Source organism: Neomonachus schauinslandi, chromosome 6, assembly GCF_002201575.2.
Source record: "Neomonachus schauinslandi chromosome 6, ASM220157v2, whole genome shotgun sequence".
Taxonomy (NCBI): domain Eukaryota; kingdom Metazoa; phylum Chordata; class Mammalia; order Carnivora; family Phocidae; genus Neomonachus; species Neomonachus schauinslandi.
In genome coordinates, this window is record NC_058408.1 from 56,801,257 (window position 1) to 56,945,435 (window position 144,179).

The 144,179-nt window shown below is 41.5% G+C and overlaps 1 protein-coding gene and 1 long non-coding RNA gene across 2 annotated transcripts; one reads left to right on the forward strand and one right to left on the reverse strand.

Annotated features, from left to right (window-relative positions):
- The first annotated feature begins 32,111 nt into the window (after window positions 1–32,111).
- LOC123325088 lies at window positions 32,112–85,123 on the forward strand. Its single transcript, XR_006540223.1, has 2 exons — window positions 32,112–32,219; window positions 84,836–85,123. It is a non-coding gene; the product is annotated as an uncharacterized LOC123325088 (long non-coding RNA).
- On the reverse strand, window positions 84,935–108,005 carry ATP1B1 (ATPase Na+/K+ transporting subunit beta 1). The gene is made up of 6 exons (XM_021682826.1): window positions 107,377–108,005; window positions 102,786–102,914; window positions 92,286–92,441; window positions 90,105–90,289; window positions 87,473–87,553; window positions 84,935–86,387 (listed from the first exon to the last, which is right to left on the reverse strand). Exons 1-6 carry the CDS (start codon window positions 107,471–107,473, stop codon window positions 86,124–86,126), a joined length of 912 nt encoding a protein of 303 aa, XP_021538501.1. The 5' UTR covers window positions 107,474–108,005; the 3' UTR covers window positions 84,935–86,123.
- Window positions 108,006–144,179: the final 36,174 nt, after the last annotated feature.

Sequence of the window (144,179 nt, forward strand, 5' to 3'; positions counted from 1 at the left end):
GATTGTGCTTTAACTGAGCCCTGCAGCATAACTGGCAAAAGAGAAATTAAGAGTAATGTGAATATAGTTGTTAGAATATTTCAAGGTAGGATTCTTAACAGCAAACTTAGCTTATTTGGATGACAGCAACAATAACAAAATGCCATCCATGTATCATACATGATTTTCTTGCAGAAATCCAAATTGGTACTTAGTCATATCAATTATTTGTGCTTAGTAGCACTGGTGCTTGCCTGTCTCATCTAAAGGAGGCCTGTCCTGCTCTGCCCCCTGCCATTTACAGAGGCAACACCTTATCCCACCTACCCTATTTTGTTTTACTTGTTTCTTTTTTTTTTTTAAAGATTTTATTTATTTATTTGAGAGAGAGAGAATGAGAGAGAGCACATGAGAGGGGGGAGGGTCAGAGGGAGAAGCAGACTCCCTGCCGAGCAGGGAGCCCGATGCGGGACTTGATCCAGGGACTCCAGGATCATGACCTGAGCCGAAGGCAGTCGCTTAACCAACTGAGCCACCCAGGCGCCCATACTTGTTTCTGTGATAAGTGTTAGCTTCTACACACCGCATCATTTAACTGTTGAACACATTTATTGTTTTTGTTTTCTCCCACTAGCGTGTAAACTCCAGGAAGGAAAGGATTTTTTATTTTTTCACTAATATATTCAGAAATGTATCTTATTTAAATTAATTAGATTTCCATTTTGTATTGCTTAAATGCACATCTCCTGTGCTATTTATTATGGCGGCCGTATTCGGTCACTGACCCAGAGGCTTTGTGCTCCTTTCCTCTAATTCTCAGTGCCCTTCAAGGTAGATTATCTGGTGCCCACTTTACAGATGAAGAATGAAGTCAAGGCTCAGAGAGGTTTTTAAAAATCTTTTCTTGGGGCGCCTGGGTGGCTCATTCCCACTCCCCCGCTTGTGTTCCCTCTCTTGCTGTGTCTCTCTCTGTCAAATAAGTAAATAAAATCTTTAAAAAGAAAAGTTGAAGCTAGGATTGGAACACTGTTCTTCTTGGTTCCATTTTGAATTTTTTTAGTGATTCAAAATCTCAACAGTATTATTTATTCAAATCATAATTGTATATAATGCAAGAAACATACTTTGAATGCCCACAAAGCACATAAGACTATAATTCTCCTGTTGGGCATTCTCTGGTCTCTTCACTCTGGTTGCTGTCTGTGATAATAGTACCAATAAATATTTTGAAGATGAGAGTAAATGGCATTTTAGACATAGGTCTCAAAAGATTAGTTATATGGCATTCCAGCTCATTTCAATAACCCATCATGAAACTGTCACCCATGGAATATGAACTTTTTTAAAGACACTTGGCTGTGTGACTTTTTGGATTGGCATGTTTCCTGACTCTCCTCCTAGTGTTTTGAATTTTGTTTTCCCGCAAGGTTTTTGGCTTTACTTGCTCTGGCCTTAGCATCTTCTATTATGGCTGAGTACTCTGTCCCCCTCCCTACTCCCACCCCTAGCTTCTTGTCCCTGGCCTTTTATTCTATAGGGGCCAACTTGGTCCCCACAGGGATTGGAAACTCTTGATGACTATCTTTTTTCTTCCACAATGGCCCTTTTCCTTTTCCTTTTTGTTTTTGTTTTTTTTTTTTGGGGGGGGGGTGTCTGTGTGTACTTTTGACATTTAATTGGTTTTCATTTTCTCATTCCTTCTATCAGCAGTGTTTGCTTCACCTTTTTCCAGTACGTTTATCTGAATGATTTTTCACAAAAAGTTTTTCCTTTCAGTCTCTTCTTTCTCTCTCATTTATTTTCATTTTTATTAAAAGTATTATATCGTGATTAACATAACATAATAAAATAAAATTAAAAAAAAATCCTCCCTCATGATTTTTTTTACTTCTCCTTGACTGCATTAACTATTTTCTAACAAATGACTCTTTAAGATCTCTTAGCTTAATATTCTACCTCTTTTTTTTCTTTCACATTTTCCTTGTATTCATAGAGGAATTCATTTGTTCTGAATATCTTCAAAGATAACCATATTCCAATCAGACATGTCCTCATCACAGTCAGAAGGAGGGGCTCGAGTTTCCCCAAAGCAGTGCACACTGGGGATGGGACACAGCCACCAGCTGGAGCTGCTAGCATTTTAAAATCCCAAGAGGTGGCAGCATGTGCCAGGCCTTATCTCCCTAATGCACGTGGGCTACTTGTCAGTTTCAAATGTCAGCCCCTAGTGGTATTACTTAAAGACAGTATGCTTTGTGTTGAGATAGAAAGAAAATATTTTTAAGCCTTCTTGGGACCCTGGGAAATTACCATTTTTGAACAAGAAATAGCCTGCCACCTTACCAGTCTATCAAAAGGTACAGGCCACTGACACCAGAGCCAGGTTTGAGCCCAGGATCAGTTACAGTTGGTATGAATAGTACTGAGCCACAGTGTTCTCAGGATGTTGTTAGTAAGGCATTTTATTTATATCTCAGTGAGACAGTCCTACCACTTGCAAGGCCAAAGAGAGGGACTTTGGGGGCCCATAAACATAACCATGCAGGCAAGTGCCACTCTTTCACCTTTGTATATTGATTTTTGATTGGTGACACTAGATAGCGAAACAGTAATTATTGCTCCTCTGTAGTAAGTACAGGCATGATTCTTTTGAAAAGACTTAATTAAAATATAATGAAAATGTTAACTCACAGTACAAATAATTTAGGAATTGACTGTTGTTAAAAGAATTCTGTACTTTCAGTAGCGCTTTGAAAAAGAGGTTTCCCCAGTATAGAGGTTCCTCAAGAAGTTAGAAATAGAGTTACCCTATGACCCAGCAATTGCACTACTAGGTATTTACCCCAAAGATACAAAGATGCAAAGGGGCACCTGCACCCCAATATTTATAGCAGCAATATCCATAATAGCCAAACTATGGAAAGAGCTGTGATGGATGAATGGATAAAGAAGATGTGGTGTACACACACACACACACACACACACACACACACACACACACACACACACTGGAATATTACTCTGCCATCAGAAAGGATGAAATCCTACCATTTACATCTGACGTGGATGGAACTGGAAGGTATTATGTTGAGCAAACTAAGTCAGTAAGAGAAAGACAATTATATGGTTTCACTCATATGAGGAATATGAGAAACAATGTAGAGGATCATAGAGGAAAGGAGGGCAAACTGGGAAAAATCAGAGAGGGAGAGAAACCATGAGAGACTCTTAACTATAGGAAACAAACTGAGGGTTGCTGGGGGGTGGGGTAGGGGGATGGGGTAACTGGGTGATGGGCATTAAGGGAGAGCATGTGATGTGATGAGCACTGGGTGTTATATGCAACTGATGAATTATTGAACTCTCACCTGAAACTAATGATGTACTATTTGTTGGCTAATTGAATTTAAATAAAAAACAAAAACAAAAAAGAGGTTTCCCTACATTTTAAGTTAAGCCTAAATTTAACACATTTATTGTGAAAAGTGAAATACATGTAAATGGGTAAAACAGCCTGCCCTACCTCCCAGAAGGCTGTATATTTCAGAATGATGCATGTGATCTCTTACAGTGCCTTACTCCATTATCTTTCTGAAGCTCTGCTACCTGATCACAATGTTATTTTCAAGATACTGTAACTAAGTTGTTCAGACTCAATAGTTCCTCCTGACCCTACTCATTCCTCAGAGCTCCGGGGATGAGGAATTTACAAAACTGCTACAGAGTACATTTACGCAAAGGAAAGTTGAGGATACCATACTCTCCTCTTTCCTCCAAGCATAGTCCTTCCTGTAAGACGCCACTGACTGCCCCAACTTCAAGTGACTTTTGCCTTCGTTTAAACAATTATACCATTGTCTACACTTACCATCTATCACTTGGCATATGCTCCGTGTATAGTTTATCTTTGATTAATGTTCCTCACCTCCTGGTGTAGATACTCAGAGGATCTGTGTTACACCTTGTTGGTGTCTCCAAAACCAGAAAAATGCTCTAACACAGTGCTTCTTCAGCCTCCTTAGGAAACCCCTGGGATCTTGTTGAATTGCGGATTAGGAGTCAGTCAGCCTAAGGTGGGGGCCTGAAAGTCTACCTTGCTGACAGACTCTCAGGTGGTGGCATACAGCTGGTCTACAGGCCACACCTCCAGCGCCATGTCTCTGGCAGACTTTCAGCAGATGCCTGTTGGTGATGCTGTTTGTTTAAAAAAAGGACAAAAGGGGCGCCTGGGTGGCTCAGTCCTTAAGCGTCTGCCTTAGGCTCAGGTCATGGTCCCAGCGTCCTGGGATCGAGCCCCGCATCAGGCTCCCTGCTTGGCAGGAAGCCTGCTTCTCCCTCTCCCACTCCCCCTGCTTGTGCTCCCTTTCTCGCTGTGTTTCTCTCTGTTAAATAAATAAAATCTTTAAAAAAAAAAAAAAAGGATGAAAGATTTAAATTTTGTTAAATGCTTCATTTGTCTGCAATATGAAAACAGCAGTAAGAAATGAACATAGATTTAAGTCAATTTCTGTGAATAACTGAAGATGTGGGTTGTCTTTTTCTTCTTTTTTTCCTGATTTGTCTATCTGATCTATAGTAATGGGTTTAACTTATCCATTTTAATAGATATTAGACTGAATGAGATTATATATGAATAGCTTCTATTCTGGCTTCACTAGATTTGGGCTCTAAAGCAAAAAGCCTTTATGATACATTTACAATCATCTGAGTTATCCATTCTTTTCCTAACTTTTGCTCTTATTCAAAACATCTAGCTTTGAGGAACATAGGTGCAGTTTCTCCGATAAACTCAAATTCTGCGGGTATCACATTTCAGGGTCAAGAATTATGCATATACTTACTATAAACCCTATCAAATCTTTCCTTCCTTTTTTTTTAAATGGAATTCAAAAGTGGTACATTAAGAACAAGCAATGAATCTGAGTCTCAGGACTTTAGTGGCAACCAAGAACCCCATGTGCCGATTGCAGAGTGCATTGTTGATCCCCCTTGTTTCCCCAAATTGGTAACTCATTAACGGTAATCTAGGAGATTGTGCTTCAGGCTTTGATTGCCAGTATTAAAGTATGCAAATGGGACTCATTTTTCTGGTTATTTTGGTAGAAACAGTCTACTTCCTTCCTGTGAAATGTTAAGTACCAAATGTCATTTGGTGTGAGTCTACCTAGCCTACAATTGTTGTATGTTGCCTCTCTCCCTAGTAAATGTACTTCCATAACATAGTTATTAAGAGCTGCATAGTATTCCAGCATATGATTAGTGAACCATTCCACTACTGTTGATATTTTAAAATTTTTTATGTCTATTGCAAGGAGCACTGGGTGTTACACGCAAACAGTGACTCTTGGAACACTGCATCAAAAACTAACGAAGTACTGTATCATGACTAACATCACCTAACATTAACTAATCAACTAACTAACTAACTAACTAAATAAATAAATAAATGTTTTATGTCAAAGACATTGCCAAGACCAGATTTATAAATTTTTGCTCAAGCTTTTTATTATTACCTTAGAATAAATTCTTACAGGTGAAATTGCTGGGGCAAAAGATAAAGGTGTTCGTTTGTAATTTGTGTTGTGCTTTCTAAACTGCAATCGTAGTTTAACAGACTTCGACTTTAACAATTACATAGTTTCCTTTGTAAAATATTCTGTCTGAATAGCAAGATTTATGTTGGTTTCTGAAGTGCATGAATATACAAAAGAGTTATGTAACATCTGGAAACTAATTAACCTGAGGAGGTAGTCACAGTAGGCAATACAATGAGCAGCATTTATCAACTTGACTCACCAGCATACACTGCTCGTTCTGTTATGGTCTTATCACATTGGAGATAGTGGGTTGTACACACAATAAAACAAGTCACACATGAATTTTAACTGAGAATGGCTATTTCCCAATTTGCCTTTTAATTTTTTTCCCTTCTGCAGAGAATTTTATTTGGTAAAACACTATGTATACTCTGAGTCAAGACAACCAAGAAGAAAATAAGAAAAAGCTGGTTAACTGTTTCTATTAATGTAAGGAGTACTTGGATGAGCAAATCTTGGCAGTCTGTTAATTTGTTATATTGCAAAACTAGCTTTTTATCATGTTTTAGAAGCAGAATTAAATATATAAATGATTATATTTTAAAAGTGGCTGAATTAGATGAGCCTATGTATCACAGCACCGATTTAAATATAGGACTCCTTTTGATATAGCTTATTAAATAAATGACTGTACAAGTATTTTCTGAGTTTAAGTACTTTTATAAAAGAAAATAAATCTGGGGGTTCCGGGGTAGCTCAGTTGGTTAATCCTCCAACTCTTGATTTTGGCTCAGGTCATGATCTTGGGGTCATGAGATTGAGCCCTGAGTCAGGCTCCTCGCTCAGTGGGGAGTCTACTTGAGATTCTCTTCCCTCTCTCTCTGCCCCTCCCCCTGCTCACACTCGCTGAATGAATGAATGAATGAATGAATGATTAAATAAAATCTTTACAAAATAAATCTTCACAAGGGAAGATATTTAGCACCTAAAATGGCACATTTATTTTTAAACAATCATTTTTAAGAGTACGTGCAACAAAAATTCTGCAGTTACATATCACTATAACAGTTAAAATATAAATATATATAATTATATTATAAGTTAACAATGTGTATATTTTTAAAAGCTTATAACATTGCCATTAATAGTCATTTATTTATATTAAATTTCTTTTTTAAAATTTTTTAATTTTTTTATTATGCAATGTTAATCACCATACATTACATTATTAGTTTTTGATGTACTGTTCCATGATTCATTATTTGTGTATAACACCCAGTGCTCCATGCAGAACATGCCCTCTTTAATACCCACCACCAGGCTAACTCATCCTCCTACACCCCTCCCCTCTAGAATCCTCTGTTTTTCAGAGTCCATCGTCTCTCATGGTTCATCTCTCCCTCCAATTTCCCCCCCTTCATTCTTCCCTTCCTGCTCTCTTCTTCTTTTTTTTTTTTAACATATAATGTATTATTTGTTTCAGAGGTACAGATCTATGATTCAACAGTCTTGCACAATTCACAGCGCTCACCATAGCACATACCCTCCCCAATGTCTATCACCCAGCCGCCCCATCCCTCCCATCCCCCACCACTCCAGCAACAGACATGTATCATATGACCTCACTGATATGAGGAATTATTAAATTTCTTTTTTAGAATTTAAAGCAATTTAGAAACATTTATGCAACATAATAAGATAAATCAAGTGAACGAGGAAATCAGGACAGGGAGCAAATGAGACTAGAAGTGAGAAAACATGTGCCATGAAGTCCTATATTTTTATTACAGGGAGGCCACGGTGTGGCCCTTAGCCTTAGGGATCCACAGAATCAGATTATATGACTGGCGGTGTCCCTGAGATAAACTAATTGCTCACGAAAAAATCTAACTTTTTCTGATACCTAAGAGGAAAGTCGTTTGTGGATTCCCAAAGAAGGCACTAAGAGATCTAGCACTCACTGTTTTCAGTAGCAACAAGTTTCATAGGCTGTTCTTTGTAAGAAGCTGATGATACCATCCTAGTGGGTGACAGTTTTATGAGAAATCATAATGATTCGATCCCACATCTTGTTGCAGTATCGGGCTAGAGTTCTAAAAGAAAAAAAATGTGTTGTTTGTATTTCCTTAAAGCAGTCCTTTATACATACTGTTCTAAGTCAGTGCTTTGGTAATATTGAGTGGCAGTAAGTTCAAGGTTAAACTTCTTGGAAAACAACTAAAATGTGTTTATTCTGTGTCCCAATGCAAGTACAGACTGGTGTGCTCCCTTAGCCACGCCACATGTACTTGTGGCGATTGAAGAGAATAACACGGATGTTCACTTGAATGGATGGAAACTCTTAATGACTTGGGCCCAGGAGGTACCCATAGGCAGGACCTGGATTCATCTCCAGATATTTGTTACACAGAAATTATTTGAACAGTCAAGGTACTAAAGTTCTATAGCATAGATCATAACTGTATAGTTTTAGCCTGAAATGTTTTTTTCTTTAATAAAAAAAAAGGTGTGATCAGATGCTTATCCCTGCCTAAAATAGAACACACACATTAAAACAAAGCAAAACAAAAACTCTCAGTAAATTACCTAAAGAATATTTGTCTTTGAATCTTGTTTTGTTTGTTTTTCTGGTGTAGTCTCCAAGATGAACTGATTACAAAATGTACCTTCAGGTGTTAGTATGAATTAACTCATTATATAGGGAATCAATAAAATCTCTGAAATAAGTAAGAAGTATATTGCACATATCCAAATTTACAGAGCCATAAAATATTCAGATTCTCAGCCTGTGGGTTCCCAAGGAAGCCTCTCCAAAGAGCTGCCACATGGTCCCTAGAGCCTGGCTTTCTGTCTGTGCTGCCATTGTGTTATTTGTACAAGTCTCAGATTCTGCTTCATCTCCTGGTAAAAGCAACTGCTAGAGAAGTGGTCACAACTCTTTCTTTAGTAGAAAGTTTCTAATTGTATTGAGACTCTTCCAGTTTAAATTCTGGTTGGTGTCTTATCTGCATTGCCTAGGCTGCTTCTTCACCCCTTTTGAAATTCAGTCTGTTTGGTATATTTTTATGTTTAACATATTTTTAGGAATACACTTATTTCACAAATCATGATATATAATTTTTGAATATTAAAAAACTAAAATGTCCCGAGAAGATTCAAACTTAAACATCTCATATTAAGTTCCTACCTGTGTGAGATGTACTGAATACTCTGAGGGGTACTAAAATGAATAAGGCACAGTCCCCATTTCCAATGGATGTATTCTCTCCAGGAGGACACATTCACAATTGAGTTTTTGCATTCTCAATAAATATTAAACGAACACCTCTTATGTGCTAGGCACTGTTCTTGGCTTCAAGATTCAGCAGAGAACAGGACAGATCTGATCAATACTCTTTTCTTTTCATTTTTCTTTTCTTTTTTAATTTTATTTTATTATGTTAGTCACCATACAATACATCATTAGTTTTTGATGTAGTGATCCAAGCTTCAGTGTTTTCGTATAACACCCAGTGCTCCATGAAGTACGTGCCCTCTCCCTCCGATTTTCCCCCCCCTTCATTTTTCCCTTCCTTCTCCTAATGTCCTCCATGCTATTCCTTATGTTCCACAAATAAGTGAAACCACATGATAGTTGACTTTCCTCTGCTTGACTTATTTCACTTAGCATAATCTCCTCCAGTCCCATCGATGTTGATGTAAAAGTTGGGTATTCATCCTTTCTGATGGCTGAGTAATATTCCATTGTATATATGGACCACATCTTCTTTATCCATTCGTCTGTTGAAGGGCATCTCAGCTCTTTCCAGTTTGGCTATTGCAGACATTGCTGCTATGAACTTTGGGATGCATATGGCCCTTCTTTTCACTACATCTGTGTTTCTGGGGTAAATACCCAGTAGTACAATTGCTGGGTCATAGGGTAACTCTCTTTTTAATTTTTTGAGGCACCTCCACACTGTTTTCCAAAGTGTCTGTACCCACTTGCATTCCCACCAACAGTGTAAGAGGGTTGCCCTTTCTCCACAACCTCTCCAACATTTGTTGTTTCTTGCCTTGTCAATTTTTGCCATTCTACCTGGTGTAAGGTGGTATCTCAGTGTGGTTTTGATTTGAATTTCCCTGATGGCTAATGATGATGAACATTTTTTCATGTGTCTGTTAGCCATTTGTATGTCTTCTTTGGAGAAGTATCTTTTCATATCTTCTGCCCACTTTTTGACTTGATTATTTGTTTTTTGGGTGTTGAGTTTGAGAAGTTCTTTATAGATCTTGGATACCAGCTCTTTATCTGTAGTGTCATTTGCAAATATCTTCTCTCATTCTGTGGGTTGCCTCTTTGTTTTGTTGACCGTTTCCTTTGCTGTGCAGAAGATTTTTATCTTGATGAAGTCCCAAAAGTTCATTTTTGCTTTTGTTTCACTAGCCTTTGGAGATGTATCTTGAAAGAAGTTGCTGTGGCTGATGTCAGAGAGGTTACTGCCTATGTTCTCCTCTAGGATTTGGATGAATTCCTGTCTCACATTGAGGTCTTTCATCCATTTTGAGTTTATCTTTGTGTATGGTGTAAGAGAATGGTTGAGTTTCATTCTTCTGTATATAGCTGTCCAATTTTCCCAGCACCATTTATTGAAGAGACTGTCTTTTTTCCATTGCATATTTTTTCCTGCTTTGTCAAAGATTATTTGACCATAGAGTTGAGGGTCCCTATCTGGGGTCTCTATTCTGTTCCACTGGTCTATATGTCTGCTTTTGTGCCAGTACCATGCTGTCTTGGTGATCACAGCTTTCTAATATAACTTGAAATCAGGCAACGTGATGCCCCCAGCTTTGTTTTTCTTTTTCAACATTTCCTTGCCGATTCAGGATCTTTTCTGATTCCATACAAATTTTAGAATTGTTTTTTCCAGCACTTTGGAAAATGCCATTGGTATTTTGATCAGGATGGCATTGAAGGTATAGATGCTCTGGGCAACGTCAACTATTTTAACAATGTTTATTCTTCTGATCCATGAGCATGGAATGTTTTTCCATCTTTGTGTGTCTTCTTCAATTTCTTTCATGAGCATTCTGTAGTTCCTAGAGTATAGATCCTTTACCTCTTTGGTTAGGTTTATTCCAAGGTATCTTATGGCTTTTGGTGCTATTATGAATGGAATCGATTCTCTAATTTCTCTTTCTACAGTTGCATTGTTAGTGTATAAGAAAGCAACTGATCTCTGTGCATTGATTTTGTATCCTGCCACATTACTGAATGGCTGTATGAGTTCAAGTAATTTGGGGGTGCAGTCTTTTGGGTTTTCCACATAAAGTATCATGTCATCTGTGAAGAGAGAGAGTTTGACTTTTTCTTTGCCAATTTGAATACCTTTTATTTCTTTTTGTTGTCTGATTGCTGTTGCTAGGACTTCTAGTCCTATGTTGAACAGTAGTGGCGAGAGTGGGCATCCTTGACGTGTTCTTGATCTTAAGGGAAAGGCTCTCAGCTTTTCCCCATTGAGAATGATACTCGCTGTAGGTTTTTCATAGATGGATTTTATGAACGTGAGGAATGTTCCCTCTATCCCTATACTCTGAAGAGTTTTAATGAGGAAAGGATGCTGTACTTTGTCAAATGCTTTTTCTACATCAATTGAGAGGACCATATGGTTCTTCTCTCTCCTCTTATTAATGTGCTCTGTCACATTGATTGATTTGCAAATGTTGAACCACCGTTGCATCCCGGGGATAAATCCCACTTGTTCGTGGTGGATGATCCTTTTAATGTATTGTTGGATCCTATTAGCTAGCATTTTGTTGAGGATTTTGCAATCCATATTCATCAGGGATATCGGTCTGAAATTCTCCTTTTTGATGGGTCTTTGCCTGGTTTGGGGATTAAGGTAATTCTGGCCTCTCAGAATGAGTCTGGAAGCTCTCCTTCTGTTTCTATTTTTTGAAACAGCTTCCGGATAATAAGTATTATTTCTTCTTTGAATGTTTGGTAGAATTCTCCAGGGAATCCATCAGGCCCTGGACTCTTGTTCTTTGGGAGGTTTTTGATCACTGCTTCAATCTCGTTACTGGTTGTTGGCCTATTCAGGTTGTCTATTTCTTCCTGTTTCAGTCTTGGGAGTTTATAGGTTTCCAGGAAGGCATCCATTTCTTCCAGGTTGCTTAATTTATTGGCATATAGTTGTTGATAATAATTTCTAATAATTGTTTCTATTTCCTTGGTGTTGGTTGTGATCTCTCCCCTTTCATTCATAATTTTATTAATTTGTGTCCTTTCTCTTTTTTTTTTTGGATAAGTCTGGCCAGTGCTTTATTGATTTTATTAATTCTTTCAAAGAACCAGCTTCTAGTTTCATTGATCTGATCTACTGTGTTTCTGGTTTCTAATTCATTGATCTCTGCTCTAATCTTAATTATTTCTCTTCTAATGCCTGGCTTAGGCATTATTTGTTGCTTTTTCTCTAGTCCTAAGGGGGAAATACATAGACATCCAAGCCTCCATCAAAAAAATAGAAAAATCCTGAATTCACCAACTTTACACCTTTTTCTTCTTTTAATTCGAGTACAATTAACACACAGTGTTATATTAGTTTCAGTTGTATAGTATAATGATTCAACAATTCTGTACATTTCTCAGTGCTCATCAAGGTTAGTGTACTCTTAATCCTCTTTATCTATTTTCCCCATCTCCCCATCCACCTTCCCTCTGGTAACCACTGGTTTGTATTCTATATTTAAGAGTCTGGTTTTTTGTTTCTCTCTATATATTTTTGTTTATTCACTTGATTTGTTTCTTAAATTTCACATATGAGTGAAATCATATGGTATTTGTCTTTCTCTGACTGATGTATATCACGTAGCATTATACCCTCTGGGTCCATCTATGTTGTCGCAAATGGCAAGCTCTCATTCCTTTTTATGGCTGCATAATATCCCATTGTATATATACACCACATCTTCCTTATCCATTCATCTGTCAATGGACACTTAGGTTGTTTTCCATGTCTTGGCTATTGTATCTAGTGTGCAGTAAACATAAGGGTGCATATATCTTTTCAAATTAGTATTTTTGTTTCTTTGGGTAAATATCCAGTAGTGGAATTATTGGGTCATATAGCATTTCCATTTTTAATTTTTTGGGGAACCTCCATAGTGTTTTCCACAGTGGCTGCGCCAGTGTACACTCCCACCAACAACATATGAGGGTTCATTTTTCTCCAAATCCTTGCCAACACTTGTTATTTTTTCTTTTTCATTCTGGCCATTCTGGCAGGTGTGATATCTTACTGTGGTTTTGAATTGCATTTCCCTGATGATGAGTGATGTGGAGCATCTTTTCATGTATCTGTTAGACATCTATATGTCTTCTTTGGAAAAATGTCTATTCAGGTCCTTTGCCCAGTTTTTAATTGGATTGTCTGTTTTTTGGTGTTGAATTGTATATATTATATATTTGGGGTACTAACCCCTTATCAGATACATAATTTACAAATATCTTTGCCCATTTAGTAGGTAGCCTTTTCATATTGTTGGTTTCCCTTGCTGTGCAAAAGCTTTTTATTTTGACATAGTGTCAATAGTTTATTTTTATTTTTGTTTCTCATGCCTTAGGAGACATATCTAGAAAAATGTTGTTATGACCAATGTCAGAGAAATTACTGCCTGTGTTCTCTTCTAGGGTTTTTATGGTTTCAGGTCTCACCTGTAGGTCTTTAATACATTTTGAATTTATTTTTGAGTAGGGTGTTAGAAAGTGGTCCAGTTTCACTCTTTTACATGTAGCTGTCCAGTTTTCTAAACACCATTTATTAAAGATACTGTTTTTTTTCTCATTGTATATTCTTGCCTGATTTGTCATAGATTAACTGGCCATATAAACATGGGTTTATTTCTGGGCTCTCTGTTCCATTGATCTGTGCCTATTTTTGTGCCAGTACCATACTGTTTTGATGACTACAGCTTTCTACTGTATCTTGAAGTCTGGAATTCTAATTTGTTCTGGTTCTGTGAAAAATGCTATTGGCATTTTTATGGGGATTGCATGGAATCTGTAGATTGCTTTGGGTAGTATGGACATTTTAACAATATTAGTTCTAATCCATTATCATGGAATATCTTTCCATTTGTGTCATCTTCAATTTCTTTCATCAGTGTTTTATAGTTTTCAAAGTATAGGTCTTTCATCTCCACAGTTAAGTATATTTGAAGATATTTTATTCTTTCTGGTGTGATTGTAAATGGAATTGTTTTCTTAATTTCTCTTTCTCCTACTTTATTATTAGTGTATAGAAACACTACCAATTTCTGAGTATTAATTTTGAATTCATACATTACTTCTAGTTTTTTGGTGGAGTCTTTTGGAGTTTATATGTACAATATTATATCTGCAAATAGTGCTGATCAATACTCTTACAGAGAGACAGCCAACATAATTTCAGTTACAATACAAGTTATACTGTGTTAAGTGCCCTTTGTAGCACAGAGAGTTATTAACTCCAGCTGGGGATTAGGAAATACTTCATGGAGGGACTTTTCTTGTGGAGGCTTAGGGTTTCACTGACCAAAGAATAACAGGGAAAATATACTCCAAGGAATAGCATGAACAAGTTATGTTGAAATAAAAATACATTCCAAGTTCAGGGAAGAGTAAATAAATTATTGATAAACTTCTCCACCCCACTGTGTTTGACAGGCATGTTGAGTATCACAGAGAATAGACAGGACTCAATGCAAGTTGTATAAGAAGATACACTGTTAAGGCAAATATGTATGTCCTCTTTTATGTCCTGGGTCTATGAGCAATTTTGTTTTTCTCTTTCAGTAGCCTTTACCACTTCTAAATATTTTCTAAACCATAAATCATATAGATATGTATGAAGTGATGAGGCTAAAAGAATACCTCAGGGCAAAATTGAGAAGCACCTTGAATTACCATACCTTATAAGTTTGAACTTATGTTTTAAGGAGTGGGGAGCTACCAGAGGGTGATTGAGTTAGGGAAAAAGCCATCATGCTGGCTTCCCTTGCACCTTGCTAAACTAAGGGAGTAGCTGTGAAGAATGGAAAGAAGTTCACAGAACCAAGAAGAAACCTGCCCTGAGTACCCTTCCTTTTGTTCCCAGAGCACTTTGAATTATATCCTCAGGAGAGCTTTTGTCACATTGGGAGAGCTTTTACAGTGGTGTGTTATCAGCTTGCATCAGCTTGCAAGATCCAGTTGTTAGCATTACTTCCCAATTCAATGTTCTGTCATGGTGGGACTATTTACACCATGGAATTGGGCGAACAATACAGATCAGTTTGTTGTTTATTTTTTGACAGCCATTTGTTAAACAATTCCTAGAACATCACTATCTGTTTATTTACCTGACATCTTGTAAGACTTCTTAGAATAAAACTATCATGTGCAATTAAACCTTATTTCCTTATCTCCAGCATCAGTACCTCACATGTTATAGGTATCAATAAATACTCACTGAATAAATGGAGGGGGATATTAACAAATAAAATTAACAAATTAGGTATAGTGACCAACTTGTGTGTAATGACTGAAATTGTTAGAAATAGTTTTAAATTATCTTGCCTGAACATTTGGGAGGATAGTGATGCCACTAGGAACAAAAGGAGAGATATTGAGCTGGCGCCTGGAGGTTGCAGGGTATAGTGGAAGATAATTATTTGGGGACATGTGTTTGAGGTACTAGAAGACTAGGGTTGGAGATGCCGCATTCATTCTAATTACTGTCAAATGAACGTTTTGAAATTACTTTTCCTGTGGTTTTCTAAAATATTCAACTACGCAGATTAAAGTTCAGAGTTATCCTTTGTTAAGAAAAAAAATTATTTCATTCCAGCTGTACAGGAGAAAATCAGATTCCTGTAAGGTGTTCTGAACATTGCTTTGGCAGAGAAAAGCAGAGATCAGAGTCTGGAAAAGAATGAGGAAATGGAATGTTTTTTTCCAATGTAAATTTTGTGTTTCAAGATGATAGTTTACAATTCTGTTAGGAAGAGAAAGTGAATTTCAGGGGATTAAAGTTACCTCTTTGAATATAACTCCCGAAGAGAGGTTTTTCTTTTAAAAAGGCTATTACAGTTAAAGACTAAAGATGAGAAAAAAATTTTAAAAAATACCTTTTTTACAATACACACTTAGGGAAGGAAACAAGATGCTTCTGAGGGGAACAACTGTAATCTGACTTATCTAGGTAAAGGGATATTCTGATTTATCAAGTATTCTCATTCATAGAAAAATTTAGCATATTTTGTGCACAAATGTGTACTTGTAAAAAATATATAATCAAGAAAATAATGATGACATTGTAACTTTGGTGAACAGAGTTTATTATTTCCTTTTTAAGTGAGGATCTTGCCTCAAGTCCTATATAAGAATGTGACTTACTGCATTATAGAGTAATAGAGGAGTGTATGTGTTTTAGAAAGAGGTAATAGAGAAGTTCAAATAAGATGAAAGATGATTAACTGTAATGTGACCACTAAGTTTAGAATGAGTTGGTCCTTTCTACACTATGAATATTCACCAGAAGATTCAGTAGCGCTTTGGGGAATTTAGGTATGTCTTACTATCCCAACTGGAAAAGTCATTTATGAGTATGTGCTTATACGCCTAATGCCACTCTGGTGGACTGCTCACATCTTATTTCATATTCACCACATGGTGTTCTGTATCTGTGATGAAAGAGTAGTAGTATCCTCAATCAAGGTCACAAAGCAAGTCACTTTCAGAGCTACGGGATTAGTGCTTAGAGTTCTTGATTCTGTTCTCAAACAGGTGTGCCCTAATTTGAGAAAATCTGATACACAAAACCATCAACCCACAAAACAGATAAATTAAGTAGTGATTACTTTCATTTCAAAAGGATTTGCTTCAGGATTCCTTAAAATAAGCATGTCTCATGAGTGTAACATACCCAAAAGGGCCCACTGGATTATTAGTAACCAAGAGGTAATTTTTCTACCCTATTGTTAACCAGGTTAATGAAGTGTATATATTTGAGCATGTAGTCATTAAATTCATATATTCACTCCTGCACTAAATCATTACTACTGTTACTCAGTGAATCTTTCATGAGCATTCTCTGTGTGTTGTTTATACAAAAGTCATAGCCCTTGTCCTTAAGGCATTTACAGATGACAAGAGTGAATCAGATATCAAATAAATTTTTGACAGTGGAAGCAAGCTGGCCTGTTAGGAGACCACTGTGGTTTAAACAAGGTGAGAGGGTGAATTGTGGTGATAGGGGTAGACTCCTGGCAACTTTAAAGGGAATTGTAGCAGACATGGGGCACGTTAGGATATTAAGAGTTTGCCCAAAGTGGTTTATCTTTGGATACACTCTTTTTTCAGTGCTGGACAGGAAGTCTAAGACTGTAGAACCAGGTTATCCAGACGTATAAAAGGTGAAAACTGTCTGCATTGTCAACACAATAGGGGGTCGTGAGGTACATATGAAATATTATATCTTTTAAAAATGAAAACCACTATGTAAGTGCTTCATTATTAGCTATAATCTTAGGAGTTTATTTATAATATTATGAAGATGATGACTGTATCTACTGTTGAGTGCCTCCAATTTGGCCAGACACTATTAGACGTTTTATGGGCATTATCTCATTTAATTCAGTCCAGTATACTGAACCTAGACCTTTAAGGACACCAAGATATTTCCACTAACTTCTGAGATTTGTGTTGCTACTATAGGATAGATAATCTTAAATCTTATAAATTCTCTGTCCTATTTTATAATTGAAGCATACCTGTATATACTAAGGTGAGTTTGTTAGACCAGTGGAGCTATTGATTTCAAGGTCACCTCGCCTCGCTGTAGCTGCATCTAAGCCAGAAGCTGCTGCTGCCATCACCACTGACTGTCGCAGAATCTGGTGACTCACGCACTGAGTCCGGCCACCACAACTGCCTCTAAACACTCGTGGGTCCCACCTTGTCTGCCAGGATGGACTGTGTTCAGTTCTGCCTTCCAGATCTCATTGGAGGAACACAGTTTACATCAAGAACTCTAGTGTAAATGGTGTCTAGAGAATGTAATTTTTTTAGATTTCTAACCTCCATCTGGAAGGAGGATAGGATGAAGGGTTAAGAGAGCCGCTCTATAGAATCTACTTGATCTTATTTATGTTGCTTATTCTGAACCATTTGTTAGGAACGTGAACTTCTTGAGAAGAGGGAGAAAAACTTCTGAGCCAGAATATTCAGAGGGAATAGCATGTGTTTTCATGCTGGAGCCAGGAAAGAGCTTGGTGGCTCTGAAAACCGGAAGAGGTGGAAGTGACTAGATTATTTCAGGTGCGGGTGGAGAAGAAAGCAGGAATCAGATCCTGTAGGCCTTTCTAGAGCATGTTAAACATTTTAGATTTTCTGATAAGGAAAGCATCTTAGGTAGGGAGATGGTATGATTAAACTTATGTTGTATAGCCTCACTCTGACTGCTTTGTGGAGAATGTATTTATCGGGAGCACCAGGAAAAGTGAAATCTAAGAAATCAATAGTCTAGGCAAGAGAATATGGTGACAGTGTGGAGGAAAAGAGAAATAGACTGATGTGGACTATATTTCAACATTTTATTGACAGGACTTTATAATAAATTGGGCTCTAAAGGTGCCAGGAATGGGTCCCAGCTGTTTCATTGTTTTGTTCTTTTAGAGGAGTTTCTGAGTATTGAGCTGTGTTTCTTAGGAGAGTCAGGGAAGATTGTGTAGCAATTCTTTATTTTATCAGGATGGGGTAGACTGTGGGGAGCACTTCTTTTTGGGGGGGGAGATTGAGAATGCCTCTCAAGTTTCTCAGTAGTAATATGACTATACTTCAAAGGTTAAATCTCCTAAATGTAGCATTTGGGAAAAACAGAAAACAGGAAAGTGTTTACCAAAAAGTTATACCATTTTTCTTCTATACTGACATATATGTTCACAGACTTAATATAAATGAATCCTTGTGGGTGTTGCTAAACTATAAAGTAATTTACATAAAAGTGAGCAAAGAGATTTGCCCAACTATTTAAAAAGAGAATGAAGGGATCATCGTTTTTATTTTAAAATAACACCTGTGTCAGCCAGTGCCTCTTGTTGGCTAAAGTAGCAAACAGCTCATTAAGAGGAAATGATTACTATGGCACCTGGTCTATTGAAGCCTAGTGCAAAAGACAGGATTGAATTGTCTAAATGTTTCACCTGAAATCCCATTTAATGATCACCCTCTTCAGGTTCTATAAATTTACATTACATCTAATTTCTACTTAATGAAAAGTGAGATATGAAGCCTGTCAAGAGTTCACAAGCCAGGTGTTTTAATGATTCCTCATATTTAAGCAAATCATGTGGTCTCCAGAGCTAGTAAGATAAGTGTATTTACTGTGAATTCTCTGACAGTTCACTCAATGAGATTAATACATAAGTAGTTGAGTTTAATTTTGCAATTAATCTTTCTGAGTCCTGTGCGTAGGTTCTAGAAGGATCCTTAGACTTACAGAAAGTAGCCTTTGGTTCTCTTTTGTGGTTCCCTTTCCTACTCCCAATTCCTCCAGTATTCCATTACCTTGTTTTAGTTGTGAATTAGTCTGATATTGCTCATCTCCCAGGAATATAAAACTGTAACTGCACTAGTTAATGCAAAGTTTCGTGCAAATGGAAAAGCTCCTCGAGGGTCAGCTTCCGTGGGAGGTTTTTGAAGTACCAGAGGTGTCAAGGCAAGAATTCAGCATGTACTCTATAATATTACAGGACTCCTTGGCTAAAAGCATGAATATTTGCTGCTTTAATTATGGCAGTTGCTTATTTGGTCTTTAATATTAAGTTATCCTATTACCCTTGTTTTCTGTGAAATGAGGGCAATAATTATACCATTATATTCTGTTTTGCTTCACAGCTTTGTAGCTGACTGAAGCTATGCTAGTTCCTCTTTTAATATTTATCCTCTTGTCTGTATCGTTGCCGACATGGTTACCCTATAGTTTAGAGAAGACTTTTTCCTTTTACTTAGAATTTTTTTGAAATTAGACTAAAGACCAGGTATGATTATCCACAATGCACCACTCATTGCATGAATATACTCTATAGTTGATCATTAAGTTGTCTTTCTTAAAAGTTCTATAAAAAATCACTAAGTTTCGGGGGAGGAGCAAGATGGTGGAATAGGAGACCTAAATTTCGTCTGGTCCCAGGAATTCAGCTGGATAGGGATCAAACCATTCTGAACACCTACGAACTCAACAGGAGATCAAAGAAAAGAATAGCAGCAACTCTCTGAACAGAAAAACGACCACTTTCTGGAAGGTAGGACGTGTGGAGAAGTGAATCCAAGGTGATACTCGGGAGGATAGATGGTGGGGGAGGGGGCCTTTGTCAGCCGCTACTGGCAAGTGATAGAGCAGCGGAGCACAAAATTGGAACTTTTAGAAGTCTGCTCCGCTGAGGAACGTCGCTCCAGTGGCTAAGCGGGGGTGGAACCCTCGCTGGGACAGTGTGGTCTCAGGACCCCCAGGGCCACAGAAAGACTGGAGGTGCCTGAGTGCAGCAAAGCTCCCAGGTATCGGAGTGGGGAAGCCGGCTGCAGAGACGGAGCCAAGGCGCGGGCTCTCAGCTCCGGGTTGCCATAAACCGTGATCCGCGGCACAGTCGGGCCACTGCTCCTCTAGCAGGGACCCAACAAGCGGCAGATCCCGGGAAACTCCCCTTCCTCCCCTGGGAGGAGTGGCACGGGAGCGCACGGCAGGGATCTGTTGGGTTTGGAGACTCCACATGGGGTCGGGTGCCAGAGATAGAAACGCTTGGTCACAGGCCGGGTGAGCACGGAGTGCGGCCGGAGACTGGGGAGACGGGAGTGACTGGTGGCTTTTCTCTGGGGGCTCACTGAGGAGTGGGGCCCCGAGTTCTCGGCTCCTCTGGGCAGAGATTGGGAGCCTGCCATTTTCACTCTCATCCTCCAAAGCTGTACCAAAAGCTTGCAGGGAACAAAAGCTCCCGAGAGCAAACCGGAGCAGATTACTTAGCCCGACTGGGCAAGGGCGGGGCAATTCTGCCTCCAGCAGAGACATTTGGGAACCACGGCAACAGGTCCCTCCCCCAGAAGATCAGCAAGAACAGCCGGCCAAGACCAAGTTTACCGATTAATGAGAAGAGCGGAACTCCAGCGCTAGGGGAATACTGCACATAGAATTCATGGCTTTTTTCCCCCTGATTCTTTAGTCTTTCAAAGTTAATTTTTTTTAACTTTCTTTTTTTTTTCTTTTTTTGAATTTTTTCTTTTTCCCTTTTTCCACCAACATCTTATCAATCCCTTTTTTAAAAAATCTTTTTTATTTTTCATTTTTAGAGCCATATTCTATCCCTTCATAGTAGTTAACCCTATTTTTGGTACATATATATAAGTTGTTCTCTCTTTAAAATTTTGGGATACAGTTTCTTCTAACAGACCAAAATATACTCTAAATCTCTAGTGGATGGCTTTGTTCTAGTCTCCTGCCTGATCACATTCTCTCCTTTTTTTTTTTTAAATCCTCTTCTTTCTTTTTTTAACCAACTTCTTATCTTATCAATTCCTCTTAGAAATCTTTTATAATTTTCATCTTTACAGTCATATTCCATCCCTTCATCATATTAACCCTTATTTTTGTATATATATATAAGTGTTTCTTTCTTTAAAATTTGGGAAGCACTTTCTTCTAACAGGCCAAAATACGCCCAAAATCTAGTGTGTGGCACTGATCTATGTACCAGCCTGATCATATTTGATCATATTCTGTTTTTTTGTTTGTTTTTGTTTGTTTTTATCTTTTCCTTTTTCTTTTTCTTTTTTCTTTCTTTTTCTTTCTTTTCCCCCGGTTTCAGGTCTCTTCTGATTTGTTTAGTGTATATTTTCTGGGGATGTTGTTACCCTGTTAGCATTTTGTTCTCTCATTCATCTGTTTTCTTCTGGACAAAATGACAAGATGGAAAAAATCACCTCAAAAAAAAGAACAAGAGGCAGTACCGACTGCCAGGGACCTAATCAATACAGACATGAGTAAGATGTTGGAACTAGAGTTCAGAATGATGATTTTAAAGATACTAGCTGGGCTTGAAAAAAGCATGGAAGATATTAGAGAAACCCTTTCTGGAGAAATAAAAGAACTAAAATCTAACCAAGTCGAAATGAAAAAGGCTATTAATGAGGTGCAATCAAAAATGGAGGCTCTAACTGCCAGCATAAATGAGGCAGAGAGAGAATTAATGATATAGAAGACCAAATGTTGGAAAATAAAGAAGCTGAGAAAAAGAGAGATAAACAACTACTAGATCATGAGGGCAGAATTCGAGAGATAAGTAATACCATAAGATGAAACAATATTAGAATAATTGGGATACCAGAAGAAGAACAAAGACGGAGAGGGGCAGAAGGTATATTGGAGCAAATTATAGCAGAGAACTTCCTTAATTTGGGGAAGGAAACAGGCATCAAAATCCAGGAGGCACAGAGAACCCCTCTCAAAATCAGTACAAATAGGTCAACACCCCGACATCTAATGGTAAAACTTATGTGTCTCAGAGACAAAGAGAAAATCCTGAAAGCAGCTCAGGAGAAGAGATATGTAACCTACAATGGTAGAAACACTAGATTGGCAACAGACCTATCCACAGAGACCTGGCTGGCCAGAAAGGACTGGCAGGATATATTCAGAGCACTAAATGAGAAAAATATGTAGCCAAGAATACTATATCCAGCTAGGCTGTCACTGAAAATAGAAGGAGAGATAAAAAGCTTCCAGGACAAACAAAAACTAAAGGAATTTGCAAACACGAACCCAGCCCCAACAGAAATATTGAAAGGGGTCCTCTAAGCAAAGACAGAGCCTAAAAGCAACATAGACCAGAAAGGAACACAGACAGTGTACAGTAACAGTCACCTTACAGGCAATACAATGGCACTAAATTCCTATCTTTCAATAGTTACCCTGAATGTAAATGGGCTCAATGCCCCAATCAAAAGACACAGGCTATCAGACTGGATTAAAAAACAAGACCCATCGATATGCTGTCTGCAAGAGACTCATTTTCGACCCAAAGACAGCCCCAGATTGAAAGTGAGGGGGTGGAAAACCATTTACCATGCTAATGGACACCAAAAGAAAGCTGGGGTGGCAGTCCTTCTATCAGACAAATTAGGTTTTAAACCAAAGACTGTAATAAGAGATGAGGAAGGACACTATATCCTACCTAAAGGGTCTATCCAACAAGAAGATCTAACAATTGTAAATATCTATGCTCCTACCATGGGAGCAGCCAGTTATATAAGGCAATTAATAACAAAAGCAAAGAAACACATCGACAACAATACAATAATAGTGGGGGACTTTAACACCCCCTTCACTGAAATGGACAGATCATCTAAGCAAAAGATCAACAAGGAAATAAAGACTTTAAATGACACACTGGACCAAATGGACTTCACGGATATATTCAGAACATTCCATCCCAGAGCAACAGAATTCACATTCTTCTCTAGTGCCCATGGAACATTCTCCAGAATAGATCACATCCTAGGTCACAAATCAGGTCTCAACTGGTACCAAAAGACTGGGATCATTCCCTGCCTATTTTCAGACCACAATGCTTTGAAACTAGAGCTCAATCACAAGACAAAAGTCAGAAAGAACTCAAATACATGGAGGCTAAAGAGCATCCTACTGAAGAATGAATGGGTCAACCAGGAAATTAAAGAAGAATTAAAAAAATACATGGAAACCAATGAAAATGAAAACACAGCTGTTCAAAATATTTGGGATGCAGCAAAGGCAGTCCTAAGAGGGAAGTATATAACAATAAAGCCTTTCTCAAGAAACAAAAGAAAGGTCTCAAATACACAACCTAATCCTACACCTAGAACAGCAAATAAAGCCTAAACCCAGCAGGAGAAGAGAATTAATAAAGATCAGAGCAGAAATCCATGAAATAGAAACCAAAAGAACAGTAGAACAGATCAACGAAACTAGGAGCTGGTTCTTTGAAAGAATTAACAAGATTGATAAACCCCTGGCCAGACTTATCAAAAAGAAAAGAGAAAGGACCCAAACAAATAAAATCATGAATGAAAGCGGAGCGATCACAACCAACACCAAAGAAATACAAACAATTATAAGAACATATTAGGAGCAACTGTATGCCAGCAAATTACATAATCTGGAAGAATTGGATGCATTCCTAGAGATGTATCAACTACCAAAACTGAACCAGGAAGAAATAGAAAACCTGAACAGACCTATAAACACTAGGGAAATTGAAGCAGTAATGAAAAATCTACCAACAAACAAGAGCCCAGGGCCAGATGGCTTCCCAGCAGAATTCTACCAAACATTTAAAGAATTAATACCTGTTCTTCTGAAACTGTTCCAAAAAATAAAAATGGAAGGAAAACTTCCAAACTCGTTTTACAAGGACACCATTACCTTGATCCCCAAACCAGACAAAGACCCCATCAAAAAGGAGAATTACAGACCAATATCCCTGATGAACATGGATGCAAAAATTCTCACCAAAATACTAGCCAATAGGATCCAACGGTACATTAAAAGGATTATTCACCACGACCAAGTGGGATTTATCCCTGGGCTGCAAGGTTGGTTCAACATCTGCAAATCAATCAATGTGATACAATACATTAATAAAAGAAAGAACAAGAACCGTATGATCCTCTCAATAGATGCAGAAAAAGCATTTGACAGGGTACAGCATCCTTTCTTGATCAAAACTCTTCAGAGTATAGGGATAGAGGGTACATACCTCAAGATCATAAAAGCCATCTATGAAAAACCCACAACGAATATCATTCTCAGTGGGTAAAAACTGAGAGCATTTCCCCTAAGGTCAGGAATGCGGCAGGGATGTCCACTGTCACCACTGCTATTCAACATAGTATTAGAAGTCCTAGCCACAGCAATCAGACAACAAAAAGAAATCAAAGGCATCCAAATCAGCAAAGAAGAAGTCAAACTCTCACTCTTTGCAGATGATATGATACTTTATGTGGAAAACCCAAAAGACTCCACCCCAGTACTGCTAGAACTCATACAGAAATTCAGTAAAGTGGCAGGATATAAAATCAATGCACAGAAATCAGTGGCATTCCTATATACCAACAGCAAGACAGAAGAAAGAGAAATTAAGGCATTGATCCCATTAACAATTTCACGCAAAACCATAAGATACCTAGGAATAAATCTAACCAAAGAGGCAAAGGATCTGTACTCAGAAAACTATAACTCATGAAAGAAATTGAGGAAAACACAAAGAAATGGAAAAACGTTCCATGTTCCTGGATTGGAAGAACAAATATTGTGAAGGTGTCAATGCTACCTAGAGCAATCTACACATTCAGTGCAATCCCCATCAAAATACCATCCACTTTTTTCAAAGAAATGGAACAAATAATCCTAAAATTTGTATGGAACCAGAAAAGACCCCGCATAGCCAGGGGAATGTTGAAAAAGAAAAGCAAAGCCGGCGGCATCACAATTCCGGACTTCCAGCTCTATTACAAAGCTGTCATCATCAAGACAGTATGGTACTGGCAGAAAAACAGACACATAGATCAATGGAACAGAATAGAGAGCCCAGAAATGGACCCTCAACTGTATGGTCAACTAATCTTCGACAAAGCAGGAAAGAATGTCCAATGGAACAAAGACAGTCTCTTCAACCAGTGGTGTTGGGAAAATTGGACAGCCACATGCAGAAGAATGAAACTGGACCATTTCCTTACACCACACATAAAAATAGACTCCAAATGGTTGAAAGACCTCAATGTGAGACAGGAGTCCATCAAAATCCTAAAGGAGAACACAGGCAGCAACCTCTTCGACCTCAGCCACAGCAACTTCTTCCTAGAAACATCACCAAAGGCAAGAGAAGCAAGGACAAAATTGAACTATTGGGACTTCATCAAGATAAAAAGCTTTTGCACAGCAAAAGAAACAGTCAACAAAACCAAAAGACAACCGGCAGAATGGGAGAAGATATTTGCAAATGACATATCAGATAAAGGGCTAGTATCCAAAATCTATAAAGAACTTATCAAACTCAACACCCAAAGAACAAATGATCCAATCAAGAAATGGGCAGAAGACATGAACAGACATTTTTCCAAAGAAGACATCCAAATGGCCAACAGACACATGAAAAAGTGCTCAACATCGCTTGGCATCAGGGAAATCCAAATCAAAACCTCAATGAGATACCACCTCACACCAGTCAGAATGACTAAAAATAACAAGTCAGGAAACGACAGATGTTTGCGGGTATGTGGAGAAAGAGGAGCCCTCCTACACTGTTGGTGGGAATGCAAGCTGGTGCAACCACTCTGGAAAACAGTATGGAGGTTCCTCAAAAACTTGAAAATAGAGCTACCATATGACCCAGCAATTGCACTACTGGGTATTTACCCCAAAGATACAAATGTACAGATCCATAGGGTTATGTGCACCCTGATTTTTATAGCAGCAATGTCCACAATAGCCAAACTATGGAAAGAGCCAAGATGTCCATCGACAGATGAATGGATAAAGATGATGTGGTGTATATATACAATGGAATATTATGCAGCCATCAAAAGGAATGAAAGCTTGCCATTTGCAATGACGTGGATGGAACTGGAGGGTATTATGCTGAGCGAAATAAGTCCATCAGAGAAAGACATGTATCATATGACCTCACTGATATAAGGAATTCTTAATCTCAGGAAACAAACTGAGGGTTGCTGGAGTCGTGGGGGGTGGGAGGGATGGGGTGTCTGGGTGATAGACATTAGGGAGGGTATGTGCTATGGTGAGCGCTGTGAATTGTGTAAGAATGTTGAATCACAGACCTGTACCTTTGAAACAAATAATACATTGTATGTTTAAAAAAAAGAAGAAGAAGAAGATAGCAGGAGGGGAAGAATGAAGGGGGGGAAATCGGAGGGAGAGATGAACCATGAGAGACTATGGACTCTGAAAAACAAACTGAGGGTTCTAGAGGGGAGGGGCGTGGGGGAATGGGTTAGCCTGGTGATGGGTATTAAAGAGGGCACGTTCTGCATGGAGCACTGGGTGTTATCCGTAAACAACGAATCATGGAACACTACTTCAAAAATTCATGATGTAATGTATGGTGATTAACATAATAATTAAAAAAAAAGGAGCTGACTAAAGATATAGCTCTTCACTTTGAATTGGACAGCAGTCAACAGACCGTGGAGCAGAATGACTGGCAAATGACCAATGCCTAGCTAAAGAGATAATGCAAAGTCTTCCAGAAAAGAGAAAAAAATTCATTATCTAAAAAGAATGGTAATCAGATTACAGTGTCTGCAACATCATATTTGTCGTATATGCTGTATATGCAGTTGGTGTGTGTGTGTGTTTTCATGGAAGTAGTAGAGGCTGTGGAGGGCCACTCAGATCCCTGTCTCACCTTCAGGACTGAAGTTCCCATTCCCCAGCTGTGTGTTGGCAGCTGACAGTAATTCAGTAAGTCTTACAGATACTGCCTTCTATTGAAGAAAGTCACCTTGCCCAAGGTCATGGCCCCTTCCTTGGAGTGGCCCATATCCAGTGATTTGTCAGTTTGGAGAGATCAAGGCCTCACCTGTTTGCTTCAATTCAGGATGACTGTGAAGGGTCATCGTAGCTCCAGAGCTCCCTGTAGGATTATCTGAGGCTGCTGTTGTTACTCATTGCCGTTCAACTTCTCCCTCTGCCCAATCCTGTATTCCTCACTTCCCCAGAAGTGTAGATCCTGAGGCTACTTCACGATCAACTTCCTGCACGCAGATGTGACAGTATTCTTTTCAGCTACCCTTGAGACACTGACTAAAATTGACTATGCAAAGAAAATCCCAACAAACTCCTTCAAGGGACGACCAAAGAGACCACATTCTCTCACCACAGTATGATATGATTAGACATTAACAATGACCCCCCCCAACCACCACCACCACCACCACCACCCACACCCACACCCACACCCACACACACACACACACACACACACACCCTCTTCAGAATTCAAGTGTGGTGCATATAGAGTCACTTACATGAGAGTAATATTTTAATGAAAATGGTGAATGCCAAATAAAGTAGGTACAGGGTAAGTTCTTATGAAACAGTACAGTCAAATGGAATCCTTTTCAAGTGTTTTCCTCCTAACTGAAATTATAAGAAAAGAAAAATAAGTACCCACCTTCATGATTTTACAAAGTATGTCTTACTTCACAGAATGCCAGCTTACCACCACGTGAATAGAGTAGGTGTGTAATATCAGGTGCTTAATTGTCAGGAAAATTAGGGGGAACAAATGAAAGTCATGAATTTAATATAGAGCCATCCTTATTCTCTAGTTTATCAAAATGTTTTTCTTAAGTAATACATTTATAACACATTTGATACAACCTTGTAAAGGAAAACTTAAGTAATTAAATAAATGCACACCTTTAAGATGTGCCAAAGGGATGGAATCACAGGTATGAATGCTGCTCAGCATTTTTGCACCAGAAGATGCAGCCGCCATAACTATTGGTGATTGCCATATCCGTAGAGCTGATCCACTCAGTACTTTGCCTCTCAGTCTGTGATCCTCCGTTCCTCAGTATTCTTGCCCTCCACGTGACCTTGGGCATGGTTACACCTTAAAACTGATCATTATAAATCACTGTAACCCCATTGTCAGGGAAGGTCATTGAACAGACATGACCACCAGTTGACCTAGTCGATCAGAGGCTCCTCACCCCCTCCCGTCCTTGGAACGTGGGTTCTGCTTGCCTTTCCCCCCAGTGGCTGCTCCAAGGACACAGCTTTGACATAATGATGCGGTGTTGAGAATACCTGCACAGTATACATGACTGAACCCAGTGAAGGCCTCTGTATAAACTTAGGATGTGGCTGGTGGTTGCAGGAATCCACTCACCTTGCTGCCACCCAAGTTCCCTTTGCTTATGAAAACTGCCACTACTAACCTCTTTCTTCAGTTTTTCTCTGCCCTCTGAGTACAATGGCCAGTTTCAGATTACACCTGGCAAATCCCCAGTTTTGCTAATCTGCCCCCCTTCTCCGCTCACTTCCAATAATTTCAAGTATCCTTTCTCTTAACTTTCCAGCTCATTTCTTCAAACACCAGTTTTAATAATCATTCCATCCCACTAGCTCTGATCCATTGATCTACCTTTTCAGTGCCTCTCACCGCTCTGCCCACCCCCAGGCTCTTGCTTTCTTACTCAGTTTAATTTTTGTTGCCCATCCTTATTATCACTCTCTTGCATACCCCTCAACTCCCTTACCCCTCTCTTGTTTTGTGGTTTTCTTTTAGTAAAGTCCCAACCCTCATTACATTCAACTTTCTACCAAAATCTCTGCCTGCATCCATGCAGCTGAGTGTGGCTACAGAAGAACACACAGCTATCCTGTATAATCTCCCTTTGCATTCATGACCACTAACCTCACCAATGAAGGGCCTCACAGGAGGGCCCTCAGTGCTGTCAGCAATCACATTTCACTTTCCTAGGTCATTCACTTTCCTGCTCTCTTAAAATGTGTTCATACCTTCTTTTCTCTCCTGACATCCCCCAAACCTCCTCTCCAGCCTTCCCCTCAGCTGATGACAATCTTGCTGCCCTTTTCACTGCATAATAGAATCAATCAAAGGAAAACTTCTGGAGGGAACTTTAGAAATGTTCCATATGTTGTTTAGGATGGTGATTACTGAGTCTATTTGACAAAATTCATGGGGCACTTAAAACCAATACATGTTACCTATGTAAGTTATATCTAAATCAAAATTAAAAATAAAGAAAGAACTTCCATAAGTTGTCACTGCATATACCCACTTCCTGCAGTGGGCTCTGTGTGTGGTCTTGATGCTGAGGATGAATGTTCCGTGCTCCTAGATAAGGCCAACTCCCCTACTCCTGCACTTAACTCCATCACTCCAGCAATTCTCCATTCTCCTTCCTGCTTCATCAGTGTTTCCCTTCACTGGATCATTCCTATCAGCATGTAAATGTGCCATTATTTCTCTCATTTTAAAAATAACACTGTCCTCCAGAGAAACCTCTCTCATTCCACTTCCCTCCATTTACTGCTCCATTTCTCTTCTCCTCTTTGCTGAAAAATTCCTCAAAATAGTTGCCTGTATTCACTTTTTCCAGTTCTTCTACTCCCATTCTCTCGTGAAACCACATCAACCTGTGTTTTGCTCATCACCGGGCCTCTGAAACCACTCTTGTCAAGGATATCCATGACTCTGTATTGATTAGATCCAGTGTTCAGTTCTTGGTCTTTACTCTATGTGACTTCTCAGCAACATTGAGCATTGTTGATGACTCTCTGTCCTTGACATTTTTCTTCACTGTCTTCTAGGAAAGGACCATCCTGGATTTCTTCTTACCTAGCTGGTCGCTCCTTCTCCATCTCCTTTGCTCATCATCTCTCCTTGTCTCCTTTATTTTCTTAAGATATGGTGCCCCTGTCTCTCATCTCACTGCCTTCACAATCTCATCCAGCTGATACCTTTAAATACCTTAAAAATGCTATGGGCCCCCAAATTGCTATTTGCAGTGTGGAAGACTCCTCTGATCCTAGATTCATACCCAACCATGTATTTGAAAACTTCATTTGGATATCTAATAGGATATCTAATAGGCAACTCAAACTTCATGCATTCAAACACCAAAATCTGGAGGACTTGCCCTGCCAGATGAAGACTTATTATAAAGTTATAATAATTAAGACAGTATAATATAGATGTACGAATAGACAAAACATCCAGTGGAACCAAACAGCAAACCAATAAACAGATTCATACCTACACAGAAATCTTATATATAACAGAGCTAATCACTAGAGATTGGTGGGGAAAGAGGGAAACTATTCAATAAATGGTGCTAGGGCAATTAAATATCCATGTGGGAAAAATGGAAATGGATATCCCCCTCACATTATAACCAAAAGTCAATTGTAGGTCAATCAAGAACTTCACGTGGAAGGCAAAACTTTAAACATTTTAGAAGACAATAGAGAAGAATATCCTTATGGTCTTGGAGTAGAGAATAATTCCTTCAGAAACAGCACAAATCATAAATGAGAAGACTGATAAATTTAATTTCATTAAAATTTAGTATTTCTGTTCATAAAAAAAATACTAAAGAAAACCCAAAGATAAGCTTCAGACTGGGAAACGATATTACATTGTGCAAAGTGACAAAAAATAGAATTCAGGATATAAAAATAATAATCAAAAAAGAATAACCCAGTAGGAAATGGATGGAAGAAGACAAGAATAAACATTTTACAAAAGTGGATGTATATGAAAGGACACTAACCTTCTTTAGTAATCAGGGAAATATGAACTAAGAACACAATGAGACACCATTTCACACCCACTAGAATAGCAAAATTAAAAAGTTAGCCAATATCAAATGTGGATTTTGATGTGGGTGGTGGGAATTCTTGTGCACTGATGGTTGAGGGCAAATTGTTATAACCGCTTAAGAAAATGGTTTGGCAGTACTTAGTAAAATTGAATATGTATGTGCCCTAATCCAGACGAAACTCTTGTATACATGCAGAATTGTGTGTGATTGTGTGTGTGTGTGTGTGTGTGTGTGTGTGTGTGTCAAAGCAAGGAGAGGAGAGAGAAAGGGGGAGAGTGAAGAAATTAGTTGAATGTCCATCAATAGGAAAATGGATAAAATATGCTCAATCACACATGGGATTTGTATAGTAATAAAAACAAATGAATTACTACTAAACACAACAACATGGACAAATCTGAAAAACAATGTTTTGAAAACTAAACAAAACAAAGGAATCTTCAAATAAAATTGAGAGTAACGGGTACCTCTGGGTAGAGGTAGGGGTGGGATAGAATAGAGTCAGGATGAAGTCTCACACAGGGGACTTCAAAGTTATTGTATTATTTTAATTCCACTGAATAGTGGGTACACAGGTATTTGTTCCTCTTTTAAAAATATTCATATATATTAAGTACCCTTTTAGTATGTATATGTCAAAGTTAAAATTGAAGTTTTGGAAATGTTTCATTTAGAATAAAAAAAAAAAGACTAATAAGTAGGCCATTAATACTCCCCCATCTTTAATTTTTTTAACTTCTTGTTTCTTTTACAGTTTTGAGTTATCTGTAACCATTGTTTCCTCTAATGTGAGCTAGTACTAAGCTGAAACAAATGGAATATTTTGAAAAATCTTTTGAAATCAGGGCGATCAAACTAGTTCATTTTTATATCAAGTCGTTAGGATACAAGTCTTTCACAGTAATGAACTGGGTTCCTATTTTATATGATTTTTCCATAATCTATTGATAAAAAAAGATATAATTATTGTTGCCCTCTGGACTTTACATCAGGCCACAGAAAAAGCCTTACGAGTGAACTGAAATGTTTCATTGCTCAAAGTTTTCATACATTCGTGCTATTTCCAGAAAAAAATCAGTGCCGTCACTGTATACATGTATTTCATAAACAGATAATTCAAGTGTTTCATGTAGCTGGTGTTTTTCTTGTTAACACTGAATGACTGACTATATGTGAATGTGCATTTATAGGAAATTGCCCGGCATTTACGCCCTGGAACCCTCAGAGCAGTCTTTGGTAAAACTAAGATCCAGAATGCTGTTCACTGTACTGATCTACCAGAGGATGGCCTATTAGAGGTAAGATAAAGAAAGGTTGACATCCTATTTATATTTCAAACTCATAATCTCAGCAATTCTGGTGCATAAGAAACCTTTTAATATTCTTGGATTATACTATTACTTGGCCATCTGAGGACTTCAGAGTGTAACTTTAAATGACCACGTTGTAGGATGCTGCATATAACTAGTCTTCAAAGAGTTAATTGGTTGGCATAGTTCTGTGTTTGGCATATTTCTGTGATTGGTGTATACATGCCAATATTTTAATGCATACATTTAAAAATAATTTTAAAAACAAAAAGCTATATTAAATAATGTGAAATTTGTTTTAAAAACAGGTAAAAATACCATTACCATAAGTTTCTAGTCATAATGATATGTCAATGAAATCAAGAAGTCCAATATGCAGTGTGATAACATTAAAAGTAATAGTTACCATTTACTGACTCTTTATATGCTGGGTTCTAGCGTGATAGATAAATGCTTTGTATAAAGTAATTTTTTTAATTTTATTTTGTTAATCACCATACATCATTAGTTTTTGATGTAGTGCCATGATTCATTGTTTGCATATAACACCCAGTGCTCCATTCAGTAGGTGCCCTTTTTAATACCCATCACAAGGTTAACCCATCCCTCCACCCCCCTTAATCTCTGGAGCAACTCTAATCGGTTGGTATTATGATGTCCATTTTTTTTCAGGAAAATAAATTGAGACTCAGAGGTATATAACATCCTCAAACCACTCATATAGGACAGAGCCATATTTTGACCTCTCATCTGTGTAATTAACATAAAACAGGAAACAATGAAAAAATTATAAGAAAATATTAGTGAAAATTAGTCTTGTTTGGATTTTTTTTTTTTTTAAGTAGGCTCCACATGCAGCATGGAGCCCAACACAGGGCTTAAACTCATGTCCCTGAGATCAAGACCTGAGCTGAGATCAAGAGTCAGACACTTAACCGACTGAGCCACCCAGGTGTCCCAGTCTGGTTTGGTTTTTAAAAAGTCATTTCTAGCCCCAAAGCATAGAAACTTTAAAGAAAAAATAGAAATTTTTAACTTTTTACAGTTTTTTAAATTGTATTTTAAATTTGTATGTCAAAAGAAACTAAACTGAAATGAATACACAATGATAAAATGATTATAGCTTAAACACAGAAAAATGATTGATATCCTCAATACATATTTGTTTTAGAGAGTATTATTTATGTTTTATGTCAAATTTATCAGTCGTTTTTTCTGCTTTTGAAGTCATACATAGAAAGGCCTCCCCCACATTTTGCTTTCATTTTCTTACATTGAAATATTCAGTCCACCTGGAATTTGACATATGGTGTGAGGTGTGGACTAGTCAGCTGTCACAACATCGTTAAATCCTCCCATGCTTTCATTGTTACTTCTCATTTATTAAATATTTGTCTACATCTGTGTCTGTTTCTGAACTTTCAATTTTATTCCATTGGTCTGTGCCAGCAAAATACTATTTTTATTATTGCACTTTATTTATACTTTGAAAAAGTTTTCTTGGTTTTCTCTTAAATTTATTCCTCCATGTAAACTTTATATGAGCTTACCAAGTTCTTTACCCCATCCCCACAGGATGCAAATGGGACCTTGACTAATGTTATAATATTTTTATAAATTACCATGGGACTGACATATCTATAACTGTGAGTTTCTGTCTGTGTATTTGGTATGCCTCTTCTTTTATGCAAGCAGTAGAGTCTTTTTTCATAGGGGTCTTGGACATAGTATATTAAATTTATTCCCATCAGTTTTTTATTTTGTTGCTTTAGAGAATTACTTTATTAACTCCATTAAAATTTTCTGCTATAAGCCAAGATGTTCATGTGATAAACATGCGATTACATGTTAAGGTAACCTTATCTAAACTATGCACCGTGGTACGAAATTTTCACATACTTGTGAAATATAAAATTGTAACAAATTTCATTTTTTAATTACCCAAAGTATTACGTTTGTTTAAAATTTTCACCTGTTTTATAAATATTCCATTTACTTTCTGATAGTTTAGGATCTATAGAGTAGGTTTGAATACAGACTATTGTTCAGTGAAACTGAAATATTAATTATGAAATTTATGCCCATTAAAAAATATTATCAAGGTATGCCCATGATTTTGCTTGTACAAACTGAAATGGATTATTACTGCCTGTAGTTTACAAAGCCATTTACTAAATGATTAAAATCTTTCTAACCTAACTTCACAGGAGATTTAATTGTAAGTTAATGACTGTGTGGTTTAGAGAATTAACCAAAAACCAGAAGTCAGCGCTCCAGCAGCCTCCTCTCATGTGGCTGGTGATTCATAAATTGATGTGACCTTGGATAAGTCACTCTTTCTTTCCATGCCTCACTTTTATCAGCAAAATAGAATAAAGATTTCTGATATAATCAAGGGATGTTCTTCCAGTTAGGGATTAACTGTTTGTGGATTGTTACATTGCTTTAAATGGTAAAGTATTATAAAAACACTAAGAAGCCAGAATAGTTATCTGTTCGGAGGTCTTCAAAGTGAAATTCAGAGTGACATAAAGACAAGCTTTCTGATCAGGGAAGCACTTTATGCTGCTACTCATTAAGGGAACATCCTGTAGATGTAGGGTGACCATAAAATGTATTGTCTAATCCAGGACCTTTCTGAAAGGCAGCTCCAATCAGACAAGATGCTAGGACAAAAGGCATAAACCAGAACTATCATTGGCACACTGGGATTATAGGCTCTCTCTCTTTTTTTTTTTTTAATATTTATTTATTTATTTGGCAGAGAGAGAGAGCCAGAGCGTACGCGTGCACATGCACACACTTCGGGGGAAGGGGGAGAAGGAGGGGGAGAGGGACAAGCAGTCTCCATGCTGACCATGAGGCTCTCTCTTTATATGGGAGCCAGGAAAATGGGAAAAGGTTACTTCTCCTTAATCCTTTCCTCATGTGATGTTTCTTGAGCTAAGTTTATTTGTGTCAGATCTTAGAAGGTATTCCAGTTCATATTTTGTCACCATCTATTTTATGTACTTATTCTTGTAGCAATGATTATAGTATGTATTACTTGCTGACATTGTGATAGGATTTCAGAATCACACGAGACATTTCCCCTATCCTCATTGAGCTCATAATAAGTTTCAGAGTTCAAGGATCTTAGCATGAAAATAGAATCTATTAGGAGCATTTGGATGCTCCTAATTGTGACATAGCCATTTTTGTGGATGTAGGAATAAATGACAGCATCTATGATATGAGACATTCTATGATGTTATTTCACTGGTAATGCTCCTGATTCTGATTGGTAGTAACTCTAAAGATCTTAAATTTGAGCTTTAAAGAAAGCATTAATGACAAAATATATAGCTAAACTAGTAATCAAAGAAATACTAGTTTTTTAATAAGGGCAAAGAATTTTTTTAAAATATCACTGTTCACTGCTGGTAAGGCTACAGTTAAACAGATACGCTCATATTGCTGGTAATAGCTACGTGGCAACAGGTATTGAAAGCCATGGGTTTTTTCCATTTGTTCCAGAATTCTACTTCTTAGACTCTAACCAAAGGAGCAGGTGACAGCAGGACTACAAAATAGAAAGTTATCTGCACAGATGTTCATTGAAGTAGTATTTGGGGTAATTAAAGTCAGAAATGACGTGCATGTCAAAGGTGTATCTGATGGTCCCTCCTCTGAGAAGACTTTCTTGCTACCTGTTGTCTGCATCAGAGTTCCTTCCATATGTGTGTTTGCCTAGCAATTTACTTCCCTCTAATACAGTAGTGTAGCCAAGAGCTGACATAGGTCTGCATGTGGGGCAAGTTACTCATTTCACCAAGCTAGGTTTCCTCATTCCATAAAATGAAGATAATAGCAGTGCCTGCCCTATCAGATAGCATAGTGCCGAGCACAGAGTAATTGCTCAACAAATGATAGCAATTATATTATTATTATTATTACAACCCATTGTCTTTTGCTTATACATATGTCCCCATAAGACTGAGTACTCATAGGGAAGAGAATCTGTCTTGCCCAGCATATAAAAGCTCCTCCACAAATCAGTTTTGAAGAATAAGAGGGAAGGTTTGGTGAAATAAATTATGGTTCATGTACTCCATACAAAAGTATGTAACTTTTTTTTTGAGGTTTTCAGCTTTTTATTTAGCATAGCATATCCAATATGATTCTTTTTCTCATTCTTAATATCAAAGTTTCAGAATCTCTCTTGTAATTGTAACAAAATACTTGTAACCTTTTTTAAAAATAATGATGATGGAGACCTCAGCAGTGGATTCCAGCCTTGGTTGCATATCGGAATCACCTAGACCATTTTTAAAATACTGATGCCCAGACCTATCCTTAGAGATTCTAATGATTTTTCTTTTGAAATAACTTCAAACTTACAGATAAGTTGCAAGTACAGTACAAAAAATTTTTTTTCATGAACATTTGGGATTAAGTTGCCAACATAATGCCCCATATCTCTGAGTACTTTAGTGTGTAGTTTTTAACATAAAAGGGCATTTTTCTACCTAACTACATTACGAGCATCCAAGTTAGGAAATTAACATTGATACGTTGCTGCCATTTAATTTTTAAACCCCATTCAAATATCACCCATTGTCTCAATAATGTGTTTTAGTAGCAAAAGAATCCAGGTCAGAATCACTCATTGCATTTAGTTCTTTGCTTAGTTTCTTTCAGGGTAGAGCTTTGCTCAGATTTTCCTTGACTTTCAGGACCTTGACACTTTTGACAGTAACAAGCAGAGATTCTAATATAACTGACCCATTTATTCATTTGCTCATCAAAAGATTTTCTGGATGGTTTCTTTGTGCATTTCTAACAAGATACTGACACATTGATTTTGCCGAACAGCATATATTGCTTATACAAAGAGTCTTTTATTGGCTCCCCATTGTCCATGAAGCTGTGTGACGCCTGTTTGATTTTATGACCCAACATTGTGTATGCCTCCCTTCTGCTCCACTTAGCCTGAGCTGCTGCTCACGAGCATCACTGATGATACTTCTTCCTCAGTTTTATTTTCTCCTTCCTTTATCTTTCCCAAAGCTTCTGTGCTGCTCATGTAGCTTCCGTAGTCAGTTCCCAGAACTGTTGTTTTCTGATTATCTTCACGAGAACAACCAACACTTTACATGTACTGAAATTGAAATTCTCCAAGCTACCAAATAAATATACAGTAGAAAATGTATGTTTGAATTTTGAATTCTGTTCGTCAAAATGATATATCAGTCATTCATTCAGATACTTACATTTTTTTAAATTAAAAACAGCACTGGGGACACAGCAGTAAACAGGATACATGCAGCCCTGACCTCATGGAGCTTACCTTTTAGGAGATAGCAATCATAGTCGTCGTTTTTTTAGAATCATGAAAATATGGATCTTTCCCCTGTTTTTGTTTTCCAAATATTCTGTAAATTGGTTATATCACTTTTGTGGTTATAAAATAAGAATTTTTACAGTCTATAAAATAGGGGCACCAGGGTGGCTCACTTGGTTGGGCATCAGTCTCTTGACTGATCAGGTCATGATTCTCAGGGTTGTGACATCTAGCCCGGCCTTGGGCTCCACACTCAGCTCCTCGAGATTCTCTCTCGCCCTCTCCCTCCACCCCTCCCCACCCCCACACATGCTCTCTCTCCCTCTCTCTCTCTAAAATAAATGGATCTTTTAAAAAGTTTATAAAATATTTCATTGTAGATATAAATAGACAACCAAAACAAATCTGAAATTGGATATATAATTATTTCTGCATTGATTCTTGTTCTGGTGTACTCTGGAAAAAAATGAATCAAACATTAACCAGAAATAAACATAGGTATAGGAGTCAGATGACTGGACAGGCCTGGATTTTTTGGCTGTGGTTAGTATGGGTCTCTGCATACACTGACACTCATAATTTATCTTTAGTTTTAGTTTGTATCTCAAAGGAAGAGTTGTGATTTTTACTAGTACATTGTCAAAGAGGGAACAACTTGTCCAAAGACAAGAGCAAACAGCTTTCTCTAAGAGATTTAAAAATAGTTTAGTAAGGCTGAGACTTTAACCTTGAGGTGGAAAATGACAAGAGATAAGGCTAGGAAAGTCATAAAGGGCCTTGTAAAATCATGTTGAGACGTCTGAACTTTATCCAGAAGGCAACAGGAATCCAAATAAATGTTTTAAACAGGGGAGTAGCACAATCATATATGTGTTACAGGGATCACTCTGGCTGCAGGATGGAGAACAGATCAAGGAGGTTGGGGAGGGTAGGGGGAGAAGGTCAGTCTGGAGGGAGAGAGACCAGGTAGAAGGCTGTGAAGGTAATTTAGGGAAAGATTCTGGTAGCCTGAATGGATGTGGCAGTAGGAATAGCTCAAAGCAGTGAGCTTCAGAAGATATTTAGGGGGCTAGAACTGACAGCCTCAGAGACTAGTTGGATGTGAAGGGTAACCTATGGCAATGAGACAAGATTAACTCCTATCTCCAAGTGAAGACGATGGAGGCTACCATTGTTATCTGTGATACCCAAATTTCTGAAAACCAAAGTTGTTTCATAAATTTGATGGCAAAGCCTAACCTAATCTTATGTATAATTTTTCTACAACCCACTTAGTGTGATCGTTCACACTGCTGAAGAAGTATTAATGTATTAGATTATGTATGGACTCCTGGTACAATATAAAATATATATACCATATACATTCAATGACTTTTATATAATATGGAGGATGCATACCTTATTACTATTCCAAGTTTCAAAATATCTGTCACCAGGAGTTTGAATAAAGGATAGTGGAGAAGGTTTGAAACAGCCATGGAGAAAGAGCTGATCACAAATAAAGATTTCTGGGTGATATTTAGGATTCAACTGATTTGAGATACTATGTGTATCATGAATTTATTGTTTTTCTGAGGTACAGTTGGAATGAACAGGGATGAGGCTTTTGCAGGTGGGTGCATGAGGCAAGAGCATTGAGGATGTTAGCAAGAGAGGTTGAAGTTATAAATAAGGGAAGATGTGATGGAAGAAGGTGCTAGAATAAAAGGAGAAAATCAAAAGGGACTGAAAGCCTTCTGAGGCTTACGGACACGGGTCCTGGAACAAATGAAGGCAGGAGCTGTGGTCAGAGTAGACTCGTCTAAATTTAAAATTTCAGAGGAGGAGCTTCTCATGGCGATGGTAAGGTTCAGGACGTGGCCATGGAAGAGGTGACCAGCATGGAATTGAAGTCACCAGAGATGTGGAGCCTTCAGTGATTAGTGAAATTAAAGTCCCCTGGGATCATGGCTGAGAGGCAGAGTTGAGAGGAAAACAGTGATCCAAAGCCTAAAGTTTTCAGCAAAGTAGAGACAGTGAACCTGAGGTGTGACAGCAGCAAGGAGAAGAGAGCATCTGGCCAGATGGCAGAGCTCAGAGTCCAGGTCCTACATGAGGGAGGAAGAAGAGCACTATTTCTACAATCCTGGCCAGAGAAACTTCACCCATGGCTCCAAAGAAGGGATGCCTTCAGGGATATCCAGGTTTCATTTAAGGCTGGGAGGCCTGGTGAAGAAGTTCAGGTTTCAAGGGAGTTTACTTTGAGACTGAGGGGCTGGAGGGAGCAAGGACAGTGAGTGACTGGTGGAGGGAAGAGGAACTCCAGAGCCATGGAAGAGTAACGAGATGGGGGAAAATAGGTGACCAGAATGGCCTCCATCTTGGTGGATGGGGTGTTACAAGTTACTAGTTGTTTTTCTGCCCCATAGTTAAGGGTTTGAATGTAGGCAGTTGGGGCCTACAACCTCAGGAACCCAGGCTCCACCTTCTTGTTCCTCACAGACATTCTTAGCTTGTTGCCTTGTGGTCCCCCTGCGTGGTTGTTGAAGCTGCATTTGTTACTTCTGTGATCCAGGCATGAAGAAGGAGAAGAGCAAGGGGCAAAAGGTGAAAAATACCAGCTCAGTCAGCATCCTCTTCTCTGCCCACTTAAAGGAGATTTTCCAGGAGCCCCACCCAGCAAATTCTGCTTATGATTTGCTTGCTAGAATTTAGTCCAGTGGCCACCCCGTTCTTCAAGAGGAGCTGGTTAATATAGAGAGCAATGAGAACATTGCTACCTCCAACAAAATCAAGTTTCTGTTGGAAGGAAGAAAGGGAGAGTGAGCACTGGGGAGGGGAAGAGCAGCATCTGCCACAAATGGTCAATAAGAATAACAGGACTTTAGCTAGGACCAGCTTTCCACTAGAATTGGCCCCTGCTGTTCCCCAGTATGGTGGTTCTCAAGAGTCCTCCCCCCATCAGCAGCATCTGCATCACCTGAGACTTGGAAATGAAACTCTCTGGCCCCACCCTAGACTGCTGACTCATAAACGCTGTGAGTCCGGCCCAGGAAATCTGCTTTATGCAGCTTTCCAGGTGATTCCGATGCCCCTAAGGTAGTGGGTTCTCTGCCAATAGCATGCATCAACATCACCTATGGAGTTTTATTTTTTTTTTATTTTTATTTTTATTCCAGTATAGTTGACACACAGTGTTATATTAGTTTTAGATGTACAATATGGAGTTTTTAAAACTACATAAGCCTGGAGCTCTCTCACAGAAGATTCTGGTTAAGTAGGTTTGGGACGAGCTTTTTGGATCTGTAGAGGGTTTTTTTGGGGGGGGGGGTGCTTTATGTTGCAGGTAATTCTGATATAGATAATAATTAAACTAGCATTTGGAAACTACTGACATTTGTACCTTTTGGGGAAAAGTTGGCTGTGGTTCTGCTTTTGAGGAAAACCTAGACCCTGTCAGCAGGCCAGCAAAGAGATTATTTTACTTCCGGGACCTAGAATTGGAAACAGCAGCAACCTTTGGAATTTGAAGGGATCTGTAGCCTTTGTCAATGGATTTAGCTGCAGCCAAGGGTTATTACACTTCCAGGGAGGGCCAGTCTCTGAATGGGGGAGTTGGTGGCCTCTCGGGAAGGAGCCAGTCATGACCTGGTTGATTACCTGGATTTCTTGGTGGACATCTAAGTGTCAAGGCTACCATATGCCCTTTCAGAGAATGACTAGAGGCCTGGTTGTGTGTGTGTGTGTACGCACGCACATTTGCATGTGTGTATGTATGCACTAATGCATTCTAAGGCTGACAAGGACAGAGGCCTTGGGTCTCACAGCTGAAAACAGTTTTCCTCAGGTTCTTCAAATCTGCACTCACCACTTAACATGGGCATGTGATGCACAGGTGTGCAGGGGACCGAGCCATATCTTTTTCCCCTGCTAATTGTGTAAGTGCCTTGAGGGTCTGGACCTCTCAGACTTTTGAATCTCTAGCCCCTGCCTAGCATACCATAGGCTTTTAGTCAATGTCCATTAAGTAAACACATGGGGAGCATCTCATGAATGAGGACACTGTGCCTCCACCCCCATTCTCTTTCCATATGGCTGAAATGTCACACCCTGATGAGGTGAGCACCACTTTCAAGTGCCACATCCCACTACTTCCTCCATTTGCCAGTTGCCAGAAAAGTCTACTGCTTCTTTCACTGCTGACTGTATGCAGCTAAAACCTAAGCTATGTGTAGGTGGAAAGCTGATGGTTTGCAAAGATTTTTTGTCCTCTCAAATGTAGTATTTCAAAAGTCTCTATATTGACCTTAAAAATATCCTGAAAATATAATAAGCATTAGGCTATCAAATTCTAATTCTTTATGGCCCAATTAGTAGTAAAGAATTGATATTTTGTCAGATAAAGGGATCTTGGACTAAGGAGCAATTTTGTGTTCCCTCCTGTATCCTGTCATGTGTAGAGCTCATTTCCTTGTTAGAGTACTTTGATGACTTCTACCCCAGATAGTCCACACACTATCTCAGTAAGAAAGGGATCCTAATATTTCCCTCATTTAGCATAGGTAGGAATTTAGTATTTTATTCACGGCAATAATGGATCTCTATAAAATGCTAGAATAACTTATTCCCAATAGTCATAATAACTGTTACTTCATGGAAATTTCTATATCCATTAATGCCATTATATCCAGGCAATCATTATAATGACTGAAATCACATTCCACACAGGGAGTTTTCAGGTCCATAGGTCCCTCCGTTTCTCAAATATAACCCCAGCTCCAGCTTTCTTTGCATTGGTTATCTTTTCAATCTGAAAAGTAACAAATCTTATGGACTTAAGGATTTAAGGATTATATTTAGTATGATTCCACTTTATTTTTTTGTTGAAGTACAATTACCATATAATGTAAGATTCAGATGTACACATATTGACTCAACAATTCTATACATCACTTAGTGCTCACCACACTAAGAGCAGTTACCATCTGTCACCATATGACCTTATTACAATATTATTGACTATATTCCCTATGCTGTACATTTCATCTCCATGACTTATTTTATAACTGGAAGTTTATACCACTTAATCCCCCCTTTTTTTGTCCTTCCTCAAACCCACAAACCCTCTGGCAACCACCAGTCTATTCTCTGATTTAAGAGTGTGTTTATTTTTTGTTTGTGTATTTTGCTTTTCAGATTCCACATACAAGTGAAATCATATGGTATTTGTCTTTCTCTGACTTATTTCACTTAGCATTATGCCCTCTAGATCCATGCATGTTGTCGCAAATGGCAAGATCTCATTCCTTCTTATGACACAGTAATATTTCACTGTTTAAAGATATCACCTCTTCTTTATCATTTATCTATCGATGGACACTTGAGTTGCTTCCATATCTCCACTATTGTAAATAATGCTGCAGTAAACACAGGGGTGCATCTATCTTTTCGATTTAGTGTTTTTGTTTCCTTTGGGTAAATGCACAGTAGTGGAATTACTGGATCATATGGTAGTTCTATTTTTAATTTTTTGAGGAACCTCCATACTGTTTTCCAGAGGCTGTGCCAATTTGTATTCCCAACAGTGTGGGAGGGTTCCCTGTTTTCCACATCCTCACCAACACCTGTTATGTCTTGTCTAAATGATACTAGCCATTCTGACAGGTGTGAGGTGATACCTCATTGTGGTTTTGATATGTATTTCCCTGATGATTAGTGATGTCAAGCACCTTTTCATGTGTCTGTTGGCCATCTGGATGTCTTCTTTGGAAAAATGTCTATTCAGATCCTCTGCCCATTTAATTGGATTATTTGTGGTTTTTTGGTGTTGAGTTGTAGAAGTTGTTTATATATTTTGGGTATGAACCCCTTATTGGATATATAATTGCAAATATCTTCTTCCATTCAGATTACCTTTTTGTTTTGTTGATGGTTTCCTTTGCTGTGCAAAAGCTTTTTATTTTGATATAATTCCAATAGTTTATTTTTGTATTTGTTTCCCTTGCCTGAGGAGACATATCTATAAAAAAAAAAAAAAGTTGCTATGTCCGATGTCAGAAAAATTACTTCCGGTGTTCTGCTTTAGGATTTTTATGGTTTCAGATCTCAGATGTAGTCTAATCCATTTTGAGTTTATTTTTCTGTATGTTGTAAGAAAGTGGTCCAGTTTTACATATAACTGTCCTGTTTTCTAAACACCATTTATTGAAAATACTGTCTTTTCCCCATTGTTTATTCTTGCCTCATTTGTGTTAGAGTAATTGAGCATATGAACATGGGTTTATTTCTAGGCTCCCTACCTGTTCTATTGATCTATGTGTCTACTTTGTGCCTACTTTGATTGCTATGGCTTTGTAGTATGTCTTGAAATCTGGGATTGTGATAACTCCAGCTTTGTCCCTCATCTCAAAATTGCTTCGGCTATTCGAAGTATTTTGTGTTTCCGTACAGATTTTTAGGATTACTTGTTCTAATTCTGTGAAGGATGTTGTGGGTATTTTGATGGGGATTTTATTGTATCTGTAGCTTGTGATATTAATTCTTCCTGTCCATGAGCATGGTATATCTTTCCAATTTTTTGTGTCATCTTCAGTTTATTTCATCAATATTTTATAGTTTTCAGGGTACTGGTCTTTCTCCTCCTTGATTAAATTTATTCCTAGGTATTTTATTATTTTTGGTACCAATTTAAATGGCACTGTATCCTTAATTTCTCTTACTCCTATTTTGTTACTAGTGGATAGAAACAACAGATTTCTGTATATTAACTTTCTATCATGTAACTTTACTGAATTTGTTTAGCAGTCCTAATAGTGTTCTTGTGGAGTCTTTAGGATTTTCTGTGTATAGTAACATGTTATCTGCAAACAGTGAGTTTTACTTCTTCCTTACCAATTTGTTACTTTTTATTTTTATTGTCTTGATCACTGCATCTAGGATTTCCAGTACTATGTTGAATAAAAGTGGTAAGAATGGACCTTCTTGAAAGGAAAAGTTTTCAGTTTTTCACCATTGAGTATGATGTTAGCTGTGGGTTTGTCATATATGGCTTTTATTATGTTGAGGTATGTTCCCTTTAAACACACTTTGTTGATTTTTTATCATGAATGGATGTTGTATTTTGTGAAATGTTTTTTCTGCACTTATTAAGATGATCACATGCTTTTTATCATTTCTCTTAATAATGTGATGTATCATGTTGATTGATTTATGAATATTGATCCATCCTTGCATCCTGGGAGTAAATCCCTCTTGACTGTGGTAAATGATTTTTTTTAATGTATTGCTGGATTCAGTTTGCTCGTATTTTGTTGAGGATTCTTACACCTATGTTCATCAGAGATTTTGGCCTGTATTTTTTTTTTTTTTTTTGTGATGTCTTTATCTGGTTTTGGTGTCAGAGTAATTAATGCTGGCCTCATTGAATAAATTTGGAATCTTTCCTTCCCCTATTTTTTAGAATAGTTTGAGAATGGGTATTAACTCTGCTTTAAATGTTTGCAAGAATTCATCTGTAAGGCCCTGTGGTCCTGGATTTTGTTGGGAGTTTTTTTATTACTGATTTAATTTAATTGCTAATAATTGGTCTGTTCAAAGTTTCTATTTCTTCCTGATTCAGTTTTGGAAGGTTATAGGTTTCTAAGAATAGATCCATTTCTTCTCAGTTGTCCAATTTGTTGGCATATAATTTTTCATACTATTCTCTTAGAAACTTTTGCATATCTGTGGTGCCAGTTGTTATTTCCCCTCCTTTGTTTCTAATTTTATTTATTTGTGTTTCTTTTTTTCTTGATAGTCTGGCTAAAGGTTTATCAATTTTATTTATCTTTTTGAAGAGCAGCTCTTAGTTTCATTGATCCTTTCCGTTGTCTAATAGTCTCTATTTCATTTATTTCTGCTCTAATCTTTATTATTTCCTTCTTTCAACTAGCTTTGGGCTTGTTTTCCCTAGCTCCTTTGGTGTACAGTTAGGCTGTTTATGTGAGATTTTTATTTTTTCTTGAGATAGGCCTCGATCATTATAAATTTCCTTCCTAGAATTGCTTTTGCTTCATCGAAGGTTTTTGAACCATTGTGTTTATGTTTTCATTTGTCTCCATGTATTATTTTAATTCCTCTTTGATTTCTTGGTTGACCCATTAATTTTTTAATAACATGTTTTTAGCTTCCATGTGTCTGTTTTTTCAAGATTTTTTCTTGTAATTGATTACTAGTTTCATACTGTTGTGGTTGGAAAAGATGCTTGATATTATTTCAGTCTTCTTGTATTTGTTGAGACTTATTCTGTGGCCTAAGATGTGATCTATCCTGGGGAATGTGCCATGTGCACTTGAAAAAATGTGTATTCTGTTCTTGGACGGAATGTTCTGTATATATCTATTAGGTCCATGTGGTCTAATGTGTTGCTCAAAGCCACTGTTTCCTTGTTGAGTTTCTGTCTGGATGATATATCCATTGATGTAAGTGGGATGTTAAAGTTCCCTACTACTATTGTATTACTGTCAGTTTCTCCCTTTATGTCTGTTAATATTTGCTTCATGTATTTAGATGCTCCTATGTTGGTTACATAGATATTTACAATTGTTATATCCTATTGTTGGATTGATCCCTTTATAATTATGTACTGTAGTTCTTTGTCTCTTGCTACAGTTTTTGTTTCAAAGTCTACTTTCTCCGATATAAGTTTTGCTACCCTGGCTTTTTTTGTTTCCATTTACATGGTATGTTTTTCCATCCTTTGACTTTTAGTCTATATGTGTCTTTAGGTCTGAAATGAGTCTCTTGTAGGCATCATATTGATGGGTCTTTTTTTTTTTTTTTAATCCCTTCAGTCATTCTGTCTTTTGATTGGAACATTTAGTCCATTTCTATTTAAAGCAATTATTGATAGTTATGTACTTACTGCCATTATGTTGTGTTATGGGTTTTGGTTGTTTATTTGTTTTGTTGTTGTTGTTGTTTTGTAGTTCTGCTCTTTTCATTTCTCCTTCTTTTGCTCTCTTCCCTTGTGGCTTGATGGCTTTCTTTAGTGTTATGCTTGGATTCCTTTCTCTTTATATTAAATTCAAACACATTCTAAAAGCACTAAATTGTTACTCCCCTCTCCCCATTTTATGTATATAATGTTATATTTTACATCTTTTTGTTTTGTGTATTCCTTTCCTAATTCCCTTCCCTAATTTTTGTGGATACAATTGATTTTACTGCTTTTTTGTTTTAACCTTCATATTGGCTTTATAAGTGGTTAATCTATACCTTTACTATATGTTTGCTTTTACCTGTGAAATTTTTTTTCATAATTTTCTTACTTCTAGTTATGGCCTTTTCTTTCCACTTAAAGAACTCCCTTTAACATTTGTGTGAGGCTGGTTTAGTGAAGATGAACTTTTAAAACTTTTGTTCATCTGGGAAATTATCGCTCCTATTCTTTTTTAAAAATTCTTTTAAAGATTTATTTATTTATTATTTGAGAGAGAGTGAGAGAGAGCATGCACATGTTGTGGGGGGGGCAGAGGGAGAGAGAGAATCTCAAGCAGACTCCCCACTGAGCATGGAACCTGACTCAGGGCTCAGTCTCATGACCCTGAGATCATGACCTGAGCCGAAATCAAGAATCAGATGCTTAACTGACTGAGCGACCCAGGAACCCCTCTCTCCTTCTATTCTTAATGGTAATCTTGCTGGGTAGAGTATTCTTGGTTGCAGGTTTTTTCCTTTCAGCATTTTGAATATATCACTCCACTCTCTGCTGACATGCAAAGTTTCTGCTTAAAAATCAGCTGACAGCCTTATGGGGTTTCGCTTGTATGTAACTGTTTATTTTTCTCTTGCTGCTTTAAAAATTCTCTATCATTACTTTTTAGCATTTTAATTATTACATGTCTTAGTACGGTCCTCCTTGGGTTCATCTTGCTAGGGCTATTTGTGCCTTTTGGACTGGGATGTCTGTTTTCTTCCCCAGATAAGAGGAGTTTTCAGCTATTACTTCTTCAAATAAGTTTTCTGCCCCCTTCTCTCTCTCTCTCTTCTCCTTCTGGGATCTCTATAATGTGAATTTTATTACGTTTAATGATGTCACTGAGTTCCCTTAACCTGTCCTCATTTTTTATTATTCTTTTTTTTCTTTTTGCTGTTCAACTCAGTTGCTTCCCATTTTCCTGTCTTCCAGATCACTGATCTGGTCTGCATGCTCTAATCTGCTGTTGATTCCCTCTAGTTTATTTTTACTTTGAGTTATTCAATTCTTCAGCTCTGACTGGTTCTTTTTTATACTTTCCATGTCTTTGTTGAAGTTTTCACTGAGTTTATCCACTGCTTTCTCAAGTCCAGTGAGTATCTTTATGACCATCACTTTGAATTCTTTATCAGACATGTTGCTTATCTCCATTTCATTTAGCTCTTTTACTGGGATTATGTCATGTTCTTTCCTTTGGGACGATTCCTCTGTCTTCTCATTTTGTCTTTCATTGTTTCTATATATTAGATAGGTCAGCTACATCTCCTGGTCTTGGAACGAGTGTCCTAGTGTAAAATAGGTCCTGTGGTGCCCTCCAGCACAGTGCACCCTGGTGTCTAGAACTAGGTGCTCCAGTGGTGTCTCCTGTGTGGGCTGCATGTGCCCTACTGTTGTGGCTGAACTGTGACTGCCTTCAGCCCAGCCAGCTGCAATGACCTACTTTGTCTGCTGTGGGCATATCGGGCAGGGTCTGGTCCCTGGGCTATTGACAGGCCTGATGCTGCTGTGGTCATTGGTGAACAAGGCTGCTGTGGACTGATTGGTGGACAAGGTCTCATTGGTGTACTCTCTATCTCCAGTTACCCTCTTGCCACAATTGTGGGCACACCAGAGGGCAGGGCTTCTCCCTGTGCGGCCAACTAAGTCTCTAGTTGGCAGATAAGGCCAGTAGACAGCCTAGCTATCTGCAGTTAGCCTCTCTGCCACATTTTCATGAGTGCCAAAGGGCAGGGCCTGCTCCCTATATAGCCAGCTAAGAGGCCAGGCTGCTGGAACTGTGGGCACACTAGTGAATGGAGTTATCTCTCTCCCTCCCCAGGGCAGGAGTTACTTTTAAGTGGCTCTGATCCCTGCCAGGGCTGCCTTTAGGGTATGGTGGGGCAGTTGCTGCTTTGGAGGGATGCCTATTGAGGTGGGCAGGTTGGATGGGTTGGATCCACAGAGGAACATGGAAGCAGGAACATTGTGCTAACAGGGTAGATGGAGAGTGTTAGTGCTGGCTCCCACAAATGTCCAACTATCTAGACTGGGGAGCGGAAGAGAAATGGTGCCCACCAGCACTTTTTTCCCTGGATAAATCTGAAGGTCCCTGCCCCTCTGACACATGTTCTAAGATTAGTCAGTAACTTCATACATACCCCAAGTGCTTTTCAAACTGCTGCTTCTGTGTTGTGTGTTGTGTCTTGAGCTGGATTATTTATCATTCAGGTTCTTTAAGAGTAGGGACTCTTACCCCAGATCCTCATTGCCCTTCAACTCTCCCAGAATTAAGCCCACTGATTTTTAAAATTCTGAATTAAGCCCTGATAATTTTCAAAGTTCCCAAAGTTAAGCCCCACTGGTTTTGAAAGCCAGGTGGTTTTGAAAGCCAGGTTTTGAAAGCCAGGTTTTGAAAGCCAGGTGGTTTTGAAAGCCAGGTTTTGAAAGCCAGGTGTTACAGAGACTCATCTTCCCAATACCAGTACTTTGTCCCTGGGGTGCCTGGGGAGGGGTCTGCTCCTCTGCTTCTCCATGCTTGTGATGTCCTTCCTGTCTGTGGTTAGTCTTGTTAGGGATTTGGTTCCCAACTGTGTGTCCACCCCTCCTTTTGTTTTCAGTGTGGCTTCCCCTCTACAAGGGGGGTCTGTTCTGCCAGTCTTCAGGTCATTTTCAGAGTTACTTGCATAGATGTACCTGTTACTTTGGTGTGTAGGTGGGATGAGGTAAGCCCAGGATCCTCCTTTTTCTGATTGATCCCACCTTATATAGGCATGTATAAAGTCATTCACTATAGATATTAGGAAATATATCAATTTAATTTTGGAAAGATTGGTTAATTAATAAGTATGTAAAATCCATATAAAATAAATAGATGCAATTATTGGACTAAAAATAACCTTAAAGGGACATTTAAGAATCTCCAAGCATTTTGTCTCAGCACTTTCTCATCCTCCCTGCCTATTCCCTAGTAGTGGTTCTCAAACTTCAGCAGTGGCAGAATCCCTTAGAGGCCTTTCCAAGCCCACAGCTCGCTCTACCCCAGAGTTTCTGATTCAGTAGATCTAATTTGCATTTCTAACAAGTTCCCAGTTAACACTGATACTATTGGTCCAGAGTACCACACTTTGAGAACCACTGCCTTAAGCCAAAAGCCACTGCACACTCTTATACTATTAGTTGAATTGTTTGTTCTCTTGGCTAATTGTTCTTAGATTTGGGATTTCATAGAGTAGGAACCTTTCCAAAAACAAATCAAGCAATGAACAACAGTAACTCCACATTGGGGATACATATAAAAATCAACTTTTAAAAATTTGCCAAATGAGGACATTAAAAAAAAATTGTTTCTCATCATCACCATCATTTTGTTTTGAAAGGACATTTAATTGCCTGTGTCATTTAATATAGAATAATGGACTGTTTCTTCAATTGGATAAATTCATCTTTACACAAAGCTCACTTTATTGCTATGCCATGCTAAGGACATGATAGTGGAAGCAATTTGCTATAGGTACAGGCAAAAACATGGTTGCATTTTGTAGCTAATTTTAAAGCAATAATAGAATCTAATAAAAGTTTCTCTGCTTTTTATTTTCACCATGCTCAGGCAGTTCCAAACAACGTCAGTGAGAATATATTGCCTTCTCCCCAAGGTGGACCACTACTGCCTAGTCCATGGTTCACCACTGCTTCATTGTCCTGATTTTTCCCATTTTGCCAGAGAGTAGTAAAATGTCATCCTGAACAGCATCACCTGGGGAATCGTGGGCAGAAGCCTTTAGGCTAAGTTACATGTGATTATGGAGTCTTTGGATTCTTAATTATACTGGAATTTGATATGGAAAACACAATTACGTTTCTTGGGTCAAAGAGAAATATAAACTATCTGAGATTTCTTTAGTTTTGAGAGGTGATTTTTTGCATATTAAAGAAAATTGTAAAATTTTATAAAACATGCTCATAATACAGAGAACAAAATTATTTTCTAATTGTTTGGAGAGGGTAGAGTCTTCTACTACTTGTACCACCAAGGCTCAATATTTAACTATGACTAACTGACAAATGAAGGTAGAATATTCTAATTCCAAGTAGAAAGCCAGAGATTTTTCTGTAACATTCAGTTCAACATAATATGAAGAATTAAAAATGACTTTTGTCTCTTTAATCTATGACTGATTTTTAAGTTATTGAAATGTGTGTGTATACATTTTATTTCAGTTTCATTCATTTGCTGATAAGAATGTGCAGTCATTTGGTAGGTGTTGTTTTGAGGACACAAGTATTACATAGTCCCAGCCTTTGAGGAATTGAATGTTTAGCTAGGAAAACAAGATAAATACATGTATAATGTCAAATTGTAATATGCAATCAAATACTAGCATAAGAGAATGTAGCCGGACAGTGAGTGTATAATGAAGTGTCAGAAACACACAGGTGTGAGGAGAGTTTAGTGGAGAACAGTATGGCTGACTGAAGGGATGAGAGGAATCTCATTAATGAAGTGGCATTTCTTGAAAAGGGCCTTGAAGAATAAGGTAGATTTTTATATACAGAGAGGAACAGAAAGTGGCAGGCTAGTTGTGGGAGAATCTCCCAAATCTAGTTAAAGTGGAGAGTTCCTTTAGTACTCTATGGGAGATAAATTTGGAAATGTAAATTAGGCCTAGATTATGAAGACATCCGAAGCCTCTCTCTGATGACAATATTGAACATTAGGATAATGATGATAAAAATAGTAACTGCAGTTTACTGAGCGGTATATACCAGGCACTATACTAAATGGTTTACTGCACTATCAACAAACCCTAAGGGGTAGCTCCTATTATCCCCATTTTACACTTAAGGCAGCACTTAAGTTTCCTGAAATAGTTTCCTGAAGTGGCTTGGCCAGCATCATACCACAAATAAGTGGCAGAGAGCTGAAATTCAAACCTAAGTCTAAGTCCCAAATCCTACTTCTATCAAGCAAACTGGGCTAGGGATGGCAAAAAGGTTTCAAGTGACAATTCTTGATTTGCTGATAAGATTCCAAGACCACAACTAAATAGACAAAAATATGCCGTGATGGGATACTAATGTCTGCCGTAAATGAGGAGGGGAGTTTGTTGGTATGTGTGGCGCACAGTGGCTACGTAAGCTCTGGTTTCTGAATAGGGCAATGAGCCAATAAAGTGGAGTTTCCAAAACGTTAACTAGGCAGCAGAGTTTAAGTGAACAGACAACAGGAGTAATGGAAGCACCTAGTGGCCTAAAATATTTAGAAACATTCTTCTACTTCAAGAAATCCATTTCTGCTAGAAAAAGTACAATTCTTGAAATGAGATCCATCTCCTCCACTAATCTACGCTCAGCGAGAATGGTGACCTTGCATGTTTTATTCATTGCTTAATTCCCCAGTGCCCAGGTGCTCAGTACATTTTCCTTAAATAAATATAGTAATATTAAAAGTAATGATTAAAATAATAATAAGCACTTACTTTGTGCCAGACACTGGGCTAAGTGTTTTCAGTAGAGCAAGTACATTTGGAGCCAGACAACCTGGGTTTGAATTCCAGTTTTGCTGTGTACTAGCTATTTAAGCAAGTGGCTTGAACTCTTGTGCCTCAATTCTCTCATCTTTAAGATGGGGATAATAATAGTACTTATTTCAGAGGGTAGTTCCAAGAAATAAATTAGTCAATACAGGCATACATTGGAGATACTGTGGGTTTGGTTCTTGACCATCACTATAAAGCAAGTCAAATGAATATTTTGGTTTTCCAGTGCATATAAAAGTTACGTTTACATTATATCGTAGTCTATTAAGTGTGCAATAGCATTATGTTTAAGAAATGTACATACCTGAATTTTAAAATATTTAATTGCTAACCATCATCTGATCTTTCTGCAAATCATAATTTTTTGCTGGTGGAGGGTCTAGCCTCCGTGTTGATGGCTCCTGACTGATCAGGGTTACGGAAGATTGAGGTGGATTTGGTAACTTCTTAAAATAAGGCAGCAATAAAGTTTGCCACATTGATGGACTCTTCTTTTCATGAATGATTTCTCTATAGCATGCGATGCTGTTTGATAGCATTTTACCCACAGTAGAAATTCTTTCAAAATTGGAGTCTATCCTCTCAAACCCTGAAGCTGCTTTATCAGCTCAGTTTAGATAATACTCTAAATCCTTTATTGTCATTTCAACAATCTTCTCAGCATCTTCACCAGGAATAGATTCCGTCTCAAGAAACACTTTCTTTGCTCATCCATAAGAAGCAACTCCTCATCTGTTCAAGTTTGATCCTGAGATTGTGGCAATTCAGTCCCATCTTCAGGCTCCACTTCTCATGCTACTTCTCTTACTGTTTCCACTTGCAGTCTTGAACCCCTCAAAGTCATCCATGAGGGTTGAGATCAACTTCTTCCAAACTCCTGTTAATGTTGCTATTTTGACCTCTTCCCACAAATCACAAATGTTCTTTTTTGGTTTTTTTAAGATTTTATTTATTTATTTGACAGAGAAAGAGATCACAAGTAGGCAGACCGGCAGGCAGGCAGGCAGAGGGAGAGGGAGAAGCAGGCTCCCCACTGAGCACATAGCCCAATGTGGGGCTCGATCTCAGGACCCTCAGATCATGACCTGAGCCGAAGGCAGATGCTTAACCTACTGAGCCACCTAGGCGCCCCAATCTCAAATGTTCTTAATGGCATCTAGAATGGAGAGTCCTTTCCGGAAGTTTTTCAGCTTACTTTCCCCAGATCCATCCCTATCTGTGGCAGCTATAGCCTTGTGCAATGTATTTCTTAATAAGAGTTGAACTTTGAAATGACTCCTTTATCCATGGGCTGCAGAATGGGTGTTGTGTTAGCAGGCATGAAAACAACACTAATCTTACTGTCCATCTCCATCAGAGCTCTTGGCTGACCAGGTGCATTGTCAATGAGCAGTAACATTTTGAAAATAATCTTTTTTTTTTTTTTTCTGAACAGGAGATCTTAACAATGGGCTTAAAATATTTAGTAAACCATGCTGTAAACAGATGTGCTGCCATGTAGGCTTTGTTGTTCCATTTTGAGAGGGCAGGATGAGTAAATTTAGCATAATTCTTAAGGGCCCTAGGATTTTGGGGTAGTAAATGAGCATTGGCACCAACTTCAAATCACCAGCATCATTAGCCCCTAATAAGAGAGTCAGTGTGTTCTTTGAAGCTTTGAAGCCAGATTATTGACTTCTCCTCTCTATGAAAGTCCTAGATGGCATCTTCCAAAAAAAGGCTGTTTCATTTACACTGAAAATCTGTTGTTTAGTGTAACTACCTTCATTAATTATCTTAGCTACATCTTCTGGATAACATGCTGCAGTTTCTATATCAAGACTCGCTGCTTCACCTAACACTTGTATGTTATGGAGATGGCTTTTCCTTGAACCACATGAACCAAGCTCTGCTGACTTCAGACTTTTTTTGTTGTTTGTTTGTTTGTTTGTTTTTTACAGCTTCCTCACCTCTCGGAGCCTTCATAGAGTTGCAGAGAGTTAGGGTCGTGCTCTGGATTAGCCTTTGTCTTAAGGTAATATTGTAGCTAGTTTGATCTTCTGTCCAGATCACTAAAACTTTCTTCATACCAGCCGTAAGGCTGTTTCATTTTCTTATCATTCATTCATGTGTTCACTAAAGTAGCACTTTTAATTTCTTTCGAGAGCTTTTCCTTTGTGTTCACAACTTGGCTACCTGTTTGGCACAAGAGGCTTAGTTTTTGGCCTGTCTCAGCTTTGGAAATGCCTTCCTGACTGAGCTTAACTGCCTTTTGATTTAAAGTAAGAGGTGTGACTCTTCTATTTACTTGAACACCTAGAGACCCACTATAGGGTTATTAATTGGCCTTAATTCAGTATTGTTGTGTCTTATGGAATAGGAAGTTCCAAGGAGGCGGGGGGGGGAACAGCCGGTTGGATGGGGCAGGCAGAACATACAACATTTATTAAGTTTCCTGTCTTATACAGGCATGATTTATGGGACCCCAAAACAATTACAGTAGTAACATCAAAGATCACTTATGGCAAATCACCATAATAAATATTATAATAATGAAGAAGTTGAAATATTGAGAGAATTTATCAAAATGTTGACACAGAGGCATAAAGTGAGCAAATGCTGTTGGAAAAATGGCTTCAATAGACTTGCTTGATTCAGGGGTGCTGGAAGCCTTCAATTTGTAAAGATACCCAGTATCTGTGAAGCACAATAAAGCAAAGCACAATAAAGTGAGGTATGCCTGTATATGCAAATCATTAAGAATAGGAAATGTTCAACAGATATTATTGGTTATTATATTTATCATTATTATCGTAATATTTACCATTACTTCATTTGGCCATGGGAAAATAAATACATCAGAGTCAGAGGGGAGGCTAACCTTTATGGTATACCCGTTAAGTGTCAGGCCTGTTACCCTCTTTCACAAACAGTATCTCAGTTAAGGTAAACCTCTAAGTATAATTTCACTGTCAGAAACCACTTAATTCTGTTTTTACCAAATGCAAAGTTCCTACAGACTGGGTTTCAAATAATATGATTTTAAAAATAAAGGAAGCTGTTCCTCTTTTTGTGTAGCTCTTTATGACTGAACATCAGATTATATTCCTTTGCAAGAAATCCAGAGGCCCAGTTGCTAGCCTCAGTGCTGTAGTGTTGAACCTGTGTTTTCATTGGCCTGCCCTCATTTCATTATATAAACTCTAGTGTCTGTCACTGGCAGTAATATGAAACTCATGGGTGATTCCTTTTTCAGCTGAAGTTTGAGAAGCAAAAGCTAGATGAGCCCATTGGAAGGGGGTCACATATGTGTCTTGTCTAGACAAGCAAGACTTCCCTTTGACAAATATTAAAAACAAAACCAAAACTTTCTTCTAGCTACACTGAATTATGCATGTGTCTATTTTGTAGCCCTTCACTATGATGATCTTCAGTAATGCTGACATATTAATTTAAATGAGTATGGTCAGTTCTTGATTGTTTACCATAATGGAGAAATGAAGAGGTTAACGAGTGCCCTTGAAATCCAGAGCGATACCAGCAACCATTTCTCCATTAGATTGCAACCTCTTCACCAAGTGACATGTTACTTTTTTGGTGATGAGTATCCAAGTGGATTGCTCTTTTGCTCTTAAATTTCTTTTTCTTAGCCATCTCCTTACAGACCAAAAATATTTGTTGTGGGCTTAAAATAAGTATTTTATGATTGAATGAAGGTGATTCAGAACCATGAAGGAGGGACCCAAAGTCACAAACTAGAAAGAAGTTAAAAGACGTGACTCATCCCACAACTATATAATCTGATTTGATAAGATTATATTTTAACCCAAATCTAATCCTCTAGCAATAGACAGAAATGTGTAATCTAGGGGTCCCTTGGTGGCTCAGTCAGTTAAGCATCTGCCTTCGGCTCAGGTCATGATCTCAGAGTCCTGGGATGGAGCCTCAAGTCAGGCTCCTGCTCAGCAGGAATTCTGCTTCTCTCTCTCTCCCTCTGCCCCTCCCCCCTGCTCGTTTTCTCTCTCTCTCATAAATAAATAAATAACATCTTAAAAAAAAGAAACATGTAACCTAAACAGTAACCTCTCTGGGTTAAATGTTATTTAAAACTAATAAATATGCTCACCAGCACTCTTATTTCTAATAATCCTAGAGTTGAAAGAACTTCCAGAATATCATTGGTATAGTATCTGTTGCAGAGACATCCTGTAAAAGGAAAAAGGTACCAAGTCCAGCACACATTGGGGGCACATAGCTTTGATCCTGATGTCAAGTAAGGGAGACAAACTGCCCTGTTGAATCTAAGAGATCTGTGTCCCTTCACCTAGGGAACCTGATAACACACTCACATTACTACCTACAGAGGCTACCTGCTCACTTCATTTCCCTGATGCTGAAAGAGTGAGGAGGAAGGTATAACCACCCACTCATTATCCTTTGCTCTCTGCAGTTTGACCCTGAACTCTTGTCTTTGGTCTGCGCACTGCTCCATTTTTTTAGCAAGTGACTAAGCTTGATCTGGGTTAATAAGTAACTTTCAGCTGACTATTTAAAAGCCCTTAGAGAGGACATAGAAAGGAATGTAAAACATCAAATTCATCCTCTTTTTCATTCATAAAATATTACTGCTACTCTCACTTTGGTTTCAGAGTAAAAGTTACTAAACCAGATGTTTTTTGCCCGTTAGACAGTTATAGACATTTCCAGGGCTTTGGGGGGTGGGCAGGGGGGTTGGGTTTTAGTGGTTTTTTGCAAGATACAATTTTATTCCTGCCCCATCCTCCAAATCTCCATCTGACCCACAAGAGTGATTCATATTCCTTGTATTTAAATATTTTTATCCTTACTGTGCGCTATTATTCCTAACTTCAGTTTATTGAGTGCATTCACACCCTCCCTTCTGTGTGGTGCAATCTTTTAAAAATTTTTATTTGAGTACAGTTGACACACAGTGTTACCTTAGTTTTAGGTGTACAACATAGTGATTCAGTTTCTCTAAATGTTATGCTGTGCTCACCACAAGTGTAGCTCCCGTCTGTCACCACACATCACTATTACAACACTGCTGACTACGTTCCCTATGCTGTGCCTTTTCTTCCAATGACTTACTCATCCTATAACTGGAAGCCTGTGCCTCCCATTCCCTTTGACCCATTTTGCCTATTTCCCCTACCTCCTCCCCTCTGGCAACCATCACTTTGTTCCCTGTGTTCATAGGTCTGATTCTGCTTTTTATTTGTTTGTTTATTCACTTGTTTTTTCAGATTCCACATATGAATGAAATCATAGGGTATTTGTCTTTCTCAGTCTTATTTCATTTAACATCATACCTTCTAGGTCCATCCATGTTGTCCTAAATGGCATGATCTCATCCTTTTTTATCACCATGTAATATTCCATCACTGTGTTTATATATATATATATATATATAATCACAACTTCCTTATCCATTCATCTATTGGTGGACATTTGGGTTGCTTCCATATCTTCTCGACTATTGTGAATAATGCTGCAGTAAACATAGAGATGCATATATCTTTTCGAATTAGTGTTTTTGTTTCATTTGGGTAAATGCCCAGTAGTGGAATTACTGGATCATATGGTAGTTCTATTTTTAATTTTTTGAGGAACTTCCATACTGTTTTCCACAGTGGCTGCACCAATTTACATTCCCAACAATAGTGTGGGAGGGCTCCCTTTTTTCCACATCCTCGCCAACACCTGGAAAAATGTCTATTCAGGTCCTCTGCCTGTATAATCAGATTATTTGTGGTTTTTTTGGTGTTGAGCTGTAAAGTTGTTTATATATTTTGGGTATGAACCCCTTTATTAATTATATAATTGTAAATATCTTCTTCCATTTAGTAGATTACCTTTTTGTTTTGTTGATGGTTTCCTTTGCTGTACAAAAGCTTTTTATTTTGATATAATCCCAATAGTTTATTTTTGCTTTTGTTTCCCTTGCCTGAGGAGACATATTTAGAAAAACTGTTGCTACAGCCAATGATGTCAGAGAAATTACTGCCTGTGTTCTTTTCTAGGATTTTTATGGTTTCAGGTTTCACATGTAGGTCATTAATCCATTTTGAGTGTATTTTTGTGTAAGATGTAAGAAAGTGGTTCAGTTTCATTCTTTTGCATGTAGCTGTCCAGTTTTCTAAACTTCATTTATTGAAGAGACTGTCTTCCCCTATTGTATATTCTTGTCTTGTTTGTCATAGATTAATTGACCATATAAATGTGGGTTTCATTCTGGGCTTTCTATTCTGTTCTATTGATCTATGTGTCTTAGTACCAGTCATGTTTGTGGCTAAGTTTAAAAGATAGCTATGCTATGAAATTTATTTACATTAACTTCTTCATGTCATCTGCTTATTAATTTTGTATTTTCATGTATTTGTATGGTAGCCATATTAACTAGCTTTAGAGGGTACTTGCTATGTGCCAAGCTTTGTTCTAAGTGTGTGTTCCATGCATGAACTTACGTAATTCTCCGTGAAGTAAATATTGTCACCCCATTTACAGATGGGAACTAAAGAACAGAAAGGTTAAGCAACTTTCCCAAAGTCATACAGCTGGAACATGGCAAAATGGAGATCAAACCCAGGCAGCCTAGATCCAGAATTTACACATTCTAACCTTGTCACCTTTGTGTTATCATCTTAAACATAATGAGCATTACTTTTCTAGAGTTGATGATAGAGTGGTGAGTGAAAGCAGAAAATTAAGCTTGGGGAAAGACACACCAGAGCACTGAGCTGGAATATTTGGCCTCCCTTGGAAATAATTAGTATGTCGGATATTTAGTTATATTTTATCCTTATTAACTTCTATTTTTAATCATGAACTTTTCCCCCTCAGTTTTACATGAGAAATATAAAATTATTTATTTCTCAAAAATCTCTCAATTAGCAGGCTACTATATTGCCTGCAGAGCTTTGGCTGTTTTCTTGGTGAGTCCATGTGTAATTATTGATAAACACATTCATTTTTGTTTAAATTTTACAGAATACCCTGGTAGCCCCAAATCATGGCAGCATCCAAATTTCAGTCTCCTAGGAAGGCTGCATTGGAAAATCATGACTGATTCTTTGAAAAACCACAGATTCTTTTGTTATTTGAGACAAATGGACAGTCTTGGGGTTTTTTTCTCCCAATAATATTTCTCCCAGTCTTGACCATACTCTCACATTTCACGTTGTAGCTCATATCACTTATATTATGCACTGTATGCCAACAACTGTCTTTTTGTTTTTAAAGTCAGATCAACAAAAATTATGGCTTCCATGTTTGTTGTAAGCACACTCTTGCAACAGTGTTTTTACTTACAGTGGTTTTCAATCCTTTTACTGCCCCTCTCATTGTATATACAGAACACAGTCTACTCTGTCAGCGTATCTCTCTTTGACTGGGAGCCAGGACTGGAATGAGGCCAAGCGGAAGTCAGCATATCGATTCTACACAGGGGGTGGGGAGGGGTTAAAAATGGTTCTTCCCTGGAAGTTTCTGTCCCTTGCCTCCACCCCGCTCTCACCACACCCCACGCTGTGCTCCTATAACTGGCCATATGACAGCAAATAAATCTGTCATAAGAGAGAAGAGTTCCAGAGTTTGTGAAACAGAAATGTGTAAATTGGCCATCTCATTGGATCTTTCCCAATCACATTTTAAGAGTCCAATATGCATCATACTTAAAGTCTGTTGTATAATGAATGGTAATCCTTCCAGTGATAGCTACCGGTGGCCGTTGGCATTGGCTGTAGAATTACGAATAGCTTAATCTGCTGGGTAAATGAATGACAGCTGCAGGTTTAAGACAGAAAAAATAATTTCTTTGCTTGAAATATCAGTGTACATAACTTTCTGTGCAAAGTTCTTCCCTTCACTTGTTACACATTAACTTTTTGGTTACTGTACAGTCACCACCTGAGAACTACAATCTGCTGCTTACTGTTCCTGATGCAATGAGAATTGTAAAACATGGCACAGCGGTAGGACACAGCAGGGTATGAACCTTTATCCAAGGACACCATAACGGCACGTTTTCTGACTATTGCCTTTGAACTATTTTAATAAAGAACCCATTGTTCTATTGGCTACATGATGATTGTCTGTAATAGATACCCATAATGGCATTGATATTTTAGGCTGGATTTTTTTTTTTTTTTAGGGTAAAATAACTTTGTTCTGTGTTTTCTGTGTTAATAGCCTTTATTGATGATTCTACATTGCAGATATTCAATTTATTTACAGGTATTCCAGTTTGTCTTCCCACTTGAAGGGTATTATCTATGAATTCTCGTAGCTCTTCTACCATTAAGTTTGGTCCTTCAACAGTTTAGGTTAACATACATTTATTAAAGGCCTGTTTGTGTTATTCACTGTTCTACACAGTGGGGGGAGGGGTGTCTAAAAAGTGGTGCTTACACTCAAAAAATTTAATATTCTCTAGGAAAGACTATAATCTAACTAGATAATTTTGACACCATGAAGTAAATGTGAGGAGGCTGATCCTCACTGGATGTCATGGGAGCCCCTACCAGGTACCCATTTCCCAGGACCAAAGTCAGGTGAGGCTACTGGAAGATATGAGCTCTGCTCCAAGTACTGGAGGATAGATTTTTCACAAAGGTAGAAATGACATTTCATGAAGAGGAAATGGTATGTGTGCTGGGAAACTACATGGAGTTTCATCTATTAGAGCGTAAAATATTAGAAAATGGTAGATAAACTCAGAAGGGTAGCTAAGGATCAAGTCAGTTGATTGTGTTATGCCATATTCAGGAGCTTGAAATTTGTTCATAGAGTTAGTCCATGGACTCACTGCCTGAGATTGTTCGTAAAATGTTGTGAATATATTCATTTTGTTGGAAAAAGCATCCAAAGCTTGTATTAGATCTCAAAGTGTTCCATGATCCAAAAATTGTTCAGAATATTTGCACTGGAAGGTTTTAAGTACTGCTCATTAATTAGAGGAATTAAAGCATTACCATCTTCGCATTTCACATCATAAGAAATTCTCTGTACAGAACTGTGTTAGTTCAAAGATGACAGTTGCTGGGAAATCCCTATATATAGCCAAAACAAAACCATAAATTCATTCACTGAACAAATGTTTAACTGAACCCAAATCTTGAGTCATTTGTCCTTGGAATCATGGAAGTTTTTCTAGCCTTCTCCAACAAGAGTGTCAGATCGTGGTACCAGTTATTCATAAATGGCCTGAGCCACTGTGGAAAACCAACTGAGGAGACACTGGTGGCCAAAAGAGATCCCATCCCTGTTCAGAGCTTAGAGTCTACTGAGGAAAGCAGACATGAATCAGATCATCACAAAAGGAAATGAGCAAGTTCAAACTCATCATTTCTGGGAGTAAAAGATAGGATGAGATGTAATAGGCAAACCTGATGTGGAGGGGTATCAGGGAAGGTTTTCTTGAGCAAATGATGGTGAACTGAGACCTGAAGAAATCAGTGTCAGCTGGGAAAGAAGTAGGAGAGACCTCGAGCTCCCAAGTCCAGACACAGAGGAGTACTGTGTGTGTTCCAGGAAAGAAGGGACATAAAGTGCAGTGGAGAGACTAGCATGAGATGGCCCTGGAGAAATGGAGGTTGGGCCATTTTCAGAGGATGGGTCTTTGTTCTAAGAACAACTATGAGCAGCACGAAGATCGGGGAAACAGGCCCTGACATGATGGGGTCTGTTCTTTTTAAGAGATCTCCCTGGTTGTCATGTAAGAAATGGACCGAAGAGGGACAAGTTAGCAAAGAGTTATCAAATAACATATAAGTGTAACAACTGAAAATACATCGATAGCATGTACTTTAATGGATGGATTATTATAAATCTGCTTTAGTTTCTCCATGTGCAAACTGATGAGCTCGCCATTCTCTGAGCTCAGACTTTCCACAAAGGCACTGAGACATTGATCCTCTGTGACCCAGGGGCAGTTCCTGCCATCCTGATGGCTCCCCGGGTGGCCTCAGCATGCCACACGAGATCTTGCACTTCTGGGTGCACCGTGAGGTGACAACGCTTGAGACATTCTGCTCGAACCCCCTTATTCTGCACTAACGTTTCATGGCTCTACATTCTGAGGAAATCAGATTCATATCTAAGGCCTTTGTTTTTGCCACTGAGGAAGGCGGCTCACCTAAGATTGCATGGCTCAGTCTGAAGATCACTGTCCTCCTAGCAGTAATACCTGCCACACTCTCTTTATCTCCTCGGAGTCAGATCGTTGGTTTTTATAATTACCAGAATTGCAGGTGCTTCTTTTCCTTTCCTTTATTGATGACCAGAAGTGCATCTTATCCTTTTTCAATGACCAGTAAAAATGTATTGCTCCAAGATATCAGACATCTTTTTACTAAAGCTTGAAGCTTAAAGACTCCCAGGAGAGCAAGACTTCTTATTTCTTCCTGACTTAGCTGAAAATATTGCAAGACCAGCATTTCTGTTTCTAAGTCAGTCCGAAGTCTGTAAGCATACGGAAGTGATGAGTGGAAGGAGAAATTAGCTGAGCTTTCAATAACTTTTACTTGATTTGAGTGTGAGTTCAAAGGTAAATCAAAGTTTAAAGTTGAATTTGAACCGTACCATGCCAAATGGGCTTCCTTTAGCCTTAATTAAAGTGTTGAGTATGAGGCAGGCCCATGGGAAATATAGCAGTTCTGAGGACAGGCTTTGGAGTCAGGTGATCAGAATTCAAATTCCCAACTTCTCCACCTACCGACTTTGTGACTTAGGAAAAATTACCCTTTTCAGGCTTATTTTCTCTGTTGCAGAATAGAAATAATGACATTTCCCAGAAGGCATTAAATGAGATGATATATATAAAGGACCATATCGCCAAAGTTCAGTATAGAAACAGAAACCAAGAAGAAAGGGGTTGAATACGGGGAAGATCGGGGGGGGGGGGGGGGGGGGGTAGGATGCCACAAGGCCACTGACTTCATCCCACATTACTGTACTTGTGCTCCTGGTGGCCCCCTCAGCCACGGCTGCTGACATGACTGCCTCTCACAGCCACGACCCTGGTGACAAGACACCGGAAGGCTGAGTCCAGGCACTGCACATGCTTCTCTCTCTGCCTGCCGGCATTTGTAGCAGCACAAAGATGGCCTTTGTCTTGCCTCTCTCCTTCAATTCCACGTGAACACAGCGAAATGGGTGGAGCTCACTTTGTAGCAAAAGCCATAGCTGCAAGGGAGTTTGGGAAATGTAGTTTGTAGCTTTCCAGCTACCAAATAGAGGGAGGCTGAAATGGAACTTGAGAGACCCGACCTGAGTATCTGCCACGAGGATAGAGCCAGGGCATGGCATCCAGAAAACACCCAGTAAATGATAGTTATTGTTGGCTTTGCTGCAGTTGGTATATTAGTAGTAGGAGTACAGGTATCATGTATATACATATATTTGATACAGATATCACCCATAATTTGCTATGTAAACTTCTCTTAACCTTAAGAAGTTGATTTGTTTCTATTCCTAGGGTATGTACTAAGGATGCAATTAAATATAAATCTTCATCCATGTTGTGAAAATCTATGATGTTATTTATAAGATCCCTTTTTCTTCCCATCAAGATGGTAGTAAATAATGAAGCAAATTTCTGGGTATTGTTGATTCAGTTAACACAGTAACTGACTTGAAATAATAGGATGTGATATGATAGGGCTTGCAGCATTCAAATGTAAACAGCTAGCTTACACTTACTAAGTGTCTAGACACAGGCTAAATCTTCTTTCCCAAAATAAATTGTAAATGTTCCAATCATTTTGAAATTAACTATTTTCTAAAATAATTCAAATTATTAAATAATTTGTATCAATAATGCCATGCTCTCACCACCATTAATTTCATTTTTCTCCTCTCACTTATCTTTTCCCTATTCATTTCTTTCTATTTTGACATGCCATTGGCACCCAGAAACCCTAATATAACATAATGTCTGTGTATTTTTTCCTATTACCATTTTAGGAGAAGAATAAAACCATAAAATAGTAGGTCAATTACACAGTTCGCTGGGGTTTTTTTTGACTCAACAACACCTGTTTTCCAAGTGCCCTTTTCCACCTCAGGGTTCTTAGATTGTACTCTAATTTTGCTCAAGGAATGGGAAATCTAATCAAAGTGTCTTATAAGAATATACCAGCACTTTTGCAATGGACTGAACATACCTAAGAGAGTAATTAGTTGAGGCATTTGACTTATCTTTTGAAGGTCAGGCAGTTGGTAGTATAATGTGCTTTTCTCCTACATGTAGCTTGTGGCATAAATTTCCCTCTTAAACTACTTTTATTTAATTCTCTTTTTTTTTTTTATGTTTTCCAACCAATCGCATTTAAAATGAAGGATGCTTATCTTCAGAGTCAGTATGAGAAACTGAAATGTAAATGTTTAGGATTAACAAAATTGAAAACATCTTTTATTCATGTATTTATTCAAAAAATATTTCTTGGATACCTACTTAACTACATTTAAAAGAAAAGAAAACTTTCTTCATTGTATTACTTCTCTGCATCACATTTTATTTAAGTACATAAAATTCTTTGCCAAAAGCTTGAGATCTATCACTGGGGAAAGACTATAGAAGGTTCAGTTTCTGATCTCACGGAGCTGTTTCTGATCTCATGGAGCTAATATTCTAAGAAGGTGAAACAATCAGACATAAAATGGCAATGGGCAAAATCGGACTGTATATAATTTAATAGATCACATCGTACTAAATAATGAGCTCATGATCAGGTATTACGGACATGCTTTTTGTGTTGGTTGTGCTGTTGTTTAATAGACTGTTTCTTAGAGCGGGTTTAGATTCACAGCAAAATTGAGTGGAAGGTATATTGATTTCTTATGACCCTCTGCCCCCACACATGCATAGCCTTCCCATTATCAACATCCCCTACCAGAGTGGTACATTTGTTATAGTTAATGAACCTAGTTTACATTAGAGTTCACCTTTGGTGTTGTGCATTCTTTGGGTTTGGACAAATATATAATGAATGACATGTAGCCACAATTATGACATCGTACAGAGTAGTTTCACTGCCTAAAAAATCTTCTGTGCTCTATTTATCCCTCCTTCTCCCCAACGCCTGGCAACCACTGTTTTGTTTTGTTTTGTTTTGTTTTGTTTTTTTACTGGCTCCATAGTTTTGCCTTTTTCAGAATGTTACATGTTTGGAATCATACAGTATGTAGCCTTTTCAGATTGGCTTCTTTCACTTAGTAATACACATTTAAGTTTCCTTTTCCTGTCTTTTCCTGGCTTGATAGATCACTTCTTTTTAGTGCTGAATAGTATTCCATTGTCTGGTTGTACCACAGTTTACCTATTCATCTAGTGAATGAAGTTCATCTTGGTTTCTTCCAAGTTTGGAAATTATGAGTAAAATGCTACAGATATCTACATACAGGCTTTTGTAAGGACATCATTTTTCAAATCCCTTAGGTAAATACCAAAGAGAGTGATTTCTGGATCATGTGATAAGAGCATGTTTACTTTTGTAAGAAACTCTCCGTCTTCTGAAGTGTCTGTGACATTTTGCATTCCCATCAGCACTGTATAAGAGCTCCCATGCTCTTTGGTCTCACCAGCATTTCGTGTTGTCAGTGTTCTGGATTTTGACCCTTCTAATAGGGAGTAGTAGCATCTAGTTGTTTTAATTTGCAATCCCCTGATGACACATAACATGAGGCATCTTTTCATATGCTTATTTGCCATCTGTATATCTTTTTTGGTGAGACTTCTAAGGTCTTTGGCCCATTTTTTAATTAGGTTGTTTTTATTGAGTTTTAAAAGTTATTTGTATATTTTGGATAACAGTCCTCTGTCGCATGTCTTTCACAAATATTTTCTCCCAGTCTGTGGCTTGTCTTCTCATTCTTTTGGCAATGTCATCGCAGAGCAAAAGAAGTCCAGCTTAACAATGATTTATTTCATGGATCATGCCTTTGGTATTGTATCTAAAAAGTCATTACCATACCCAAGGTCATCTAGGCTTTCTCCTATATGATCTTCTAGGGTTTTTATAGTTTTGTGTTTTGCATTTAGGTCTGCACTCCGTTTTGAGTTAATTTTTGTGAAGGGTATAATATCTGTGTCTAGATTCATTTTTCTTTTGCATGTGGATATCCAGTTCCAGCACCATTTGTTGAAAAGCCTGTCTTTGCATTGCCTCTGTTTCCTTGTCAAAGAACAGTTGACTGTATTTATGGAGGTCTAAGTCTGGGCTCATATTTTGTTCCATTGATCTGTTTGTCTATTCTTTCATCAATACCACACTGTCTTGGTTACTGTAGCTTTATAGTAGACCTTGAAGTCAGGTAGTGTCAGTTCTCCAACTTTGTTCTTCTCCTTCGATGTTGTGTTGGCTATTCTGGGTCTTTTGCCTCTCAATATAAACTTTAGAATCAGTTTTTAGATTATTGATATCCACACAATATGATGTGGAGCATCTCTTCATATGCTTAGATGCCTTCTCTAACATATCTTCTTTGATGATATATACCACCAGTTAAAAAGACTAATTGCACCATTGTGTTTCCTTTGCTCCCTTGTCAAAGATCAGTTGACTATATTTATGTGGATCTCTTTCTGGGCTCTATTGTGTTCCATTGATCTGTCTGTTCCTTTATCAATACCACACTGTGTTGGTTAGTGTAGCTTCACAGATGGTGTGTGCCTTCTGTATATTCTTCTTTCAAGAAATTAGTTCTTCTTTGATTTCTTCTGTCAGAGTTTTGTAGATGTCCTCATATGATGGTTAACATATTTTGTTAGGTTTACACCTAAGTATTTCATTTTTTGGATATAGTATAAATGTATTGTGTTTTTAATTTCAAATTCACCTTATTTATTGCTGGTATGGGAAAATGAGTGACTTTTGTAGCTTAACTATAACCTGCAACCTTGCTATAATCTCTTATTAGCACCAGAAATTTTTTGGTCAGTTCTTTCAGGCTTTCTACATAGAGGATTATGTCATTTGCAAACAGAGCCAGTTTTATTTTTCTTCCCTAATCTGTATGCCTTTTATTTCCTTTTCTTGTCCATCACATTAACTGGGAATTCCAGCATGATGTTGAAAAGCAGTGGTGAGAGAAGATATCCTTGCCTTTTTCCTGATCTTAGTGGAGTTTCTCACACTTAACTATGATGTTAAATTTAGGGGTTTTTTTTGTAGATACATATATATTTTTAAGTAAACCCTACACCCAAGTGGGGCTTGAACTCATGACCACTAAGATCAAGAGTTGCATGCTCTACTGACTGAGCCAGCCAGGCATCCCTAGATATTCTTTATTAAGTTGAGGAAGTTCCCCTCTAGTTCCTACTTGGCTAGGAGTTTTTATCACGAATGTGTGTGAGATTATATCAAATGCTTTTTTTTGCATCTATTGATATAAACATGTGATTTTTCTTTTTAACCTGTTGATGTAAGGATTTCATTAACTGGTTTGCAAATGTTGAGCAAGTTTTATATACCTGAGATAAATACCACTTGATTGTGCTGTATAAATCTTTTTACTTATTGTTGGATTCCTTTTGCTAATATTTTGAGGGTGTTTGATCTATGTTCATGAGAGATACTACTATGTAGCCTTGTTGTCATTCTCTCTGGTTTTGGTATAAGAGTAAAGTGACTTCATAGAATGATGAGTCGAGAAGTACTCCCTCTGCTTCTATCTTCTGAAAGAGACTATAGAAAAGTGGTATAATTTCTTAAATATTTGGTAAAATTCATCAGTGTTTAGTAGAATTCACAAATCTGGGCCTAGTGCTTTCTGTTTTAGAAGGTTATTCATTATTGATTCAATGTTGTTAATATAGGCCTATTCAGATCATCTATTTTTTTCTTCTGTGAGTTTTGGCAGATTGTGTCTTTCACGGAATTGGTCTGTCATCTACATTGTCAGATTTGTGGGCATAGAGTTTTTCGTAATATTCCTCTATCATCCTTTTAATTTACGTGGACTCTCCAGTGATGTGTCCCCTCTGTCATTTCTGATATTAGTAATTTTTGTTCTTTTTTTCTTGCCTTGCCTGCCTAGATGCTTACTGATTTTGTTGATCTTTTCAAAGAACCGGCTTTTGGGTTTGTTGATTTTTTTTTTCCTATTGATTTCCTGTTTTAAATTTCTGCTCTCATTTTTATTATTTTTCTTCCATTTAATTGGGATTTAATTTGCTCTTCTTTTTCTAGATTTCTAAGGTAAAAGTTTAGATTAACATTATGTTCTGTTTAAGCCTTCTTGACAAACGCAGGCCTGAGTATTCACATCCTGAAATTCCTTCTGTTGTTATTACTGACAAATGCACGCTGAGCTAGAGGTCCAATAGTATAAGAGACAAGCACAAAACAATACATGAAACAGTATTTTATAATACTAGTTATATCATGTTCTCAATTCTTAAAATATATTCTCATACATTTCTGTATAAATACAAAAGGAGATCAGGATAGAAAAGTCGTTGAGGAACATATGGAATAGCATGGAGGACATTAGGAGAAGGAAGGGAAAAATGAAGGGGGGAAATCAGAGGGGGAGACGAACCATGAGAGACTCTGGACTCTGAGAAACAAACTGAGGGTTTTAGAGGGGAGGGGGGTGGGGGGACGGGTTAGCCCGGTGATGGGTATTAAGGAGGGCACGTACTGAATGGAGCACTGGGTGTTATACGCAAACAATAAATCATGGAACACCACATCAAAAACTAATGATGTACTGTATAGCGACTAACATAACATGATAAAAAAAGAAAAAGAAAAAGAAAAGTAGTTGAGGGACCACAGCATTTAGGAAAAGTCTTATATAGAGGTGAGACTTGGCTAGACATTAAAGAAAGTAAGAAAAGGTGAGTGTTTTTACAAAGAAGGAGTATTTTGTATAAAGACACGGAAAAAGAGATGTACATGTTAAAGAAACATGGCTGGAGTGAAAGGATACACGTCGTAGGGAATAGGTGGGGAAGATAAGTTTAGGTAAGAAAGCGCTAGAAGAGAGAGACCCTTTAATTTAGAAGCTTGGAGTTTGGAATTTCACACACAGAATGGTTTGTTTCATATAGCACACCTCAGTGCAGGTTTATATTATCTGTTTCAAAGTCTTTTTAGGTGGATAGTTTTCTTTGTTCAGTGACACAGTAAGTACAAAACTGGCCTCTCTAGATAGCAAAAGATTATGAAAAATTTGGAACCTTTGTGGAAGGAACATTCCTCATCCAATATCTCATTTATTTAAAAAAAAAAAAGTGCCATCTGGTTGCTGACAACTATGGAAAGCACAGTAGAAATTACGAATATACTTTTAACAAGAAAAGTGAAAAGTTTTCACAGAATGGATTTGTTTAGCATTTTCCTGAGAGTAAATCAAGCCCTCTCTAACCTGGTCACTTTCAGCAGAACCGCCTTTATTCCAATAATTCTGTCTTTGTTTAATCTTAATCTTTAATCTTTAGAAGCACCACCAAGAATTCTGTGAGTCAATTTCTGGACTAATGAAGCATATCTACTGATTAGGAATTAAATGAAAACAAAGATTTTCTTTATAAGCCAAACTTCTCTACACACCACATCTGGATAAGTTCCTGGAATGTCTCAGTACTAAAACCCTGGAGGTATTTAATGGCACAATAATGGGAATCAGGTAATAGATTACAGAAATTAGCTTCCTTACTTAATGGCTATACCATAAAATGTCACTGGACATTGATACCAACATTATAATCCCAGGTTAACAATATTTTAAATGAAACACTAGGTTAAGAAATTTTCATTTTTAGCCCACTCCTTTCCACTCTCATCCAAACAAGGATACAGTTTTTTTTTTTTTAATTTTTTAAGGATGCAATTTTTAAAAGAAAGCTAGAAATAATAGTTATAAGTTAAAAGGAAATGAAGCAAAGATTTTTTTTTTCCATTTCAAAGTGACATATAGGGATTCTCACTAGTCTCTGGGGAATGAGAGCAAATCAAATGATAAGCATTTTACAGCTAGAGATTTTTATGGCTTTTTTACATTCCACTGAGGTGAATACATATTAGTTTTCTTCATTCAAGTAGATGATATTTTAGCCATGCAGGAACTGTCATGCTGGCCTCTGGGGCATTTTCCCCCCTAATATATTCAAAGATTAGATTCACATTGCCCCAACTTAAAAATGTCACTTCACATTTAAATCAATAAGTCTAGACAAATATAATAGGGAGTAATTGCAGAAGAAGAGATCAATATTTTTTATCTATTATTTTGAGTATTAATTTCCAAAGTAGAGTCCCACGGTGTCACTGAAGGCCTCAAAAGATTCCCTCCACCTCTAACTGGACCCACAATAAGAGAAACTTCAGATGAGTTAAAAGTATAAAATGACATGGATTACTAGCTCTTTTTCCAAGATTTTATGAATGTAACAGCCATCAAGGCTAATTTGAAAAGCTGCATATTTTTTTTAAAAAGTATATATTTAATCTTAGTTTCAGAGTCCTTAAGTCTTTGGCTCATATTTAGCACTAAATTTTAAACCAGAGATTAAGTTTCTATGTGATCTGAAGGACTTCCATTTTAAAAGGAAGTAAAAGAGGTTACATTAAAACCCTAGATTTTTTTATGGCTTGGTTTTGTTAGTTAAAAAGTGTTGTTCTCATAATCTTCCATAATTTAAGGTTTCAATATAATGTCCCTGTTTACTGCAAGAGATTATTTTAGGATTCCCAGGGTCAGAGATTCAGTAGGATCTTTCCTTGGTGCCCAGACCATTCGTTCAAGAGGAAAAGCTCTATTTTTGAATATAATCACTGTGGCTGCCTATTTTACTAAACTTCCTTTTGTAGGTTTTGAAGACTTGGGGTACCCGTTCAGTACCCCATAAATCCTGTCTACTTAGTGTATTGTGTGTGTCAACAACATGGGGGCATCCTGAAAGGATGCAAAGCGGTAAACTAACTCTTTGAAAGATGTCACCAACACAGATAATTCAACAAACTGGAGTTTTGACCCAACAATATAAATGAGTGAAACATTTATCCAGAGTATTTTAGTCACTGACTCATTGTGGAATCAGGCCATTTATGAATTACTGTTCCCAAGATCTGACACTCTTGTTGGAGAAGGCTGAAAAATTTTCCATGATGCCAAGACAAGTGATTCAAAAAGGTGGTATTTAATTTTTACATATAATTGACATTTTCATCCTGAACCCACTTCGTTGCAATATTTGCACTTTATGTTAAATATGACTCTAATATCTCCTTTACTCAGTGGAATTGGCATTCTCACATGAATTAACAGTGCCAAATTCCGAATAGCTCTCATTAAATGTTGACATCACAGATGTCATTTACAAGAGTGAAAGAAGCTCGAAATAGCAAAGCATTTTCCCTTTTGTACTATAAGATGTTTTAAAATTTTTCAAAAGAAAGAGGGTCCCAAGCAACAGAGTTTTATCTTTCTGCCTTTGGTGTAGAAGTGATCTTAGTCCTTTTTGGTGTTATATGTCCTTAGTTGAACCTTTTACCTACCAAGGCCAGACCCCTGATTTAGATGGTTAGTCTGGCCACCCACCAGTTTCTTAAGTTCCACAAGAATTTTTCTGTTGGTTGGTTAGTGGCTTAAAATAGAGATTCTAAGGTCACAAAGTACAAAAGTGGGGATAGGAGGAAGAGGGTCCAGGAAGAGCATTGTGGGCAGAAAGAATTGAATGTCTACAGACCCAGAAACAGGACAGAAGATGAAGCTTTCAGTTAATGATTTGAAATTTGAATGGTGAGAGTTTAAAATCTGAAGGGACTGGGGGTTATGCTGGATCTTGGAATCGTTGGCCTGGTCCAGGTTGTGAAGGGTTGTTTTGTTTTCTGAGTCAGGAGCGATGTTATGAAAATGCCAGTGGCAGGATATAGAGGAGGCTGGAGGGAGTTGGAGAGTGGAATCGGTAGATAACAGGTGTGTCCTGCTTCTGGCTGGATTTGTCATATGCATGTCTGGTTTTCCATGTCTAAGCTGGATCTCTGCGACAGAAGTGTTAAACATCAGCATTTTTCTGTTGTTTTTCATCTTTAAGAAACAGAGAGTGCGTAACAAGGAGGAAGTAATATCATTGAGGGGATCGCACAGAATGTTCTCAGGTCTTTCAAGTTCTTAATTTCTGTGATTCTGATTTTCCAAACCATTCAATTAGTTTTCAGTTGACCTAACTATATAATAGCCAGTATTTCGAAATTTCCCTCATATTTATTGTTGTATTATGTATGATGGATTCAAAGCATAGCTTTGATCAGAAAGGTCATTCCATGCTTGGAAAGGGCCTCCAAAAAATCACAGGCAGCTTCAGAGTCATTTGTTTTGCTTTGTTTTTTCAAAATCAACCCAAGTGTGTCCCAGTGAAGGTAGATCATTTCCATCCACGTTAGGGGAGTCATTGGTCCCAGGCGGGTGGGGTGGGGAGGCAGGGGAGGGTGGAAGAAAACACCAAGGATGCTGCCACTAATTAGCTCCCTTGGTAGTGATTTCATCGAAAAGGGTAAGGATTGAGTAAATCCGTGAACGTAGGTCCCCTCCCCGATGCTTACAGACTGAGGATGAGGTCCAGCTGAAATGCTCTGGCTGATGAAGCGTAAGGAGTGTGACAGGAACAGGACAGGTGGTTCGGAATCCTCACGGAGGGAAGATTTTCTTTCTGCAATTATTGGATCGGACTTCACTCTTTTTAAACATTAGGTTTGTATGTTTTAGGAATCCTTATTGGAGATGCCTACACTGGAAATGTGTGTTTAGCATGAAGGAGAATAGCCTTGGAAAACAGCACACATGACCCCAGAACCTCAGCTGAGCTCCTCGCTGACTCCCGTCACTTAGCTGGGTAGGAGGAAGCACAGCACGTGGGGTTAAAATTAGATTGCCCAACTCACACCCTAATTCTGCTTCTTAGCTAGCTGGGGGACCCACACTTCAGTTCCCTGTACAATCACAGGGCCATGAGAATCATGAGCATTAAACGTGATGATGAATGCAAAGCATTCAGACCAGAGCTGCTGTTGCCGCCATGACCGTCATGGTTATTACTGTTATTTATATCTGTGAAGAATTTGGCTGCTAGGAACAGAAATGCCGAAAATAGCACAAATTAGAAGTTTTCTTATGGGGAAACAAGAAGTGAGGAGGTCTCAGGTTTAACAGAGTGACTCTTCCTGCTGAAAAGGAAACTATGGGGCGCCTGGGTGGCTCATTTGGTTAAGCGACTGCCTTCGGCTCAGGTCATGATCCTGGAGTCCCGGGATCAAGTCCCGCATCGGGCTCCCTGCTTGGCGGGGAGTCTGCTTCTCCCTCTGATTCTCCCCCTCTCATGCTCGCTCTATCTCATTCTCTCTCTCAAATAAATAAAAAAAATCTTTAAAAAAAAAAAAAAAAGGAAACTATGAAGAGACCTGTCTTGGTTCATTCAGGCTGCTGTAACAACACCATTGCCTAGGTGGCTTATAACCACCAGAAATCTATTTCTCGTAGTTCTGGAGACTAGACAGGCCAACGTCAAGGCACCGGCAGATTTAGTGACAGGCTTTGGTTCAGCAGCTCAAGACTTCAGGCCTGAGATCATTGCAGTAATCTTGGCCCTTCCCTGTGATTGCCTCTTAGGTCCAAGGTGGCTGCTGTGCTCTAGCATCCTGCTTGTTCCAGGCAGAAGGAACTAAAGGGCAAAGGGCAAAAAGACACTACAGCTGAGTATGCCTGCTTTTAGTGAGCTTCCCAGGAAGCCCTACCCAACAACTTTGCTTACGTGATATTGGTCTAAAATTAGTCACAGGCCTCCCCTCCACCCACGTGTAATGAAGGCTACGCACTTTGCTTCCCCCAGTGAAATCAAAATTCCCTTTATGAAGGGGAAAAAAAGACTGAGTATCATTCTCTACCACATTATTTTTAGTGTTGTTGTCATTTCTGTTATTATAGGTATTATCTTGAAACAACGCCATCTTTCTCTCCTGTAAATTTTCCAAAGACAGAATCCATAAGTCTTGAGTATGTCTACATCAATCTTTTTTTTTTAAAGATTTTATTTATTTATTTGAGAGAGAGAGAATGAGAGACAGAGAGCACGAGAGGGAAGAGGGCAGAGGGAGAAGCAGACCCCCTGCTGAGCAGGGAGCCCGATGTGGGACTCGATCCCGGGACTCCAGGATCATGACCTGAGCCGAAGGCAGTCGCTTAACCAACTGAGCCACCCAGGCGCCCTCTACATGAATCTTTAAAACAGCACCAGAGGGGTATGCCAACAGCCAAGGCACCAGTATTTTAATTGGTTGAGTTCTGCCTTAGCCTTTGGCATTACCGTTCTGTTTTGAGTCGTTTAAGAGAATATGAAACGTGAATTAAATGACCTAGACTTTTGATGGGGCCACGGCAGAGGTACACCACTCAACAGAAGTTTATTAACGAAAAGCCAAACTATTCTAAATGAAATCTTTAAACTGATAAGGCTTTATTTAGATAACTCATTGTTTTATGTTATTCTAAAAACTCAAAGAACTTTTGTACTATTTATGGGCCAAAGCTCCTCTTGTTAATACGTTAAGATTAAGTTTTGATAGGAAAAGCATTTGTCTGAAGCATGTCTCTGTCATACTTGCCTCTTTCTGGAAGCCCTATTCACTTTCCCTTTTTAATAGGAATACAGCCTCTCACTTCTTGCCTCCTTAATTCCTCTCCAGTTCTTTACTGCCCTAAACTGTCTCCTGCAAATCAGCTGTGGTCTTGGCTGGCCTAGGAGCAGGGCCCTTTGCATTCTGTTCCTGAATGTCAGCATTTGTGTTGTTACATCAGCATGATTGGCAGAAGGCAATGATGGAGACTATGTGAGAAGCCTCTTTGTAAAGAGTGGGTAAAGAGTAACCAGCTTGGATAGAGTGGGTGAGAAGGGTGTGAAAAAGAAGAGAAACAGAAACCGCAGGAGGTCAGCACTTATTCAGCAAGTGTTGATGGCCTGCTGTATGTGAACAACTCGCGAGTGTAGGAAGAAGGAAGAGGGACATCCCTTGCCCTGCAGGAGTTATGGGTGTAAAGGAAAGCCTATTTCAAGTGGTAAAGCCCTTTTTCTGCTTTTGAGTGGTGGAAACAAAGAGTGACTGCAGCCAAAAACTTGCTTGTAGTGGATGTATTGTTGGGCTTTATGAAAGCCAAGCCAACGCTGAGATTGGATGTTATACCATGGGAAATAGAGAGCCCACCAAGGTTTTGACTGGGGAATAATTGGTACTCAGGGAAGCCACGTGACAGTGGTGGTGCTTGGAGCCCAGGATGGGCCGGAGCCTCCCTTTCTTCCTAGAGTTGGCTGGCGACTCATCTCGTCTTCCTTCCGCTCCTGTCTCCCTAGCAGGAGCACTGGCCGCCTACACTCGGCCATTGTCCCAACTCACTTTCCCCGGGGACTGTGCAACAGACTCTTTACGTAATAAGAAGTTTAAAATTTCACTCAAATGTATTTAGCCGAGGATACTTTTTTGCTAGTAACAGTCAAGAATGTTTATAGAAAAATATGGCAATTGCCTTTTATAACATTGCTATCAAAGTTTAAGAATATTTCTTCAACCTGTCCTTCAGCTTGTCCTTCAAAGATAATTCTGAACATTTTGAACCTTCAAATCTTTGGATATAAGGAAGTCATTTTTTCCCTTAAATCTTAAATTACCTTAACATTTGCTGTCAATTTCTTTCCAGATTTAAGTGAAAAGGTCCACTCCTACTATTCCCCTCATTATCTAACAAATTCTGATTATACATTCTGTCAGCTTTTATCTGATCTGAGAACCTTTTTTACTTTTCTTATATGTCTTTATCAAAGCAGTGTCCTATCTTCTAAATAATTTTAGTTGCTAGTTTCTAATTACATTATTTTCATCTTGGAGCTTTTCTAACGGAAATGTGTATGAAGTATAGCAACAAGAACTTCCCAAGAAACAAATACCCTGTGGTTTTTTTGAAAAGGGTCCCGTAATTCCTTGGGTTTCGTTTCCAGTATCCTTTATGAGGTCAATCAGCAGTGATGGCATCCCAGACAACAATTGCCCCGTAGGCCCAAGTCCTTAGGGAACCAAGAGAACATACTTGACGATCCCTTTCCTGAGTCACTGTATTGTTTATAGAACTCATTCGGTGAGCCTGCTTTGATTTCTTTCTTGTGAGCACCCAAGATGACCCGGTTGAAGTTTACTGCCTCCATTTTGCCCACATTCCTCATTTCGCTGTGTGAGGCCAATTACCCTTTGCCGTGGAATATCTCATGTCGAGGGCCTAAGTGTACTGCAAATACCAGCAAAAGCCAAGGTAACTGGGAGATTTCATTCTATCCTTCAGATCTCTTCCGACAACATCAGATGGGCATGGTTCCGGCCCTGATTTCTGGGGTACCTACTTTCATTAACTGTGTCTAGGGCAGTAGTTTGCAACCCTAGTGAACATGAGAAGTATCTGCGGAGCCATTTGAAAATGTGAATGTTCAGGATCTTCCAAAGACCAAATGAATCAGACTCTCCTAAGATAGGGTCCAAGCGTGTCGTTATTTTTAAAGCTCCAATGGGTGATTCTGATGTACAGGCAGAATGAAAATCACTAATCTCAAGAATGCATCATCATATTTACATTTTCTTTGCTTATTTGAAGGCCTTTAAAAAAAAAATTAAGAATAGGATATGTTCCCTGTCAAAAACCTTTCTTCTGTGGGGAATTGGCAAAAATGAATTTCGAATGTGAAGTGTCAAGTTCATCTGAGTGTTCTCCCCTGCTTGCCTGATCTTACGGCTGAGATGACCCACCTCTTAGCTTCACTCTGACTTCCAGCAGAGCCCAGCCTGAGCTGCTTCGTGAAAATTTATGACTTGTACAGTGTGCTGCAACTTTATAAATCCACCCATAAACTTACATATACATTGATCCCGATGAGGTAGGTGTTGTTATCCCCAATTTGTAGATTAAGAAACAGGCTCAGGGAGTTCAACATACTTGCCTAAGCACTATGACATAGTGGCTAGAATCAAACTCAGTTCTTTCCAAGTCCAGATTCAGCACTCTCACCCTTTACCCACTTTCCCCAAATGTTAGCATTTTCCTATGTCACGATGTACCAATCATCCCCCTCTTCTCTCTCTCACCTTGTGCATGTGTGGGCCTATTAATATCATGATATATATGTTTGACTGAAAGTGACAGACATAAGTCCCTTTTATTTCTCAATACTTCAGTGTCTATCTCCTACAAATCCAGAACAGTGATACATACTGCATCACCACAGAACAATGATTAGACCCCGGGAAATTAAGACAGTATAACTATCTGTGTACAGACATTACAATCTCACCAGTTTCACCCATCAACGTCTTTTGCAGCAAAAGAAAAAATGTTTCCGGTCTGAATCCAATTAGGGATTGCATGTCGCATTTGGTTCTCATGTGTCTTTACTGTCTTTGTCTGCAAAGGTCTTCTTTGTCATTCGTGACCTGATTAATTATGTAGGTTCTCCTCTGGTGGGCAGGAGTGGCCTGAGCAGTTTTGGCTCTCACAGAATGGTGAAGTTGCTCAGAAACCCATGGCTTCATTGACATACAGCAGGATAGGCCACAGCATTGTGAGCATATTGGAGAAAGAGTAATAATGATATTTATTATGGAGTATTTACTACATGCTAGCACTGTAAGGCTTTCCTTACTTTAATTTTCAAAACAACCCTATGTAATAAGTACTATTAGATTATAGATAAGGAATCTGAGAAACAGGTGATGTGACTTCTTCAAGGGTATCCAGCCTGGAAGTGGCAAGGCCAGGGGTAAAACTCTAAACAACCAGGCTCTACCCCTTATGGGATCCCTAACCAGCCCAGGCAGAACCCAAGGCACTAGACAGAGTTATGTGCCCTCAGGCAAAAAGTTAGCTCTAAATTCAGACACTCTGGCTCATCGACTGGAAAGGGGGACTAATTTCTACTTTGTAAAGTCAGTTGTAAGTATTACACATGATAATCTGTTAAAACATGTTGCAAGGACTCCATTTTTAAAGAAAAAGTGAAATTTACAATGTAAATATTGAACAGCTATCCATAGCTCACACTGACTTATGGTAACTCTCAGAGTATACTTTTTTTAATCATTGGGAATAGGGAGGAAAAGAGAACAGAAGTGACAAACATCTATTCATATTTTTAGAGTTTTTGAGGGGTTGGGGAGGGACTTGCTACAACCAAAACCACCTTCAAGGCAGAAGAGACCAGATAATGAGTCATGAAGCCCAATTTTAGAGTGAACTTCTAGAAAGGACTCTTGCATCTTCAGTTATATTAGAAAAAAAAAAAAGTATATATTTCCAGTCAAGAGAAAGGTCAGTGCCACTCTATTCTGGGTTGAGGAAGAATTACCTTCCAGCTTTAAAAAGAGAGTTGTTCTCATTAGTGGATGGCAGGCAGTAAAAAAATCAAGTGGGCTTTAAAAGAGAACTCTGAGCACACTAGGTTTACAGAATTCCTGAAATATACAGTCGTCTTAATATGAAATTTTCATTTTGTCTTAAAATGTTTCAAGTATGGCCTCTGAACCTATGGAGAAGGTAAAGCTATATGAAGGGGAGACTCTGATGACTAAGTTCTGTGTTATTGCTCGTAGCCTATAAATAGAGTTGAGCATCCGAGCCCGAGGACTTCCTGGAGGCAAGGGTAGGTTGCTCCTGAAGGCTGGATCTTTCCTCTGAGCCCCTCCTTTAGCTACCACCTCCTTCCTCACAATGGCCCACTTCCCAGGGCTCTTTCTGGGGAGTGGGAAATAGGTGGTAACTTGGAGAGAAAGACAGGGAGGGAGCCCAGCCCCAGTTCAGGAAGGGTTCGGGTCTCGTGTGTGTGGCCTCTGTAGTCTCTGCTCCTCTTCACCCCTGCCCCAGGCTTCCCTGCAGTCGTGGCCTCGCTTCCTCTCCAGGCGAGCCTTCCAGCTCCTGCCTCCTCCGCGCCTCCCCTGCACCTCCCCGACCCACCGGCTCTCACCAGGGATCTGTTGACTGCTTGTTTTAAAAGCAGCCCTTTCTGCCACAGCTTCCACTCAGCCAATAGGAAAACCATGCAGAAGTAGCCCTAGCATAGAGGCCCAGGGCTACGACAGAACTGGTTCAGAATGGAATGTAGGCCCCTTGTTCAAAAACTATTAAGAGGGGCGCCTGGGTGGCTCAGTCGTTAAGCATCTGCCTTTGGAGTCACGGGATCAAGCCCTGCATCCAGCCCCCTGATCAGCGGGAGGCTGTTTCTCCCATTGCCCCTCGCCTCACTTGTGCTCTCTCTCACTCTCTCTGTCTCTCTCTCAAATAAGTAAATAAAATCTAAAAAAAAATTAAAAATAAAAATAAAGTTAAAAAAAAAAAACTATTAAGTATCTCAAGAGGGAGGCAGTGGAAAGAACATGAAACCAGGCATGGCCCTTCCAGCCCGTGGCCCTGTGTGATGGCCCAGGTCACACGCCTGCAAAACCGTCTCTGGCGAGAAGGGTCCCAAGTGAGTTGAGAGTTGTTTTTCTACCGAATTGGCTGGTGTATTTGAAAATCACTATCGTATTGTTGGAACACTAGCAAACTTGTACCTCAGTCAAATTCAGCTTGACTAGATTTTATCTGAAAACCTGTCTAGTCTAGTGGCCTCGGTGCAAGTATTCTTTTGGTGCCCGAACTCCATGACAGTGGGAGAGATGGATTCTGTAAATGTTCAAACACATCTGTACCCTTACTCAAAAGGAAACAAGGTAACTCCACAGGTATTTTTGACGCCCAGCCAGCTTTAAGAACCGTTGGAAAATAGGTGGCTGCCCTTACCCCCCAAAGTGCCTGACTCAGTCATCTGTGGAAGAGCCTGGGCATCTGTAGCGTGGGCTTCTCTAGAGACTCCAGTAGAAAGCCAGACGTAATAACTGTGCAGAGGGATTTCACGCTGGCTCCATGTTCTAGAAGTTCCTCCACTCCCATGGGGGGAGTGCTGGACAGGGCTAGAATCACTAGCCTTGAGACCCACTTTTGCTATACACTATACTCAGGGCAAAAATGGTTCCCTGGAAGCTTTTGCTGCGTCTACACTTGAAGCAATTACAGAAGATTTATATTTATTTGAATTCCATTGTTAGAGAATTTTTGATAATGTAGATATGCAGTCATGGGCAAATGCAGAGTCCACTCCATAGGAGATGAAGAGCCAAGAGGCTTAGAGTTGTAGGTAAAGATTCAGATTCTGGTCCTGCTGACTTAGCAAGGGCTCCAACTCTCTGCCTACAGAAGTCGTGGACCCTGGGCGCCAGGATCCTGATCTGTGTGGAGATGAGGGGAACAACTTCACAGAGCTGTTGTGAGACGTGAGACTTGTGTATGAATTAGACTGTATGCTGTGAAGGAAGAAATAAGTGTGAGCTGTTGTTCTTACTTAACTCTAGTGGTGAGAGAGGAAGAACCAAGCTTCAGGTTAGTAAAGTAGCGGTGACCCATTAGCCCAATAGTCCTATACCAGCTAAACTTCGCCGTTCCCTTCATCTACGTTAAATGAAGCTCGTCCTCAACACTCAAGTTGAGTGTTAACCCCCGTGTGAAATGTTTCGTTCCTCCTGGCAGTTTATTCTCTCCACTTGCACCTTAGCACACGCTAGTGATTTGATCTGAGTGCGTGGGTTTTCCTCTTCCCGGGATTCGAGATTTCTGAGGACCAGGGCTCACGCATCACTGCATTACCCTAGATGGGTGTGCTTGGTGTGTTAGTGACAGGGATGACTGGCAGGAGAAGGAGGGAAAGGAAATTAGGTACGGGTAAGAGAATAGGGCAGGCCATTTAAGATATTTGGAGATGTGAAGACCAAACTTACAGAACAGGGACCTTGTCTGTGTGGATGCCCCCTCCCCGAGGTCACGGTCAGCGTCATGGTCAGTGCTGGGCACAGGGGAAAGTGGCCCTGGGGAAATTAATGAATGAAAGAAAAGAAGAGGCTAGCTCTAGGCAAAGGTTTCTGTAGGCACGGGCTTCTCAGGTCACGTTCCCTTTTCTTTGGTAGAACCTGGAAGTGCCTGTTAGCCTTATACCATCCCCTTGCTGCGGGGGCTCCAGTGCAGAATCACCAGAACCTCCCCCAAGGCCCGATCCTCCTCCACTGGTCATTTTAGAACCCTTGCTCCTTATCAAAGGAACGGTTCCTCTTCCCATTCCTGCAGGCCTGCCCCACTCGTCTCCATTACTTCCTAATTTAATAACCGCAAATCCCTATGAGAAGTTATGGGTGCTGAGGGGCCACCTTTCACGGGAGTGAAGTATTTGATCCCGAAACACTTAAACGTAAGGACCAACCCAGCGACTCGGTCAGGCCCTGTGGGCGGCTGAGTAGATGGGTTTGCAGTCATGCTGTGCCGGCCCCTTCCCGGTCTGTGAAAGGCTGGTACTAGAGCGAGGTGTGCATTTCCTTGGAAAAGGCGGCCCTTGACAGACTGGCTGGGAGAGTCCTGATGTTATGAAAGCCCAGTCTCTTAAAGGCTCTGTGGACAAGTCAGCTGGAGACGCGGTGTCGCGGTTTTATTACAATACGGACCCCTTCTTGGGGTGTGGAATTCATTTGTGCCTCAATCAAATAGCAGGATTCTGTAGTCAAGTAAGAGTCAGCACCTCTTCATGAGATACTTAATTTCTCAGAACAGACCGGTGCTGACAATCTCTGAGAGAAAAATACAAAATTCAGACGCGAGCCAAGATACCTGCCTTGGTCTAACCCCCTTTGTCTTACACTGGGTGGGATGGGAGTGCTGACTGCGGCCGGGCATCGGGGAGACTCACAGACTCTTTCCTAGTCGGCTTTCCCGGGGGGATGGGAGGTAACATGCCCCTTAGTGCGCTGGCTCCCTCGTAAAGGAGCTACGGGAGAGGCACATCTCCCGTTGCATTTGAAACCCAGATCACTACACTCACTCGATTAAAACTGCTCTTGAATGTTCCTTGGATAATTTCCCTCTGTATTCATAAGGTCCTCAGCCCTGAAGTTTCAAAGGAAGCTCACTTGGTTCTCCTCCATGGGCCAGACAGACACTGATCTCTAGAGAAGTGGCATGAATCCTTTAAGAAGCCAGGAGTTGGGAGCGATCATTGGCCTTTCAGATGAGTCTGATAACTGGATTTTCATCTCCGATTACTGATAATGTTTTTAATTTGGAGCCGGAGCTGTTCCCTCTGGTAATAAGTGAAGTTTGAGCAGGCAGGGCATGCTGTTATTCTAAAATGGAGTTCAAATTAGATTTTGCCCAAACGGGTAGAGAACCAGAAAAACTTGGCTTCTGTTAATGCTATACTTTTGGCCAAATGTTCCTAAATTCTTGTGGGCTTTCACTTTCATGAGTTTTACCATATGTGAGTACCACCTGAAGGTTTATTTACTATTTTGCTTGAAATCCATTCACTGTTACACTTGAATAAATTTTACTGCCGTAAATGTAAGCGCACTAACTGGCACTAGTACCACTAGTAATACTAGTACTTGTTAGTAGTATTACTTGTCCTTAATTGAAGTTAATAAAATAAATACAATAAAGACAAAAGTTATTAAATTCTAGCTAGATAATATAGCTTGCCACAGGTTCTGAGCCCAAGGCCTGTATCCCTTTAATTGAAAGGCAGATTAACCTGGGCTGAAGACGTGCTAGCAACGCACCAAAACTCGCCTTCTGGAAATGTGATGAATTGGGGAAAAAAAAAAAACAAAAACAGAGACTCCTTTTTCCTCGGCTCAGTGATCGTTCCAATGCTTTTGATTCCAAGTGGTACTCGGCCTACCTTTGAAAAACACTGCCTTTAAAAAAAAAATCATTCCTTTATATTCAGTGTGAGGAATTAAGTATTCGGACTTGTGTGAAAACCTCTCTGTAGAATGTGATCAGAACACCACAGAGGAAGTAGATGGCACCGTCCCTACACTCAAAAAAATGGGTCATCTAATAAGGGATGGAATAAACTGATGAGAAGACAAATGTATAGAAGCACGAGTTCCAAAAACGTGCAGTAGTTCATACTAGAATGCGAGCTGCGAGGAAAGAAAACAGGTCTGTGTGTTTTGTTCCCTCGTGGATCTATCCCCCAGCTGTTAGAAGAGTACTTGGCACCCAGTAGACAGTCAATAAATACCTATTGAGTCGAAGAATGCAACCCCCATTCCAGTCTCCCAGTGGTGATGTAACCCTACAGTTCACGGGTGGGGACTGGATTGGTGCAGTGTGGACAGGATATGGGGAGGCAAGATTTGGACGGAATCTTGAGGTGATAGCACGCACACACACGTACTCAGACACACTATGCCACACACACAGTGGCTCAGATCGTACATATGAAAGCCGTGGCTTGTTTGACTAAGGTTGTGACCTTAGAACAGCCTCAAAAAGGCAAACTACCTCCTATCCCCCAATCTGTGTACCACTTTCCCCAGACCTAAAGCCATCCCCCTTCTTGTTTTATAAACCTCACATTTCAGACTGATCTACACCCTGGAAAATGAGTTGTTTCAGCAAGATAAACCATCTTCTGTTATAGGAACGACACGTTCTATTTCTAGAAGTGTGGGTGTGACATTCAGAGAAACCCAGCTTTGTTTAGGTAGGTTGTTAGTTTACAGGTGCTGCAGTATTTCCTCACTTGTTAAGGAGGGCTCCTTAAACCTTTGCAGCTAAGCTGTGGTGCCATCTTCCACAGTTCCCTTTGCTGGTTTTGTTGTTGTTGTCAAGTGGAATTATTGCTCCTCTGGTATTAATCTGCCATCACACAATTTGCTGGTCCAGAAATAGCAAAGTCTCCGGTAGTATTTTTCAAGAATAAGCAAGACAAGCAGATCAGCAGGATCATAAACGTGAGGCAGTAAGGTGGGAGAAAGTGCTACTGCCGTCGCACACATGGCCGCGGGCCTCCGCGTCGGTCTCTCCGGGAGCGGGGACGCATCTCGGCTTCACACCGAAGGGATCTCTGGGGGCCAGCCTGAAGGCAGGAAGGCTCTGCTTGAGCTCCAGCTGCACGGGCTTTGTGACAGGCTTCCATTTCCAGAAACATGATGCTAGCATTTTGGTTTGGGTATTTCCCACGTTGGTTATGTGATACTAAACCTTCAGCTCAGTTATACCCGGAGAATGTTTCTCAGAAAGCTCATTTTTTGTCTTCTTTCACATGAAGGCTGATTTTTAAATATGGCTAAATACGAACGTAGGCCGAACCACGAACCAAAAAGCAAGGTATGAACCTTAATGCACTGAACCTCAAACCTAACCTCATTTTTTAACAACTACAGCCCTTTTTTTTTTTTTTTTAAACAACCTAGTAAAGCACTAGCAGGAACCAAAAATTCACATTTTCTAAACTAAGCGAAGTCAATACCACAAAATACTTTTAAACTTCAGCTTTGAACTAAAACCTCATTGAGTCTCTACCTCCGATGAACCTAGTTGTTGTCTCTTTTGGGAAGGGGTGTGCTCTGGGGCTCAGCTCCTGCCTCTGTTCAGTGGAAAAGGCTGAATTTCCATGTAAACTAATGAACTCATTCATGTGTTTGTCTTTCAGGTTCAGTATTTCTTCAAGATCTTGGATAATTAGCAGCAGAGAAAGCAAAGTTAAGGCACAGGCTGGAGCATTTAGACAAGAGTGAATCACGCACATGAGGAATGTGTTCATTCTTTTATTGTCCATTGTTTTAACCTGACTGAATACAAGATCAACAAGAGCACTGTACTCCTGGCAATTATTATACATGTTAGAACATGGATTTTGCACTGTAGACAACATTTAACACCAGTCTATGGGGTACTGCATTGCTTTTTATAAAGTCCAAAATAAAGATTTATTTTCAAACAAGTGACTTTGGTTTATTTCATACATTACACTTTTTCTTGCAGAAAAAAATAAAATTGTACAACTGCATAAATATAAAATTCTTCCACCATGAAAATGGTTAAAACATTCATAAAGACACAGCACCAGCATGTGATGCCTCCAGAGAAAGGAAAAAAGGAAAAGTAAAGGAAAATGTACAAAGCAAATGAATTAGGCCTGTCACCAGCCCAAGTGACAGGCGATCCAGATCTCATACACAGCTTCAGAACGTACTGGAGGACAAGGGAAGAGATGTCGAGACGGCATTCAATACAAAGCACAACACAACCCCTCACCTTTTTGTATTATTTTTCTGTAGTGTCACTTAAAATTAAAAGGGCAGTTCCCCCATGACAGCTCCCCCCCACCCCCAGCCCCAGAAAAAAAAACAAACAAAAAACAAAAAGTAAAGACCTAACACCACAGGAAAAGACTATGGAGTGTGTTAAAAATGCTCATTGATGGGCCATTATTTTTGAAAGAGCCAAACCAAAAAAAAAATAAAAAATAAAAAGTACCATGCCAGTTTTATTCCCATTGACTATTTACATCTTGGACAGCAAACCTTGCTCACATAAAGTAGAAAACAGATATGATAAAACATGGCTTGAGAAACGACCAGTGTGTGCACCTACAATACTGGACACTAAACCGAATACACAAGGCAGCGGTACTCAGGGGCCAGAAACACTGCTTACTACGAGTCAGTTACGGAATCATAATTTACAGTAAAAATGGGCACGTCCCAAGGCTCAATTTTTATTTTCTCTTTTGTCATTTACAGTAGAATAAATATTTTGTTGCTATTGCTACACTTTAAATTTACATTCTAACCTATTAAATGCAGAAAGCTAGTGTAAAGCATATAGATTAAGTGTAGGTCCCATACATATGACAGTTTATTCAAGACTAGTAGGTTTTTGTTTTTGTATCTTTTTTAACTTTTTAAATGGCTAGTGGGAAAGATTTGTGCTTGTGATCAGCTCTTAACTTCAATTTTTACATCAAAGCGTCCCTGAAAACGGTCTTTCTCACTGTACCCAATGTTCTCACCGTACGCCTTACACTCGATGCGGATTTCAGTGTCCATGGTGAGGTTGGTGAACTGTACGGCCAGCAGCGGCTGCAGGTACTTGGGCTGCAGGAGCCTGCCGTAGTAGGGGTAATACTGCAGAGGAAAACCGGGGTAGCCGCCCAGTCCAAAGTACTCCACGTTTCCAACTCTATCCTTATCTTCGTCTCGCTAAAAGCCAGAGGGAAATGAGATGTTAACGGCTTGCAGCCTGGATCACTACTTGCCGTGACAAACGACGCTCTCGGTCCCACAGAGCAGTTTGCAAACTGCTGCTGCAGGGAGACCAGTGAGCCCCTGACGCGCCCGCTCAAAGGCCCCCCAGAAGCAGCTGAACGCTAACCACGGGAGGGTCCCCCTATGGTTCCTCACACGAGAGCAAGCAGCACACACTCAGTCTAACTCCTGGCAGCCGTGGCAAGTGCACATAAACGCAAACTGTTCTCTTTGTACAAAGTGAAGGCAAAGGCCAACCAAACATTTCTCCAAAGCCAACACTAGAAAGGCACCCGCCACTGAAAGTCAGAAATCCACTGGTGGTGGTCCAGTGGAACCAAGCATTTCTCCAAAGCTAACACACCTAGAAAGGCACCTGCAAATCCACTGCTGGGGGCCCAGTGGATGGTACTTCAGCATATTCCCTCCAAAAGTCTAATTGCCTTTCACTTTCTTGCATCCATTTCACTTCTTGGTGCCCACATAGAACAGCACTGAGTAGAGATTCCCTTTCTTTAATCTGCCCTCTCTGTGAACAGTCCACTAGGAACCTATTTTTAGATCTAAAGGGAACACATACTATTACCTTATCTTTCATTATTTTTTATTTTTATTTTTTCATTATTTTTTAAAGAAAAGCCAAAACCACATTTTTGTCAAAAACAAAAAAACAAAGAAAAACCACACACACACCAAAAAAAAAAAAAGTTGGCCTTCAATTTTGAACACACCATGTGGGCCAGAGAAGCACTGTGTGGGCTAGATAGAGTTCACCTCTCAGTTCTATAAACCAATGTTCCCACTAATTAAATTCAGATAATTCAGTTTCTTGTTCTGGTAGAGAAACTGACATGTGGTTTTAGCCTTGTTACATCTTTCTCTTAAGATGTTCTAACCCCATACAGCTACAGCTCAACTGCGACTAATGCCCGGAAGCCACGTTTCTCTTCTACCATAGTCAAGTTTTACCTCGAACTGAAAAGTCTCGCCTGTACCCCGCCCTCCCTCCCCACCACCCTCAGTAAGAAGCGTCTCCTTACCTTGCCAGTGCACTGGACCGGCAGGACGTAGGGACTATACTTCATCACGGGGTAAGCCTCCAAGGACTCATTCTTGGGAGGCTAAAAATAAGAGCCCACACTGGTCAATAAATGTGCAAGTAATTTTCTATATTCCTGAAAAATGAAGCTAGTTTGTAACATAAACAAGTACACACTGGTCACGAAAAGTCAACTGAAATAACAGAACGGGGTAACAAAACGAATGACTCCCCTAACCAATCTATGCTGGGACTCTGGTTGAAATAAAAATAAGTGCCCAAGTTCTGTGAGGCCTCAAGTAAGCTGTGAAGCAGCTCAGCACTACAGGGCACTTCTAACGAGCTCTCCTCCAGGACACTGAAAAATACTCCACGTTTCCAGCAGAAAGCCAACCCAGCACAACATTCCTCGTTTGCTACGATTATAACAATTAGATGGAAAAGTTGGTTGACATTTCTATTTTTATAAAACCTGGGCTTTCCTCCATGAAAAAATAATGCCATCCTTTTCCCTCCAGCAGGCCTTCTTCAAGTAGGCTTTTTTTTTTCTTCTTTGAATCCCTGAATTTCCAGCAGAGGCTCTGCCAGGTAAGGAGCATCTCCAATTCAGTTAAGGAAGTCCAATACGTAAAACGGCTCAAGACAGCAAGTGCCCTCAAGGCAGCAGCCCCCTTCCATGGAAGGGACCCAGAGTATACTCTCAAAGTTATCGTTGTGGTGAAACATCTAGAGGGTTCCCTTCTGCAGCGCTGGCTCAAATCCATCCCACAAGAGGTGTGATGAACACCTTTCCCTGGAAAGACAGCCACTTGCTTGCTTACTCAGATCAGCGTAGCATGTGGGTCTTGACATGAGACCATCTAACCAAAGTCAGAGAAAAAGGGCAATTCTCTGTATCAGTAAGGAGCTAATATGTTTGACCCTCTTAAAATACAAGAAAATGATCAAGATCTGACTCTCTTAGAATGTTCTACCAGCAACAGATTTATCTTTAAAGATATGGAGAGAAAATGCCAGAATCTATCCTCAGAGGGTGAGGAGGAAATAGGCATATCAAGATGCTGGAGTACCACAACCTCGGACAGAAAGAATTCTCACAACAAAACGGGGGGCGGGGAGTGTGGTTTGGGGTGAAGTGATGGATTAGACTGCGGTGATGGATAACCAAGTGGAGACCAAAGACAAAAGGAAAAAAGGACGGAAAAGAAAGAGTAGCTGAAGTCATCACTGGGCAGGCACCTCTACAGATGTGGGTAGAGATGAGAATCACAACAGGACCACCTCTTGGCTGGGGGTGACGGACAAATATCACTCAGTCCCTATGAAGAGCTATCACCACAAGTGAGGGCCTCAGAGAGCAGAGACCAGGCCTCGTCTTCCTTCTGACCACCACACCGATCCCTTCCACGGCCAAACAGCTGCTTTGTCTGGGTGAAGAGCTCCTGGGCAATCCGAGTATCAACTCTAAGTGTGACATAATGGTTCTCACCATCTCTCTTCCATTCTATCCTAACTTCCGTGGAAAGAAGATTACAGTTCCGTGGAGAGAGGGATACATTCATTTCTGCAGGAGGGCCGTCCACGTCTGCCGGCCAGGCCTCCATCCATCCTGCACACCCACCCAGTTTCGCCTCGGGTGGCCGGAAGGGAGTTCTGAGGCCTCCTCCAGTTAAGTTAAAACTTTTCATCGCTACATCAATTACCTGTTTTAAAGAGACTCCTGGGTAATAAGCATTGTGGAAACAAGTCAAGAGCACGCGGCAGAAAAATAATGAACAAAAGAGCCAGATTCCAGAAAGGAGGTTAAGTTTGTTCCTGTAACTCAAGAGACTGTGTGGTCAATCCCTGTCAGAATGGAAAACCCGACTCGGAAGTGCTGTGTCTGAGGGCGACCGGGGGCCCTGCGCCAGCAGCAGCCTCGCTTCAGGGAAAAGGACGGCTCTCTTTCCCATGACCCGAGGGAGAACATGGAATAGCCGGTTTTATGAAAGCAGAGGTAACACCAATACGCGTTTCCTTCTCTTAAACGATTACTCTCGTCTCACCCGACGGCCAAGGACGGCAAGCTGCCACCGCTCGGTGATCGCAAGGAACGTTCATTCACTCGGCTGCGAGAACGCCCAGAGCCAACACCACGGTTATCAAAGCTCAACCTGAATGGCGATCAGCTTCTACTTTGGCAATGAAATCGTCATCCAGTAAAAACAAACAAACAAAAACCTGTGTTTTCAGATTACCGGACAATTTTTTAAAAGTACTCTTGGGCTCCAAGAGTACCAAAACCTGAGTGAGACTGTACATGCAGATAGTTTTTAAATTTGAAAATACCTTCTTCTATTTTTATTTTCGAAGACTTCACGTTGTAGAAGGACATCACAGAAGTATTAAGAACAGAGCCGCCATGGCTCTGCCCCTCAGAATTTCTCTCACTTTAGGAAATGAGATAAACGACCTAACTTTCAAGGATCTCAAGGCGGATACAGAAGTTTTTGAACTTTTCAACTTTCGACCGGGTTCGAAGTCGCCACTGAGTATACTTTAAATCTTCTTTACAGACTCTCCTCACACCAATTAGCCGTTTCATCCAAATGAGAAAAGCTCTTCTACATTCTAGGGTTTAAAACAGGACTTGCCTTAGGTTTGAAGCCCAGAACTCGGTTGAGCTTTATTATGACACATGGTTTGCCCTCTTTGTAGCCATAAGACTCATCGTTTATTCCGGAGCAATTTCCCAACCACTCAAGCTTGAACCTGCAGACTTTTCGCTCTCCTCGCTCGTTATTAAATTCTCCTCGTTCTTTGATTTCGCTGGGCACATCTGAAAACAGAAAACACCGTTTTCACTTTGTACCCATGATTCCCTAAGCGCCCGAGAGAGGAAAGGGAGCGTTCTTCCTTCTCACAGTGACCCATTCCAAGCCTGTGGTGTTCTGCATTTAGTGCTCAGTCTGAATTAAGCAAGGATTTCCAGCAAACCCTCTCTGGTCCCCTCACGGACATTAAAAAGGTATTTTACCGCCAGCAATAGCTATTTATGGTCCCACACCACGGCTTCCTAGTACTTGATGATCCACACGTGATGTTTGGTCTGTGGCAATATTTCTCTTCCCTTAAATAATGGATGACTCAGCTGTTTTGGAGACTGAGCGGAAACCCGATCGCCTGTCACGAGCAGCTTCATCGACACAGGTCGTCACCAGCTGAGCTCATTAACAGGGACACTGTGATTAGAAGGCAAATTAAAAGGACTGCCAATAGTTTTCAGAACTGGAAGGTTTTTGGTCAGAATTGCCTGGCCACTGCTAGGCCACTGTCTTTGCCACTAATTAGCATGTTAAAGAGTAAAGAAAGAATTATTTTCTTCCTTTTCAGCCACTGTTCAAGGTTTAAAAAAAAATTTTTTTGAATTTTTGCCTTTGGAAGCTATGACTTCTTATAAGCATTTGTTCAACTGAAAAAATTGTATTGCAGTATTCTTGATTCATACCTCATAACAAAGCCAGAGAAAGAATACAAGAAATAGAGAATTCAAAGTTAATTCAAAGCATCCTGCAGGAAACTGAAGCAAATACCATAATTTACATATATTTCTAAGGTCACAAAATAACTATTTTCCCTTTAAATGGTAAAGGGCCTCCATTCAGTCCCTCTCCAGGGAAGTGATTCACCCTAATGACCTTTCATACAGGCCTTTTAATTACCGCAAAGATGAAAACCTTATTGAAATCCTAATGAGAGAAATCTAGTGAAAATGTTTCTTCTAAATTACTCCTTTCAGAATGACTTAAAATGGCCATATCACCCCATATTATGATCAAGCAAACAGGGCCACATGAAGAGCTGGTGTTGGTAAATGCTTGAACTGAGTCAGAAGGACTGATGTCACTTGGTAACTCAGATAGAGATCTTGTCTAAGGAGGTCTGAAAACATGGCTGGATGATGCATACTCCAGGAAGCAAGGAGGAGGATGTGTGTTCCTGTCAGCGGTCAATAAATCCAAGAGCCGCCCTTCCTTTACCATTCCTTATTGAAATGCTGAGCTGCCTGAGAAATTTCACTATCCATCCCAACCAGGGGCTAGGAAGGTCTCTACCCAACCAGAAATCATCTTTTATCCGTATCAGTGTAGCTAATTATGCCAGGGAGCCATTCTAATGAGAGAAAGGTCCTGTACACTCTTCCAAAGGGGGTGGGGGGGCACAGAAATCTGGAAATATAAACAGTTGTGTTTCTCAAAATCAATGGATGTAAGAGAACCGTAACTGTAACTGTGGTCTTCGAGTGTGAGCGGTAAAAAGCAAACGTGTCCAGGAGTGTTTTAAATTAAGCAAGACGGGGCGCCTGGGTGGCTCAGTCGTTAAGCGTCTGCCTTCGGCTCAGGTCATGATCTCAGAGTCCTGGGATCGAGCCTCGCATCAAGCTCCCTGCTCAGTGGGAAGCCTGCTTCTCCCTCTCCCTCTCCCACTCCCCCTGCTTGTGTTCCCTCTCTCGCTGTGTCTCTCTCTGTCAAATGAGTAAATGAAATCTTTTAAAAAATAAAAATAAAAAAATAAATTAATTAATTAAGCAAGACACTTTCCAAATGCAGATAATCATAATACTTGAGGCTACTTTGTTTCTTCCATCACATTTCCAAGCCTAAACCATAAAGTCTCCTTGCTTTAAAAAAACAAAGACAAAAAAAACTGTCCTCTCAATATGGCCAGACTTCAATTATTTAATTATTTGAAGAGTATCTTTCAATCATTAAATAACAGATAGAAATGGGAAATCAGAATTAACCAACCACAACATCCAAAATGAGTCTACTTACTGCCACAATCTTCAAAAATCATTTCATCCTTCTGGGCGGAATCTTTGTACTTTTCCAGGAACCTAACTATGTTGAGCACATAGGCCTCATAGCTCTTGGGATCATTAGGACGAAAGGAAATTTCGGTCTTTTGGATCTGAGGAATCTGTGTTAATCCTAGACAGAAAGAACAACATGGCCAATCGTTAGCGGGAAGGTAGTCAAGCAAGATCATTCAAAGCAGGTTCTCCACATGCAAACATGCTTCGCCAATCCCACCTACTAAAAAGAATGGGTTAAATTCTTGCTCTCTCGTGAAATCACTTCTCTGGCATTTAGTAAGTACCAATGATGGTGTCTTACTATCATATATCATTTCATTTACCCAGCACCACTTCACGATAGGCATCATCTCCATTTTATGAATGAAACTTCTTGCACAGAAAGGTTAAGTGCTTGGCCCAAGGTCACAGAGGAAGTGGTAGAACCAGAATTTCAACCCATGTCCGCTGTACTCCAAAGCCTGTTATCTTTCCAGTACTTCCATATGCTCATATTAAAAACAAACCGCATAGTTAGCTAGCATTTCTTGCAGGTGGCTTTCCTTTCCCTAACTGCATGTAAGCCTTGGAGCACAGAGGGCTTTTATACTTTTTGTAATGAGGTGATGACCATTCCAAACTCTACAAGACTCAAGGCTACTCAACAGATATTTCTTTGGGTCTTTAACCCAAACTGGATGAACTGGGATTTATGTACAGTTACCATTCCTACTTTCCATTCCAAAAGCAAGTCAAGTGCCTGCCAGTATAAAATTCCAAGTAGGACTACCTCGAATTTTCATTCTTTAACCAATGTTTTAGATTCTTTAATTTTCCAAAGCCTCTGCCATCACAAGGTTTCCTAGATAGATATTTGACCACCACCACACAGCCCTATACACAGAGGTGATGGGTGGAGACTTGATCAACTGCCTTCTAGTCTTAGATGGCCACGTAAGACCCAAGTTGCCTGGTTAAATTTAAATTGCAGATAAACCATGAATCTAATTTTTATAGAAGTATGTCTCGTGTAGTATTAGGACATACTTCTATAAAAATCAATCCACAATATAAAAATCAATTATCTGATGGTCAAATTTAATTAGGCGTCCTGTATTTTATTTGCTAAATCTCACAACCCTATTCTAATCCCCACTCCAGACTTCGTGTTGGGCACAGAAGGCGGCTCATCCCCACGGCCCCTCAGAGCACCACCTTCACCGAGGGGCGCGTTAAACCTGCCGCCACACGGGCTCCACCCCAGACCTGCCAAGCCAGAACCGCTACTGATGGAACTCGAGAATCTCTACGGAGCCTGAAGGGTTCCCTAAGCACTCTTGGGTTAAGAACCACTGCTCTGGGGAGTCAGAAGCCGAGAGTGGCGATGCAGTGATGCAGATATGATGAAGACAAGGACATAATTAAAGTGATGACAAGAGAACGGTGACTATCTAGCAGCACCCTCTGTGAGGCTGGAGGACAGGCTCCGGTAGGGGCTGGGCTCAATGGCTGCTCTTCTTTCTAGTGATTAAGGATGGCTTTGAGCTTCAAAAGTGGTTAAATAATGAGGGAGGCCCAGCTTAGGGGGCCTGACGAGCAAGTTCTTCCATGCTTGCAGTTCTCTAGAAGAATGGAAAAAACAGGGATGAAGACAGACCGTGAGGGTCTGGAACCAGGCAGAGGGGCTGCCCTAGACAAATGACTTTACAAATGACATGAAGACTCATCTCAGAAAGGGTCATGTAGGACCTGAGGAATCCAAGAGAAAAAAGCTGTCAACAATGATGGAGAGGAGTCAAATGGGAAGTAGTGGGATTTGCTCTTATGAAAATCATCACTGTTAAAAATAAACAGGGGTTACTACAATTAAAAATATTTTTTAGATGCTCACAAACCCTAGAAAATTGTTTGTGGGACTTACACAATTTAAGTATACCCTGAACAATCTTTTTCTAAACATTAAGTTAGAAAATTGGCATTGTGACCATTTATAGCACAAGGAGACAATAAAATAAAAATGACAGATACCTGCAAAAATAAAATAAAACAAAAGTGAGTAGAACTTTCCATTGGGATTTCATGCTTGAGAAAGTATGGAAAACAGGACTCCCCATTGAAATGGGGAAGGCCGCGGTGGGGGGGGGGGGCGCATTCCTGGTTTGACTTATAAACTAGACATTTAAGTCAAGGTGACATGCCTGGACCTGCGAAGGGCAGAGGCAGACGCAAGGCCAGAGGGTTACAGAACTTAGGAGGATGGGGTGTTTTCCTAGAATAATCCTGGAGTCAGCAGAGAATGGAGCCTGATGGGCATTCATACCGGAGGCCCACCGGGGAGCCCGTGCAGGGCAGACAGAAATGTCAGAGGCAAATGCCTTCAAAATCGGTTATGCAGGTTTGCTGAAATCCATCTCAGGTACTTTGTGTGACTGGGGTGGGAGTGGGGGCAGAAATGGACTAATAACATCTATCATGTTAGAGTAACATGGTAGGACCTCAACCACAAGGTGAGTGTCCGGCTTCAGCTGTCCGGGCAGCCCCTTCCAATCCAGTCCCTTCTGAATTCTCTCTTCCAGGGGCCAGTCGAAGACCAAGCTTCCATCTCCCGGACTGGGTGATGTACTTCTCAGACTCTCCCAGAGCAAAAAGGACAGCAGGGAGAGGAGGTGGCATATGCAGAGTGCTTTTCACTCCCTTGAGCTACCAAGTCCAAGTTCTCCACTATTAAAAGTAACCAGGTGACACGTGTGGGACCCCCAAGCATCAGCACCCTGAGTCAGGGCACTGCTAGTGAGTGCATCTTTCAAGAGCCTGAGAACTGTGGCCAAAACTAAGTTCACGCCCACCCAGAGACAAACACGTGATTCCCATTAGCAAGCGCCTCTATGGTTAAGAATCTAATCTATGGAAATAGTAGGCATTATTATTGCACTCACAATGGTTACCACTGGCCCAGGAAAGCTCTATACAGTTGGCCTCGCTTCTCTCTAGATCGGGCAAAGAAGAAATAATGAAAACCAAGTAATTGAATCAATTTTCGCCAATTTCCATCCAGGAGCCCAAATCCTTCAGTAAGTATGGCTCACAATCTAAGCGCCACGGAGCCTGTATGTTACCATGTGAGAGAAATGCAGTTGGAAGATGCTTGAAGAATTGTGACTGCGTTCAACACAGAGAAGCATCAGAAACTGTGGGACTGAGAAACCAAGAGTAAAAGAGACAGTTAAGCACAGGGTCTTAGAATACTATGACTTGCTGAGGTGGATTAGACCTTGAGCCAAAGCCACTGCCCTGTCCTTTCCATTTGAAGTGACACAGAACCTTGGGAGAGGGAGCCCAGGAATGACAGACCAACCCCAGGAAAGTCAGCCATGCTTTCCTGCCTGCTGAAGTTTACCTCTGGGGTCTCTGAAGGATCCTGAAGGTGTAACTACCATAAGCCTTAGTGACCATCCTTTTAAGATACCCAACTTATGATCTAAAGATTGCTTCCAGAAAAAGAAGCATCCATGGTTTGGGTTCCGGTCATGCCGTCAGCTCCTCTCTCTAAACCCTCAGCTACTGGAGCATGTACATACATACATAAATACCCAGGAGCCACCCCGTAGTCAAGTCTGGACACAGCCTCCTCGGTGAGCATGTCTGCTCTCCTTCCCCCATGTCTGGGCAAGCTCTCACTCCATCCCCCAGCAGCTCTGCCTCCCCTTTTCTTCATCCAGAGCCTTCTGGCCTGAGAAGTTCTCTTCCTGGAAACTCTCAGAGATCAATCCCCTCACCTATTCTGCTCTGGATCATTTTAATTAGGAGAGTTCTCTGATGAGATCTTTTCCAAACCATTAGGAAAATTCCTCTCTTCAAAAGTAATTTCCCTAAAGCAATTATATACACACAAGAGGCTGATGAAGGACCCTTGACCGGATATCTAAATCATTTACTTTACATTTTCAGACTAACGGGAAGAGACAGAAAGGAATGGGATCAGACTTGGCAATTTATTATTTTGAGTCCACACAGATTTCTGCAACTGTGACACTCTCCCCGGGCTACACAAATCCCATCTTGCTGGCTGGCATCCTCATTAGTGGTGTTCACATGAGACTGGATACTTTCAGCTAGTCCCTCTCTACATTGCCCACTCCTTAAAGTTGTTAGTCATAACTTTAGACAAGGATGAGCTTTGTTTCCAGTGGTAACTCCCAGAGGCCAAAGATAGCAGAACACCCAATCACTGGCTTGTGGTCTCAAATTATATTCCAGGAAACAGATATAACCTTTTGCCTCGCCAGTGTTCTGAACTCGAATTGACATTCACCATGCTGAGTTCTATACAGCTTTGCCCTGGTAGGGCCATTTCCCTTAAATTACATTTTGCTTATTATTTAATAAAGCAACCTAAGCGGACTGAAATCATAAATGGGATGTGAAATTTTAGTACTGGGTTTTTAATGAGGATGGCATCTTCACAAAGGATTTGGAGTTTAAAAACAAAAAACAAAAAACAAAAAAACACCTCTTTGGCTTTGCAGTTCCCTTTTATAGTTACATTTGCCTTTCCTTGGTCCCCCATCTCTTGAGAAACAAATGAGGAAAACACTCAGGTTTTGGCTTTAGTAGCAGGTGGGGGAACTAGCAAGTAAACAAGGAAAGGAAAGGAAAGAGAAAAGAAAGGCTTTTCACTAGGAAGTATACTGTGTCCAATTAGGTTTATAATGTAGCGAGTTTATAATGCCTCAATTTACTTGTGAGTTTGAAGTATTTAAACCAGAACACGGCCATTGTAACCTTGTAACAGTTACTCAAGTGAATCCCAAAGCACAGCTGCTCGTATGGTCATTTAATACACCCCTTAAGTCACCAGACCAAATACTCTAAATAGGCATCATTTTCCATAGAAACCTCCAGGAGGGTACCCCTGATGACTAATAAGGGCACCCAAGGCAAAGAAACACAATGTAGCCGTGCACACAGTACACACATACCATGGATGTCCTGTCCAGTCCAAGTTGAAAAGTAATTTGCAACTTAAAAAATTGGGGGGTATGATTTTTATAGACACTCATACACATCTATGTGTACAGATACATACACACACACATCTCCCCCCTTCAAAGAGCCAAACCCTACCATTTTACAGTAAGCTTTTCTGTTCAAGGCCAAACTGAACAAACATATACAGCAGATCTAACTTGTCTAGATACAGAACATAACATCTGCTAAGTGACCAATAACCTGAAACAAGATGCTGTATCATACATATTGGGTAATGTCTATTCATGCATGTATGTGGGAAAAGCTGTATTTTTCTGGTTGGAAGCCACTAGATAATAGACATGCCTATTCTCCTTCATCTCCCCAACTCTGCCGTAGTCCCAGCTGCGTCAGATGGGCCCTCAGGTCATGCGAACGTTCCAATAAACACACTGAGCAGCCCCATCCTGCGTAACTGCAGCACATGGAGGCCACAAGGCCGTCGTTCCTTCTACGACATCCTCCAGAACAGAGTGTGCACAGCAAAATCCTCTAAAAGAAATCACACAGATTCAGCACTTTCTCCCCATTATCCCTCCATGGATGGAATTCGTTACCCAGTCCTAGGTGTCAGAGGTCTCTGCTCTGCTCATTTACCTCAAAGGACTCATTTTTCTGCGGCCCCAAGAACATTTTAAAGTTAATCATTAGGCTTCCTGTGTACCCAAGAGCTAACTTATTAGTTTTATCTTGGTCTTTACAAATGAAGAAATAGCAACATGGGTTGGTGAGCTGCTGACGCCACACAGCGGGGCTGGGGCACTCTGGAGAGTAAGAATCTGTGGAGCTTGCTGCCCTAAACCCTTCACCAAACTACGGGTCTGGACAGTAGCTTCTGGAAATCCCAAAAGCCACCAATCCTAGCTCATCAAGAGCCACCAACTCTGGGAGTGAGCTGGCAGGATCCATGAAAGGGTGGGAAGAGAGGAGGAGGGAGAATGTGAGGGGCAGCCAGGCCTGGGGAGCATGTGTTTAGCATGTCAGCTCATAGAGTACAAATCAATGGAATCTAATGGAAATGGCAAAGGAAAAAAACAAAAACAAAAAACAAAAAACACCCTATTGGCACTTTGAAATAACAACTCTTCCAACCTAGAAGGAAGCCAAACGTTTCCAATTCTCCCTTTGAAATTTAAGTGAGAGTAATACAAATGTGATAGTTTGAGGAAATAAGCAACTAAGACAGATGTACTGATTTCTCAAGAATTTGGCTTAATTACACTGAGATTTGAACTACAATGCCTTGTACCCTAATGGAAGACAAGCTATTTCCCTCTTATAGTCAAGATGAAATTGACACTTCCAGTGGTTCCAGTGTAGTCTGCTGGTCTGCACCCCCCACCCGCCCTCCTCGAATCTGGTTATCATGGCACCAAGAGTATGACCTTTTTTTTAAATTTATTTTAGAGAGCGCGCGTGAGCAGGAGAGGTGCAGGGCACAGAGAGAGAGGAAGAGAGAATCTCAAGCAGACTCCCTGCTGAGCGTGGAGCAGGACACAGGGCCCGATCTCATGACCCTGAGCGGAGACCAAGAGTCAGACGCTCAACCGACTGAGCCACCCCAGCGCCCCAAGAGCACGAACCTTTTATTAGTTCTTCCAACACTGCGCCATCTTTACTTCAAAACAAAAGTAAAAGCAACCCGCAACCTGTTCAGCAGGAAGCAAGGCGGCTGGGAATCTCCCCTGGGCGCCAACCGACATGCAGGGACCTTCACGTCACTCCACTGTGGCTCAGTGAGCAGGGGCTGGGGGAGGGAGGCCCGGGCGGAGGACGCTCTTGCACAACAGTGCTGGGCAGGCAGCGAGGTGTGCGGGGTCCCATGCCCCCAGGCTCTCCCAACATGGCGACAGCAGAGTCCCCCTCCAGGTCCAACAGTGAACAGCATGAGCAGAGCTGCTGCCAGCCACCGCAGGGGCCTTCCCGAATAGGGACTCCCAGGGAGAAAGCGTGGCAGGGCTCACCTGGCCAGGGTGGGTATGTTAAAGGGACAGACTACACGACAATTCCAGTGTCACTTACATTTACCTAAAAATATCTTAAAGCGTGTTTCCTAACCCAATTTCTCCCAAACGCTTTCTGTGGTAAAGCCAAGATGCTATTCACCCCGTGAAAATCGCTAAGTGTACAATGCGTCCCTGCTCCATCATCCAAAGCTCACAGTCTAGAAATACTGAATTCAGTCCCGGAGAAGAAACTGCTCCTTCCAGTAGAAGAACAGAAGTGGCTGCTAACAGCTACCCTCTGCTTGATGCCATTAGCTTTGCCACTAGTCACTTCACATCCTCACAGGGTATTATTCCCATTCTGCAGATGAGGACGGAGGCATCGCGAGGTCAAGTAGTGCACGGAATGGTGGGGAGTGTGTCCAACTCCAAGGTTCCTGCTTTTCCTTCTCGGGTCAGCTTCGCAGTGGACAGGTGTACAATGGCTTACGAACTCGGGGCTGCTTTCGTATTTACATTAAGCCATGTCACATGGCCAATAATCAGCCATTCCTGACTCACAGACGCAACAATTTGTATGTTTCACCTTCTATCGCAGCAGAAGCGCTGGCCCTGTGCCCTCCGAGCTGAGGGGGTGATCTGTGCACCACTGTCCCAGAGTAACAGGCGCTGCTTGAGGAGGATCGGGGGCGACGCCACCATGGCTCAAGCCCAGAAACTGCACGCGATGCCTTTTTTTTTTTTTTCCTTAAATTTCACTTCCATTTTTGTAACTTAGTCCTTTCTCGGAGACTTTCCTGTTCAGCCTATCCGCTTATCCAGTATTCCAGACAAACAGACCCAAATGTACCGCACCATTGCCACTGTTTAATTTGGCCACCTTTGCATGTGTTATTCAGAAGAGATCTAGTTACAAGGTGTGCCCAGAGTGCAAAACGCAGTCAAACCCCAGTCAGGCCGGGTCTGTACTCATGCCCCCAATTCCGTTAATAATAGCATTACTAAGTCTTCCAATCTTTAAATGACATATCGAGTCTTTCACGCTCAGTAGTTTCATCTGACTGAAACATACAAGCTTCCCTCCTTCGCTTTCACAAATATGGAAGCTTGGAGATACGAGTGTTCTTCCACAATGTGTTCAGTACGCAGACTGAAGGAATAGCCTACCCAAAACACGAATTCTTGAGATCTGCTCTGATAGATCCCAAGAGGAGGGTCCAGTGAGAGTCCCTCCGAGCACCCAGGGACAGTCCCAGGCTGCATTTCGTGGCTCTGCTCACCTGGCCTCCCTGCTCCAAGGCCACCATCATTTTCAAATCAAAGTCATGTCCCTTGGGAGGGCGAGAGCAAAGGGTCCTCTGCCCAGACTCTCCTGGCAAGGTGGTGGATGAGGAAAGGAGGAAAAAGAGACATTCGAAGACAAAGAACCCAGGCAGCAGGACAGGGAAGAGGGAGAGCTGAGAAAGCACTTTTCCTGTGACTCGGGCCAAAGAACAGGAATGCATATTTCCACGATGAGCCATCAGCATTCCTCTGGAGAAGCGTCGGTTTGTCAGGTCAGTCTAACGGCTGAGGACACTAAATATAGGTACTGCGAATGTCTTTTAAGAAGGGGCTGTAAGGAACGGGGCGGCGGGGAGGCTGGAAGAGGGGGCGGGAAGGGCTGAGCACCTCCACAGATTTTCTAGGCAAGGTCACTGGCCAAGTCCCCACTTAAAAGATCTGGCACTTCAGCCTTTTCTTTTCTTAGGCTTTTCTCTTTGAAAGTGGAATTGCCCTTTCTGCAAAGAACACGAAGAAATTTTTTACTTTTATTGGCTGACTCCCCACAGTTTATATAGACAAGCAGCACAGTTTTATATCGAGGAAGTTAAATGCCTGACTCTTCAGCTTTGAGGATAAATTATTATGAAGTGGCATCATGATTAAAGAACAGCTTTCTCAGTGGCTAAAAAAATAGAAAGATCTACACAAATGTGAATGACGACTACTCACACTACCATAAAAATCTAACAGAAGAGGACACACTGGACTTCGCTGTCACAAAAGCCAGCGTACGACCTGTTTACTTAAGGTTTACCAGAATTTCTGCTTCAGCCTTTCCAGAGACCCACCTCTTCGGGGAAATACTTGCTGGAAACTGCGGATTATTAACCAGGTTAAAATTGTTTTATATACTTACATGTTTGCTTTTTTCCTACTTCCAAAATCCCCTAGATCTAAATTCATCGGGCACTATCCAGGGTTTCCTTATAGTGGAAGACCATGGGACTTGAGGCTAGGGAGCAATGTTCGTTCGCCACCTCCATATTCTGAAGATTTTCTTCCGAGCCTTTCACAGCCGCACGAGGAGGCAGACACAACAAGTTTGGGACAAGCAGCCACACTTGAGCGAGGCCGCCCGGTGCCATGATCCAAGCGGCTCGAGGCCGCCCGGTGCCTCAAGACTGTCACCTAAATACAGGTGTTACGAAGCCGTTGCCAGGGAAAGTGGAGAGGGGACACGTCACCGCCACCCCCAGTGGCAGCCTCAAGGTCATTTATAATGCAAGAAGCCGGAATTCATGCAACATTTCCTGTCTCTAGGTCCTCCTGACAATGAAGTTTAGAAGAGCCAGCGAGCACGATCAGGTTTGCGGCTGCCCTGCTGTCCCGTCCTTCCGTCAGCGTCAGGCGTTAAGGGCAAGGGCTTTCCCCAGGGTTCAGTGACTGCAATGGACATGCACAGGGCGCACAGGGTGCACGTCACTCAACAGTGACAGCACCCAGATAGCAGCGGGGCACGCGTGCGGTGTTTTTTCCTTCTGTGATGACCTCTCCTTGTTCATCCCAAGTTTTCAGAGCTAAAGGAGTCAGTGAAACTGCAAAATGGGTCTACAAAGCCAATATACTAAGCCAGCGGGTACAAACACTGAGACGTGAGAAGAGAGTGCGCCGCTGTTCAAGGTCAAACTAAGTCAAGCTCAGTCAACAGCAGGTGGGAGAACGGACTCCTGAAGCCATGGCTTCTCTCCGTTGAGTAATCGGCCATGTCAGAGCTTCTCATCATCCCTAAAAATAACTTAATCGTTCAAAACAGGAGCTGAAGTGGGTTGTTTTTTTTTTTTTAAAGGATTTATCTGAGTCACAGCCCCCTCGAGAAAGTGAAAGACGGGCCTGAGCTGGAAAGGCCCTGTAATGACCCCACTAACCAACCCACTGGGCAGTGAGGATGCCTCATCGGGAGTCACAAGCTGGTGGGGTGCAGGCTCGGGTGCCAGGGGAGACCAGGGCTCTTCACCTTCATTGCAGAGCTGTAAAGATAAGACATCTGCAACCCCCGGAGCTCTGTCTGCAATGCAGGCAGGAAAGCTGGCTGCAACCGTGAGCGGCTCCCATTTTTCCTATTAAACCAGGCTCGGTTTACTACTGCATTACAGACAAGTCTCAGAAAAGTGTTTTTCTGAGTGAAAAAGTGACACCCATTTTACCTCCCGAAGAACTGAACTTATTCACATTCATGTTACCTGGTGGGGCCACTCGGTCCTGGTATGTGGGCTTGAATTCGCTGATGGTGAGCAGCATCACCTGGATGGTCCCAATGAAGATGCCAGCCAAGCAGCCATAAAATATCACGTAGAACAGAAGGATCTTAACTGCAAGGAGCACAGAGAAAGACAAGGCTGTGATGTAGTCACACACTCAGAATGAAAGGGTAATCTTCTCAGAGACGAAGGGACTTCCTTCCTGGCTTCCCCTCCAGCGGGTCTTCAGAACTTCCTTTTCCAACACTGATCCAGAGCATGAACCATATTCCCACACAATGGGGTAAAAACAAGAGACGGCAGTCCTCCATTACAATGTGTGTGTGTGTTGGGGGGGAGGTAAGGGTGAGAGGAATGTTCAGCTAGAACTAAGATTATTTACAGGAAATACTGCCTAAACAAAAAAATTTTCATGAAGATCACCAATAAAATCTAGGGACATGTTTGTGTGCTTACGCAACACATCGCAAATATGACAATATACTCCCTCAGAGACAGACGCAGGTTTTCTTGCCCTGTTTGTCCCCTGACATCTCAATCCTGCAATCCAAGCCCTGCTGCTTCTTCAAATATTCGAATGCCTGCAAGTTTTTATGCTGGGCCAGAGCAATGAATGCCGAGAAACCCTGGGAAGCTCTTCTGCTCCTTTCTGTCACCCCACTTCTGACATGTATTAGGCACTGAGCGCACTGTGTTTTCCTTCAGGGGCACCAAACGAGGGGGAAACAAAAGGAAATCTTATAGTCAAAATGACAGGCATATTTTTATTTCATCTTCTGCCTGGACCCAGAACACTGACTGGCTTGACAAGTGGCATTTTCTTTCTCCCACAGCTAGCAGGAAAGCAGGACGTAGGCTGAGCTGGCTGCAAAAGCAAAAAACACAAGAAGCTAAGCACCACGAAGCACACAGACGGGAACGAGGCTATCAGTTACTGGTCTATGAGGATTATCTCCCCGATTAGCCGCATAGTAACAGGCTGTACTAGGCATCGCCCGGCAGCCCCATGCCAGTCAGCATCTCCCTGCGAACATAAGAACAGGAGCAAGTGAACCGTAAGGTTATCAAGTCTGAAACAGGACTGTACGAAGGAGCCTTAGGTTACTTCTAAAAAGCTCCAGATCTCATGCGGTAAATGCTGAGGTCCTGGGGGTACAAAGTACAGAACAAAAGAGCGCTGAAAAGAAGTGTCTTGGTGCATGGTGGAGGGATGGAGGGACAGAGTGGGCGCCCTGTCCCAGGAACTAGCCGGGTTGCCTCTGGCATGCATTTAAAAGCCCAGCTTTCCAATCAGCAAATACATGGTTCAGGGAAATCATGCTGTAAGCGCCAGTAAAACAAGCCAAATGCACATAAGACCAAGATGCTTAATCATAGTTCTTTTCCTCCCCTATCCAAAAAAAGAAGGAAAAAAGTAGGAAAAAGGCCAGGACATGAGCCAAAGATAGGGAAAAATGAAAGACTGTAGAATCCAGAACCACAGCTGCCCAGCTCAATCACTGCCTCCCAGCAGGACAAGGGTTAACGGCTGCATTCTGTATCCAAGTAGCAGTAGGCAAATGGTAAGGCTGTGACGTCAAGAGATCTGGAAAATTTTTCAGGTGAATGCTCCTAAGAGGTGCAAGAGTTGGTATAATACGGTCAGAAAGGAACTGGTGTAACCTCCCTTTTTGTGTGTTGTCCGTCGTCGTCCCCCCCCCCCCCCCCCCCGTCTTGGTGCTCTTAGCTTGACCACACTTGGCTCCTCCAACAACTGGAGCATTTTTACACTCGTTCCTTGGACTCCTGATACCGAATTCTAACAACTTAAGAAGGTACATAATTGAGGTGACAATTGAAAATACAAATAGAGCAATGGAAAAATCAGTCCTTTTGCAAGCACACTGATTATGGCCAAAGAAGATACAGCCTTTCCATTCTGCCTGACACCGTACCCTAAGAGAAGTGAGGGATTTTTCTCTTTTGCTCCAAGATGTTACTTAGCAAAATCTCCCCAGGGACAGCTGTGAGGTCAGCTGGTTAGAGGAACATGAACATCTGGCAGGACCTATGCAGTGGACTCACCAACACAGGTTACCAGGGGCTGCTCAAAAAGAAAAGCTAGACAAATTGTACCAACCGGCCAGGGTGGCACGGAGGGTAAATTTTAGAGGCTTTTTTTTTTTTTTTTTACTCTTCAGCAATTTTTCTTCCATTTAAAAAAATGCAAGTAATATAGAGGTTTTCCAGTTAGGAAAAAAAAAAAAATGAGTACCCTTCAAAGGGTCACAGGCAAAAGGAAAGACTGGCATCCTGGCCCAGCAGTAAACCTAATAAAAACCTACCAATGCCTGTATTAACTTAACAAAAAGGTGGAAACTTAATAAAAAGGTGGAAACCACAGGTGATTTGCATGCTGCCATTTCTCCAGCAGGTGACAGGCAAGGTTCCTGCGTCCATCTTGGTGAAAATCTACCTATAAGCAAAACCGAGCCAAGGGCAACCTGCCCTCGTCCCAAGGGCATTCATGTTGGGCCCAGTGCTGCAAAGGTAGCATTTCGTCCGTAGGAGACAGCAATTGCTATCACTTTCTCTGATAAGAGCGGGTCTGTCGTTTCTTACATTGCCAGAGAAGAGGAGACAAATTAGCGCAAAGCAAAACCTGAATTTTTAGCCCAGCACCTGTACCTTGGAAAAGAGAAGCAAAGATGAGACAAGCACACCAATCCTGATGTCTGCATCATAAATCAGTGTCTTGGCACCTTGCGGGATGTGCTATCAAGACACCAATATTAAGACACAGGCGCGCGCGCTTTCTCCCACAAATGGAGGCTGCCCCACTAAATGTCAGCTTAAGGAATAAATCTTCCTATACTGCCTCACCTTCTAAAGCAAATATTATTCTGAAATTAGAATGAGGAAAGAAATCTATTTTATGAGAGGGGAAAACACTAGAGGGCAAATTTCACAATATGTCTGGCGTCCAGGCAGCCCCTGGCCCGTGACAAGGCTGGGACCAGACCACCAGGGTTGGAGCCCCCTGTGCATCCGGGAGAAGGGGACCCGTTCCGTTCCGCAGCGCACCCCCCACCCCCAGGACTCACTCAAGTTACGAGGAGTTGCTGGGAGATCGCCCTGGCCAGGGGCCGTTCACCCTACACACACCCTGAGTTCTTCAGGTTTTTGCTTCCATGTTGAGAAAACCGAGAGCTATCTTTATGCATGCGAAATTATGTCAATAATCCCACTGAAGAACACAGGCTCCCCAAAATAAAACAAAATATAAAATACAAGCCAAAAGCCATCACTTGAAAGACCCACATTTAACATGGTTCAGGAATACCTATGCTTCCCTGTAATATCTTGGAATGCCGTTTCACCTTGACTAACCTTGAAGTGTGATGCATAATTAACCCTTTATTTTTCAATCAAGAGAGCCCCACTAAAGGCTGCAATTTTTTTTTCTTTGCAAAAATCATATATTCTAGCTTCTTCCAATTCAAAATGTCAGCCAAGCACTATTTCCCTGACTCATTCTCCTGTGATGGCCACAGATCCTCCCAATCAGGAACACTGCATCAGCCCCTAGCCAGGACTCCCTCAGTGGTTGCAGTGGTGGTGCTAGCGGTATTGATGAGGATGATGGTGATGATATTAGAGAAGGAGGGGGCAGTGATGCAGGAGGGGGGAGTTCCCTTCTCCTCTCTCTTCCGCAGTCACGACTCTATTATAGATTTGCCTACAACTCTGCCCTTCAAAATGACCTTTAAAAAAAAAAAATGTCACCCTTCCGGTGAAGGGAGGCAGAAAACAAGGTATCTAATTTTCAATGAGGGAAAAAAAAAATTCCATCCAGCCAAGCAACAGGCTGCCCCAAATCCTGTAAGGTGAGCTCCATCTACCTTTAAGCCATTTATTCCTTAGACTAACCCTTCACTGTAATCAACCCAAGCTACTTATTCCGCATCTGTGTGTGTAGACACTGAAAACACCCAGACTTTACCATGTTCCGGGGGGCCTCCTGGGCCCCTTCTGGGTTATAATGGCTCTAGGGGAGGTCACTGGGGAAACTCTGGGCATAGCTAAGAAATACTGCAGTGTGGACGGGTTCTGCTCGCCCGCGCACCACCCGCGCCTTTTGAGGTATTTAGACTAGAAGGGTGCTGTAACACACAACCTCGCCTGCATCCGATCCGATTACCCCCATGAGGTTCTCTCATTGCCTCAAATCTCATTTTTTAGGGCTTGGGACATGACTACACGGAGAGACAAATCTAGTCTCCCGGAGCCGGCCCGTTCCCGGGAGGGAAGGGCTCCAGCGATGCTCGGACAGATTGCAAATTACCAAGACAAGACCTTGGCAATCTACATAATCCTCTGCCCGGCAAGCTCCCGCGCCCAACCTGCGGGCTCCGCATTCCACACCGGATGACCAGCCCAGGCCGGTGCGACTCGAGCAGCGCCCGCTGCCGACCCCGCTCCACCCCGGGCGGCGGGAGGCTTGCGGAGCGGTCCGCAGAGCCTGCGCAGGGATGCGTCGCCCCGGACAGACAAGGCGCTGTGGGGTGTGGGGAGCTGCGGACCCCTTACTTACACCAACTGCCACCGGTCCTGCCCAAAAACTCCTTTTTCTCCGAGTTCCAGATGAATTTCTTCCAGCTACCCTCCTCCTTGGCTTTTCCGCGGGCCATGGTGGCGGGTCAGCGGCTGCCGCGGGGGCTGAGGGTGCGTGAGTGCGGCGCGCGCCCTCGCGGGCTGCTGGTTGGCGGCCCCGGCCCGGCTCTCCGCAGGCTGCACCCGCCGCTGCCGCTGCGGCTCTCCGAGTGCCAGACGCGCGCTGGAGGGGCAGAGGCAGGAGCTGGAGGACGGAGAGGCGGCGGCGGGGGCGGGGGGCAGAGGGAGGGGCCGCGCAGGCTGGGCGGCTCCGAGCCCCGCACCTATTGGTGGGCGCACGGCCACTCGCGGGCTCTCTTTGGTCCGCCACGCGCTCCTCTTGCCCTTAGGGGTTTGGGGGCTCGGCGAAGCAGCTGCCGCTCCGGCTGCCACTGGGGCCGCGTGCTCGGCCCCCGCCTCCTGTGACCTCTGCAGAGGTAGGCAGAGGAAGGAGAAAGTCAGAGAGAAGGACGGACGGACGGACAGCGAACGGACCCCCACGCGCCCGCCTGAAGCGGAGAAATTGGCGGACCGCACGCCCTACCTTTACTATATACCGCGCCGGGGCGGCCCGGGGCCCCGCCCACTAGCGGCCCGGCTGGCCAATCGCAGGCGCGGAGGGGGCGGGGCCTAGGGCCCGAAGGGGCGGGCGCGGGGCCGGCACAAAGGAGCCGCGGCGGCGAGTGGGGCGGGCTGGAGAGCGGGGGCGCGAGGGGCGGAGGGAACGGCGACGCGCGCGCAGGCGGCACTGCGCAGACCCCTCCTCGCTCGCGGTTGGATGCAAGCCCTCCTCTTCCGTAGTGAGGTGCACCGCACCTGCGTCGCCCGGCAGCCCGCAGACGCTCGGGGACCCCAGTCCAGCTGGCCTGATCCAGTCCCTCCCGCCGGCCTGCTCTCAGCTGCAAGTTCCCGGTCTCCCTCCGCTGCAGGTCCACCCCTCGTAGGCCCTGGAGGGGTGGGGGAAGGTCACTCGGGGACGCCTGAGAGTCAGGGACTCTGCGTAGCTCCGCCCTGCCTCTCCGCTCCTGCACCTGCCGCCCCCTGCGCGCTCCCCGCCTCTGCGGTTGCAGTTTCGGCCTGTCCGTCTCCTTCCAGCCCAGCCCAGCCCGCCAGCCCTGGCTCCTGACTGCCTGACGCGCTTCTAGTGGGCAGCCTGAGCCACCTCAAGCAGGACAGTCACCAAACCCACCCCGGGCGGATCCCGGGTTGGAAGGAGTAGGAGGCCGACCACTAGCCCGCCGGTGTGTCTTCCCTGGGAGACTAGTCGCACTTCATGGCGGGCTCACACCAGTCTACGCCCGGACGACAGTATTTGCACATGACCCAACCACTGCGGACTCTCCTCGGTGCCCAGTAGGTGGCCAGTATTCTCACTGACATGTTTTTTTATGCCGCCTTGGGAGTACCGACCACTTTGTTCTGCTGTAAAATCCCTGAGGCCAAAAGAATTTAGGAAGACCCAGATCAAATGGCAGGACGTTGAGGGGCAGTCCCCCTTCCCATCCCTTATTCCCTGTTGCTGAAAAGCCGAACTCCTTGGTTTCATCTCTCTCCTCTGAACACCTGAGCAGCTTCACACATCCCTCCCAGGGCAGTGGTGACACAGCAGAAACCGGCAGGGGTGTCTCTGCAGTCACTGCAGGGAAGCCCCATCCCTAGAGAGCAACCTAGCCCATCCTGGAAAAGACTTCCAGCCCCATGTTACCCAGTACAGGGATGCTTGTCATGGCCACCTTTCTGTCTCCAAGGTCAACCTTGCAGGTCTAAGGACAAGCTCCAACTGCTATAGAATGAGCTCTTTCCCACTAATCCTTCGCAAGGCCCACCCCTTACAAGACTTGCAAAAACCTGAAAATCCCTGAAATTCAGAGGAGAGGCAGTGACCTATCCCCCCCCCCCTCGCCCTCAGCCCCAGAGGGACTGCTACATGCAGGGCTCTGTCAAGGGCAACCCTGAGAACGGTGTGTTGAGAAAGGAAGCCAGCCCCTGCTTTGCCCCTGCAGTGTTTATGTTGGAAAAGCCCCAAGTTGGTGGGAGAACTTCAGGAAGAGGTGCACCTGCAGAGAGGATGCCCCTGGTCCCTGTCCCAGGAGAAGTAACCTGTGGAGGAGTTTGCAGCAGGACAGATCACTGGGAAGGGCATGTGTTTATGGAGTGCTCACTACAAGTAAGAGGGAGGAAAGCCTGTGGGCAGAATCAGCAAAAAGGGTTGAATGAGGGGAAAGATGGCAGGGGATGGGATGAGGGGCTTAAGGGAAATAGACATACCCCCCCCACTCCACCCTTCCATCCCCCACTCCTGGATTCCCTTGCCCCCTCCCTATGTCTTCCTCTCTCTTCTCCAGTAGAAGCATGTAAAACAATGTGGAGAAAGGCTCACGGTGCCAGATTTTTAATTAGAACCCCCATTTTCTCTTTAAAGAGAGGTGCCCTACCTTAGCTTTCTAGGGCTGTGGCAAATGCCAAGTAGACTGATTCTGTGTCTGGCAAGGATGAGCTTCCTCTCTTGTCCTTGACCTACTGTGTTCCTCTGGAGGACACTCCCTCTTCAAATCTTAGCTCCCCAGCTTTACTCATTCTCTCTCCCCTGTATGTAGACTCCCCAGGTTTTGACAGGTCCGGAGGGTCGCTCCTTCACAGCCAATGTAGCCTCTCAGCCTCTCGTTCTAAACCAGCCTCTCCCAGGCTTCCCAGGAACCTCCATGTTGCCGCCCCAACCTGGTAGTGCTGCTACAGAACGTGATCTCAGCCCTGTGAGAACCAGAATGAGACTGCAGCTGCCCAGCCTCGCAGACCATCTGACCACATCACCACAAAGAGCAACAGAGCAGAACAGACCCGGCGTTCACACTCGCAGCTTCAGTCCTGGCTAGCTGTACGACCTTGGGGGAGTCACTTGTTCTCTCCAGGGCTGTACCTTCTTCAGTAGTAAAATTGGAGTGACAACATTGTTGCAAGGATTAAATGGGAGATGTGGGAAAATGCTAAGCACCGTGCCTGGTGCTTAGCAAAAGCTATGAAATAGCTTGCTTCAGTATAATTAGCTCTTTCCATTCGACCTTGTCTAACCTTGGAGCTGTTGCTATGACTTTGCCACCTTCCCATCCTGATACCCACCCCCTGCCAGGACTCCCAAGTTCTCTTAGAAGGTCACCTTGACAAATTCCCTACCCTCTGTGCCACCTTTCCCCTTGCTTTCCAGTGTGCTTCCTGCTCGGTGACCTCCTCTAACTCAAGTAATGAATAACTTGAGCACAGGATGTCCCTTTGGGCTGTGCTGGGCTGGGCTTTTGTTCTGAGGCCCTTCTGTGAAGGGTGCTGTAGCAGGTTGAAAGCTGAAAGCATGCAGTTCCCTGGGGGGGCAGGGGGGGAGGGGCCTCTGGCAGGTGGAGTGTGTGGCTGGGGGGGGGAGGGGGAGGTGTGGGCAGAGGGAACTAGGAAAGCTGTTCAGTGCATGCCTACGGGAGGCCTGACGTCTCTCTGCAGAAAGAAAGAAGGAGGAAGGAATTCTTCAGCTCCTTTGAAAGACTTGGGGCAAAGAGAACAATTTTTAAATCTCCTTTTCTAGGGAAGAGGAATGGTTCTAGAGTAATGTGGTTAGTTCTGCCCAGTGTGGGTGCTGGGCGTTGGGGTAGGTAGATGGGACGCGGAGAGAAGCATGGCAGCAGAGAGTAGAGGAGGTTAGGGACCTCTGTCCAAGTGAGGATGACAGGTTCTAACTTGGGAAACAACCAGAGGCGGTTGTGATTGAAGCAGAACCTCCCCTGGAGCTGAGACAGGGGCCCAAGGGTGAATGCAGGACAGGGCAGTCCTGTTTGTAGCGAGACCGCCAGGTAGAAGCAGGACAAATCAGCCCCTGGCAGTCAGCTACTTCTGCTCAAGATCAGAGAGGCTAAAATGGAGCTTCACCTGCCTGCAGCCCAGGGGGTGCAGTTTGGCAGGCTGCATGAGGGAGATCCAGATCTGAGAAGCAGACCCCTTCCCAAGCGGTTGGCTCTCAGAACCCCGGGGCCAAACCCAATGCAGTCCGCTCTGCAGAGGCCTCGGAAGGCCGAGCACCAATCCGCACGCTGACACACGTGCTCACACACCGTGGGGTTCTGTTCGGCCAGCCCTAGAGTATTTTAAGTACGGAGTGGAGGGGGCTGAGGGTATGTGTTGCAGGGTGACTCATCTTGGCAGCAGAAAGTGTGTGCAGTGTTGAGGAAAATGGCTCAATGGCAGGCTCTGTGTGCAGCGGAAAGCAGCCGGAATGCACCGCTCTGCGAGAGAGGGCAGGGGGGGGGGGGGGGGGGGAGGCGGGGGGGGGGGAATGCTGCCCAACCCTCACGGTGGACCCGTCACGGTGGCGGGATGCGGGTGAGGCCAGGGGAGCACCACCCCGGGCCTGGGCTGAGCGCCCTAACCCTCCGTCAGGGAAGCCTGAGTGCCCCACAGGGTGTCCTTCTGTGCTTCCCAGTGGCCCCCTGGCTGTTTGCTAAAAACAACAAATCATTCTCTGGAAGGGTTCTGGTTTCTTAAGAAAACCAGAGACCCTCAATGGGGACACGTAGAAGTATCCCTCTTTTTCACTTAATATCATTGTCACTTTCCTGTTTCACTGGGTCTGGAATAAAATTCTTGTCCTGGGTGAGGGCACAGTAGGACAATAAGGAAAAAGGATTTTTTTTGTTTTTTTTTTTAAGCAAGACCTCCTTGGTAAGATGGACTATACCTACCAGGAGTGGCAGTGACAGGTCGTCTGTTTGTCACCTGGGCCGCCAGGCCCTGCTTGGCAGATTTCCAGAAATTGCTGTCTGTTACAGCATTCCTAACTTGTAAGTCAGGAATCTGATGAGTCCAGAAAGCATCCACAGCTCGGTGAGACATGCTGGGATTTCTCTCCACTATCCCTGTCCTTTACCAAGTTGTTACAAGGTGTATGGAGGTGACCACAGGAGAGAGAAGTGGACTCCCAGAGAGGGATTTTTGTTTTGATTGTCCTAGCAAGACCACAGAAGTGCATGGTTTCTGTGAGCATATTCACAACCTGGGGGGTGGTAGGCGTGAAGGCCAACAGGGTCACAAAGTCTTGTCAGAACTTTCAGAACCAGCCTTTGTACTTCCCCAGGAGGGGGAAAGAGGTTGAATTTGCTTTTTCCTTGGAAAAATGTCTGGTACCAACCAGCGATTGCTCTAGGCTTTAGAAAATAAAATTTCTTTCCAGAATTTTCCATCTGCTTTACAGGTGACAATTGGACACTCCTCTGAGAGGCTAAGCTCAGTGAGGGGAGCTCCTATTACATCATTCTCCTGTCAGAGAGGTCTTGGGACAGATGTAGATGAGATGAGAATCTGGGGCATTTTATGATCCCTGTCTTGCTGGACAACTTGAAGTCTTCCAGAGATGAAAAGGAGTACCTATTTTACAGTCTGCTTCATTTCCAACTTCTTTCTGCAGCCTTAGTCAAGGGCCTGAGATACAGGTTGTCATTGTGGATAAACTCATCGTGTACAGTGCTGCCAGTAATGTCAGAGGTCCTCCAGTATAAACTCCCATCTCCTAGGACAAGGTCGACTAGCCTCTAGTTGAATATCCACACGGGCCGTGTACCCCCTACCTTGCAGCAGAACATTCCATTGTAGGGAAACCATGAGCTAAAATTGAGCTCCTCGTAACATCTGTACAATCCTGGTTCTCACCTGGGGAGAACACAGCACAGATCTGGTGCATCGTCAGTGTGTCCACTCTACAAACATTGCAAACATCTCTGCTGTCTCCTTAATTTTTACCCTTCAAAGCATTAAAAAAAAAAACCCAGTTTCTTCAGTCCCTGTATGAGATTTTTTTTTCCTAACCCCCTCACTGCACTAGCTCCTTTCTTCTGTAGACATTTTTCCATTTGCCGATGTCCTTTTTTTAAAGCAAGTGCCCTAGTTCTCAGGAGTGCAGAGTCTAGTGGAGATAATTGGTGTGTGTGATCCGGACACTATCATTTTTATCAATTACGGTCCTCCTAACACTATGCCTTCGTGGTTTTCTTGAACCAAGGGCTCTTGAACCCTGAAGCCAGATAAATGTTTTAGAAAAAGCTCTGCATTTGCAAAAACCAGAGACACCTCCCACCCCCTAAAGTCTACTTCAAGGAAAAGAGATACACATAAAACAACCAGGGAAGGAGGACACCAGTCCCTGGGCTCCAGGGCAATGTGCTGTGGACACTGGCCTTGAAGGGACTGGTGCTGGGTTTGGTGCTGGGCTCCTGGGTCTGGAGATCTTTCTTCTAGCATTTGCCCATTGCAGCGACTCACTCAATAGTGCTCCGCCTGCCACTTCTTCTTTCTCACCACCCCTAGCTTTCTCAGCTGCCCTAATGCCCAACTTTGGCCTACGTGCAGGTCAACCAGCTGAGGCATTTGTGGTCCTTCATTTCTCATGGTCTTTCAGCCCCCATCCCATCACCCATGGGCAATGGCTTACTTCGCTTTTCATCTTGATCCAGGCTGAGTCAGGTTAGCATAGATCCTATTTTCACACGTCACGGGTTGTTGAGAAGCCTCAGCATTGACCGTCTTGGCCCAGGTTCCTCCCTCCAGTGTGGCTGGGATACGGAGGAGGGAACCATGCCAATTAAAATGGCTGTCAAGCTGTTGGCTGGCAAGAGACAGACACTCACCCAGACAGGCAGGCAAACAAACACATAGGACAAAAACCTTATACACCCTACAAAATTTGCCAGCTTTTCTTCTTTCTGAGGCACTGTACCTTTCCACATCATCCTAGAAATAATGCATTTTATTTATTTATTTATTTATTTATTTATTTATTTATTTATTTAGCGCAGAAGCAGGAGGAGTGGCAGAGGGAGAGGGAGAAGCAGGGTCCTCGCTGAGCAGGGAGCCTGATGCGGGGCTCGATCCCAGGACCCTGAGATCATGACCCGAGCTGAAGGCAGACGCTTAACCAACTGAGCCACCCAGGCGTCCCCTAGAAATAGTGCATTGTAATGTGGCTAGTTTGTAGCACTCAAACCAAAGGGAAGAAATGGAAAAAAAAAAAAAAAAGGCTGTTTTGCATTTATTTTACCGTGAAGAGTAGCTTGGGAGACAGGAAGATGCAAAGAAAGAGAGAAAGGAAGGGAGGGAGGGAGGGAGGGCGGGAGGAAGGAAGTGAGGGAAAGGAGGGAGGAAGGGAGAGAGAGCTTAAGCTGGATCACAACTTAATTTATACTCTTCTCACCACCAAGCAATGAGGGGATTTTATGCTGTCAAGGAGCGATTCCTGTAAGCAACTGGCTGTTTGCAGTATCTGTATCCTAGCTAGCTAACAGCATCTTTCATTCTTTCTTTGCTTTAATGAAGGGATAGCAGTCTTTGCTATCTACAGTCTACATGGCATTGCACCCCACAGGGGGGCCTGGAGAGCAGGCCCCTTCACTGAAATTTATGAAGTGCATCCTGAGGACCAGGTGGCCCCTGTACAGTGACATGGAATGACACTCCGCACCACTCCCGTTCTAAAAGTCATTGCTGTGCCACCACCAAGGACCCCAACGAATGGAATGACAAGGAGACCAGGGCCCCTGAGCTGTGGCTTCCCCAACAGCTCTTGCTTCACTTAAACCTTCTGTCATGATGTTAGGAGCTACACTGATGCATAATAGCTGCATTTCTCAAACTCTCTAAGACAGATGCTATGCCAAGTATCGAATATGGATTACCTTTTGTTTGTTTTCCATTTATATTACCTTTTTAACCCTTAATGAGGCAGGTCTTGTAATGGTTAATTTTATGTGTCAGTTTGACTGGGTTCTGGAAGAATCTGTGAGGGAGGTCTCTGGAAGAGATCAGCATTGGAGTCAGTAGCCTGAGTCAGGAGGGGAGCTCTCGGCCATGGGCGTGGGCATCAGCCAGTCCACTGAGGGACAATCCACTGAATAGACCAAAAAGGCAGGCGAGGGGCAAATCCTCTCCTCTCTCTCTCTCTCTCTCTCTGCCTGAGCTGAGACATCCATCTTCTGCCCTCGGCCACTGGCACTCCTCGTTCTTGGGCTTTTAGACTAGACCATGACGTACGCCATCAGCCTCCTAACTCTCAGGCCTTGGACCAAATGATACTCCTGGCTTTCCTGGGTCTCCAGCTTGCTGCTGGCAGATGATGGGACTTCTTGGTCTCCATAATGGTGTGATAATTTCTATAATAAATCTCCTCATCTGTATCTATATATCTCTATCTATCTTGCTATGTATCTAATCCTGTTGGTTCTGTTTCTCTGAAGAACTCTGACTAATACAGTTCTTGTATTATTGTCTTCATTGTACAAGTGAAGAAACTATGTATCATGTAGATTAAATCCCTAAGGATAGCAAGAAGGAAGGCCAGGCAGCCTGGCTCCAGGGTCCATGCTCAGAACCACGAGACCTAACTGACTCTTTAGAAGGAAGATGTATACACATGGAAAGTGCTAGCAGAGCTCCTGGCATCTAGTGGGTGCAATTATGTAAGGCTCTTGGTTTTCTATGTTAAAAGCTCCCTGAGATAAATGCAAGTCTTCATTGGGTCACAATTTAAAGAAGCCAGTCTTGGATTCATGTACTTATCCATCAATCATTCATTGACTGCCTACTGTGTGTATAGCATGGCCTTAGGAATTGAGGCAATTACAAAAGAGAAGATACGGTCCTTTGACAACAGACAATTGGTAAGGCAAGAGCCACAGCAATGAGTGAACAACAATGCAAGCTGGTAAATGATTATGTTTCACAATAGGTACCTCAACCAAGAGATGCAGTGAGAATTTAGTGAGGAGAGATAGCCCTTCTGGAGGAGGCGGGCCCCGAACAGGATTTCGATAGCACCACGGGAAGGAACAGAGTGGAAGGAACCTTTGTTTGCTCATTCGCTGAACACTCAGGGACCTAACTGCATACCAGGTCACTTTGCTGGTCACCCGAGAGCCCATGTGGCCAAGCAGCATATTCTCTCCTGTGGGGACAGCCTGATATTTGCCAAGGGTGTTAGGACAGAGCTCGGAGCAGGACCTAACCCCCTGTGGAGAGTGGGGAAGGCTTCCTGCAGGCGGTGACAGCTGAAGGGAAGGAGTTCGCCTGCCTGAGGGTGAAAGCAAGGGGAGGGGAGGGCAGGTGGGACAGCTGGTGTAAAGGCAGAGAAAGGTGGGCCCTCGTAAGGCAGGGTCGGTTGAGGGAACACCTTTGATTGTGGTAAAGACATTTTAATAGAGAAAAGACACAACTGAAAGGTACAGGGTCTAACCTGCTCTTTCCGAAGGAGGAACTCGACTAAAACAGATCAGAGTTCCTCAGACAGCTATGACACCATCCCCCGCACCCCCATGTTCATCCCGGGCAGATAAAACCAGATCTGCAGCCAGCCGCTTCCCCACCACTGGCTCCCTAGGATGCCCAGACTCGAAGCTGCTGTGTATTGGTTTGCAAGCTCCTTGGGATCCTCCCAGGTGTAATCTGAGACTGTCCCTCCTAAGCTTGTAGGAGCGGGAAGAAAAAGGCAGCCACTCCAGCTTGGTAGGTGGCAGTTTTAAAAAAGCAAAGGAGCTTATAGATGAGGCTTGTCTTGGGCAGCAGCAAGGTCAGGGGATCCCCATACCCACCCGCCACATCTTAGAAGTTTCTACAGAGGCCTTCACTTAGAGTTCAGTCACACATACTGTGCAGGTGTTCTCAACAGCACATCACTGTCTCAAGGCTGTGTCTTCGGGGCAGCCTCTGGGAATGGGAAAGGCAACTGGAACCCACATTCCAAGGACGGGAATGGGTAAGGAGCCCTTGAGAGCCCTGCCGAGGGTCAGGGCGCAGCTCACAGTGGTCACATCTGCTCAGTGATCTCCAACACGGCAGCAAAAAGACAAGCCAAACTTAACTGCAAGGTACCATTGCCTTAAAAAAGAGCACCCTTCTTCCCTTTACCTCTCCCAGGGCTTCTGCATAACATTTGCCTAAGAGAATGTGGCCAGATTCACAAAGTGGCCTTTTACCTACAGGGCAAATTTTCAAATGAAAGCAGATTTCGACTGAAGAAAGCCAGGTAACAGTCTCATCAGATATTTGCCACCTACTGAGACTCTCATTTTTGTTTTTAGCTTTCATAGGCATCTGGACGGGCCATTCATGGAAGGGATTATTCTCCCCATCAGAACACAGAGCAGAGGGAGGATGTCCCTTTCTCTGCCAAGGCCGGAGGGGAAGGTGTTTCTGTCCCCTGTCCAATTGGAAACTGAGCACTTTCCAGCCACACACACCCCAATCTTTTACAGATTGTTCTAGAACTCCCTCAGCACTATAAGTTAACTGCAAGTTGATTATATTTTTGGAATTTGCTCAGGAACCTAGCCTTCATGTGTTCGGCCCATGGAGAAATGTGTTGCCAAGTTCCAAACAAGCACTGTGGACTTTCAAAACACAACCTGTTTGTAAGATGAAAACTCCCCATCCTAGTAACAATTTCCTCTGATGGGCAGAGTGGGCACGGGGGTCGAGCGAAGCCGAGCGAGCCTGGTCTTAGAAACTACCAGGTTTGTAGGAGAGCCTGGAGGCTGTTTTCCAGATGAGGAAGGAGAAGCCCAGCGAGGGAAACTGGCTGGCCAACTTGTGGCAGGGCTGGCTTCAGACCGAGGCCTCGGGCCCCCAGCCATGTTCCCATGAACCCATGTTCATCTCCCATCTTGTGACCAAAGAAGCAGCCACACATGAAGATGGAGAATATTGTTGCCTACACTTGAGGGACCCCAAGAAGAATTTGTGATCCTCCACTGAAAAAGAAAAAAAGGAAAGAAAGAAAAATCCCCATGGTGGTTTTATCAGTTAAACTTGGCTTTGGCTATAACAGAAACCCAAAATTAACAATGGCTCCAACACCTTAGGATTTATTTCCCTCTTACTTACGAGTCTGGAGGAAGGGGGCCCAGGACTGGAACAATGGCCTTATCCCATTCGTCCTCAGACCCCCTCCAGCTCACCTTTTTGCCATCCCTCCCATGTGGCCCTTGCTCCCATGGCCCAAGGTAATGCGTAGGACATCAGTCACCCAGCCAGGCTGGAAAAAAATAAAAAGAGGAAAGGCCTGAATGACAACTGTCCCTTATAGAAACATCTGTCCTAGAAACTGTCTGGTCTCATCCCACTGGTCAGAACTTGGCCTGAAGGCAACACTTGGCTACATGAGAAGCTGAGAAATCTAGCCTTCATTTTGGGTACCATGTGCCCAGCTAAAAGTTAGAGGGTCCGTCCCTGTCTGCCGTAACGATGCAGGGAAATTCGACACATATTGATTTGTTCTTTTGAGTTACAATTGTCCAGGCCTTTTTCAAAACACAAATCCTGAGAGGGTTCTCCTTATCTGACATTTGATCATCCAATGAGAGCATCAGATTTCTTTCTTTTGTGGTAAGAAAGACAAGTCATTGTAAAAGTAAACCATTAGAAAAGCCCGGGCCACTAGGGTCAGAGAAGGTGGCTCTGGAAGGAGCAAGGGAGCAGAGCTGGAAGAGGTCTCGAAAAGAGTGTGCAAAAAATAGATGCATCCAGCATCACAGCCACCATCTGTGGCTCTGCCCTGTTGGCAAGGGCTGGTCCTGCTGATATTCTGCCCACCACCTTTCTCTACTTCCTGTGGAGTCAATCTCTGCCAGCCTCTCTGGGGCCTTGTGGGATTTAGACAGCTGTTGCCTTATCTTAGCATGGGTTCTGGTGGCACCGGGCGGGTGATTTACCCAGACCTGCGTGGCAGCTGCCCTGCCGGTTTTAACTGACGATGGATCTTAGAGCAGCTCACGTTTAGTCGTAAATAAGAGCTCTTTTTTTGCAAATCAATAATTCTTCAATTTTGTCAGACTTCCAGAAGGAGGGAACATTAGAGTGTGAGGGTTTGATTGGGGTTGGCCAACACCGGACTACATACTGTGTCCACTGGGTAGCTTCTGGCAGTTCCTCAGACTCTCCAAGCCCCCCCACTGTGGCCACAAGGCCTTTACACATGCTATTTCCTCTGTGTCTGGAATGTTCATCTCTCCCCTCTTGTCTGGATAACCTACCGAGCCTTCAGAAGAAGACTTCCCTGTTGTCTGGGACTAGGGAAAATGTCTCAGCCACAGGTTTTCATGGCCCTGTGTATCTCTTCTTCGTGCCTCTTTCCACAGTTGTGGCTTTACACTGATTTGTGCGATTCTTTATTCAGATTATACTTTCATGAGAACACGCTTTGTCTGCCACGATATCCCCTGTACCTAGCACAGTGAGAGGTGCATAGTACACACTCAATAAATTTAGCTGAGTTGTGAAATGCCCCCGCAGCACATTTGTCTCTAACCCTGTTTCACAATATGTTGACCATGAACCCTCTGCATCAGATTTATCTGGTGAGGCCGTGGTGACATGATCTGCATGTGAACAAGCTTCCTCTGTAATTGCTAAGCACCGTAATGTTTGAGAAGCCCCACTGTAGGGTGTGTGAGAAGTTTGGGGAGACAGCAGGGCATGGGTGTCATTAAGACCTGCATGCTGGCCACAAGAATGTGCCTCTGGGGTAAGGCTGTTGTATTCAAGAACTATCTCCTATCTCCGTATGCTCAAATTTGGAGAAGAAACCTATAAGACAAATTTTGGCTCTTTGACAGCCCATAAAATTTGTGGAGACAGCTGTTCATTGAGCTTCCACAGTCAAGGTTATGTGGAAATAAAACAATGTGTGTTCACAATAGCACCTTTGCACAGAGGACTTTATAAAAATTGCACAAAGACCTGATTGTTGGTGGTGATTTGTTATGTTCCTCCCTCCCGGTGGCCCTCCATACCCAGGTGGAGTGGTGACTTGACTTTCTGAGTCAGGAACTGAGTCCTCTGTGCAAACTGGGTCTGATTTCAAGCCCCCCAAACGTAATACATCATGTAGTCACCTATATTCACCTATTAGAGATCTCCAAACCTGCAAGCTGATACACTTAAATCCTTGTCTTCTTTAAAAAAAAAAAAAAACCTGGATTCTAATACTGTGCCCTGAAGTTGACCATACACCTGGTCGGTCCTCCACACTCAGTGTGGTTTAAGCATATACAGTTCCACCAATGACAGGAAAGCCTTTCAAGCAAGAGTTCTACTAAGTGTTTTTGTTGCTCTTTCTTACCCATTCAGCTGCTCTTTTTGCCTCACAGATTTCCTCTTCCTTTTTTAAGATTCTCTTCTCCTCCCTCCCTACTTTAGGGTAGGCTCGTATCTTTTTTGAAGATCATAGATTCTTTACCTTCCAAGAATTTTTTTCTTTCTTCCATTGCTCCAGGACCCATGTCCTTTTTTTTAGTATTTCCCCAAGATCTTGGATGACCTCTGTCATTTCTCTTAAAAAAATAAATCATTCTATGGTCTCACCAAATATCTAACTCCCATATATATATATATATATTTATTTATTTATTTACTTAATATAATATATATACAAAATATATATATTTATTTATTTATTTACTTAATATAATATATATACAAAATATATATATATTTTAGATTTTTAAAAAATTTTTAAAGTCATTTCTGCATCCAACGTGGGGCTTGAACTCACAACCCTGAGATCAAGAGTCGCATGCTCGACTGTCTGAGCCAGCCAGACGTCGCCAACTCCTGTATATTAATATCTCCACTAACAAAAAACAAAAACAAATGAACAAATGAAAACCCAGCACAAGCAGATACATGAGTTGAGATTGTAAGTAAAGATAAAAAGTTCAAACCATAAAACAAAAGGCAAAAATTATTGTCCCAAAGAGGACCCCGATGTCGTAGCTGGAGGACAGGTAGGAAGAAGTTGCTATATTTGCTTTACCAACTCCTGGAGAGCGGGGACAAAGTCTTACCTCGAATTCGCCACAGTTCCCTGCACAGTGTCTGGCTCACAGAGGATTCAAGAAATATTTACAGAAAAAATATGACTGGAGGAGGGAAGGGTCTCCAGTGTTAACCAGGGACCTGCTAGTTTTAATGTGATGTCGGTGGTCAAAGTAAACCCAGAGAAGTGTCCTGCAGCCCAGCAGTACCACACCGGGCCACATGATGCAGGCCGCGGGCCATGGTCAAGAGTTAGGAAAACTGTCTCCTCCTGTGGCCCACGGTCCTCCTGTCTCAGCCCTTGGGAACTCTTGAAGCTTCCCAGTACCTTCAGGGATCCTTCCAGGTCATGGTAAATGAAAAAGAAATCCTTTGCTGACAAAATGTGGGGTATTTCTGCTAAAAGTCCCTTTGTGTGTTAGCCAAATATATGTCATTGTGGTTATGATGGAAAGTACGTGGGCTGTGGAGACACCCCATCTGGCGCTTCCTTAACTCGGTGAGGCTCCACTTTCTCATCTTGAAAATGGGAATAATGACACCTATGTTTTACTGTCTTTGTGGGAATTTGAGATAATCACTGTTAAAGGCTTAGAACGTAATAGAAATTTCATAAGTGATAGCTTTCCCCACGTGAGGGTAAGCACCACAGGAGCTGGGTTTTTTGTCTGCTTTGTCCCTGCTGGCTCCCAGTGCCTGACACGCAAAATCAGCACTTAACAATATTGTTGAACAAAGGATGTATTTGTTTACTCACCACGTCACTGAGTGGAAATGCATCCTGGTCTTCTGATACACTAAAATGGTAGGGTGCTTAGTGTTTCCAGTAGCATCCGGCTTCAGCACTCTGTGTCGGATGCTAGTGACATTTGTGTTGCTTGCTATATGACCACGTGGGATAGTAAGCTGACACGGTGTGTGAGCGGATCTCAAAGTGTCATCTCCCAACCAGCAGCATCAGTATCACCTGGGACCTCGTGAGACGTGTAAATTCTCAGGTCCCACTGCAGGCCTGCTGAATCAGCAAGTCCCGGGGTGGGAGCCCCCCCTGTAATCGGGGCGAACAGATCCTTCGCTGATCGTGATGTGTGCCGAAGGCTGAGGACTTCACCGCTGGGGTGTGTCCAACCCTCCTGTGCTGTGACTACCGATGACCTGAGCACCCGATGCCTAAGAACGGATGACTTGTACCTGGAAAACGTAATCCATTGGAGATTTTAGCATATGCCGCTCATCTTCAGGTAGAGAACTTTCAGGTTGTGAGTTCACGTGCTTATTCAGCTACCTGGCCTCAGTGCTGTTTTGATCGTGGCGCCCGCTATGGATGCATGTTTGGGCCCTCCCCCCCAAAATTCACATGTTGAAGCCCTACCCTCCAGGGTGATGGTTTTAGGAGCTGGGGCCTTTGGGAGAGACGATTAGGGTTAGATGAGTGCTCTCTCTCAGCCACGTGGAGACACAGCCAGATCGCAAGCCAGGAAGAGGGCCCTCCTCGATTCCGGGACCATGCTGGCGCCCTGATCTCGGACCTCCTGCTTCCAGAACCGTAAGCAGAGAAATGGCTGTTGTTCAAGCCTCCCAGTCTGTGGTATTTAGTGGCCGGAGCTGATGGAAACAGAGCCCCTTCCACCTGGCTGTGGCAGAGCGGACCAGGGTGGGCATGGACTCCGGGAAGCTCCAGCTGCAGGCTAGCCCTCAATTCTTGTGTTGGTAAAGATGCAAGCGAAGCTACTGTCAGATACCCAAAAATAAAGTGGCTCAAAAAAGGAGCAGTTATTTCTTTCTTCTGTAACAGCCCGTGGATGAACGGTCCAGGTGGGCAAGGTGGTTCTGTAGCGTGAAGTCATCTAGGGACCTTTGTTCTTCCATTGTGTCATTCTGGCATTCTCTACAGGGCTGTCCTCCTTTGCCTGACGAAGGCTGAGTCAACACCATGTCTGCATTCCATCTTACAGCAGGGAGAAAATCCAGGACTAGTGGTTTGACTTTAAGAAGATGATGCCAAATTTATACATCTCACTTCCATTTATACCCAGCCACTCGCGTTGTCATACCCAGCTGCGAGGCAGGCTGTGGGACAGCCGTGTGCTCACAGACAGCACATGGGGCTCTAAGAAGAAGAAGAAGGGACGAGCGAGCCTGGGAGACAGTTAGCAACCCCTGCCAGAGCTCTCCACAGCTTCTCAGTTCCGCTTCTCATGGGACCAGTTGCCCCCTGCAGCCCTGTCCTTGGATTCCCAGGAGATTTCTCTATCTTTAGATTAAAAACCCCTTCTCTTAAATTAGCTTGAGTGAGAAGCTCTTCTTTGTTACCAAAAGCTCCAGATTAGAACAGTGCACCTTAAATCCCCCAGACCTTAGTGACGGTTGAAATAAACATAATGTGACAGGTGAGGGGCTCAGAGCGAGCCCTGCACACAAGCATTGGGGAGGGTTGCGCAGTTGTGACCACAGGCCGTGAGGTGACATGAGTTGACACTAGCCCCGTGTGACAGTTCTGAGCCGTCCTGAACGGCCTTCCTTGCCTCCCCTGAGAGCCCTGTGCCCAGACAAAACCGTGAAATGTACTAACCAGGCTTTGGCAGCTTGCGGTCTCTTTCTGCATCTTTGCCAGTGGGATCTGGGCCATGAGAATTCCCACATCTTGCGTCCATTCCCTCAGAGTGCTGTTCGGCTGTGCACATGCACTAGGGTCTCCTTGGGGCTCACGGCCTTCTCATTACATGTGAATCTCTAGCAATGGGGGCATTTTAGGCCCATTTGGCTATTAGCCCTGGTTTATTAGGGGGTTTTGTCGCTCTTTGCAAATAACACTCAAGCGGGGTCCTGGTATGTATAGGAGCATCTCTGTATCCTCATTTCAGGGTAACAGTCTGGGGAGAGAAATGCCTTTTTTTTCTTTCTTTAGTTTTAATCTGTCATTTAGAATGGCTGATGGGTCTACCAACTAAGGGCTCCTGTTTCCTGGAGGAATAGGTAGAACTCTTGGGTCTCCCCTCTCTGAACCTTGTTTCCTTCTTCTCCTGTTTTTAAGGGGACTTTTCCACCCTGCTCTTCACATGCCTGGATCAAATAAACACCAGGATTGCATAGTGCAGCATCCAGTGTACGATTATAATCAGCTGAGAGTAACCAGAGGAACTCCTCACACATGTAAAGTTGAATAGTAAGTCCATGTTCGCGTTAATCAGCTCAACACCTGTCTTTTGTCTTACCCACCCTGGGTTTCTTGGCTCTGCCTCGGGGTGGTTTGCCTTTCCACCCTTCCATGGGCCATGTTTCTCAGTCAAGTAAGGGGACCATGAGAGCCCATGACCTTCTGTTCATGGCAGGCTCTACAAAAGGAGGGGTGGGAGTGGGCTCAGCAGCAGATGAACAGACATTGTGTGCCAGGCCCTGCTAGATGCTTGTAGTCCTCAAAGAACCTGGAGAGGAATGAATATTTCAACCTATGAGAAAATGGAGGCATCAGAAGATTCAGTAATTTGCTCAGATCACTGATAACTAACAAGTGGTGGAGGCAGGATCTGAGTGAGATTTGTCTGTTTTTTTTTAAATCCTGGGCTCAGAATTGGCTTCAACCCATTTATGAGAAGAGTCTTCCATTCATAGTTGTACACTTGCAACTAAGAAAGGAGGATGGCCCATTTTGATCACATCCTTTATTGGTGGACAGAGAGTGGAGAAGAATGGGAACCACCGAGGATGGACTCAGTAATTTATCTAGAGGGGGTATGTTCTGCCACAACCTTATTATTTGACTCTGGGAGAATCCATTGTCTTCCCTGTGACTTAGTTTTATGACCAGATTAAAAACAAACAAACAAACAAAAAAACCCAAAACACAATACTCCCAATCTTTGAAGGGCTCAGTGAAAATTTAGGTGAATGACCATATCAAAATCCTAGCAGGTAGTAACACACATATATAAATGTAAATGATAGATTTTAAATACCCCATTTGAAAGCATTCAATCCAGAGCAATTTCAATTTCGTTTTGCTATTGCATTAGACTGAAGTTTCTTAAAGATAGGCACCAGGTCTTTGTCAAGGAATCCTCAAATGTTAGAACTGAAAGGGGCTTTAGACATCATAAAGATAATCTTTCTCTGTTTCCCTGATATGGCCTAGCGCCATGTCTTGTATACAGCAGGGGCTTATTAAATAGCAGTTGAATACATGGTGAATGTCTTTCATAGGCTTTGCTTTGTAATTTAACCTCACCTCCACATCCCCGTGAATGAGGATACAAGAACGATCTGAACCCCATCACATTGTGTGCAATCATTAATTGCTCCAATAGGAGTTTTGTTGTTTTTATGAGCTTTTCCCTCCTCCTGAAATGACCTTTATTACAGCTTAGGTTTAGCTTAGAAGATGAATTCAGTTGCGGAAACCATTCAGCCCTCTCGGCCTGCACGAGACCCACAGTGACGACAAGAGCAGCATTTGGTAACACGGTGAAGCTTCTAGTTCCCCTGGCTCCAGGGCTGGCTGTGTGGGGGTGCAACCTATGCAGTCACACAGGGTTTAATGGTCTGCGTTGCCCCCTTGAAATGTTTAATAATTTTTACACAAGTGGCCCTGCATTTTCAGTGTGCACTGGGCCCTGTAAATTATGTAGCTGTTCTGTTTGGCTCTCTGTGTGTACCTGTGCATTTTCTGTCCGCCCTTAAGCTCCGCATGCCCCCTGCTCGAAGGCGGAGCTACCACGTGACCCATCTTGGTGGGATCAGAAACATCTGCCTTGCCTTTGGATTAACTAGCCAATGCATTATTCAAAATATTCTGCTTTCTTCATGCATATTGTCAAACTAATGGAATGGAACGAACATGTGTTAATCATTGACTGGTGCCAGCCACTGAGCTATGGGTTTTCATACTTATGTCTTTTAACCATCACCTCAAACCCGTGAGATAAGTGCTATTATTTCTAATTTTACAGATGGGAGTCTTGAGGCTCAGGGAAGTTGGTAGGTGGTAGGGCTCATGCACTGAATGCTTTGATTCATTTGACTTGAAAGCCCATTCTGATTTCCTTGCCTTTGCTCATCGGAGGCCTAGAAAACTTCCCTGGAGATCACAGCATTACCTCCAATGACTAATGACCTTTCCCATGGCCTCCACTCCTTACCTTTGGCACGGGACCTTTCACCGTTCTTTGGTTAACAATTAGGATACGTTACTCTCCCGTATCAGGCTTTGAGCCGTAAAGCAACTTTCCCAGGACCATCCATGAAAGCAGAACTGAAGTGTATCATTGCCTCACTGATGGGCGTGGGGGGTGGGGCAGAAAGCAAACACTGGGACTTGAGTCCAAGCCAACACTTGATGGCATATGCCTTACTCAACAGCACTTTCAGCTGTGTAATAGAAAATGGCAGCCACTTACTCATCTTTTTTTCACAAACCTCTGTCCAACACCTGCGATGTGCCAGGTCCTGTACTAGGCTTTGCAAAGGCTATAATGAAGAAGACATAGATCCTGCTTTCCAAAAGGCCATGGACTGGCAAAAAGGTGCAGACTCTTAACCCCAACATTTTGCTAGCCATGGTTCTGAAGCTGAGGAGTCAGGAGTCAGAGCAAATTTAGGAAATGGTTGTAATATTATTTCTGAAGCTCACTAGAATTCTTCCTTGCCTGAAACCTGTTATAGATTAGGGTCCTTGGTTGGGTGGTGCACCTATTCCTGTCGTCGTTGGCATACTGGATTAACAGCTGACTCTGGCCAGTTTTGTATGATCCTCTACTTCAGCAAATAGAAGCACAATTTTTCAAGACTGACGTGAAGAGGAGCTGAGTTGCAAACAAGTTCTGCCCTGGGTCCCCACCCCCTACCTGGCTGCAGTGCTTTGTAAAATCATTGATTGTCTAACAGCCTCAAGAAGCCAGCAGGGCAAGAAGGCCAGAATTATGCCCAGCAAACACAACGATGGAGCACAGTTCTGAGTGTTTCCATGGTAACAGCAATAACAGCTTATATTTATAGACCCTCTATCTCCAAGGAGCTCAAAGCACTTTACAGACATATTATCTTCTTCTATAAGAGAGAGAGAGAAGGACAGAGGGGGCAGAGAGAGGGAGGAAGGGAGAAGGAGAGAGGGAAGAAGGAAGAGGAGGAGGAGGAGAGGAAGGAAGGGAGGGAAAGAGAGAGGGACAGAAGGAAGGAGGGAGGGAGGGACTTAGAGAGGGAGAGCATGAACAGGAGGGACAGAAGGACATGATGTGCTATTATACACATTTCACAGATGGCACAGAATGGGGAAGTCAGTGACCCAAGGTGGTGTGGTAAGCCAGTGACAGATGGTAGACTGGACAGAGTTGGTGGCTCATATAACTCCTGGAACCCTTGCTGCCGGCCTTGGGCAGATGTTAGGGCTGAGCTGCCGACTCCCAGTCATCTAGCTCTGTTCAGTGTCATCTGGGTGATCAGATAACTCCAGGGACGTCAAAGGCAGTTTGGCTCAACTATTGTTGACATGAAACACAGGGGCAATTCTTCCATGGAGATTTGAAGATAATGTTCAGATAGCCACCAGACAATCCCACATGGTATTCGCAGGAGCGAGAGGCTTCGATGTCCTGATAACCTCCGACAAAAGTCGCACACACATACAGAGGTCTGCACACGCTGATGGAACTGGTTCTTTAAACCCATTTCATGGTGTCCCAAGGACCTTCAGAGGGAATACTTCTCAATCCTTCCCCCTGAGACATACATCTGTTCCGTTAGACATGAGAGGTGGGGTAGAATTATTTGAAGGCTGTAGCCTATGAAATTGAAAATGAGTTTTGTAAATTCCAGACCCACCATTCTCTTTATAAAACACTTTCTATGGGTAAAGCCACAGCCTCTGTAGAGGTGTAAACTCCGAGGTGGGTTGCAGTGGTCTCTAACTCTGTCATCCTCAGCCTTTTCTGTCCTCATTCTTCTTTTGTCAGAGTTTGCCAACAGTGGTCCCTGCTTTTTACCCTCCTAGACCTTCTGTCCCCACCCCACCCCCCATCCTCCTCACTCCTCATTTGGTCTTTGGAAAATAGATCTTTCTCTCTTTTAAAAAGATCTCGATCTGCAGAAGATTCAGCCAAAGTTTGGCAAGCCCTGAGAGTTAAGGTCCATCCCCTGTGAGTCTTCAGGGTCCTTTATGAACAATCATGCCAGTTTCTGCAGCCCAGAACCTCAGGCTTCTGCAAAAGATGAGTGGCTTATTTGCTTACAGCCTGATCAGGTTTCAGGGGCCCTTGGGTTAAGGGGTTGGTAGTTTGATAATTCCAGTGGTTGAGCCTCAGGAAAGTATAAACTATTTGATTTACAAATGGGCTTCTGATCCCCAAAGCAAAAGCACTTAAAAATGAAGAAAAGAGTGGCTTGCTGGGAACCTCCTGGTTTCCGGCACCACATTAGGCACTTCGTGAGCACCTGTGCGCGGGGGACTGAGCGGGATCGCCCTCCAACTCACCAGGGGTAGGCTTCTAGACACTGAATTTCTTTCTATTCCCCCAAGAGCCCGGAGCTCCCTCTTACCTACTGGCTTCTCCAGGAGGGGAGGGATCTTGTTTTGTTTTGCTGGTCTCCCTGGTCCCTAGCTGTGTGCTGGTAGGAGCTTGGTATATGTAAATGAGGGAACACCTTGTGGCTCCGCCCTCCCTCCCTCCCTGTTCACACCTTTTTCTCGGTTTACCTATACCTCCTCCGGAAGGGTCCTCCTCTACGGGTCCGGAGATGGCCCCGGAGTTTGTTCCCATGCGGCATTTTATCTTTCTCCATCACAGCACTTACCACACGCTACGATGTTTGCTTATGTTCACATCAGTTTCTAGATATCTGTCTTTTGTCTAGGTGCCTTTTGTGCGTAGAAAATATTATTCGAAGGTTTACTTTTTGGATTAAAAATTAATATTCCACTTATTAAAGCCTAAAATTAGAAAAACGTTTGTTTTAGTCCAGCTTACAGAGGTAATTATTTTATTTCTTAGTCTAGCAGAGCTTAGCAATCACTTCTAAAGGGCCTATGCATAAAGAGAGAATTAATTACTTCCAAACATATTAAGCCATAATTATACATTTTATATATACATTCATGTATGCATATACATGTATACAACATGCATGTGTACATGCATATATATTTGAATTAACAAACAAAGCTTTCTGGAGTACTTCAATACTTACATACATTTAAGCCCTTACATTTTAAATACAAGGTCCTAGAGTTCTCTTATACGTTCCAATAAACTTAATCAGAATTCAACTTAAAATTGTAAAACTCCGCATTAATTACTCAATTGTGTTTTATTTTTTAAATTTTATTTTATTATGTTATGTTAATCACCATACATTACATCATTAGTTTTTGATGTAGTGTTCCACGATTCATTGTTTTCGTATAACACCCAGTGCTCCATGCAATATGTGCCCCCCTTAACACCCATCACCAGGCTAACCCATCCCCCCACACCCCTCCCCTCTAGAACCCTCAGTTTGTTTCTCAGAGTCCATAGTCTCTCATGGTTCATCTCCCCCTCCGATTTCCCCTCAATTGTGTTTTAAATTGGCATTACAAGGCTACCTCTCTAATTGGGCCAATTCTCTTAAAACTTATTAAGACACAAACGGCAAATACAATTTATAATCATTAACATAAAACTATAAAGACTATGGTTAGGCTCTCTGAAATCTTTCTATATTTAACTCTCAATCTTCCTGGTGTTAAGAAACATGCATCCTACCCAAGGAAGACATTCGCCACACAGCTTACCGGCAGAGTGTTGGCCAGGACATGGGCCGCCTGGGGACTGTGATGGGACTTTTTAAATGGGTACAAAGTCAGAGGCTTTCACACTAAAGAGGTGGCTCTCCCAAGTCCCCTGCCACTTTGTCTAATTCTTTGTTCACTCAAGGAGGTCTGCAGCTCCTGTTCTTGTAGATCACTTGAATGGATCTTGCCTGTCCTTGGCGCCTTAACATTTCTAAATATATGTACAAGTAACCCAAACTTGATGGCATTTTGAGGTTTGTAAGATTTATCTTCTTGCTAATACTAAGTACATTTGATCTTGATGGGGTTCTCCATTCTTTCATAGTCTCCGAATCATCCCACCCTCAGGGTTATCTCTTGGATATCCAGTTGATTTTCGTTTGACTGGTCACAACTCTTGAGGCTGTTCTGCCCTCTGCTCCTTGCGTCCTCCATCAGGCTGTGAGCTCTTCCCTTGGGTTAGGACAAGCTGTTTTGTTCAGGGCCGTAAGCCCAGAATCAGCACACTGCTCTGCACAGAGCAGACACTGGGCAGGGGCACGCCTGTAGCTGAGAGCAAGTTGCGTTTATTGCCGGTTGCACAGAAAGAGCCCAGGTTCTGTGAGCAACTGCAGGGTGCTTGGGTCAAAGGTGCTAGAAAGGACTTGGGAAGGACTTGGGCTTGCTCTTGTCAGCTGATTTGGGGTAGCGCTTAAACAACAGACTTTGCTCTGAATCGGATGCTGCCAGGAAGCAGAGATAATTCTGTGATGGGGAGGCTCACTGGAGTGGGGCTAAAGATGCAATCAGTACAGAAGAGCAGTCATTCCTGTTAGTCAGGAGAGGGTATGTCGGCTCATTTGGGGGCTGAGACGATGCTCGTGTTGTTGCCGGTTCAGACATGATCACAGAGCCCTCTTGTTTGGACCTTGCCTCATCAGAGTCACCGAGAGCTCTGCTCTCCTGTGAAATCTTTTCTGTTCGACAGAACGCCAAGACCGTGCCATGAGTGCTGGGCCAGCTCGTAGCAACACCAGGGGATAGCGGTGGTCTAGGCTGGCTCCGATGTGGGCTCCAGCAGAGCTCGAGGAGACCCACGGTCCCGCCCCTGCTGCTCCTCCCTCACATTTGCTGGGGGCCTCTATTCCTTGTTCCCCTTTCTCCTCCCCTCACCGTCTCTGTCTTTATCCTTGGAGCCTGGAGAGCAGACGGGAGGTGCTGAATGATGAAGGACCAGCTGCCCAGCGAGCATTCCCTCTCCTCGCATGGGCTCAGTCTCCCCAGCACTCACATATTCTCCTCCAGCCCAGACTTTCCAGCCTGGCTGTCGGAGTCAGCAAAGTTGGCACAGACCAGGCTCTCAGCCCCCTGCTGTTTACTTGCCAAAAATATTTCTGCAACTGGAATTCAATTTGGAAAATGTTTTACAAATAGAGTATCTTGGGAGAATAGTTTAATTTCCCTGATCAAAGCATGATGTGCTACTCTTCTGGATAATAGCTCCTAATGCTTTGGAGATGGAGATCCTAACTGATTCATCCCAGTCCTTGACATCATCCCAGTGCCTGAATTTGGATACCTTTAAAACTGGTGAGGATCTCAAACATAAGAACACTTGGAGTGTATAGGAATACTTAAGATCCTGACTCAGGGATCTTGTTAATTCCCCAAGGCCTTTGACTAGGCGGGGGAAGAGAAAAGTCCAGAGTTGAGTTGTTTGTATTATTTGTTCTCTAATGAGTCTGTCTCACTATCCCACTCTCAGTAGCCATGCAGAGTCACTTTGATAAAGGTAATTTTTGAAGAACTACTTAAACACTTAGAAGATAAGAAGGGGTATATGTATATATACACACACATATACAACATGTATCATATATATAACATATACATCCAATTTGATCACATACATGATACATAGATATCATATATATGATACATACATATATGTATAGCTTCTTTCTCATATAACTGATATTGTGATTGTGTTAGTGATAATGATGACCTTCCTTTACAAATGCATATTAAACCTACAGAATGAAGAAGGCTTTATCACTCCTTGGTTCTTAAATTAAATTGCATGGTATCTATAACCAACCAACCCAACCAACCAACAAATGCCTTTACTTAGAAGAATAGTCAAATGAAGAACTAAATTGCTAGATGTGGAAAATAGGTAAAATTTATTGGTTTATTTATTGTTGGTGGACATTGGCCTCTTATAGACTTAAGTTTTAACTTTTATGAATATGTCAAGGGCAAAATACAGAATCCAAGTATGCAATAGGATCCTTATATAACGGAATATTCACTGTTCTGAGCGTTGAGACACCTGAATTCTAGTATCATGTTAGTTGTGAAATGTTGACCTTAAGCAAACATGAAAACAAAAATATCCGGATCTCAGTTTTTGTAAAATAAGAGGAATTACATGAACTGATTTAGTGGGTTCCTTACAGCTTAAATATTCCAGATTTTGCTGGTACAAATGTATTTATTTAGTCAATTATTTAATATGGGAAGCTTACAAGAAATAATACCTCTCTAATTCGTGCGTGCTGCCACCAGGTGAAGGTAATGTTTTGTCTATAGGTCATGTGCTCCAAACTGTAGGCTTATGCCATACCTGTCTTGTATCTGAAAATGCCATATCTGTATTATATCTGAAACATATGTTATACACTCACCTTTTGCCTCCTTTAAAACAAATATTTGTTTAAACATTAAGCTTATCCACTATCACATACTTGCTAGCCAGAGTCATGATCTGCTCATGATCTCATTTTATCTATTGCCTATAAGTGCTTCTTGGCCTGGCAGCTTGGGCTGGGCTCCTGGTGGAAATAATATAGTGCATATCTGTGCCACTAAGATCATGAAAAAAAAACAACCTTGTCCAACCAGAAAAAAAGTCATTTCCCCATTTCTCCTCTGGATGGAGGTTACTTGGCATGAGGATCCTAGACATTCGGGCTCCTTGCTTAGCAGGGAGTCTGCTTCTTCCTCTCCCTCTGTCCCTCCCCCACTCGTGCTCTCCCTCTCTTCTCTCAAATAAATAAATAAATAAATAAATAAATAATCTTAAAAAAAAGATCCTAGATATTAACAGCTTAATTATATGTCTACTAGAAATGTAAACATTATAGCAAGAATTTTTGATAAGGAAATTTTAGGTAGTTTTCTTAGTGATATCTTTTACTTTAAAAACCTGCCTAGGAAGTGAACTATTTTAACAATATCCTATCTGAAAATACTTGTTTATTTTTATTATTGTGTACCCCATGTTAAATAAAATAAAAACGTAAGTTCACAAGGTTTTCCAATAGTATAAAAGGGTTTCAGGAAAGAAGACCCTTAGCATAAATTTGGTTTTAGTGTCCAAAACTTAATCCTATGACCTTCAGTAGCAAGATCATAGCCACAACATGTGGCCACTGGAGACAAAAAAGGACATTAGGAAACCTTCAGAGGACAGAATGTATGGCATTAAAACCTCCATTAGTACCAAAGCCTGCCTTAGGCACACAGATCTACCGTATTGACTTTGGCAATGTGTCTACCTTGTCATGCCAATAAAGTTAACTGAAGTTGAAAATTGATTGATAACACAACCCAGTTCTCTCTGTCTCTCCTTTCATTTGGGTTGCCATTTGGTTTAGCTGAATGTGGCAGAACCCTCTCTTCCCGTCCATGAGTTCTTCCTCCTCTCTGGGAGAGGCAGGCTGCCTAAGGAAATCGCTCTTCCTGGCTCCATGCATCTACAGGCACTTGATGTCTGTTTAAGGGAAATTAAACTTCTATTTGCTCTGCAGAGTGTATTCAACGGTGCTCTGTCTACAGACATATGTGTGCCTAGTTAACCCATTTAGGCAGAAAAAAAAAAACAACATGACTCTAGCTAAAATAGTCACAGCAATGTGAGAAATGTTTTAGCACCTGTTCCATAGCTCATGGGACATCCTTCTGACCTTGCGAAACTTGGAGGTCCCAGGACAGGTGTGCCCAAGGGAACTGTGGATTGAAGGAGGTTGGAGGGGCAAGAATGCCCACAAGGATGAAACCCAAAGGGACAGGGCAGGGGAAGGGACGAGCTACTTAAAAATTATAGGCTGTTCAATCTGCAGAGCCCCTAAATGTTTTCTAGTAGAACCTTCTCATGTTGTAGGGGGAGAAGCACAGTCCCCGAAAGGGTAGGTGCCTGCCCAGCAACACATGGGCAATTAAGTGACAAAGCCAACTTGGAAACCCAGGTTTCCTGAGTCCTAGTCTGGTAGTGTTTTCATTACACCACACGGTCTGCTTTACTTAGGAGAGCTGATGGCACTTTTGGGAGACAAAGGATGCTAATCAGAGCCTCACTACTGAGTTTGGATGAACTGAGGGCAAGTTACCCTGTCTGAGCTTCAGTTTTACTCTTTCTTTAGAGGGGGACAGTGCCAGGCCAAGGTGACCCACACCTACAGCTTGAGCACCCTGGAGACTGGTGCACTTGAGATGTTTTTATTCCATGTGTTTCCAGGAATGTTCTGAGTGGTCGTTTTTTATCCACATGGGCCTGCTTTCTTTGTTTTTCTCTACCTGGAGATTGCGGTCTTTCCTGATCAGAGTATGTTAGAGGCAGACTGACACTGACAGCTTATGTATGTGAGTTTCAGTTTTTCCAGAAGTCAACCAAATTCTGCTAGCCTGTGAATTCTGCCCTTTTAGGCTGTCCCCAGAATCGTTGAGAAAGTGATTGTGCCCTGCAAATCGGGAAAGTAAAAACACAGCACACACCTAGGGCTCTCTTAAAATGATTGAGATTAACCATTTGACCAGGATATAACAAGAGAATAATGATTTGGGTGGTTTCTGCTTTAAGCAAATCTAAAAGTTAAAATGATGTGAACTTCTAAAACAGAAACATGAGGCAATAGTTATTCACATTATTAAATGATTCTTTATGCTTCTTGCAGATTTTTCTTCCATTAGCATAATGGAGAATGCAACTCAATTGGTACACATTTATTGCATAAAGTAGCATCCACCAAACATACAAACCTCGTTCAGAACCTCATATTTACCATATTTACCACATATGTGCTACAGTCCTAGCAATCTCTGTCTTCTCCCATTACTAAGTCATCTTAAAGATTTTGAAAATAAAAAATAATATATATCTCTTCTGTAAAGGCACATATAACTACTATGAAAGAATTGTTGTTTACCTCCATAGTTCTACCACCCAAAGATAATTACCTTAATAAAACTCTCCATAATACTACTACTATATAATACTAAAAGTACTATAGTATACTATTAGTGTACTAATTATGCTATTTTTTGCACATTTTCTCCAACCTGTTTTTTCTACTAATGTGTAGTGAACAGCTTTCCAGGTTGATAAATATTAATTTGCAACATTTTTATAATGGCTACCATTCATACACATTTATTTCACTAATACACTAAGCCTTAAGTTGCTTCTGATTTTTATCTATTATAAATGATAATGTGGCTCAATATACATATCTTTAAGACAATATCTTTGTGCATGTCCTTCATTATTGAGGTAAATTTCTAAAGTGGAATTCCTTGGTCAGAGGGCATTCTTACTTTAAAGTTCTGGATACACATCTTCAAACTGCCCTGAAGAAAAGTGGTACCCCTAATCTGTGAGTTATTTTTCCCCTGCCCTCCAATAGCCATGCCCATTTTTAAAAAATTATTTATTTATTTCAGAGAGAGAGAGAGAGAGCATGGGGGGCAGGGAGGGGCAGAGGGAGAGGGAAAGAGAGAATCTCAAGCAGACTCCTCACTGAGCACAGAGCCCCACGTGGGACTGGATCCATGAGATCATGATCCCAGCCAAAATCAAGAGTCTGATGCTTAACTGACTGAGGCACCCAGGCGCCCCCATGCCCATTATTTTTGAAGACATTATTTTTAGAGCAGTTTTAGGTTCATAGCAAAAGTAAGAGGAATGTAGAGATTTCCTGTATGCTCTCTGCTCCCACACATGCACATCCCCCTGCAGAGTGCTACATTTGTTACAACTGCTGAAACTATATTGACACATCATAACCACTCAAAGTCCATAGCTTACATTAGGGTTCACTTTGGGTATTGTACATTCTGTGGGTTTGGACAGATATATAATGTCTTCATCATTATAGTATTGTACAGAGTGTTTTGACTGCCCTAAAAATCCTCTGTGCTGTGCCTATTAATCTCTTCTCTCACCTCCTTTCCCCCACCAAATCTGGGCAATCACAGATCTTACTGTCTCCATAGTTTCCCCTTTTCCAGAATGTCATATAATTGAAATCACACAGTATGAGGTCTTTTCAGATTGGATTCTTTCACTTAGTAATGTGCATTTGAGGTTTTTGTATGTCTTTTCATGGCTTAATAATTCATTTCTTTTTAGCCCTGAATACTATTCCATTGTCTGGGTGTTCCACTGTTTATTTATCCATTCACCTACCGAAGGGCATCTTGGTTTGCTTCCAAGTTTTGACAATTATGAATAAAGCTGCTATAAAGTCTGTGTGCAGGGTTTTTTTTTGTGGATATAAGTTTTCAGTTCCTTTGGGTAAATACCAAGGAGCTCGATTGCCAGATCATGTGGTAAGAATAAATTTCGTTTTGTAAGACACTGTCAAACTGTTTCTACAGTAGCTGTACTACTTTGTATTCCCACCCGCAATGAATGAGAGTTTCTGTTGTTTCACAACCTCACCAGCATTTGGTGTTGTCAGTGTTCTGGAATTTGGCCATTCCGATAGGTATGTAGTGGCATCTCGTTATTGTAATTTGTATTTCCATGATGACAGATGGCATGGAATATATTTTCACAGACCTATTTTCTGGTGAGGTGTCTGGTAAGGTCTTGGCCCATTGTTTTATTTGGGTTGTTTGGGGTTTTTTTCTTGTTGAGTTTTAAAAGTTCTTTGTGTATTTTGGATAACAGTTATTTGTCACATGTGTCTTTTGCAAATATTTTCTCTCAGTCTATGTCTTCTCATCTCATTCCCTTGACAAGTACCTTTTGCAGAGCATACATTTTTAATTTGAATGCAGTTCAGCTTGTCATGGATTGTGCCTTTGGTATTGTATCTAAAAAGTCATCCCCAAATCCTGGGTCGTCTAGGTCTTTTCCAGTGTGATCTTCTAAGAGCTTTATAGTTTTGTGTTTTACATTTAGGTCTCTGATCTATTTTGAGTTAATTTTTGTGAAGGGTGTAAGATCTATGTCTAGATTTACTTTTTTGCATGTGAGTGTTCAGTTCCAGTACTAGGTGTCAAAAACTCTATCTTTGCTCCATTGCATTGTCTTTGCTCCGTTGCCAAAGATCAGTTGACTATTATTATGTGTGCCTATTTCGACCCTCTTCAAGTAACTGATCTATTTTCTATTCTTTTATTAATACCACATTGTTCTGATTATTGTACTATAGTAGGTCTTGAAGTCACATAGCATTAGTCCTCTGACTTCCTTCTTCTCCTTCAACATTGTGTTGGCTATTACGGGTTTTTGTTATAAACCTTAGAATCAGTGTCAATGTCTACAAAATAACTTGCTGGGGTTTTGATTTGGATTACATCAAATCTTCAGACGAAGTTGGGAAAAATGGATACTTTGACAATATTGGTTCCTACTGTTTCATTCTTCTTCCATTTTTTTCATCAGAGTTTTGTGGTTTTCCTCATACAGATCTTATACATATTTTGTTAGATTTATACCTAAGTATTTCATTTTGGAGGGTGGTAATGTAAATGGTATTGCGTCTTTTATTCCCGTTTGGAACTCAGATATTAATTGAATGAAAGAATGTTTATCTTTCATTTGAAGTCTCTTCCATTATAACAACTTTATTTTATTTTTGGTTCTTAAGAAATTTATTTTATTCTTATTATTTTTTCATCATGAAAAGTGTACTCTTTGATCCCCATGGCCTATTTCACCCATCCCCCCCCCACCCGCCCCTCTGGTAACCATCAGTTTGTTCTCTATAGTTAAGAGTCTGCTTCTTGGTTTGTCTCTCTCTCTTTTTTTCCCTTTGCTCATTTGCTTTGTTTCCTAAATTCCACATATAAGTGAAATCATATGGTGTTTATCTTTCTCTGACTGACTTATTTTGCTCAACATAATACTCTCTAGCTCTATCCATGTTGTTGTAAATGGCAAGATTACATTCTTTTTTATGGTTGAGTAATATTCCATTATATATTTGTGTATATATATACAAATATGTGTGTATATATATATATATTATAAGTAATACTGCTGTAAATATAGGGGTGCATGTATCCCTTTGAATTAGTGTTTTTGTTCTGAGGGGTAAATACCCAGTAGTGTGATTCCTGGAGTGTAGGGTAGTTCTATTTTTAATTTTTTGAGGAAGCTCCAAACTGTTTTTCAGAGTGGCTGCGCCAGTTTGCATTCCCACCAATAGTGCCCAGGGATTCCTTTTGCTCCACATACTCGTCAACACTTGTTTCTTGTGTTTTTGATTTTAGTCATTTTTTTTTTTTAACAGGTGTGATGTGATAGTTCACTGTACGTTTGATTTGCATTTCCCTGATGAGGAGTGATGTGGAGATTTTTTCATGTGTCTGTTGGCCATCTGTATATCTTCTTTGGAGAAATGTCTGTTCATGTCTTCTGTCCATTTTTAAATTGGATTATTTGTTTTTTTGGGTTTTCAGTTGTATCAGTTCTTTGTATATTTTGAATACTAACCCTTGATCCGATATGTCATTTGCAAACATCTTCTCCCATTAAGTAGGTTGCCTTTTAGTTTATTAGTTGAATCTTTTGCTGTGAAAAAATATTTTTATTTTCATGAAGTCCCAATAGTTTATTTTTGTTTTTGTTTCCTTGCCTCAGGAGACATATCTAGAAAAATGTTGCTATGGTCGATGTCAGAGAAATTACTGCCTGTTCTCTCTTCAAGGATTTTTATGGTTTTAGGTCTCACATTTAGGTCTTTAATCCATTTTGAGTTTATTTTTGTGTGTGGTGAAAGAAAGTGGTCAAATTTCATTGTGTTGCGTGGCTGTCCAGTTTTCCCAACACTATTTGTTGAAGGGACTGTCTTTCTCCCGTGTGTATTCATTCCCCCTTTGTCAAAAATTAATTGGCCATATAATTGTGGGTTTATTTCTGGGTTTTCTAATCTGTTCTATTGACCTATGTGTCTATTTCTGTGCCAGTACCATACTGTTTTAATTACTACCACTTTGTAATACCTCTAGTTCTGTTTTTCTTTTTCAAGATTGGTTGACTATTTGAGTTCCTCTGTGGATCCATACAAATTTTAGGATCCTTTGTTCTAATTCTGTGGAAAATGCCATTTGTATTTTTATGGGGATTGCATTAAATCTGTAGATTGCCTTGAGTAGTATAGACATTTTAATAATATTTGTTCTTCCAATCCATGGGCATGGAATGTCTTTCCATTTCTTTGCATTGTCTTAAATTTCTTTCATCAGTGTTTTACAGTTTTCAGAGTGAAGATCTTTCCTTTCACCTCTTTGGTTAAGTTTATTCCTAGGTACATTATCGTTTTTGGTACAATTGTAAATGGGATTGTTTTTCTTAATTTCTCTTTCTCCTGCTTCATTATTTGTGTATAGGAATGCAAAAGATTTCTGTACATTGATTTTGTACCCTGCAGCTTTACTGAATTCATTTATCAGTTCTAGAATTTTTTTGGTGGAGTCTTTAGGGTTTTCTACATATAGTATCATGTCATCTGCAATAGTGAGAGTTTTACTTCTTCCTTACCAATTGGGATGCCTTTATTTCTTTATTTTGTCTAATTGCTGTGTCTAGGACTTCTAGTACGATGTTGAATAAAAGTGGTGAAAGCGTACATCCTTGTCTTGTTCCTGACCTTAGGGGAAATGGTATCATGTTTTTAATTTCAAATTTCACTTTTTCTTTGCTGGTATATAGGAAAGTGATCGACTTTTGGATATTAATCTCGCATCCTGTGACCTTGCTGTAATCGCTTTTTGGTTTCAGTTTTTGTTGTTGTCATTGATGCATTTGGATTTTCTACATAGATGACCATGTTGTCTGCAAACAAAGATTGGTTTATTTCTTCCTTCCAAATCTGTATACCCGTCATTTCCTTTCCTTGTCTTCTTGCATTAGGTAGTACTTCCAGTACAATATCGAATGCATTCTTTTTTTTTTTACTAACAGTTTATTGAGATATAATTGACATAAAATTCACTCATTGTAAGTGAACAGTTCAATTGTTTTTAGTAAATCTGTACAGTTAGGCAACCACCACCACAACCCAGTTTTAGATCATTTCTATCTCCCTACATTTCCCTTGGCATATCTTTGGAAGTTTCATTTCTTATTGAGGTATAACTGACTACAGTGAAATGGCTACACTCAATTATGCATACCAAGACACAGAGCATTTCAGTCATCCCAGAAAGTTTCCTGTACCCTTTCCTAATCAACTCTCCTTAACCACTGCCCAAAAGCAAACTGATTTGATTTCCATCACTGTAGGTTCTAGAATTTCATATAAATGAAGGATAATATTTTTGAAACTTATCCAGATTGTTTCACGTACCTGTAGCTTGTTACTTTTTTATTGCTGAGTATTTTTCCAATTTTTTTTTAAAAGATTTTATTTATTTATTTGACAGAGAGAGAGTTAGTGAGAGCAAGAACACAAGCGGGGCAGTGAGAGAGGGAGAAACAGGCTTTCCGCCGAGCAGGGAGCCCGATGCGGGGCTCGATCCCAGTACCCTGGGATCATGACCTGGGCTGAAGGCAGACGCTTAATGACTGAGCCACCCAGGCGCCCCATCCAATGTTTTATATCACAGCTTGTGAGTTCATTCTTGTGTTCATGAACATCTGGCTTGTTTCCAGTCTTTGCTCATTTGAGTAAAGCTGCTACAGACATTCTTATACAAGGCTTTTTGCAGACAAATATATTTCTTTTTCTTGGATAAATAGCTAGGAGTGGAATTGCTAGGTCATAGAGTAGCTGTTCATTTTAACTTCCTATGAAACTGCTAAACTGTTTTCTGAAATGGTTGTACCAATTTTCACACTTACCAGAGTCCTGCTTATTCCAAATCCTTTCTGTATTTCTTATTTTAAATCTTTTCAATTTTAGGCATTCTACTGAGTGTGTGATATCATTGGGATATCATTGTGGTTTTAAATTATCTTTAGAAATGATATCACATTTGGGACACCTGGGTGGCACAGTCAGTTAAGCATCTGACTCTTGGTTTCAGCTCAGGTCATGATCTCGGGGTCTTGAGATCAAGCCCTACTTTGGGCTCTGAGCTCAGCACAGAGTCTGCTTAAGACTCTCTCTCCCTCTCCCCTCCACCACACCCCCATGCACTCTCTCTCTCTCAAATAAATAAATATTTAAAAAAATGACTTTCAATAACTTGATTACCAGTGAGGTTGACTAATTTTTATGTTTGTTGGCCATTAGATTTACCCAATTTTCTTCATAAATGCAGATTTCCATGAAAGCCTAGCACACATGAAATAATAAGAAAAGTCAGAAAACACTGGTCTCTTTTAAGATTGATGTCTAATTTGCAGATTATCTTTAGACTTCAAACACATGGCCCAGTACTGGCTTTTAATGTTGAATTATCTATGTAAATAATGCTCTCTTTCAAATTCATTTCACATTCAATAAGGAAGGGACACAAGTTTAACTATCTTCTTAAAGTTTTTTTTTTTTTAAATGAGCCTAAATGGATGCAGTGTTTATGGGACTAGTTATATAACTAGTACATGGGATATCATGTTTGAACATTTTATTGAATGATGGAATAAATGAAGGATTCAGAATCTAGGATTCTCTCTGTTACAACTTCTCTCGTTTTCACCTGTAGTTGGTTGTCTTTCTGTTCTTTTCTCGACAGGGTTTCAGTAAGAGGTGGTAACATGGCCTTAGGACATAGCACACCTGAGGTGGAGAGAAGGTGGAGGAAGTCAGAGTCTACACTGCCTATTTATCTTCATTGACCCCCTTGTCTGCCTGTTAATACGTATATTTTGCCATTAATGTGTATGGATGTGTGTGTGTGTTGTTGTGGTGGTGGTGGTGGTAAGCTGTCCTAAAGCCTTTTTGGAAAGAGTCATAGAATAGAACACAATGCACAAGAAAGAAGAAGTCTGGTCCTGGCCCTACAGCACAAGTCTGATTGAGGATAGAGAGAGAGCCACTCACAGGAACGCTAAGAGCTCTGGTACGTGGTCCAGAGAGTATTTACCGGAGGAGTCATGAAAACCAGCTAGGACTTCTGTGGAATGAAGTGTGGAAGTAAGGCACTAGAAGAATCTAGGACTTAAGTAAAAAGTATTGCAGAAGACTAAAAAATATAGATGGGAAATTAATAAATAAACAAACAAACAAGAGTAGGTAAGATTCAAAAAGATGAAACAGTAAAGGCCAAGCACTGGTGAGGGTATGGTATGAGCAAATGTCTGGAGTAGGAGCTAAGTGTGCATTGCCCATGAGGCAATGAAGCCGGGATGGAGTAGAAGGTGCAAACTGTGGAGGAAGGCAAGCACCAGGCTAGAGCAAAGATGTGGGACCATATTATGAAGTAAGACAGTTAAATGCCAGGCTATGGAGCTGGAGCTTTTTATGTAAATAGTTAGGGACCTCTGGGGATTCTCCAGAGGGGAGCAAGAAGATGAAAACTTCTGTACTGGGATTAGTTTGGTGATTTTTCAGACTGTCTGGGAAACAGGAGAGACTGAAGTCAAGGAGATTCTGTGATAACCTCTCAGAAATGCTTTCTATGAAATGGAGAGAATTTCATCACCTTCCAAAGACTAAAATCAAGATGTTCAAATATTCTTCTTCACATTAAATACTTGTACCTCATTAGCACAGATTTCTCCAAAGTTTTGCCTTCCTTTAAGATAATATGTTATACAAAATTCAAACTTCATAGGACACTCAAGTCATTGTTGTTTTCTAATTGAGCACATACTTTGTGGATGTCCTGCGAAGCACAGCTAAGAGCAGGTGTAGAGCTGTTGTAACTTAGCATTTCTGTAGGGGTTTTTACACTTTTACAAAGTGCTTGTATTCCATCATCTCAGGTGACTCCAGAACATAATTTTATAGATGAGAAAACTGATTTTTGCGAGGTAAATAATGTTGCCCATGTCACAGAGTTAGAAAGCGGTGAAGCCAGGACATTGTTTTAAGAGAACGGCTAAATTTATCAGAATTGAACAGAGGACAGTTCTGGAATTCTAATTTAATAGGAAGCACGGTTTGATTTTAAAATATCAAATGCAGAAAATCTCTGACAAATGCAACTTTTATAAGAAGTGAGTTTCCCTGGAACACTCTTTGAAGTCTGATCTTTTTTCCTCTGGCTGTTATGTTGTTGGTGGTGTTTTTTTTCTGATAATGGCTAAAATACTGCCACCACCACCAGCAGCACGATCACCTTTTTTCCTGAGCATATTACACATCCCACCACTTGTAATTATATTAATGGTTATTATTTTTTTCTGGCTCATCACAAATCCCACCATTAATATAATAATATGAACATTTCTTGAGGGTTCACTGTGTGTGAGGCACTATGGTGAAAACATTTCCTGTCTCTCCTCATTTATTTCCTTCACAGATCCTGTAAGGAAGGCATTACCATGATTATCATCTCCATTTTACAAACTGAGAAAACTGAGTCATCATCAGAGAGGTGAAGAACCTTTGCAAGTTCACACAGCTAAGAAATGGGGGAGCCAGCAGTCAAGTCTAGCTTTGTCCTACTGGAGAGTCTTAACCATAGAGGAATAAGATGAAGACATTTCTTTGGTGTCATATCCCAGGAAGCTCCTGGACTCTCTGTCAAGAGCCAGGGAGTGTCCTGTTGTTCTTGAATACCTTCCTCGCTGGTGAGTGACAAGCCCTGAGCAGCTAGCTCAGCCAGCAACCAATCCCCGGGAGAGAGCTGGTATTTCACTCAGCCTGTTCTGTCTGTTTTCTGTCCCCTTCTCTTTGCCAATATAAATTAGTGCCAATGAAAGATCATTGGATTGTGAAAGACATACCAATAAAGGTGCTATAGGAAAATACCCTTAATAATACTACTATGCCCATAACATCTGAAAATCTTCACAGTGTAACCTGTAGGTACCTGAGTCACACGTTGGTCCC

Excerpts from the sequence above, each read along its gene's own strand:
- ATP1B1 (XM_021682826.1), bottom strand. The coding sequence starts at position 107,473 with ATGGCCCGCGGAAAAGCCAAGGAGGAGGGTAGCTGGAAGAAATTCATC. Across the intron at positions 92,442-102,785 it reads GGACCGAGTGGCCCCACCAG|GATTAACACAGATTCCTCAG; the intron begins GTAACATGAATG and ends CTTTCTGTCTAG. Across the intron at positions 90,290-92,285 it reads GATTTTTGAAGATTGTGGCA|ATGTGCCCAGCGAAATCAAA; the intron begins GTAAGTAGACTC and ends TTCTGTTTTCAG.